At 38.4% G+C, this 117,880-nt stretch overlaps 11 protein-coding genes, 2 long non-coding RNA genes, 1 other non-coding gene and 1 pseudogene across 18 annotated transcripts in view; 7 read left to right on the top strand and 8 right to left on the bottom strand.

Moving 5' to 3' along the window:
• LOC121761358 (DNA (cytosine-5)-methyltransferase CMT2-like) overlaps positions 1-1,161 on the top strand; it is a 7,714-nt gene extending 6,553 nt beyond the window's left edge. The window contains exons 18-21 of the mRNA XM_042157014.1: positions 84-127; positions 226-295; positions 379-482; positions 697-1,161. Coding sequence (XP_042012948.1) covers positions 84-127; positions 226-295; positions 379-482; positions 697-862 — 384 coding nt within the window. The 3' untranslated portion in view covers positions 863-1,161. The remainder of the gene's footprint in view (positions 1-83; positions 128-225; positions 296-378; positions 483-696) is intronic.
• Positions 1,162-12,494: 11,333 nt separating this feature from the next.
• LOC121763072 (protein MODIFYING WALL LIGNIN-1-like) lies at positions 12,495-15,365 on the bottom strand. Its single transcript, XM_042159133.1, has 3 exons — positions 15,046-15,365; positions 13,413-13,615; positions 12,495-13,036 (listed from the first exon to the last, which is right to left on the bottom strand). Exons 1-3 carry the CDS (start codon positions 15,139-15,141, stop codon positions 12,697-12,699), a joined length of 639 nt encoding a protein of 212 aa, XP_042015067.1. The 5' UTR covers positions 15,142-15,365; the 3' UTR covers positions 12,495-12,696.
• A 9,717-nt stretch (positions 15,366-25,082) lies between these two features.
• LOC121760402 lies at positions 25,083-33,293 on the top strand. Its single transcript, XM_042156080.1, has 3 exons — positions 25,083-27,783; positions 28,816-31,283; positions 31,752-33,293. The coding sequence occupies exons 1-2, from the start codon at positions 25,135-25,137 to the stop codon at positions 30,613-30,615; spliced, it is 4,449 nt and encodes a 1,482-aa protein (XP_042012014.1). The 5' UTR covers positions 25,083-25,134; the 3' UTR covers positions 30,616-31,283; positions 31,752-33,293.
• LOC121763147 lies at positions 25,747-25,853 on the bottom strand. The gene has a single exon (XR_006042390.1). It is a non-coding gene; the product is annotated as a small nucleolar RNA R71 (small nucleolar RNA).
• A 13,077-nt stretch (positions 33,294-46,370) lies between the features above and the next one.
• LOC121761701 lies at positions 46,371-47,055 on the top strand. The gene is made up of 2 exons (XR_006042075.1): positions 46,371-46,503; positions 46,595-47,055. It is a non-coding gene; the product is annotated as an uncharacterized LOC121761701 (long non-coding RNA).
• Positions 47,056-50,948: 3,893 nt separating this feature from the next.
• Positions 50,949-52,790, top strand: LOC121762444 (late embryogenesis abundant protein At5g17165-like). The gene is made up of 2 exons (XM_042158324.1): positions 50,949-51,147; positions 52,375-52,790. The coding sequence occupies exons 1-2, from the start codon at positions 51,041-51,043 to the stop codon at positions 52,658-52,660; spliced, it is 393 nt and encodes a 130-aa protein (XP_042014258.1). The 5' UTR covers positions 50,949-51,040; the 3' UTR covers positions 52,661-52,790.
• A 7,078-nt stretch (positions 52,791-59,868) lies between these two features.
• LOC121761279 (11S globulin seed storage protein Jug r 4-like) lies at positions 59,869-62,008 on the bottom strand. Its single transcript, XM_042156924.1, has 4 exons — positions 61,581-62,008; positions 61,148-61,410; positions 60,618-61,067; positions 59,869-60,366 (listed from the first exon to the last, which is right to left on the bottom strand). The coding sequence occupies exons 1-4, from the start codon at positions 61,951-61,953 to the stop codon at positions 59,983-59,985; spliced, it is 1,470 nt and encodes a 489-aa protein (XP_042012858.1). The 5' UTR covers positions 61,954-62,008; the 3' UTR covers positions 59,869-59,982.
• A 12,156-nt stretch (positions 62,009-74,164) lies between these two features.
• On the bottom strand, positions 74,165-74,866 carry LOC121760404. The gene has a single exon (XM_042156081.1). The coding sequence runs from the start codon at positions 74,864-74,866 to the stop codon at positions 74,165-74,167; it is 702 nt and encodes a 233-aa protein (XP_042012015.1).
• Positions 74,867-75,794: 928 nt separating this feature from the next.
• LOC121762963 lies at positions 75,795-79,651 on the bottom strand. Its single transcript, XR_006042322.1, has 2 exons — positions 79,252-79,651; positions 75,795-76,015 (listed from the first exon to the last, which is right to left on the bottom strand). It is a non-coding gene; the product is annotated as an uncharacterized LOC121762963 (long non-coding RNA).
• LOC121762962 (60S ribosomal protein L13-1-like) lies at positions 75,906-78,091 on the top strand. The gene is made up of 5 exons (XM_042158988.1): positions 75,906-75,981; positions 76,789-76,901; positions 77,004-77,137; positions 77,451-77,609; positions 77,696-78,091. The coding sequence occupies exons 2-5, from the start codon at positions 76,796-76,798 to the stop codon at positions 77,915-77,917; spliced, it is 621 nt and encodes a 206-aa protein (XP_042014922.1). The 5' UTR covers positions 75,906-75,981; positions 76,789-76,795; the 3' UTR covers positions 77,918-78,091.
• A 532-nt stretch (positions 79,652-80,183) lies between the features above and the next one.
• LOC121762670 (aluminum-activated malate transporter 4-like) lies at positions 80,184-83,552 on the top strand. Of its 2 annotated transcripts, XM_042158626.1 has the most exons (7): positions 80,184-80,792; positions 81,370-81,507; positions 81,628-81,891; positions 81,969-82,105; positions 82,194-82,340; positions 82,525-82,642; positions 82,727-83,552. In XM_042158626.1, the coding sequence occupies exons 1-7, from the start codon at positions 80,423-80,425 to the stop codon at positions 83,221-83,223; spliced, it is 1,671 nt and encodes a 556-aa protein (XP_042014560.1). In that variant the 5' UTR covers positions 80,184-80,422; the 3' UTR covers positions 83,224-83,552. The 2 variants fall into 2 exon arrangements, with proteins under 2 accessions (XP_042014560.1, XP_042014559.1); XM_042158625.1 differs by having other exon boundaries at positions 80,185-80,792; positions 82,525-83,552.
• A 10,773-nt stretch (positions 83,553-94,325) lies between these two features.
• On the top strand, positions 94,326-97,853 carry LOC121759950 (transmembrane protein 120 homolog). The gene is made up of 10 exons (XM_042155535.1): positions 94,326-94,649; positions 94,757-94,835; positions 94,929-95,023; positions 95,229-95,333; positions 95,467-95,546; positions 95,851-95,941; positions 96,024-96,131; positions 96,738-96,824; positions 97,059-97,127; positions 97,495-97,853. The coding sequence occupies exons 1-10, from the start codon at positions 94,446-94,448 to the stop codon at positions 97,657-97,659; spliced, it is 1,083 nt and encodes a 360-aa protein (XP_042011469.1). The 5' UTR covers positions 94,326-94,445; the 3' UTR covers positions 97,660-97,853.
• A 134-nt stretch (positions 97,854-97,987) lies between these two features.
• Positions 97,988-102,154, bottom strand: LOC121759949 (membrane protein of ER body 2-like). Of its 4 annotated transcripts, XM_042155531.1 has the most exons (11): positions 102,058-102,109; positions 101,920-101,979; positions 101,101-101,229; positions 100,615-100,809; positions 100,013-100,513; positions 99,800-99,937; positions 99,530-99,706; positions 99,160-99,432; positions 98,842-99,075; positions 98,666-98,727; positions 97,988-98,576 (listed from the first exon to the last, which is right to left on the bottom strand). In XM_042155531.1, the coding sequence occupies exons 1-11, from the start codon at positions 102,092-102,094 to the stop codon at positions 98,103-98,105; spliced, it is 2,280 nt and encodes a 759-aa protein (XP_042011465.1). In that variant the 5' UTR covers positions 102,095-102,109; the 3' UTR covers positions 97,988-98,102. The 4 variants fall into 4 exon arrangements, with proteins under 4 accessions (XP_042011465.1, XP_042011464.1, XP_042011467.1 ...); XM_042155530.1 differs by having other exon boundaries at positions 101,920-102,154; XM_042155533.1 differs by lacking the exon at positions 101,101-101,229 and having other exon boundaries at positions 102,058-102,111.
• Positions 102,155-106,544: 4,390 nt separating this feature from the next.
• LOC121762992 (chloroplastic import inner membrane translocase subunit HP30-2-like) lies at positions 106,545-109,196 on the bottom strand. The gene is made up of 6 exons (XM_042159023.1): positions 108,746-109,196; positions 108,229-108,344; positions 107,369-107,495; positions 107,043-107,191; positions 106,882-106,944; positions 106,545-106,797 (listed from the first exon to the last, which is right to left on the bottom strand). Exons 1-6 carry the CDS (start codon positions 109,040-109,042, stop codon positions 106,758-106,760), a joined length of 792 nt encoding a protein of 263 aa, XP_042014957.1. The 5' UTR covers positions 109,043-109,196; the 3' UTR covers positions 106,545-106,757.
• A 1,278-nt stretch (positions 109,197-110,474) lies between these two features.
• On the bottom strand, positions 110,475-111,336 carry LOC121760405 (annotated as a pseudogene).
• Between the last annotated feature and the right edge of the window lie 6,544 nt (positions 111,337-117,880).

Genomic DNA, 117,880 nt, shown 5'->3' on the forward strand with positions numbered 1-117,880 from the left:
CTTTGTTTTATAACTTGCATGAGACTAAATGAATATTACAAGTGTGATGCTTCTTAACACACTCTTGCTATTTCACTTATCAGGTGCCTGACTATGCCCTTAGTTACCGTGATGGAAGGTCCCATAAGTGAGTTACTACACATGGAGTTGCAGTTTAACTCACTTTTTTTATCCTTTCTTCTATTCATTTACTAACAAGATCCTCTCTATAATTGAATACTTCAGACCATTCGGACGACTGTGGTGGGATGAAACCGTTCCAACTGTTTTCTGTTATCCAGACCATCGCTCGCGGGTCTGCATCTTTTACCTAGTCTTCTTGATTCAGTTCCCAATAGTTTAGCTAGTTATCTTTTTTCCTTGTCTTTTTTGTTGAAGGCTATTTTGCACCCTGAACAAGATAGGGTCCTCACTTTACGTGAATGTGCAAGACTACAAGGCTTCCCCGACTATTACATGTTCACTGGAAGCTTGAAAGAGAGGTAAGTCTTAATCTCGTTAACTTACTAGTTTAGAATGTTTTGAAAATGAGTTGTGTATGGTAGTAAGCAAATTTAGAGTAAATCTCTAAAAAAAAAGAGCATTGAATTGAAATTGATTATACTACTTAAAATAATCATACTTGACTTAATCACATAACAAACTGCCCCTTCATTCTGGTTGTCATTTATCTCTGTCTTTGTTCATCTACAACAGATACAGTCAGGTTGGCAATGCAGTAGCCGTTTCTGTTGGACGTGCTCTAGGATACTCATTAGGCATGGCAGTACAGAGACTGAGCGGAGACGGACATCTTCTCACTCTTCCACCCAAGTTCTCCCATTCTACAACCGTTGAGTTGCTATCGTTGCTCAACCAGTGAGTATTCATTCTTGGGTTGTACACTGGACAAGGAGACGACGCGCCGTCCCTCCACAATTGGTGCCTTGTATGACATAAGTAGTAGGAACGCATCATCTGTCTTTAGCTGCAAATGAGTCTATCTTATAACTAGTCCACATTTATATGAAATAATTGCTAATATGTACTCCTAATGAGAGCTGCAATTGTGACACTCTCGTGGATTATTATGTTGTATTACTACTGGAAAATGTATCATTTGTACAACTAGAATAAGGATTGGTGTATTTATCTATTCATTGTTCCTTTCTCGGACCAGAATATGAAGTTGCTTATTTGACCAGAGAGTTAGATTTCCGACCAGAATGCAAAAATTTGATACTTCCTTCATCCCATTTGACCAGAGAGTTAGATTTCCGACCATAATGCAAAAATTTGATACTTCCTTCATCCTATTAAAGATAACTCACTTTCCTTTTTGATATCAAGCTGCTCTAGTGGCTTGGGAGTTGATATCAGGGAGCTTTCACTTCCTAGGAGGTCGCAGGTTCGAATCCTAGGAAGTGCAGATTTGGGGATTAATTTCTCCTTGGGCCTGTGCCCAGAATGACAACGAAGCGCACCTACTGGGTAAGACGCTTCACCTCCAACTGTTAGGTCGGGGGTCCGAGTCACATCGGAGGGTAGATGGGGAACCATCGTCGATCCTCCTTATTTAAAAGGAAAAAAAAAAAAAAAAAAAAAAAAACTCACTTTCCTTTTTGGTTTGTTCCAACCAAGATGACCCATTACTTAAAATGGAAACACTTTATCTCTATTTTATTCTCTCTTACTTTACTCTCTCACTCAGCACACAAAATAAAACTACATAAAATCCCGTACCGCTTAAGGAAGGGGTCATCTTCCTTGGAATAGAGGGAGTACTTCTTTGTTCAAATATTGGCTGGCCATACTCATAAGAGATGCATTTTGGTCTAAATGAAATACTATCATATACTAGTATTTATTATTAATTCAATTTGGCAGATTATATTATTTTGACTAAAGTCGAAAATTATTCCCGTACGTTAGCTCAAAAAAAGTTTTGGTCCTATACATTAAGTGCTTTTGGCCCAAAAGAATATGTTTTGGTTCAAATTTAATAGTTCTGTCAAATATTAACTGTCAATCGCGTTTAAAAGTCCAAAATTAATTTTGTAAATTTGCACAAAAAACCTATTCGGTCTTATATATTTTAAGTTTGTTGGCTTTTAATCCCAAACACTCCATATTTTGGTTTATACTTAACTCATTAATTAGGTTAAAATGTGGTTGACCGTTAACTATTTAATAACTGCTTATTATATATAGATTGAGACATATTGATTAGTATCAAAAGATAACACACGTAATATCAAAAAGTTATGCTTGACAAATATAAGAGACTAATTATGAACTTTAATCTATTACTCCCTCCGTATTAAAAAAATAGAAATATTTGAAACGATATAGGTTTTAATATACAATTGATAAAGTAAGTGAGAATAATTGGTCAAGTAAGAGAGATAAAAAAAAATGAGTAAAGTAAGAGAGATGAAGAGAAAAAGTAGTGAAAGTAGAGTTAGTGGATTGTAGGGTCCATGTCCTAAAATAGAAAGATTCTAAAATTTCTATTTTAAAGGAACGGTCCAAAATGAAAATAGTTGCTATTTTTAAAAAACGGAGGGTTTATTTTTTTTCTCCACTTTTTAGTTAGGCACACTGGATCATGATCACAGTATCAGGTTGGTTAATAAAAACTTGTATTTCGGCAATTTATGGGATAATTACATCATTCATTTAAAAAGTTTCGCAGTTATTTCAGGTTAGTAAAAAAAATTCAAGTTAATATTTCATTTGGTCCAATTGTAATCATTCCGTCATCAGATGTTCGACATTGCCAATTTTGCCTACATGTCATCTAAGTCATTCGTTAGAGCATCCGCAATGGCGGCGAGCCCACCAGCTAGCCGATCCCTGGAGCTCGCCGAACCATTGCAGCCGGCGAGCGCCAAATCGGTGAGAAAAACGGCGAGCGCACGCCGATTCCCTCGTGCTGGCCGAAGCGCTCGCCGATCGGCTGGCTGCCATTGCAGGCTCCCGATCGGCGAGCGATCAGCAAGCGGATTTTTTTTTAATTTAATTTTCGAAACACTATATATATGCGACTTGTACGTCATTTTCATTTGCACCACTTGTTATAACAAGTACTCTCTCTATCTTAATTTCTGTACAAGAGCAACAACGCGAAATGGAGTACAACAACGCCTACTCCAGGGATGAGCAGGTCTCAAACCCCCACGGTACCCGTGGGAAGTGGATGGGGTCCGATGGCCGGGTACTACAACATGTACCCTTGGCAGCAGATGATGCTCGGGGGTGGTGTGCCGGGATGGCAGGGGATGCCGGGGGGGCCGGCGATGCAGGGCGGGCCAGCGATGCCGGGCGGGCAGGGGGTACCGGGGATGCAACCCGGGATGCAGATGATGCCGGGGAACCCAGGGATGCAGGGGACGCCGACGCCGGGGGGACAACGTCTATCGTCCTAGTCTTGATTTTTTTACTGCTTCTTCGCACACATCGACCCCAACAGAGACGCAGTACACTGGGTTTGAGACCTTCTCTTTAGAGAAGTTGGGAATAGATCTCGGGGATGCGGGCACTCTCGTTCAAACGGGGGGAGTAGGGCGGGGTCGGGACGCGCCCAAGAAGAAGAAGGGGAAGAGAGTGGTCGGCGAGTCATCGCAGCCGGCTGGTGACGACAGCCCTACACGGAGGAAGTGGACGGACGCCGATAACGTCGCGCTGTCCAAGGCATGGGTGAGCGTTTGCGATGATCCCCTCACCTCGAACAACCAGAGGATCGTCAACTTGTGGGCTAAAATAGCAGCATCCTACAAGGCATTTTGCCCAGAGGGACTGCCATGCAGCGGGGAGGAGTGCCGGAAGGCGAGGGACCGAATCAGGGCTGGGGTCTCCCGATTTTTTGGCTTGTACACCAACGCCCTCCGCATGCAGTCCAGTGGCCAAACTGACGAGGACTGCAGGAGGATGGCGGAGAAAGAGTTCCCCGTGCCCGTGCTTTACAAGGAGTTCACCTACTGGAATTGCTACGAGGTGCTGATGGACTCCGAGAAGTTTCGGGAAGGTGTCGACGCTGGCTGGCCGAAGAAGCAGCGCTTGAACTATACTGGTGATTACAGCGGCGGCAGCAGCGGCGGTTCCCACGACCTCCCCGAGGATACACAGAAGTTCCCGTCCCCTCCCGCGTTTGCTCGCCGCACTCACCCGATTTGTCAAAGGCGAGCGCAATGGGCTCGCCAGGCCTCCCAGGAGGTCCAGTCGGCATCCCCCCCTGTTGGCCAGTCGACAGCCGACCTCATCACCTTCTTCGGCGTCAACAAACGCGCTCTCAGATGTGGAAGGTCTTAGCTGAAAGGAGGGCGGAAACCGACCCCGAGGAGAAGAGTTTTCTCCACTCGATGCTCGTGAGTATGCGGGCCGATTTAACCTCCGCAGCGGCACAGGTGGGGGCCTCAGACGCGGGCTCAGATGCCGCAGATTTGGGGGTCCCGGATAGCAGCGACAACGGCGACGACGGCGAGGAGTGAAGAGGAGGCAGAGGGGCTCGTGTGTGGAGGAGGATGTTTTTTATTTATGTAATTTTTTTAAAAATTAATGTACTTTTTAAATTTTTAATATTATTATTGAGTATTCTCGTATTTGTGTCGAAAATTTAATTCGATATTTTGTGTGATTGTTAATTATTTGTTTTTATAATTTTGTTTATTGTGGCTAGGCTATAGCTGGGCTATTGCTTGTCCAGTTGTTTGTCCTGATGATGTGGCAACAGGAGTTTTTAGGGCTACTGATATGGCAGGAGGAGTTTGTGGCTAGGCTATGGCTAGGTTATTGCTTGTCCAAAACCACTATGGAGGCTCTTAACAATACTATATTTTACTTCTATAGTATATTTTGCTATTCAAATATCCGAGAATGAATTTTTTAAAGAAGAGATAAACATAATTTTTTTTTACTTCTATATTTACTCGAAGTAGTATTTTATTTGGAGATGCTATAATGAGAGCGAATAAAAGAAAGAGAAAAAACTAAAGAAGATAAAAGAATAATTAATGATTAAATTTTATATATGTAAAAATAAAATTAATTTGGTCAAGCAATAAAAATAAAAATTAACTTTGGTCAAGCCGCAGCAAGCAAATTTGGAAACAACAGCTCTTTACAAAATATAGCCGTTAAACCTCTTCCGAAGCCCTGCAAAAAAAATTTAATCACACAATCCGCGTTGTAACCCTAATCGGAGATTGAATGCATATATAATTTCGTGAATTCAACTCCAAAAATAAATAAAAAATCAATCGTCACGACTCTCTCTCTCTCTGGCGAGCTACTTCATCCACTCCTTGATTGTTCATTGGATCTTGATTTGCTTCTTCTCTAACCAATTCTGTTTTCTGCAGGCGCTGCTTTTGTTCTATTTCTAGTCTGTGTTTTCTTTGGCGCAGGGAAATTTTGCTGATCTGCTTTAATTTATACTAACAGTTGTAGATCACATTTACTGATACACTCATACACACAAACGCATCTTGTTCTCATTGATTTCCTTCGATTTCTGTGTTATTTTGTTGCTAACGTGATGGAAACAGGAATGATTCATTCATCTGCATCTTCATCTTCATCTTCATCTTCATCTTCAAGCAAGTCTCAATCGCGATGCCCGCTTCAAGAACAGTTTCTTCACAGAAGAAATTGGCGGGAAAACGTATGTTAATGTGCCGTTATCGCTATTCAAGAATTTGTGTTTTGTGTATATTATAGTTTTATTATTCATTCAATGATCTTCGCGTTATATGTGGCGTATGAAGAATTTTGTGTGATGTTTTATCTATTAATCATTTCGATAATCTCCTTCATATATGGGACAGGTCCATGGCGTCGACAAATGCTCCTACGCAGTGGCTTCACAGGCTTCAGGACCACACGGCCGCTGTCAAAGCACTTGCGTGGCGTCCGTTCCAGGGCAATCTGCTTGCCCCCGGTGGAGGTGGAGGCGATAGGTGTTGAAATTTTCCAATATTTCCAATCCCACATCGGTGGGCTATCAAATGTTTGGGGGTGTGACTGCCTATAAAAGGAGCTCACCCCCCATTTTGTAATACATCCCAAATTTGTATTCTCTTCTCCGTCTATATATAAGCGGGCTCTGCAGAGGGTGCTCGGAGACGTAGGCAATTTGGCCGAACTCCGTTATTAAAGTTTCGGGTGTGTTCTTTCTTTATTATTTATTTTGTTCCGCATTTATTTCTGGCTTTATTCTCTGTTGGGATATTGTATTCTATATTATTTGCGGGTTTGTAGTAGTGTTTTGTACGGTTCTTTTGGGTGTTTTTATATTGTGATAAATACACCGACTGATAAATTCGGTTAGGAATCTGGTATTTAAGAGAGACAGTGTCCTCGCCAGTCTTTCCAAAGAATTTATTTGGAGAAGTGATTTTATCGAGTAGACCCCATTGGGTTAACTCTGAAATTACTGAATCGGTTCATTTCACTATTTGAGAGAAAATTACCCGGTTTTCTCAACAAGTGGTATCAGAGCCAAGGTTCGTCCTTGGTTCTATTTGTTTGTAATATTGAATACTTAATTTTGAGTCTGTAATGGCGGGTAATGATCAAGAAAACAAGGCTAGTTCTTCGTCATCGTGGTCGAGGTTTCCACTGTCAAATATGAAATTGATGGTGGAGATATTTGACGGTACTGGCCATTTTGCTATGTGGCAGGGGGAGGTTCTAGACTCTCTTTTCCAGCAAGGTCTTGACATTGCCATTGAAGAAAAGAAACCAGAAGATATAGATGATAAAGATTGGAGTACCATAAATCGGTTAGCTTGTGGAACAATTCGGTCGTGTCTGTCCAGGGAGCAGAAGTATGCTGTTAAGAATGAGACTTCTGCACATAGATTGTGGAAGACACTGGAGGACAAATTTCTGAAGAAGAGTGGTCAGAATAAGCTCCTTATGAAGAAAAGGTTGTTCCGATTTGAATACCGATCAGGTACCACTATGAATGAACACATTACTTTGTTTAACCAATTAGTAGCAGACCTGCTAAATTTAGATGTGAAATTTGAGGATGAGGATCTGACATTGATGTTGTTGTCGTCTCTACCTGATGAATTTGAACATCTGGAGACCACATTACTCCACGGTAAAGAGAATGTGTTTTTAGATACTGTATGTTCTGCTTTGTATAGTCATGAATTGCGAAAGGCAGATAAAATGAAAGGCAAAGCAGTTACAGATGAAGCATTAGTGGTAAGAGGTCGTCAACAAGGCCGATCAAAGGAGAGAAGAGGAAGGTCTAAATCGAAAAGGCGAGTTGCCAAAGATGAGTGTGCTTTCTGTTATGAGAAAGGACATTGGAAGAAAGACTGCCCAAAGTTGAAGAAGAAAGAAAAGGCTTCGCAAGATGCAAATGTTGCTGAATGCAAAAATGATGCGGAGTCAGATTGTTCTTTAACGGTTTCACCTTCAACATCGCATCCAGACGAGTGGATATTGGATTCAGGTTGCACCTATCATATGTGTCCCATCAGGGAGTGGTTCTTTGATTTCGAAGAACTCAATGGCGGACTTGTTTACATGGGGAATGACAGTCCATGTAAGACAGCCGGGATAGGCTCAATCAAGCTACAGAATCAGGATGGATCCACCAGAATTTTGAAGGATGTGCGGTACGTGCCCCAGTTGAAGAAGAATCTCATCTCATTGGGGGCCTTAGAATCTAAAGGCCTAGTTGTGATGATGCGAGATGGAATTCTTAAAGCAACTTCAGGAGCATTGGTGATGCTGAAAGGTGTGAGGAAGAACAATTTGTATTACTACCAAGGTAGTACAGTTGTTGGGACAGTAGCAACTGCAACTTCGAGTAATAAGAAGGATGCAGAGGCGACGAAGCTTTGGCATTTGCGATTGGGACATGCTGGTGAGAGATCATTGCAAATTCTCGCCAAGCAAGGATTATTGAAAGGTACGAAGTCTTGCAAATTAGAGTTTTGCGAGCATTGTGTTCTGGGAAAACAACGAAGAGTGAAATTTGGCACTGCAATCCATAATACGAAGGGAATTCTGGATTACGTGCACTCAGATGTGTGGGGACCTGCCAAGACTCCGTCACTTGGAGGTAGACACTATTTTGTCACTTTTATTGATGATTTTTCCAGGAGAGTTTGGGTGTACACTATGAAGAGCAAAAATGAAGTCCTTGGGATTTTTCTGAAATGGAAAGCTCAAGTTGAAAATCAGATGGGGAGGAAGATCAAGGTTCTCCGATCTGACAACGGTGGAGAATACAAGAGTGATCCTTTCCATAATGTATGCCAAGAGTGTGGCATAGTTCGGCACTTCACAGTGAGAAATACACCACAGCAGAATGGAGTGTCAGAGCGTATGAATCGAACACTAGTGGAGAAAGTTCGGTGTATGCTGTCTAATGCTGGGCTAGACAGAAAATTTTGGGCTGAGGCCATCACATACGCTCAACACATTGTCAATCGTTTGCCATGTTCTGCCATTGATGGCAAGACTCCTTTAGAGGTATGGTCCGGTAAACCTGCAACTGATTATGATTCTTTGCGTATTTTTGGTTCTATTGCATATTATCATGTGACTGAGTCAAAATTGGATCCACGAGCAAAGAAGGCTTTGTTTATGGGTTTCAGTGCTGGTGTTAAAGGATATCGGTTATGGTGTTTGGAGTCTAAGAAGACGATTGTAAGTAGAGATGTTACCTTTGATGAATCTTCCATGTTGAATAAGGTAAATCCAAATAGTAGTGATACTTCGCAGCAGGTGGAGTATACACCGAAGCAGGTGGAGTTCGAAGAAGCAGTTGTGATCCCAACTACGAACACCACAAATGACTCTCCTATGGAAGAAGAAGAGTCAGATGATGAAGAGGTTCCACCCCAAGAACCTTCGCAGCAATCAGAGCCAATTGCAGTCAGGCGAACGAGGCGGGAAAATAAGAAACCTGCTCGATTTGCGGATATGGTAGCATATGCGCTTCCAGTTGTTGATGATATTCCATGTATCTTTTCGAAAGCTATTGAAAGTTCAGAAAGCGATGGTTGGAAAGGTGCTTTGGAAGAAGAGATGCAATCTCTTCATAAGAACAAGACGTGGAAGCTGATGCCATTGCCGAGAGGCAAGAAGGCAATTGGATGTAAATGGGTTTTTGCAAAGAAAGAGGGATCTCCTTACAAAGATAATGTTCGCTACAAAGCAAGATTGGTAGCTAAAGGCTACTCCCAGAAGGAGGGAATTGATTACAATGAGGTATTTTCTCCTGTTGTTAAACATTCCTCAATTAGAATTTTGTTGGCTTTAGTAGCGCAGTTGAACTTGGAGCTAGCTCAACTTGATGTGAAGACCGCGTTTTTACACGGTGATCTGAAGGAGGAAATCTATATGACCCAACCGGAGGCATTCAAGGTTGCTGGTAAAGAAAATTGGGTTTGCAAGTTGAACAAATCGTTGTACGGATTGAAGCAGTCTTCAAGACAGTGGTACAAACGGTTTGACAAGTTTATGAAGGATCAGATGTACACAAGAAGCAAATACGACCACTGTGTGTATTTGCGCAGACTTCAAGATGGTTCCTACATCTACCTACTCTTATACGTTGATGATATGCTGATAGCATCAAAGAGCCAAGTTGAAATTGACAGATTGAAGGCTCAGTTGAGTAAAGAGTTCGAGATGAAGGATTTGGGGGAAGCCAAGAAGATTCTCGGCATGGAGATAACAAGAGATAGAGAAGGAGGCAAGCTTTGGCTGACAAAGAAGCAGTATTTGACCAAAGTACTACAGCATTTTGGTATAAATGATGATTTCAAACCTGTAAGTACCCCACTTGCTCCTCATTTGAAACTTAGTTCTCAGTTATCTCCAAATACGGAAGATGAGCGAGAATATATGGCGAAGGTACCCTATGATAACGCAGTTGGAAGCTTGATGTATGCAATGGTGTGTACAAGACCAGACATTTCACAGGCCGTTGGTACTGTGAGCAGATACATGCATGATCCAGGAAAGGGTCATTGGCAAGCTGTGAAATGGATTCTGCGGTATATCAAAGGTACTGTAGATATTGGTTTATTGTTTGAGCAGGATAAATCACTTGGTCATTTTGCAGTTGGATATTGTGATTCCGACTATGCTGGTGATTTGGATAAGCGAAGATCTACTACGGGCTATTTGTTCACTTTAGCGAGTGCGACAGTTAGTTGGAAGTCTACCTTGCAGTCAACGGTAGCTTTGTCTACGACAGAGGCAGAGTACATGGTCATTACTGAAGCTGTGAAGGAGGCAATTTGGCTTCATGGGTTGCTGAAAGAATTAGGTGTTGGTCAGAAACAACTTGAAGTATATTCTGACAGCCAGAGTGCTATTCATTTAGCAAAGAATCAGGTCTTTCATGCAAGGACGAAGCACATTGATGTTCGCTATCATTTTGTGCGGGAAATTCTCGAAGAAGAGGAAATTGTCATCCGAAAGGTTCCGACTTTGGAGAATCCTGCAGATATGTTGACTAAGGTGGTGACGAGAGCCAAGTTTGAACATTGTTTGGACTTGGTTAATATTCTGCGACTTGGAGCTGGCGCTTGATTGCGCCAATATGAAAGCACCGCGAGTCGTCTGTTTGGGTGGAGAAGATTTGTGTCCGGTGGGATTTGAAATTTTGTCAAGGTGGAGATTTGTTGAAATTTTCCAATATTTCCAATCCCACATCGGTGGGCTATCAAATGTTTGGGGGTGTGACTGCCTATAAAAGGAGCTCACCCCCCCATTTTGTAATACATCCCAAATTTGTATTCTCTTCTCCGTCTATATATAAGCGGGCTCTGCAGAGGGTGCTCGGAGACGTAGGCAATTTGGCCGAACTCCGTTATCAAAGTTTCGGGTGTGTTCTTTCTTTATTATTTATTTTGTTCCGCATTTATTTCTGGCTTTATTCTCTGTTGGGATATTGTATTCTATATTATTTGCGGGTTTGTAGTAGTGTTTTGTACGGTTCTTTTGGGTGTTTTTATATTGTGATAAATACACCGACTGATAAATTCGGTTAGGAATCTGGTATTTAAGAGAGACAGTGTCCTCGCCAGTCTTTCCAAAGAATTTATTTGGAGAAGTAATTTTATCGAGTAGACCACATTGGGTTAACTCTGAAATTACTGAATCGGTTCATTTCACTATTTGAGAGAAAATTACCCAGTTTTCTCAACAATAGGTGCATAAAGTTCTGGAACACACACACTGGTGCGTGCTTGAACTCTGTGTACACAGGCTCGCAGGTGTGCGCTCTTCTGTGGAACAAGAATGAACGCGAACTGCTTAGCTCTCACGGTTTCACTCAGAATCAGCTCACTCTATGGAAGTATCCTTCAATGGTGAAAGTAGCAGAGCTCCTGGCCATACATCTAGAGTTCTTTACATGCCTCAGGTATATCATTATACCTCACATAAAGATTTCTAACTTGGCATGCTTGCCATCTCTATTGCCTTTCTTTGACACAACTGTGCGGAGCTTGAGTGACGAGAAAGCCTTGACTCATTCTTTCATTCTTTCATTCTTTCTGTTTGGTAAATTCTGAGCTGATTTCAGGATTAATAATATCTAATTTTCATATGTAAATTTTTTTTGTACATGGAGTCACAGATTGTGACAAATCTCCTATGCAGAATAATACCTCTTACGATCATCATCAGTTATACCTTGATTCTTCTTTTCTTGTAAAGATTTGGAAAGTTATTTCTATTCATGCAAATATCAATGAAGAATCATAATAGTCCTCCAAGTTAGAGGTTTAGTGAAGTTGTGACCTCTTTTTGATGATTATAACTAATAAATATGTATGACTTCAGAAATCATGTCACAGAATTGGGGTATATTTTGCTATCTACAGTGTCTTCAGTTTATCTCTCAACTTATTTTTAGTTTCTAGGTAATAACAGCAGTAATTTATTGTTGGAGATCTATTTGTTAATTTGAATTTTGCTGCAAAATTCATCAACATTCACGCGAGCTGTAATTTACCAAATTGAATTCATTGGCTGTGATGTCAAATATTATGGTTTTGTTATTCAATCACATATATCCTTGTGATTGAACCCTCTTTTGCCCCTAAGAGAAAAGATAAATAAACATAAATTGTATACGTAAATAATATCATTAAATTATTAAATTTAAGTGAATTTAATAAAAAATTAGTTTTGATATTTAGTGTATTATATGTAGCAATAAGAAAGAAGTGATATAAAAAATTTATGTCGAATTGTATCATTATTTCTAGCTTAATTTGAATTAATTATACAATATTTAATAAAGGAATAGTTTTTTGCTTAAATATACAAATATTTAAGTAAAAATTTAAATATTTTTTAGAAGTGTTGCAAAATGATTAGTATGAAATTTATTTTAAATTAATTAATGTTTATAAAACGATTTTCAATATAAAATGTTAAAAAAAAGTTCGATTATGTACGTACAATTATGTACGTTTATCACAGATTGCCTAAAATGAAAAATTGCATATATAGAAGCAATCTTAAAATTAAAAAACTAACATAACTTACTAATTGTCTACTTGTATTAAATATCAACAGATGATAACAGACTCCCTCGAATAAAAAATAAAATAAAAAAGGAAAAAGGTAATAACAGTCAAGACACTTCTTACAACCCTCTTCTTTCTTTCTCCTACAAGAACCATCAACCACCATAGCCACCTATCCCGAGCTCAAAAGCCATGGCGGCTATGTGAACTGCCGCCTCATGTACGTGTCCTCGTGCACGAAGACGGGTGGGGCCTCCGTGTTGTGTGGAGGGAATTGAGGTTGTCCCATGGCGATTGCACGTCGACCGGGAGGAACATGTGAGCCCCACGTCTCGTTACCCTCCTTACCGGAGGTTAAGGTGAGGTAGTAGAAGATCCCTAGAGTCACACTGGCGAGTGACAGGACTGCAGCTCCAGCAAAAACGCCTGGTTTCACAACATAACAGTAGTAGCTGCTGAAGTATAGGTTCTCCTCACCATGCTGATCATTGAGAGCCGCACCGGTGAGCAATAGAAGGAATGCTATGACAAAGGTGAACCTGAACATCATGCCATGAGACATAAGATTTGACTGAATCTCAAGTTTGATTTATGCTTTTGGTATTTAATTTAGGATAGCTATCACTTTCTAGCCAAGTGTGTGCACGTTTCTTTAGATACAAGCACTTCCAATACTACATATTAGCACCCCATAACTTTGTTTTCAAATATATGACGGGCAGAACTTATGCGGTGTAGAAGAGTTGGTGCTCGTCATTTCCCATTGCCATCACCACTCGCTACTGAAATGTGGAAGATTTCTAAAAAATGTGCATACTTGGGGGCTAGAAAGTGATATTTGTCCTCGCCTTACAAATTTAATCTATGATCAAATGAGCATTATGCATAGAAACGGCATGATAGCGGACTAGTTACCAGGAGACAACAAAGCACACGAGTGCTATACTCCATCTAGAGCTAGATTGATGAGAGCCTTTCCTACAACACACGCATCCAGTTGCAACGTTGATGATAATTTGAGCAATCATGAGAGAAACAGCTGCAGTTAACCCGAGGACTAGTGCAGGACTCCTCGGATATACACAAAAAGAAGGGGATGGAAATGTGACTTGGCTACCCTGCACGATTGAATCAAAGATTTGGATGAAAAATAACTCAGAAATGAAAGCCATCACAACAACTTGCAACACATTTTCGTAGGGACTAAAAGAAATCTAAAATTTCCAACTATCTGCAAAATCAGGAACAACCTAGCCGAGTGATTAGAGGAACTCACAGCCACCTTCCGATGTAATTCTGTACGTCACAAATCACAATGGACAATATACATACAGTTTTGGAGAAATAAAAATAAATATTCACATTCTTTTGTTGGGTCAGATGATAAAACATGCCAATAAGCTACGCATGTCAAGAAAAGGTAACACAATGAAACTGACTGGTGCGTGCTGTGATTAGAGTCTTGGTCTTTTTGCAGGTTCACGCGTGCTGTTGAGATTTCAACATGCTCGACGAATCAGATAATTAGTGTAGTAAATGGATGAAAGAGTAGTGTTGATTAAAAAAACAAGCCTTGTTTAGTTAGTGTTCCAAAGCTGCTACACATCTACCATATTTACTCAGAAATGATTCAGCCTGTACAATCAAACAGATTACTATGAACCGATTGTTAGGAACCGAGAAGCATTCCAGTATCCGAGGGCTAGTTGAGTAAAAAAGAGATATGCATATGCCTACTGCTCTACTTGCAGGTAACTGAAAATGGAGCTTCACTTTCTTCTTTTCTCATCTTTATTCACTCAAACTTTTTTTATCAGTAGAAATACGAAAATTGTGTAGATATGCACTAGATGTATGTACTCAATATAGCAAGATGAAGCACATCGTGATCCATATACACTCACAATACAAAATAAAGGAAACCAAAAGAGCAGCTGAATCACCTAAAACATGAAACTAAAACTCAACTAACAAGCCTCTCACATCAAAACTATACTACTAGTATAATTATATTTACTTAATTTTCCAAACACAAGAAAATCTAGTTTCTGCCTAATTCTTGCAAACTACACCAGTTAACTATTCCCCATCAGATTGAACAGTCTCTTTCTACTAATCCAATCCTAATATTAACCAAAACAAGTTGACTATCCAATCTTTAATTGCTATTTAGCTTAGAATAAATGACCTATTCAACTTTTTCCTTGAAAACTTCATAAAATCGAGCTTTGAACATATCCATCAAATATTACCCTTTCCATGAAATAAAAAGCCCTACTTAAATTAGCTACGAAGAACTTAAATCCATATGCCCTATGAAGTAGTGCATCCCAACAACAGAATACTATCATTCTTTGAAAAGGAAATCACAAAAACTAACTAAATAAAACAATCAGGATTCTCCAATTCTCCAACCAAAATCTAGAAATGTTTAACGAAAATAGTGTGAAGAAGTAAACAAAACACTATGAATGAATGCACAAATTAGATGTATAGAGCAGAAACATACAAAGCAAAAGGTCCAATTTGAGAGAAAAAAATCGCAGACCTTAACCCTCTTAGCCTCTGCGGCAAAACCTGTGGCAGCAGATAATAGCCCAAGAAACCCCACAACACAGCACACTATAATCACCCGTCGCTCCATTCCTTCGTTTCTCTCTCTTTTTGAACCTCTCCAAAATTGATTCTTTTACTTATAGCGTTGAGTAGAAGCGTAACAGTATAGGATGCATGTCAAAAAGTAAGGATTTGAGGAACTCTGTGCCAACGGAGATTCTTCTCTAGAGAGAGAGATGATTTCAAGTTTCAAGTGTTTTTGTTTGTTGGAGATGGTGACGATTGACGAAACATGCTTCTTTCTCAGCTAAAATAAAGACACGAAGATATGTATATTTTCGTATTTGCCAATTAAAATAGTATGTACTATTCCATGTTTATACGTTTCTGATTACTCCGTCCGTCCCAAGATAAGTGAGTCAAAACTTTTCCACACATGATTTAAGAAAATGGGGTTTTATTAGTAAGGTGAGAAGTGAATAAAGTAAGAGAGTTAATAAAGTAGGGAGAAAAAGTAAAAGAGAGAATGTCAAAAAGTAAATGGCTCCCTTGTCTTGGGAGGTCCAAAAAAGGAATGTGAGTTACTTATCTTGAGACAGAGAGGGTATTTTATACTACGTGGCTAATTAATTCTCTAGTAAATACTACTACTCAATTATATTGATTGAAAGTGTGAGGATGACAAAAAACTAAAGAAAAACACACGAACAAGCGATTTACGTGGTTCGACGTAAGTCTACATCCACGGACGAAGGTGAGCCGATTATGTTATTGATGCCGTCGAAATCGAGATTACAAACACAAGCTAGAAGCGCAACTAGCTAGATACAAGAAATTAGGCTAAGAACAAAGCTATGAACTCAAAGTGAAACTACACAAGACTCAATCTCTTTTCTCTCTCGCCTTCTTTAGCTCTCGACTTTCTTGGTTTTGCACTGAATGATTGTATGCATGAACTCCACAGCTTAAGTATGAGTGAATGAGCTCGTAACAACTCTTCTCACTCTCAACCGGTGCTGCTATAACCGCTACGCGAGCTGACCGTTCCTCAACTGCATGCAACCGAATCAAAACTGATTCTTCAACCACACTTTAACAAATTCTCCACCTTAGTTGATCGAATCAGACATGAACCAGCTCCCTTCATCAACTCCCGCTCTTACCGCCTGCATAGGTTCACCAACTCCAAGCAGTACTTGAACTTGGACGTTGGTAATGCTTTTGTAAGCATGTCCGCTGCATTCTCCTCCGTGCTGATCTTCACCACCTTTACACCTCATTTCTCTATCTCATCTCGTATAAACTGAAGCTTCACATCTATGTGCTTCGTCCTTTCGTGGAAAACTTGATGTTTGTTTAAGCAAATGGCACTATTGCTATCGCATAACACATTGACACAGCTATGCTTCACGCCAAACTCCTCTATCATCCCCCTCATCCAATAACTCTCTTTGATGGCCTCGGTCAAAGCCACATATTCAGCCTCTGTGGTTGAAAGAGCCACCACTGGCTGCAGCGTCGATTTCCAGCTCACTGCCGAGCCAAACAAGGTAAACACATAACCCGTTTGCGACTTCCTATTATCCAGGTTAGCTGCGAAATCCGAATCACAGTATCCCATCAAAGCATCCCCCTTCTCTGACTTCCTTGCTTCATAAAGGATCCCATAGCTCCCAGAGCCCTTCAAATATCTCAAGATCCACTTAAGAGCTAGCCAATGATCTCTTCCCGGATAGGACATATATCTGCTAGCCACGCTAATTGCGTGAGCCACATCAGGACGTGTGCAAACCATGGTGTACATTATACTCCCCACTATGTTCGCATAAGGGACATCACAAGTATGTGTTTTGCATCCCCGAGATCTTTCATCTCAAAGGCCCTCTTCAACTCTAACTTCACCTTCTCGATTTCTGATCTCTTTGGTCCTGCCAAAAGCATATCATCGACATATAGGAGTAGATATGTGGCTTCATCAGTCCCTTTCTTTCTAACATACACACAATTATCAAACTTGCATCTGTTGAAACCAATTTTCTCCATGTTTTGATCGAACTTTTTGTACCACTGCCGGCTACTCTGCTTCAATCCGTATATACTCTTCTTCAACAAACACACTTTCTGAATTTGCCTCTTATCCACAAACCCCTCAGGCTGCAGCATATAAATTCTTTCTACCAAGTCCCCATGTAGGAAAGCGGTCTTGACATCTAGCTGTTGCAACTCCCATTCATTTTGGTTTGCCACTGCTAGGAGAATCCGGATGGAGCTATGTTTCACAACTGGTGAAAAAACCTCGTTATAATCGTCACCTTCCTGCTGATTAAAACCTCCAGCCACCAACCTTGCCTTAAACCTTATCTTTGTTCCATCTGGTGTTGTCTCCAGTTTTTTCTTGAAGACCCATTTGCATGTGATAGCCTTTTGTCCAGATGGTTCCTCAACTAAGATCCAAGTGCCATTTCTGATAAGAGAATCTATCACATCCCTCATAGCCACCAGCCACTGCACTCTCTCATTGCTAAGCATTGCTTCTTTGTAGTTTGTTGGTTCAGAATATTCAATGTTCTCTGCCACACAAAGAGCATACAAAACATATTCTGCTTCACTGTACTTTGTAGAAGGCTTAGGGACTCTCTTGGCTCTATCTCTAACTAGCTGATATCCATCATTTGCTACAGAACTACCAGGGACACCAGCATCATTTCCATTTTCAGTGCCAGTGATTTCTGGAACATTTGGAGTCTCCTGCTCCATCTGATGTCCAAAATCATCACTGCTCTCAGCTTCTGGGACCTCTCCCCTAGCTCCACCTGGACCCTTGTATCACCATTGCTATTCTCAACACCACTCTTCTTCTGTTTTTCAAGGAATGACATCTTATCTTCTTCAAAAATAACATCTCTGCTCAGTATCACCTTTTGCTTCCCAGACTCCAAACACCATAATCTGAAACCCTTCACCCCCTTTTGGTATCCCAACATGGCACACTTGAGGGCCCTTGGCTCCAGCTTGCTCTGCCTAACATGCGCATAGGCCATGCATCCAAAGGGCCTCAACTTGGAGTAATCACTATTTCCTCCGTACCACTTTGAATCTGGTATCTCATACTCTATTGCAGCAGATGGACTCTTGTTGATCGGTTTGGCTGTTGTGGCAACGGCTTCACCCCAGAAATATTTTGGCATCCCAAAACTGAATAGCATGCATCTAACTCTCTCCAATATAGTCCTATTCATTCTCTCTGCAACCCCATTTTGTTGGGGGTTGCTTGGAACCGTTTTATGCCTCCTTATTCCCTTGTTTCTGCAGTAATCCTCAAACTCATGGCTGAGAAATTCCAGCCCATTATCCGTTCTGAGATACTTCAATGAACTCCCTTTTTCAGCCTCTACTTCATTTTGACAAATCTTGAAGTTCTTGAAAGTGTCAGATTTTTCTTTGAGAACAAATACCCACAACTTCCTAGAGAAATCATCTATGATAGATAAAAATACCTGTCACCTCCCATTATTTTTGGATTTGCTGGTCCCCAAAGATCAGCATGAGCATAATTCAGTGGTGCCTTTGAACAATGCTGCCCCTTCGAATATGGCAGCTTCTTGCTCTTACTCAGCACACACTCTTCACATACCTGCAGTTTCTCTTCAGTATCATTGAGACTGATAAGCCCCCTCTTCATGAGTTCTCTGGTACCCCCTTCACTTATGTGACCAAGCCTTGAGTGCCACTGCTTCATACCCACAGTCTGAACCGAATTCATAGACCCACTGACAACTTGAGCCTCAAGGTAGTACAGATTATTATTTCTTGCTGTTGTAATGATGACTCTGCCATTTTTGGTAATCTTCATCATTCCCCCACCGGAACTAGTAGAATACCCATTTGACTCAAGCATTCCCAGAGAGATTATATTCCTTTTAATTTCTGGAATGTACCTCACCTCTGTCAAGACACTCACACTGCCTTCAGCAAGCTTCAATTCAATCTTGCCTATGCATTGGACTTTGCATGTCTAGTTGGTGCCAAGTAACACAGATCCATCCATTTCCTTCAGCTCCTCGAACCATTCTTTCACTGGACATAGATGGAAAGTACAACCAGAATCTACAATCCATGAACACCTATCATCAGTGTCCATAATGTTCATGATGTGAGAAATTTCAACCCCTTCTACACAATCCGAACTGTGCTGATCCTTTTCTTCCTCAGCTTGCTTTTTCTTCCATGCAAAACAATTCTTCTTGATGTGCCCAGGCTTCTTGCAATAATGGCATGATCGAGTCTCCTTTTCCCTTGGATCAGCAGCTATCTGTGCATGATTTTCTTGGAATTTCTGTCCCCCAACTTTCTTCTTTGGGAACTTCCTTCCTTTGAACGATTTCACATTCAAACTTTCGGCTTGTTGCTCATGAGGGTCGGTCTTCAGACTTAATCTCTGCAACTCCTTGCACTTCAAGGCTGATTGGACTTCTTCCAACGAGATAGTAGCCTCTCTCCCATAGAGCATAGCATCCTTCAACTGCTCATAACTTCTTGGCAGCGCATTCAACAAGATAATGGCCTTATCTTCACCAACCATCTTGACATCTATATTCTCAAGATCATCGATGGCCTTGTTGAATTCTTCAATCTGCTCTCCGATCCCTCTTTCTTCCACAATCCGATATGAATACAATCTATGCTTCATGTATAACCTGTTAGCCAGAGATTTAGTCATGTCGAGCGACTCAAGCTTCGCCCATACACTAGCTGCAGTGGTCTCCTTGGCTACTTCTCGGAGCACTTTATCACCGAGATTCAAGATGATAGCGCTATGAGCTCGCTCCATTATATCTGCCTTCTTGGCGGCTTCCTTGGGATCGGCATCTGCATCCTTTCCTTCCTTGGGATCAGCCTCCGGATCTTGCTTGCCGAAATCCGCCTTCAAAGCCTTTGCTAACCCATGTTGCACCAACATCGCTCTCATCTTCAATCTCCATAAACCGAAGTCGTTCTTTCCCGAGAATTTCTCCGCTTCATACTGTGAAATCGCCATTCTTCCCTCACTACGGATTCGCTTCCCTTCCCACAGACGGCGCCACGTTGTGAGGATGACAAAGAAGTAAAGAAAAACACACGAACAAGCGATTTACGTGGTTCGACGTAAGTCTACATCCACGGAGGAAGGTCAGCCGATTATGTTATTGATGCCGTCAAAATCGAGATTACAAACACAAGCTAGAAGCGCAACTAGCTAGATACAAGAAATTAGGCTAAGAACAAAGCTATGAACTCAAAGTGAAACTACACAAGACTCAATCTCTTTTCTCTCTCGCCTTCTTTAGCTCTCGACTTTCTTGGTTTTGCACTGAATGATTAATGTATGCATGAACTCCACAGCTTAGGTATGAGTGAATGAGCTCGTAACAACTCTTCTCACTCTCAACCGTTGCTGCTATAACCGCTACGCGAGCTAGCCGTTCCTCAACTGCATGCAACCGAATCAAAACTGATTCTTCAACCACACTTAACAGAAAGTAAAATAATGGAGAATGATTGATTCGCATAAAATAAAAGACATCATATTACTGTACTGCTACTCGTATCTTTCGAGTTTTAATGATCTCAAACTGAATAAAATAATTTTGATGATTTAACATAGTACTAGTAGTAGTATTATATTTTGAGGAGAGTAGAATTTTATACTCAAACGCGATTGAAATGGGTTCAAGATTCAAAAATTTTAAAATTGTTTCAGAATTAAACCGGATTATAATTAATAAATATTAAATATAACTCTTTGATTAATTATATTGAACAATAGTAGTACTAGTAATCAGCGGCGGATGGAGGTGGGGTCGAGTGGGGTCGGCCGAACCCACCGCCATCCCTGGTGAACTGCCGGAATACTCCTTCCAACGGCCCCCGACCCCACGGCGTTCGGAACTCTGCCCCATGATTCATCTTCAAGCTGCACGCAGCTTTTGCACCTCCATTGTTATTTTCTCTACTGCTAAATCTTTTATGCGTGGGTTTAGGTTTGGGCCTTTTCATTTATTTTAATTAAAACATGCACGGAATACTTTCTTCATAAATAATTTATCTCTATTATAATGGTTAATACTTTCTTTACAAATTACAACTAAGATTGCTCGGTATCTAAATTAATTTTAATTCAAATTAAGGGTTTGAGGCGTAGAGCATAGGTTGTGCAAAAAAAGATTCGGTGCATTACATTATAGGAGTATAGTTTATTGAACATCTTGTAGTCATGTTTTATTAATTAATTTATTTTATTATCATAGTAACCGATAAATTTTAACCTAATTTTAATATATATTCCTTCCGTCCAATAAAAATATGAATATTTGAAATGAAACGGAAATTAATGTACAATTATTAAAATAAGAGAGAAATGGAAAGAAAAAGTAATTATAGTATTGTTAGTGGAGAATATGGCTCATCTACTAGAAAAGGAAATTACGAAATACTATAAAAGGAGATAATTTTATGTGACATTCCAAAATGAAAATGTATTTATTTTTATTGGACGGATGGAGTAATATCTATCTTTTACTTTTAGTTTTTTATTTTAGTTACCTTCTATTTTAGATTAATAGATACTCCATTCGTCTCACAATAAAAGTCATATTTTGTCATTTCGGTTCGTCCTACAATAAGAGTCACATTTCACTTTTATCATAAATGGTAAATAGGTCTCACATTCCACTAACTCACTTCACTCATATTTTATTATAAAAAAATCAATATAAAAAAGTGGGCATCAAGTTCCACTCACTTTTCCTACCCACTATTCTTTACATTTCTTAAAACTCATGTCTACATCAAATGTGACTCATATTATGGGACGGATAGAGTATTCATTTTTTTAAAAATCTCGAGTTTCCATCAACTCTTCTAATGCTAATGGGGAACAAAAACAACAGCAACTAGAAGATATTTTCGCAACTAATTTTGACAGTTTCATAATATCGTAGAAGTACATATAAAATAGAGATATTTCATTTATAATGTATCTTTATAAGTATATATATTAGTATATTTTATTATTTCTTTCGACCCCACGACATTTTATTCCTAGATCCGCCATTGCTAGTAATTAAGAATGAGGCCATCCACGACGCTGTCACTATACCGTCCCTTCAAACACTATTTGCGGCCTCCACTGTACTTTTTTACTCCATCCCTTAACTAAGGGACGAAACCTGCAACCCTTCGTCCCTTAAATTACTAATTCATTCAATTTCATTTTTTTATTTTTTTCCCACCAAATTCAATTAATAAAAAGCACACTTAATTAAAAATAAAATAACATGAAAACATAAAATAAAAATACAACTTAACATTCAAAAAAATAAAAAAAGACATAATTAAAATCCTAAAAAATAAAAATGACATAATTTAAAATACAATTTTATAGAAAATAAAAAAAAACTACTCCGCCGGCGAATCATCCCCTGAAGGCGGTGGAGGTGCCCTGAGGCCACTTGGAGGCGGGATACCAAGTTGTGCCGCCATAAACAGGACTCCGTTAAGCCAGGCTCCGTATTGGGTGGGCGTAAAGCGGGAAGTGTCCGCCATTGTGGCGGTCATGTACATGGACATAAGGGAGTTCAAGGGTCCCCCCCGAACCCGAGCTCGTCTGGCTTGATTCGGCTCGGCCCCTCCTCCCTCTAGTCGCCTTCGCCGCATTTCTCCCTTGCGGCCGACGGCGCCCACGGGAGGATCCCCCGGCAACGTCTGTCGGGGTCTCCTCCTCCTGCGAGGCAAACTCTTGTGGCCCGATGCCCGAACCGCCCTCACCAGACGAGCATTGGCCACTCGCCGTGTGCTTCGTGCGCTTCGAAGTCGAGCCCGAGCTGGACCGCACACCGTCGGCCCACCTTTCCTCATCCCTGACGACCTCCCAAACATTGACATATTTGAAGTGTTCGTCGGTGTCTTCGTAGTAGATCCGCAAAGCCAACCTCAGAATGTCGACTCTCGTGGCTCCGCTTTGGTACTGAGCCGCTTCATTCTTGTAGACGCTGCAGAATCGTTTGACATCTCTGTCGACTCGTTCAAAGTGAGCGCGGAGCATCTTATATGTGCGGCGGCGGGTCTTTTTCGGCTTAATCACGTGGTAGGCCTCGGTGACCTTTTCCCAGAAGCACTTCCGGGGTTGTTGATTCCCGACGATGGGATCGTACTAGATGCTGATCCAGGCGTTGTACACTGCCAGCGTTTCTTTGGGGACGTACGGATGCCGGCCTAGATCCTCCTCCTCCTCTGCCTCCGCCCGAGAGCCTCCCCTGCCTCGGCCTTCTTCCGGAGTGGGTTGAACCGGATAATCCTCCCGAATCTGGGATAATCCATGCGAATACCGCAGGGCGGAGGGACGAGCGTATGCATCAACATCAAAATTGGGTGGTTGGTACCCCCCCGGCGTGCCCGAACCCTGGGTGCCCGGCGTCAACGAACCAGAACCACCCAATGTGTTGTACATGCTCCCCCAGTCGCTGACAAACTCATAATTTAGGATGGTGTTGTGGGTAATGAGATGGTGATTTTGATGATTTAAGGTGTTTAATTTAGGTTTTTATCCACACATACACTAATTAGTGTTTTGACGAGTTTGTCTAGTGTTTGGAGCTAAAACAGGTGAAAATGACTTGAAAACGAGCTTGAAGGAAGAATCGCCCACTATATTATTCAAGTCATCCGCGCTTCAATGCGCGACTTTCGTATAATAGCCATAACTCTCTCATCCGGACTCCGATGGGGGCGTGCAAGATACTCACGCGAAGCCCTTTCGAAGACGAAGATCATGCTTTTGGAGGATTTCAGAGGAAACGCCCGACCGGGCGATTTTTATGGGGAAAACGCCCGACCGGGCGTTTTAGTCGCGAACTCCAGAAAATTTGCCCGACCGGGCATTTTGGCGACTTAAAATCGCCCGACCGGGCGATGTGTTCTGCGAGGCTTTACGTCTGTATTTCCGCCCCGGGTATAAAAGAGACCGAGGGTTTTCGTCTCCCACATCTCAGAGCCCCAATCCTCCTCCCTCTACACATTCTTCCACTCCATCTCTCACACATAACTCATCCATCTTCCATTGGAGCGGAGCTCTGCAGATCCAGGCAAGAAACGATTGAAGATTGAAGATTCAACCTTGGGTTCTATCGATTTCTTTCATATCTAGTGCTATTATTCTTGTTTTTACTACTTGTCTATGAGTAGTTAAACATCATTTGTAGATTTGTTTGGTGAAAATTATTATGAATATGTTTTGATTGATTGAATTGAACCTTTTCCTAGCTCTTGTGATTATTTTGCTTGTTCTTGTGCTTTTATTGTTCTTTTGTCTGGCCAACTTTAGAACTATGTTCGTTAACTAGATTAATCGAGAGATAGCTAGTTTTACGTGGTAAAAGGAACGAGTACAACACATAGGTTTATCTGCACTCGAGAGAGGGGACCCTTTGTGAGGGCTTGAGTCTTAGGAACCATAAGGAGTTAGAATCTAATCTATTGGAAGGAGACTTTGATAGTTAGAGTCTAATCTACTGGATAAGTGCACTCGAGAGAGGGCTTATCCTAGAATCACGACTTTCCTAATAATCCTGGAGACACTTATAGGTAAAGGTTCTGTGAGATCAATCATCACTAGGTCGTAGTAGTCGTATCCTAAAACTCTACATTCTTTAGCCTGCTTTGTCTATTTTATTTTATTTTTATATTTGTTCATATTTATGTCAAGTTTATAAAATCAAAAACAAAATTCTCCGTGTCTCTAAATAGTATATGACGCTTAGTATATGATAGCCAGTTGCAATCTTATTCCCTGTGTTCGATATCCGGTACTGACCTTTAGCTATACTAGATCTACCCTGTATGCTTGCAGGTATTTTTAGTGCTAATAAATAGTGCATCAAGTTTTTGGCGCCGTTGCCGGGGACTAAATTTGCTTTTGTGTTTGATATTGTGAAAAGATAGAGAATACTAGTTTAGACATTTTACTTGCTTTAATTATCTAGTTTAGTTTTCTAGTTTAGCTCTATTTTGACTTTGTTTCCTCTCTTGTGTTGTGTAGGTTTTTATGCTCACGCGCTCAAGTCGTTTACCCCTTGAGCCGATTAATTTAGAGATAGAAGCCGCCAATAGAAGAAGAGGAGGACGAAGGAGAAGAGCAAGAGCTCAACATCAAGTTGAGCCAATGGAAAATCCACATGGGAACAATGAGGGAATTCCCCCTCCACCTCCACCTCCATTAAATCAAGACCAAATCATTCTCCAACTACAACAAGAAATGGCGGAGATGAGAAGGGAAAGAGAGGAGGAAAGGAGGCGAGAGGCTCCGGTTAGAGATGCATTTGGGAACGTCAATATCCCACATCCACCCTATGATACAAGGGTGAATGCCAACAATTTTGAGTTGAAGACAGGATTGATTCAATTTGTGGAGCAACGTGTTTTCTCGGGAAGGCCCACGGAGGATCCTAATAGGCACTTATCTAAATTCTTAGAGATTGCCAATACAACTAAGCTTAATGGGGTTCCCGACGATACAATCAAACTTAGGCTATTTCCATTCTCATTGTCGGGATATGCTAGAGATTGGTTTGATAACCTTGAGCCGGGCTCGGTTACAAGTTGGGACGACTTAGCCCAAAAGTTTTTGGATCGATTCTTCCCTCTAAGCTCCACTCTCAACCTCCAAGCAGAGATCTCCCACTTTAAAATGAAGGGCCAAGAGTCTATGTTCGAGGCTTGGGAGAGATTCAACGCCTTGCTAAAGAAATGCCCCAACCATGGGTTATCTCCGGGCCATCAAGTGAGCCTCTTCTACAATGGATGCTCGGAGTTTATCAAGAGTCAATTAGACTTTGGTTCGGGGGGTTCATTCTTGGACAAGGGGGTCGAGGAGTGCAAGAAGATGCTTCAAAGGCTTGCCTATACTAGCAAGGGTTGGAGCTCGGGCCGAGATAGTTCAATGCCGGTGGCTTCGGTTGTGGATTCGGATGCATTCAATCTTCTCAACCAACAAATGATGTTGTTGAATCAAAAGGTGGATGGCCTTAGTTTGGGAGTGGCACCTATGGGAGAGCCTTTACATACCGTGGAAGATGTCAATTATGTGCATCAAGGAGGGAATCAAAGGAACTTCTACAACTATCGCCCTAACAATGGGGGTGGTAATTACCAAGGCTATCGCTCACCCTTCAATGCACATCCAAACCTTTCTTATGGCAATCCAAACAATGCTATCCAACCACCTCCACCACCTCGTTTCCCTACACCTAGTGGGTCGACAAGTGGGGCCGCTAATGTGCCCACCAATTCTAAACCTTCAAGTGATGATGTCACCCATGAGCTTCTAAAAGCTCTAATGGAGAAGACCGATGGAATCATGACACAATCTACTAAGAGAATTGATAAGGTTGAGACGGCGGTAGTGGAGGTCACCACGAGAATGGGGGCTTTGGAGCATCAAATGAGTCAAATTGCCCAAGCCGTGGGCCAACTTCATCAACCGGGGCAATTCCCAAGCAACACCATTCCTAACCCAAAGGATTGCAAGGCTATCAATTTGAGGAGTGGAACAAGCTATAAGAGCCCCCCTATGCCCGAAAAGGAAGCTATTGTGCAACCCGAAGAAGAAGAGACAATAGAAGTGGAGGCATCAACGAAGAGCCCACCAAAAGATCAAGCCGAGACAATAGTTCCTCCTAAGCCCACGGAAGTTAAACTTCCTTTCCCTCAAATGATGCAAAAGAAAAAGAAGGATGAACAATTTTCAAGATTTTTGGATATCTTTAGGAAAGTTCAAATTAACATCCCTCTTGTTGAAGCACTTCAACAAATGCCAAGTTATGCAAAGTTCCTCAAGGATGTGGTATCACAAAAAAGGAAATGGGGGCACTATGAGACGGTCAACTTGACGGAGAGTTGCAGTGCAATTATTCAAAGGAAGTTGCCGGCCAAAATGCAAGATCCGGGAAGCTTCATTATTGAGTGCACTATTGGAAATTGCTTTGTGGGGAATGCCTTGTGCGATCTAGGGGCTAGCATTAATCTTATGCCATTGTCCTTCTTCAACAAGTTGAATATTGGTAAATTGAGATCGACTAGCATTACTTTGCAAATGGCGGATAGATCGGTGGCATATCCCTCGGGCATAGCAGAAGATATATTGGTGAGGGTGAATGAGTTCATATTCCCCGTTGACTTCGTGGTGTTGGACATGGAAGAGGATAGAATTGTACCTCTTATTTTGGGAAGACCGTTCCTTGCCACCGGGAAGGCCATGATCGATGTTTCAAAAGGGGAACTTACACTTCGCCTCAATGATGAGAGCGTGACATTTTCGATATATGAGGCCTTAAAGAGGCATGATGCGGAACCGGGAGGAAGCCTACAACATTGCAATGTTGTGACCGTGATGGATGAGTGTGTTGGAGGAGTGGCACCGACCTCTTACTTGGATGATCAATTAGAGAGATGCATTTCTCATTCCATGTATTCTTCTCATTCTTTTGATGTTTTGGATGCTAACCCCGAGTTGTTGGAATTTGTAGGTGCTTTGGACTCGGCTAAAGAAATCCCTAGATCACTTCGTCCACAATTTCTACCTCTTAGGAGTGGAAGTGAAGATAGCAATAAAGATGGGGAAAACAAGAAGCTTGAGTTGAAGCCACTTCCACTACACTTGCGATATGCCTTTCTTGGAGGGAATGACACTTTTCCGGTAATTGTATCATCTTCTCTCTCTAGTTTCGAGTTGGATAAATTGTTGAGAGTTCTTAGGAAGCATAAGAGAGCCATTGGGTGGTCCATATCGGATATTAAGGGAATAAGCCCAACCGTTTGCATGCATAGAATTCATTTAGACGAGGGGTATAAGCCTAAGGTACAAAACCAAAGGCGACTAAACCCTATTATGCAAGATGTGGTTAGGAAAGAAGTGTTGAAATGGTTAGATGCCGGTATGATATATGCTATATCCGACAGTGAGTGGGTGAGTCCTACTCAAGTGGTGTCTAAAAAGGGGGGCACCACTGTGGTGAAAGGGAAAAATGATGAGTTGATAGCTACTAGAGTGGTGTCCGGGTGGAGAGTTTGCATTGATTATCGCGCTTTAAATTTGGCCACTAGGAAAGATCACTTCCCCCTTCCATTTATTGATCAAATGTTGGATAGGTTAGCCGGACATGAGTATTATTGTTTTCTCGACGGTTATTCGGGATATAACCAAATTTTGATAGCTCCCGAGGATCAACATAAGACGGCTTTTGTGTGTCCTTATGGTGTCTATGCATTTAGGAGAATGTCTTTTGGGCTTTGTAATGCCCCGACTACTTTTCAAAGATGTATGATGTCCATTTTTCATGACATGGTTGAGGATATTATGGAGGTTTTCATGGATGACTTCTCTGTTTTTGGTACGACATTTGATAGTTGCTTGGATAATCTAACCAAAGTTTTGCAGAGATGTGAGGAGACCAATCTAGTACTCAATTAGGAGAAATGTCACTTTATGGTACGTGATGGGATCGTGTTGGGACACAGAATATCAGCCGAGGGACTTGAAGTGGATAGAGCCAAGATAGTTGCCATTGAGCAATTGCCACCTCATTCTAGTGAGAAGGTCGTGAGGAGTTTCCTAGGCCATGCGGGGTTCTATAGGCGTTTCATTAAAGATTTTTCACATATTTCTAGACCCCTTGGCCATTTACTAGCTAAAGATGTAAAATTTGATTTCACCCTCGAATGTGTGCAGGCATTTGAGAAGCTCAAGGCGGCATTGGTGAGCGCCCCAATCTTGATTTCCCCCGATTGGTCTCAACCTTTTGAGATCATGTGTGATGTAAGTGATGTGGCGGTAGGCTCAGCTTTGGGACAAAAGAGAGACAAGATATTCCGGGTGATATATTATGCTAGTAGGACATTAGATTTGGCTCAAGCTAACTACAACACTACAAAGAAGGAAATGCTTGCGGTGGTCTACTCTTTTGACAAGTTCCGCCCTTACCTTATTGGGGCCAAGACTATTGTCTTTACCGATCATACTGCCATCCGTCATCTCTTTGTTAAGCAAGATGCAAAACCAAGGCTTATAAGGTGGATCTTGCTCCTTCAAGAATTTGATTTGGAGATCCGAGATAGAAAAGGGTGTGAGAATGTGGTGGCGGATCATCTCTCAAGATTGGAGCATGCTAGTGAAGAGGAAAAATTGAAGTTGGTCATCAATGAAGAATTCCCGGATGAGCATTTGTTTTATGTGGCCAAGGGTCAAGTGGCATGGTATGCCAATATTGTGAACTATCTTGTTGCTAAGGTGATTCCCGAAGGACTTGAGGACTATCAAAAGAAGAAGTTCTTCCACGACGTGAAGTTCTATTTTTGGGACGAGCCTTGTCTTTTTAGAAGATGTGCCGACATGGTGATTAGAAGATGTGTCCCTCAAGAGGAGTGGGAGTCCGTTATTATGCATTGCCACACCGCACCTAGTGGGGGGCATTTTGGAGCTAACCGGACTGCTATGAAAGTGCTCCAAAGTGGTCTATTTTGGCCAACCATCACCAAAGACTGCCAGGACTACGTGAGAAGATGCAACGAGTGCCAGAGAATGGGGGGTGTTTCTAAGAAGAAGGAGATGCCATTGACGACAATTGTTGAAGTCGAGTTGTTTGATGTGTGGGGCATTGACTTCATGGGGCCCTTTCCTCCATCTAGTGGGTTCCAATACATTCTACTAGCCGTTGACTATGTATCAAGGTGGGTGGAAGCCATTCCTACCCAAACTAATGATTCAAAGGTGGTGATTAAATTCGTTCAAAAGAACATATTCACGCGATTCGGCGCACCTCGGGCTATCATAAGTGATGGAGGGTCTCATTTTCGCAATAGGTGGCTAGAGGCGGTCTTAGCAAGGCATGGAGTGAAGCATCGGGTGACAACTCCTTATCATCCACAAGCTAATGGTCAAACCGAGTTGGCCAATAGAGAGATCAAACAAATATTGCAAAAGAGTGTCAATGCTAACCGTAGAGATTGGGCTCTCAAGCTTGACGATGCTCTATGGGCGTATAGGACGGCTTACAAGACGCCAATCGGGATGTCACCTTATCAATTGGTCTTTGGGAAATCATGCCATCTCCCGGTTGAATTGAAGCACTCATCATATTGGGCGGTGAGGCAAATGAACATGGACTTCACCAAGGCCGGCAAGGAAAGGAAGCTTCACCTCAATTTACTTGATGAATTTAGGAATGAAGCTTATGCTAATTCCTCAATCTACAAGGAGAGAATGAAAACGTATCACGACAAGATGATTGAGAGGCGTGAATTCCACAAGGGGGATGCCGTGTTGCTTTTCAACCACAAGTTGAGACTCTTTCCGGGCAAGCTAAAATCTAAGTGGTCGGGACCCTTCACTATCAAGGAGGTCATGAGCAATGGCACAATGGAGCTCAAAGGACCCGATGGAAGCACGTTCAAGGCAAATGGTCAAAATCTCAAGAGGTTCTTTACCAAGGAGCAACAAGACGAGGTCTTTGTGGTTGCCTTGATTGAGTAGTGGAGCTTGCAAAGCGTCGGGCAAATGACGTTAAACAATTGCGCTATGGGGGAGGCAACCCCTAGTAGGTAAAATTTATAGCTTTTGTGTTTTTGGTGTGTTTTTATTTTGTTCTTGTTTTTGGTGTGTTTTGTGTGTTTTAAGTGGAACAGGAGATAGGCTTTGATGGGTGAAAAGCGGACAAAAACTGGAGAAATGGCGAAATGGCGAAATGGACTTGGAATCCAGAAAGTTCGCCCGACCGGGCGTTTTGCAAAGTGCAAATCGCCCGACCGGGCGTTTACAGAAATCAAGTTCGCCCGACCGGGCGTTTTGCAAAGTGCAAATCGCCCGACCGGGCGTTTGATGAAATCGGGATTGTCCAGAAAGTTCGCCCGACCGGGCGATTTTAAAAGTGCAAATCGCCCGACCGGGCGATTTCTTCGCGCGATTTAAAGACGCAAACCAGGTCAGTTTTTACACTTTCAAAACCCTACCCCCATTTCTCTCTCGTTCCTCTCTACTCTCTCTCGCCCCTCCACCTTCAAATCTTCCACTTACACTGATTTCACACACATACCATCCTCCCAATCCATCTAATTCAAGGGTTGAACCGATTAATCGGTTGATTTACTCAAGAACAAGCAAAAAGGAGAGAAATCCGTTTTCTATCACTCTAAGCCCGAAAGGTATGATTTTTTTTCATTCTTCTCTTACTTATGTCGGTGTTTAGATGATTATTGGTGAATCGAGGGTTGGAAACTAGCATGTCTTTCGTTTGTTTGGAGATTTCTTGACTAATTGCTAGTTAGAGGATGAATTTGGTTTGAATGGTTGCTTTGAGCATGAATTGTGCAATTTCCTTCATGGGTTTGTGGTTATTGAGTGTGGGGAACTAGCATGCTTTGATTTGTTGATGTCTACATAGATGCAATGTTAGATAAGTGATGCATGTTGGTGGAATGTTTGAGTTAAGCATGATTGAGGTTTATTGTTGTGGAAGAGACATTGTGTGACACAATGGGGGGTTGATTCTAGTCTCGATAAATGTATGAATGAGAAGTTCTTTTAGTATAGAGTATGTTTGGGGGAGAGTGTCTACATTAATGCATCTTTGTGGTTTCTTGTCGAATTGATCTAATACTCTCAATTTTTAGGTAGTGAACGATGGCGCCCAACCACTCTGGAGTTAATTTGAATGCCGAAGAGAAGAAGAAATGGGCCGAACTCTCACAACTACCCTACCGGGTAGCTAGATATCCATGCCCTATCACAATCCGACGGTTGGGCATTGAGCAGTGCTTCAATGAGCTATGTGAAGAGGGGCAACTAAATGGGCTCTTCATGGCACAGAGGAACCCCTCCTATCAGAGGCTTACACTGGAGTTCTTGTCTACCCTTGAGGTAATCATGAACAGGAGGGAGATAGTTGCCATCAAGTTTCGTATGAGGAATGCTGAGTACACAGTGACGATGGCACAATTCAAGGAGATCTTTGGATTTTCAGGGGAGGTGTATAGAGAGCCGTTTAACTTCAGTCACAATGCGAATGACTTCTGGAAGGCCATCACTACCGTTGATGACAACTTCGCCGCCAACAGGGCAAAGGGTTCTCTCATTAGGAACCCAGCCTTGCGCTTACTCCAGAAGGCGTGTGTATGTTACCCCTTCGCTCGTCATGAGCATGGGAGTGTGCAGAGAGACGAGCTCTTCCTGTTATGGACTATTTTGCACAAGGAGGCTCCCTTGAATTTGGGCCACTTCATGATCAAACATCTTGAGAGGGCTTCGAAGAAGAAAACCGGCACACTCTGTGTCGGTGCAGTTGTGTCAGCTATTGCACTCCATCTGGGAGTGTCGACGAGGGGCTTGGTCGCCGACATTGGTGACAACTTGATGGACTTCGGCTTTCTGAGAAGAACAAGGCTGGTCGGAGTGGACCAACGAGGGCAGATATATTTGATACAGAGGGCAGCAGATCATTACCCCCTCCCGGACACCGTCAACACCTATGTGAACGGTCCTTTCCACAAGGAAAACTGGAAGATGAAGGCTGCGGTCCACGAACAAGTCACGGCGGTGAATCCGCGGAACTTGCAATTTAGGGATGTGAGCCCGAGCTCGAGTGTTGATGAAGCGCCCCACATGGGCTTTCCCGAGATCGAGATGGGGGACGAGCAGAATGAAGAAGAAAATGAGGAGGAAGGTGAGGATCAACCGACCTACCAAGGGGGAGATGAAGCCGGGACAAGCACGCAGAGGACACGAAGCCGACAAGAGCGACAAGAGGAGGACTACGGCTCGATCAATGAGAGGTTGACACGGATGGAGTTGCGTCAGCAGGAATATTGGGTCCAGAATGAAGCGCGATGGGACCAGTTCGAAACCAACTGGACCCAATTCACTGATTTCAACAATGCACAATGGGCCAACATCAATGCCCGATTCGATGAATTCCGTGGCCAGTGGCAGCATCCGCCTCCTCCTCCGCAGTGAAGGTCCATGGGAGATCCACTCTCTTTCAAACTTATCCTAGCTTTGCTTGGAATAAGTTTGGGGGGTGTCTAGTGGATTCCCTCTTTTACCTCTCTCCCTCTTTATTTGATGATGATACCCCGGCCTGTACCCCTATTCTTTTGATGATATTTGATGATGATATGTGGGCATGTAAACTTATGTGGTTTTGTTTCCTTGTTCCACTTGTGTTTGTGTCTTTGTTTTTCTTTTTAGGTTTGTTTTTCTTTTTAGGTTTGTTTTTCTTGTTTCCTTTTGTGTTGAATTATCTCCCTTGGCTAGGATGATAGTAGAGTTGAGAAAAATTGAAATTTGAACGAGTGTGAGACATGATGGAGGAGTTGCCAATGATGATTTTGTGCAAAAAACTTTCGAAAACCTTGTTGATATGGCTAAAGAACATGTGATTTTTCATTTCAAATTGCCTAAAGTGAATTACATGGTGCCTTGTCTTTTGCCAAAATGACCTTGTGAGAATTGAGCCTATATTGTTCCTAAATGTGTGATTTATCTCAAACATGTCGTATGTTTCTAGAACTTGCTCGCGATTTCTTTGAGTCTACATAGTGATCATAGAGATAAGGGAGGACGTTAGGCCATCCTTGTTAGCCAAATTCTACTTTTACCCGTTATCATGTTAATAATCTTTGTTAGCCCACTTTGAGCCAATAACCTTTCCTTTGACAAACCATGGGGTTGGATTTCTTGTGTTCTATTTTTGAAAAATCAAAAGGAAATGAAAGTTTGAAAGGGGGAATTAGCAAATGAAATAGAAGCTTATTGAGGTAGAAAAACAAAAGAAAAAGAAAGAAAGAATAGTGATGTTACCATGCAAAGCATGGAGAAAAAGAAAGAAAAGAAATAGAAAAAAAAAGAGAGAGAAAAGAAAAGAAAATTGAAAGTGAGAAATAGTTAATAATTGGCATTTATTGGAAAGGGTGTGTGAAGGTTGAAAAAGAGGTGAAGAACAAAAATGGAATGTTGGTAGATGAGAAGAGTCTAGGGAAGCCTAGAACTAGCTAGATTGGGGAAGGAAGTTGGTGAAGTTGAGCAAGATATTGGGAATTAAAGTCACTTTAGCCGAAAATTGCCTCACCTATCCAAAGAGCCTACATTACAACCTATTGAAAAGACCTTTCGGACCTTATATCTTTAATCACACCATAGTAGAGGAGAGTGTAAATTTCGAGCAAGCCTATGGTAAACTATGCATGTTTTGATGATTTGAGAGTTATGTCAAGAGTTTATATACTTTGAGAGTGAGTGAAATTTCTAAAATGCACATTGCATTTTCTCCTTGAGAGGGCAAATTGGCAAGGTTGAGTACATGATAGTAACTTGAAGCTATATTTCATAATACTTTACATGCATCCGAGGCCATTGATACTTGTCGTATTTTATTTCTATTGAGGCAATGATGACACTCCACATCCTTGCATGAGTTTGTATGTCTTGTTTCTTTCTTCTTGTTCGAGGACTAACAAATGTTTAAGTTTGGGGGAGTTGACAAACTCATAGTTTAGGATGTTTAGATGGGTGATTAACACATGTTGTTGAATCTTTTGAGATATAAAGTATATGTTTCACCCACTTTTCAGCTATTTTTTAGAGTTAACAAGTTTGTCGGAGTTTTGATGCAAGAACAGGTCTAAAACGGGCAAAACGGAGCGAACGGGCTGACCACAGAATGTTCGCCCGACTGGGCGAATTTCATATAAAAAACGCCCGGTCGGGCGCAAGCCGAAGAAAACAGAAAGTTCGCCCGACCGGGCGTTTTTCATCCAACAAAACGCCCGACCGGGCGTTTGAAGCCTCATCGCGATTTACCCAGATCGCCCGACCGGGCATATTCCGACTTACAGATCGCCCGACCGGGCGATTTGTCGCTGTTGCCACCTTTGCCTCTTTCTTACTCCGGATATAAAAGGGTTCTCACTCATTTCCAAACCCTAACTCCCACACCACGAATCTTAGCAAGAAAGTAAGGTTTTGAGAGGATTTGAAGTCAAGGAGCTTCCCATTTCCAAGAGATTGGAGGAAGGAGACCCCCCACCATCAATTCCACCATAGGGAGTTCTAGTATCATTTCTATTATGTGTAGCTTTGTTTTCCTTGTTTTTGCTTTTATGTTAGCTTTGACTATGAGTAGCTAAGCTTTTAGTAGGGATTTGGTGAAGTTTGAATGGATTGTATGGATTGAATCTATGGTTGAATGCGTATCTATCTCTTTTGTTGGTTTTGTTGAACCTTGGTCTTTTAATATCTAATTGCTTAGCTACCAATTAGATAAATCTTGTACCTAATTGATGTTATTGAGAAATACAAGATTAGGATAGATGTGTAATCAACAACTCCGTGCATTATATGTAATCGAGAGATGCATAAGCTAGAGAGAGGGCTTGGGTCCGTTGTGCTTTGGAGTCAATCTCGAATTGTATGGACGAGACTCCTACACTAGAGATTGACCCACGTGTTAGATGCACCCGAGAGGGGGTCTAACCGATTATCCCGACTTTCCTAACCGCATTTGAGGCCCAATAGATGAGCATGACCCATAGATGAAATCCTTGATCCATTCTAACGGATCCATTTCCCTATACTTTCCCAATTTGTGTGAAAACCTATCTTTGTTTGTTTGTTTTTCTTAGTTAATTGTCTTACTAGCTTATTTGTTCTTTGATCTTAGTTAAGAAAACCAAAACCCCTTTTATTAGTCTAGATAGTGTTCAAAGTTACATCATAGTATTCAAACCGGCTTTTAGTCTCCGTGGATCGATAATTTAGCTTACCACGTGCTACTTAACTCGTACACTTGCGGGTGACGCTTTTGAATACTAAATTAGCACGAGTCAAGTTTTTGGCGCCGTTGCCGGGGAATATTATTGCATTAAGCTGATATTGTAGAACGGTTGATAATACTAATTTAGAGTTTAATATCTTGCATAGTTTTATTGTGATTTTTTCTCTTTATCTGTTTTTACAAGGGTTGCTATTTGAGGAGAGCACGGAGCACAATAATGGATTACCCTCCGCTCCTGTACAAAAGGCATCCTAAAGGAAATCCCGAGAATGGGGGTTAACTTTTGAGCTTCAAAGAACGTCAAGCTAAAGACGTTAACCAAGCGCTTGTTGGGAGGCAACCCAACATCGGTATCATTTTTATCTTTTTTGATTTAGTTTAATGTGTTTTCTTAGTTTACTCATGTCCATACCGACTTTACAAACTTATTCTTAATTTAATTTTGAATAAGTTTGGGGGGATGAAGTGGTGGACCATGAGTTTAGTTGTTTTTGCTTGTTTTTGTTAATTTTTTTTAATAATCCCGGGGTGAATCTTGTCATGAGCATAACAAAGAAAATTTAGAAATACTCATGTTTAGGAACATCAGACCGAGTTGCCTACGATTAAATGTTTGTGTTGATTGAGTTGACTTGATGCATTGATTTGAAGGTTTAGTGAAAATGTGCATAAATAATGAATTGCTTGTTTGCCTTGAATCTTGCATAAACCTTGTGAGACTTGAGCCATAGATTTCTTCCTTGTGTGATTTATCTGTATTCATGTATTTGTTTCTAGAACTTGCTCCTAGTCTGCTTAAGTCTGCAAAGTGTTTAAATGATAAAAGAGGACGTTAGGCCATCCTTCTTAGCTACTTTATATATCCAAATTATTGACCTTACTCAAAATATTTTTCCTAGCTAACCATTTTGAGCCTTTAAAGCCTTTTTCTTTGAAAGCTAAATAAAGGGGAATATTCATACACTCTTGAAGAAAGTTAGTTCATATCTAGTGAAAAGAGTCGGAGAGATAAGGTAGAAAGAAAAGTAGTGTGCTTACTTGTGAAAAGTGCATAGACATCTGTGGTTTGAATAAGATAATTGGTCGTGCACAAGAAAAAAAAAAGAGAGGATGTGCAAAAGAAAAAAAAAGGGAAAATAAAAAAAATCAAAGGAATTTGGGAAATGAGAAGAAATTTAGACTAAGTCTAGAATTTACTGAGATATGAATTGTTGGTGGGGTGCTAAGTTTGATGTAGTAGAAATTGATCACTTTTGCTATGTTTGGGTTTAGTCACTTTTTAGCCATATTTCCTCACCTTACCAAAAAGCCTACATTATAACCTTAAATAAAGACCTTTCGGATTTTTGATTTTAATCACATAAAGTAGAGGAGAGATTAGACTTCGAGCAAGCCTATGGTAAACTTTGCATGTTGCATGATCTGAGAGCATATACTTTTTCCAATATACACTTTGTGAGTGAGTGATAAACACACTTCTAAACACTTGTGAGCGCATGTACTTCAAGGTGATCAACGAGCTAGTAATGAAAATGCACTAATAAGCTTTGCTTGATTTAATTTGTATTCTTGTCAAACTCTTTATTTCTTGTTACAATTTTTGAGGCAACTATGAAGTTTAGTTCTTAGCATCCGTGTTTCTTTATTAGTTTTTATCTTGTTTTGTTTGAGGACAAACAAATATGCAAGTTTGGGGGAGTTGACAAACTCATAATTTAGGATGGTGTTGTGGGTAATGAGATGGTGATTTTGATGATTTAAGGTGTTTAATTTAGGTTTTTATCCACACATACACTAATTAGTGTTTTGACGAGTTTGTCTAGTGTTTGGAGCTAAAACAGGTGAAAATGACTTGAAAACGAGCTTGAAGGAAGAATCGCCCACTATATTATTCAAGTCATCCGCGCTTCAATGCGCGACTTTCGTATAATAGCCATAACTCTCTCATCCGGACTCCGATGGGGGCGTGCAAGATACTCACGCGAAGCCCTTTCGAAGACGAAGATCATGCTTTTGGAGGATTTCAGAGGAAACGCCCGACCGGGCGATTTTTATGGGGAAAACGCCCGACCGGGCGTTTTAGTCGCGAACTCCAGAAAATTTGCCCGACCGGGCATTTTGGCGACTTAAAATCGCCCGACCGGGCGATGTGTTCTGCGAGGCTTTACGTCTGTATTTCCGCCCCGGGTATAAAAGAGACCGAGGGTTTTCGTCTCCCACATCTCAGAGCCCCAATCCTCCTCCCTCTACACATTCTTCCACTCCATCTCTCACACATAACTCATCCATCTTCCATTGGAGCGGAGCTCTGCAGATCCAGGCAAGAAACGATTGAAGATTGAAGATTCAACCTTGGGTTCTATCGATTTCTTTCATATCTAGTGCTATTATTCTTGTTTTTACTACTTGTCTATGAGTAGTTAAACATCATTTGTAGATTTGTTTGGTGAAAATTATTATGAATATGTTTTGATTGATTGAATTGAACCTTTTCCTAGCTCTTGTGATTATTTTGCTTGTTCTTGTGCTTTTATTGTTCTTTTGTCTGGCCAACTTTAGAACTATGTTCGTTAACTAGATTAATCGAGAGATAGCTAGTTTTACGTGGTAAAAGGAACGAGTACAACACATAGGTTTATCTGCACTCGAGAGAGGGGACCCTTTGTGAGGGCTTGAGTCTTAGGAACCATAAGGAGTTAGAATCTAATCTATTGGAAGGAGACTTTGATAGTTAGAGTCTAATCTACTGGATAAGTGCACTCGAGAGAGGGCTTATCCTAGAATCACGACTTTCCTAATAATCCTGGAGACACTTATAGGTAAAGGTTCTGTGAGATCAATCATCACTAGGTCGTAGTAGTCGTATCCTAAAACTCTATTTTATTTTATTTTATTTTTATATTTGTTCATATTTATGTCAAGTTTATAAAATCAAAAACAAAATTCTCCGTGTCTCTAAATAGTATATGACGCTTAGTATATGATAGCCAGTTGCAATCTTATTCCCTGTGTTCGATATCCGGTACTGACCTTTAGCTATACTAGATCTACCCTGTATGCTTGCAGGTATTTTTAGTGCTAATAAATAGTGCATCAGTCGCCGAACGCGTTGAGATCCCACGCGCCGGAGCCGCCACGGCCGGAGTTTCCGTCGCCGGACATTTTATGATGAGATGTTAGATGAAAATTGGAGAGGAAATGGAGATGAATTGGGAAGAATAGATGTGTAGTTGTGTGTGAAATGAGGATGAAATAGGAGTATTTATAGAGTAAAAAAATAAAATAAGGAAATAAAAGGAAAAACGGCTCTATTAACGGTAATATTACCGTTTAACATTTTATTATTATTATTATTATTTTTTATTTAATCCGATTTAAAAAAATAAATTATTGCGTTAGCCTGACGATGCCCACTCACAGGACGGCGAGTGGGCGTCACGCATGGCCTGGGAGCGAGCCACGTCGCCTCGGTGCGTGGCGAGCCGTCCCGCGTTTCGTCGCGGCTGGACAAATTGCGTGACGGACTGCGGAACGAAACACGGGCATCGTGACGCGTTACGGGTGGCCTGAACTTGGAACACCATTGTCCTTTTGTTCGTTCATTTATTGTCCAGCACCACTAATTTAAAAAGGTACTCTGTTTTTTCCTTTTAGAGCATGCGCAGCGGTGGCGTCCGTCGCCACCGCCGTCGGCGCCGCTGGCACGGACGCCATCCGCTGCCGCTGCGCTAGCGCCGCTGGCACGGCACTGCTCGATGTATCGAGCACGTCCGTGCCAGCGGACGCACACGTGGCGCGCTCCCATTCGTCAACGGCTCGACCGTTGCATTTAAACATTTTTTTATTTTTTATTTTTAAAAAATCGATTTTTTATTAAAAAAACCGATAAAAAAAATTTCACTTCCCCAAAAAAATATATCCGTTTATAACCATTTTTACACCTTTTTAATTTTTTTTTTCATTTTTTTTACCCAAAAAATACACACTTTCATCTATAAATACCCCCAATTTCACCCCTAAAATTCACATCAAACTACACAACTCTCATCATCATTCTCCAATATCCATTCTCATCTCCATTCTCTCATATCCATTTTCATCTTCATTCTCTCATACCCTACAACATCACTATGTCCGGCCAAGACGATAACCCTTCGGGCTCCCACGGTTGGAACCCCGAATGGTTCGGTTCACAACCGTTTCCTAGTCCGGAAACGGAATATTCGGCCCCTCCTCAAACCCAAGATTCGGCCGTTCCGGGTGGCTACCGTCCATACCCAATCGACGACCAAGGTGCCTCCGAAGGGCGCTACGGGTGGACACCGGAGCCTAGGCCTCGCGCCCCTTCCCAAATGCCGATTCCTCCATCTCACGCCGGTGTCCGCACACAGTACTCACCGGCGGAGATGGAAAGATTGTTCAAGGCGTACTTGGAAATCTCCGAAGATGCGGTGGTTGGAACGAACCAATCCGGCGATCACTTTTGGTGGCGCGTCTCTAGCCGGTACAATGCAAACCGGCCGCCCGGAACGATCGAGCGCAACGAGAGTATGGTGCGCAACTGCATCGGCCGAGCCAACAAAGAAATTGGCAAGTTCAACGGCTATTTCATCCAGGAGTCCCGGAATGCCGGGAGCGGCCGAAGCGAGGTCGACATCATCACCGCCGCGCTGAGCACCTACCAATCCATGAACGGTAAGTCGTTCAATTATCTTAACGTTTGGCAGGAGACGCGGACGCACCCGAAGTATAAGGGAGGCATAACATCCTCCTCTAGCGGCTCCTCCAAACGATCAAGGTCGGTAGCCTTATCCGACTCCGGCTCGGAAGAAGTGGCTAGCCAACTCACCGGAGCTAACTTGGGTAGCCCCGACGCCGGACCGAGCGGTTCCCAACGCCGCCCCCAAGGAAGGAAGAAGGCGGCGGCCAACCGTCGTCGCGGCTCGACTCCCGAAGCCACTCCCGAAGCCGCTCCCGCTCCCTATGTGCCACCTCCACCCCCGAACAACTCGCTGTGGATGCTCTTAAGCCAACTCAATATGGCCGATAGGTCATCTATGACCCCCACGCAACTTGAAACACACGAGACCATGATAAAAAGGTCTCCAAAAACAATTGGGGTTGATCCCGCCGGATGCGTAGTCTTATTAGGAGTTTAATTATGTAATTTTTAATTTTTAGGATTTTAATTATGTAATTTTTAATTTTAAGGAGTTTAATTATGTAATTTTTAATTTTTAGGATTTTAATTATGTATTTTTTAATTTTATTTGTAATTTATAATATTTATTGTGGTTTTTAAATGGATTTTAATATTATGGAAATGTTTTTGTTTAATTGAATTTTATATTAATTGTGCTCGTCCTTGCGGAAGAGCACAATTGTGGGTGTTGTGCTCTTGCCAGAGAGCAGGCATGAATAGTACCGCTCGGGCCCACAACCGTGCCGCTGGCAAGAGCACGGTTGTGGATGCTCTTAATTTCACTTTATTGTGAACCTATTTATTCAGTGTATTATTGTCGATTTTGACAATTATTAACACACAGCATTAAATAATGGGATTGAACTTTTACTTATTTAGAGCATCCACAACGTGTTTCTCCACCGGCTCGCGTTCCGTTCCGGAGGAACGAAACTGCGGAGAAACGCGTTGCAGCCGCCGTTCCGTCGCCAGCCCGTTCCCAACCCGTCCCGCGACCCGCCGTTACGCGACGCGGCACGAGACGTATCGCCACGCGCCTAGGCGACGTGGCGAGCTCCTAGGCCATGTGTGACGCCCACTCGCCTCCCGCGAGTGAGCGTCGTCACGATGACGCAATAAGTATTTTTAAAAAAATGAATTTTAAAAAAAAAACAAAATAAAAAAATTGTAAACGGTAATATTACTGTTTATAGCCGTTTTGCAATTTTTTTTTATTTCTTTACTCTATAAATACTCCTAATTCATACTCATTTCACTCACAAACACACATCTATTCTTCTCCCCTATTTAATCAAACTAATGGATCCTTTTGAATAAATGCGTCAAATAATGGAACAATCACTTGAAGAAGATCGACGACGGGAGGCGGAGGAAGTCGCGCCGCCCCAACGACGCTCTCGTACGTACATCCATCGTACACGCGACTCTAGCGCCCACACCCAACTCCAAGAGGATCTAATTGAGCACATTTGGACAAACTTTGGCGGATGAAATTATTAAATTGTGTACTTTTATTTTTTAGGAAATTATTACAATAAGTTTTTTTTACGAATTTTATGTTGTAAGTTTATTTTATTTAATGAAGTGTGTTTTTTTTAATTGAATTTGGTTGGAAATAAAATTAAAAAATGAAATTGAATGAATAGTAATTTAAGGAACTGTTAAGAAACGGATAAGAAACGGATAAGAAACGGAGGATTGCAGGTTTCGTTCCTTAGTTAAGAAATGGAGTTAAAAAGTATAATGAGGCTCGCAAATAGTAGTTTAAGGAACGGTATAGTAACAGCGTTGTGGATGGTCTTAGACACTTCAATAAATATTCCAACAATGAGATAATTTTAGTGAATTATGTGTCTTATGAATGTCACTAGAAAAAGTTGTGTCATATTAAAGTAAAAGGTTATGTATGTCACAAAAATAAAGGTAGGTTACAAAATTTAATAAGTAGGAGTAGTATTTGAGTGTAGCAAATTTTGTGGCATATAAAAGTACAGTTATATTTGTGACAAGTGAAAATGTCCCTATTTTTTCTTAACAATCTACCAGTAGTATTTATTAGTAGTAGTTCATTGGAGAATAGTAGTACTACTAGTTTGTTAAATAATAAAATACTTTATTTCATCCTTTAAAAATAAATTTTTTAAAATAATATGAGTTTGAATACAAAATAGATAAAATAAATTGCTTTAAATTGCAAAAAGATGAAGTATTACGCATGACAAATTAAGTTTTCCGTACTCATAAATCCACTTATACTTTGACACGTTATCAAGATCTATATATTTAATAGAAACATAACAAATCAAAGTTGACAAAATATTAGACAATTATCTAAAGTTCGGTGATCTTAGTGTAAACAATTGGGGGTGCCACGTGTTGCAACAGAAATGAAGATGCCTTGTTGAGGGTTAGATTAGTCACTCCGTCCCACCGCATGGAAAACTGATTCCGTCCGTTGTCTAACGGCGTTAAAGTTTTGTTGTACTTTGCGTAATCCGAAATCTAATCTCGAATTAATAATTAATAAAGGTACATAAAATCTACCTTTATGGCACGTAATATAATTTATATAAACCATTCCTTTTTTATTTGCCTCAATCGAGATGGTCACTTTTCAATTTTGGAAATAATCTACTATCTCTTCTCAACTTATTAAAATATCCAACCATCTTTTTCCTCTAATTTATTCCACCTAACAGCACTTCCTAAAATCACGTACCACTCAAGAATATGGCCATCTTGACTTCTTGAGTGAGACAGATGGAGTTAAAAAATGGAAAAAGGAAAATAATAATAATAAAAGTAGTATTAATAAATTGTAGGATCAATATTATTGAAACAAAGAAACAAACTAAAGGATGACAAAGGAAGAAGAAAATAAATTTTGAAATAATATCAGATTTAGTACATCATTGAAATAATATCAGATTGAAAAAGTAAAAAAATGTGAAAATACCAAATTGTCCAGCCCCTAAAAAGGGCATTTTCAGGAAGAAACAGTGCAAAAGTATCAATTTCGAAATAAATCCTTAGTCCAGGGACTACTGGAGATATTTTAAAACTCCATGGACTATGAGCGAGATAAACTCATAGTCCATGGACCATTTTTGTAGTTCACTCAAAAATAAATTTGAGTTCCTGTGTGATGCTTTGAATTCTTTAAATTGGTATAAGAATCGACTTGAGCTAATTGAGATGGAAGAAGAGAGAGAAGGATGAAGGGGAAAAAGAAAGCGATGGAAATTAAATATTTTATTAAAAAAAGATAAAGTAATAGACAAAATTACTCTTCATGGCTATAAGAGTATTTATGTCAAGAAAAACTAAAAAGTAGCTTAAATGATATTAAGTTGAAGTTGACATACTTTAAAAGATATTTTTCAAATGTTACCAAAAATGATAGTTTGACAAGGTTCGCAGACTAAAAAAATCCGCTACCTTTAATCCCATGAATGTTATTTCAGTCTATTTATTCTCTCTTTATTAAAATATTGAGAGAACATCTTTTTTGGTCTACGAACTTTTCCAAAAAATATCTTTTTGGTCTGAGCTTTATTTCCTCGAGAAAAGTGAGATTTCTCAAGTGAGATTGTTCTCGAAAAGATCTAGGGAGTTTAACGAGGCGATGTTTCCAATGATCTGGGATTCCACCGTTGAATATGTTGTTGTTCAGGTTTAAAATAGAGAGATTATAAGTTTTTGAATTGAATCTGAAATCGAGTCATCAATGTTGTTCTTCTCAAGATTCCTCATCTTTAATAATAACAAACTGCAGATTTCGTCAATGCTTCCTTCAAATATGTTGTGACTCAAATCCAACTATTCAAGAAAAAACAACCTCGTTAAAGAATTGAGAATTATTCTAGAGAAAATTGTGATCAAGAGTTCATAATTAAGCTTGGCGACCGATCTCCATCAATCAGGAGGAGAGGAAGTGAGAGAAAAGTTCATTGAGATCGAACTAGAGAAGGAATTAAAGCTTAGATAAAAAATAATACTCCTACCGTCTCATAATAAGAGTCATATTTTGTCATTTCAGTCCGTCCCACAATAAGAGTCATATTTGACTTTTACTTTAAATGGTAAGTAGGCCCCACAATCTACCAATTTATTCCGCTCACATCTTATTATAAAACTAAACATATATATAGAGTCCCATTATTCACAAATCCACTCTTAAAGACCGAACTAGAGACCAAATTTAAGCCCTTAGATCTAATTTTTAATGGCTGAGATTAGATCATGCTTTATTAATTTCACTCCTTCATTAGTTAGACAATTTACTTCAATCCAGGGATATTTTGGTCAAAATCCATTTAGGGTAAAAATCCATTTAGGGTAAAAATACACCTCTTTAGCCTTCAAAATTTGTCGTTTCTCTTTCTTCACGTGTTTCTTCATTTCTCATTTCTCCCTCTTTCTTCGCGCCGTTTATCTTTCGCTTCTCTTCATTGTCATTTCTCCCTCTATCTTCTTCTTCTTCAAATCAACGGATTCCACAGTTTCTCTTCTGCAAATCGACGAGATAATCGTCGACCGGGACTAAAATCGACGACATTTCCAGGAAGTCGATTAATCATCGATTAATCAAACATTTGAAATGGTTGACACCAGGAAGTCGTCGACCAACAATGGACGCTAGTTACGTTCTGGCCGAACATCCGGTGAAGGTAATATACCTTGAACCTTTCCAGAGTTCTTATTCTTAATTTACTTCATCTAATTCTTAAATTTCTTTCCGATTTTAGTCAAAGCTGAACTCAAATATTATCGAAAGAAGACAACTGGAAGGAAAAATGATGACGAAGAAGGTATAAAAACTATTTGTTATGAAGTAGTAATTTGATAAAATGAAATTAAAGCCCTAATGTATAATCCTATGAAGCAGTAAATTGGTAAAATGAGGTAATAAAACATAATAAGGAAGTAATAGACACTATATATGAACAATCTATTTACTGTGTTGTATGGATTTAGTGTTTTTGGATTAAACTTCACTGCTGCTCTGTTTGCACATTTAAATGAACTACATATTCTTTTTAACGAAGTAGTAAATTGTTAAGATGAAGTAATGTTATGATATTGAAGTAATATAAATTTGTTAAATGAAGTAATGAAACATCATAATGAAGTAACAGACTCTAATTATGAACTACCTAGTATTAGGATTGAACTTGACTTCTGTGTTGTTTGCACATACAAATGAACTACATATTCTTTTCAATGAAGTAGTAAATTGATAAGATGAAGTAATAAATTATAATGATGAAGTAATATAAATGCTATGTTTAAATAGTAGGGTTTATGACTGAAATGAAGTAATAAAACATTATATTGATGTAACAGACTCTAAAAATGAAGTAATAACACTTAATAATGAAGTAACATATTATTCCAAGTGAACTATCTATAATTGTGGATGATATGTTGTATATTAATTCTCTGTTTGTTATGTATAGGTAAAACTTCCTCTCCAACTAGGAAGAATGCAAGTAAAACATTCATAATGCATGTTACTTCATTCGTACACTATATTACTTCAATCATGTTGCCTGTTACTTCATTTTTCAGATTGTTCATAGTACTTCATTCGTAAAATTTATTACTTCATTTATAATGCATGTTACTTCATTCGTACGCTATATTACTTCAATCATGATGCCTGTTACTTCATTTTTCAGATTGTTCATAGTACTTCATTTGTATACTTTATTACTTCATTCATGTTGCTTTTTAATTCATTCAATAGGTGTTGTTCCCCATATGTGCAAATCAGCATTATTATGCTGTTTGTTTTTGCTTCAAGAGAAATGCTATTGTTGTAATAGACAATTCTGCAAACGGGGATGACAATGACCTCACAATAAATTATGGTCACATTCCAGAAACATTGGTTCGTATTCTTCTCTTATGTTTGAATTTTATAACACATACATATGAATGCACACAACTATAAATGACATGTATTTGTTTTGTGCATGCAGAGATCATACTTTTGTCACTTCCTCACCAAGAATGGTCTCCACGCATATTGTAAGATAGTGTCCAACTCCAAAATGCAGAGATTGAAAATGCCATGGAGGACAGTTGATAACGTTGAAGATTGTGGAGTATTTCTAATGCGGCATATGGAAACGTACAAGGGTGAGCGAGAAGGTTGCTGGAATTGTGGATTGAAGAAATCAAGTTCGGGTGTCCTTCAAAGCTTGAGGGCTAAATATTGTTCGACGCTGATGTTAGCCGAAAACAGCCATGAAAGCTTCAACAACAAAATTGTTACAGCAGCGTATTACGAAGAGGAAAGCAAACACATTGAAATTGATGTTGAGAAAATGATTGCGGCATATTTAAAGAAGAAATGATCATTTTAGCAGATCAAATTTTGTATTCGACATACATCTGTTATGAGCATTGAATAAAGTACCACGCGTTTTAATGTTGTTCATTATTAGGCTATACTACTGCATTGGGTAACAGATTTAGTTCATTTCAGAAATCTTAGTTCATTTCAATGATTTATTGACAAATGGAAAATATTTCATATAAAGTTAGATTAATAATCTATTCCTACAATATATCTTGTTTATTCTATTTAAGCTTGCAAAAAGTCTACACAAATTCAAATTCAAAATGTAAATGAAGTAAGAAACAACATGATTGAAGTACAGAAGTAAGGGAATGAAGAAACAAATCCAGATATTTAGCCTCAACATCGGATTTTCCTCTTTATATGTTGTTCAATATTAGCCTGTAATGCTGCATTGGGTACCATATTTAGTTCATTTCAGAGATCTTAGTTCATTTTTTAGATCTATTGATTATTGATAAGTGAATGACAAATGAAAAATATATCAAAGCAAGACTGAGAAAAACATTATAATAAAGAAAAAATAAGCCATTATAACAACACTTCAGTCTATTCTCTTTAAGCTCGCAAAAAGTTTTAACAAATTCAAATTCAAAATGTAAATGAAGTAAGAAACTACAAGACTGAAGTACAGAAGTAATAAAATGAAGGACAGAAATATCCGAATGAAGTAATAAAACAACCAGCTTCAACATTGGTTTCTCCTCTTTTTCTTGTTATTCTCCTCCTGTATCTTATCACAATTTCTTGAATCATGCCGACCAACCTCGCCGCATTTTCCACATTTTCGACCACGCTTGGACATCTATCTCATTTCCTTCTCAAGCCGAGAAAGACGTCGACCACAATCTTTGGTTTTGACGACATCTAGTGGATGGACATCTATTTGACTAGGGACATGTGATCCATAAAAATTCTCAATCATTAATCTCTTTTCACTAATTGACAACACATTTCCCTCACCAAGTACTTCTTTTCTCCCTTCAGCCATAATTTGTCTAAATGCTCGAATTTTATCACCATCTCCTTCAATAAGCCGTGCAATATCATAAAAATCTCCATGCATATCCCTATACTCCTGCTTCATCTCATCCACAACAATAAATGCTTCAATATCATCATCAAACCCACAATGCACAGCCTTGACAAATTTAGACTTCAACCAGCGTCCTCCATGTAACTCTTTAGGGATTAATTTCATTTTTTTTTGTTTCTCAAGACCCAAAAAATGTGACTGCATACAAGCCCATTCCTCCCAAACATCTTACAACTACATGCATATGAATCAAAAGATGTGGAGTATGACACAGTCCAGTTCTTCGAGAACTTGTCGTTGACTACATAAATCTCATTCTCACCAATGTTTGACACTGTCACCATAGTGACATTGTCAACTGCTTCCTCAATCTCACTTTGAATTAGTTTGAAACCACTATCACTATATATTGTCGAAGCATGCTTCTCGAGGGCTGAATTTGTTTTCAAAGTTGGAATTGTGTTAAAATCCAAGTATTCTAGCCTATTGTTGTTGCTCCTTTGGCCATCCAATGCATTGTTGTAATTCATAAGAAATTCAACAAGATTAGAACGAGACTTGGAGTACCTCTTGAAGAATATGTTCTGAGATTCAGATATTGATGTGGTCTTTATAAAACATACAAACAACTGTTAGTGGAAAATTTAAACAAAACAAAACATATTCATTCAAACAAGAACAGAAGTTCAGTTTTACTATTTATTACTTCATAGTAACAACAATTTAGTTCATTATGAGTACAGATCGCATATACACTACAATAATATCAGCATTTAATATTCAACAATAACAGAAGTTCATTTTAACTTGTTATTACTTCAGGATAAATAAAATTTAGTTCACTATGAGTACAGATCGCATATACACTACAAACATGAAAAAAAATCTGTTTTACTTCATTATTTTTAAGCACATGGATCAACTTTCCAACGTTCCAACGTAGTTTTAAGCTCATTTTTTCGACATTTAGTTCATTATTGATCTTTTTACACTACAAACATGAAAAAAATCGAAGATAACACATTGCTCAATTAGAAAAAGTCATCAACCTTCATCTGCAGTATTATTTGATTCTGGCTCTGAATCCGAATCTGAATCCGTATCAAAAAGAGAGCCTCCTGGATTTCTAAGATCATTCATAATCGATCCATCATTGATCGATGTAGATCCTGTTGATGTAGATCCTAATCCGTCTTCATTATTGGTCGATGAAGATCCATCTTCAACCGCAGAATTTGTCGGTGTTTTTCCTACTCCATCGAGGTGCTGATGAATTTCACGTGTGGAATTCTCCATGGATGACAATTGAGGCAGATCGTGAATTGAAGGAATTGTGAAAACTGAGGCAGCCACAGATCGATCGAGAATTTGATGCAGATTGCGATTGATCGACGATGCAGCAATTGCAAAACGATCGTGAATTGAGGAAGCAAAACCCGATGGAGTTGAAGCATTCGTATGCTGCATCGATCAACAAAGTAGTGAATCAGCAAACGATCGTGAATTGAAGGACAGATCGCAAGAAAATTGATGAAGATTGCGTAAAAATTGATGAAGATTGCTTGAAGATTGTGTGAATATTGTATGAATTGAGAGAAGGAAAGAGATTAACGTTTTTTATTAAGATTAATAAACTGATTTCCGAAAATACCCCTAAGCATGTTTTTATTGAATAAATAATTAAATTAATTGTAAATTAATCCTAACCACAAGATTTAAAAAATGGAGGGCCCTAATTTGGTCTCTAGTTCGGCCCTTAAGATTGGTTCGACATTGATCACATCCCTATATATATATATATATATATATATATAAATAAAAGTGAGACTCATATTTCATTAATTTATTCAACTCATCTTTTATTAGGCCATCCACAGTGGGGCGGACGATAGCGTCCTCGCTATCGTCCGCCACTGTGGCTCCACGGACAACGGATGATGCGTCGTCCGCACCCGACGCATCGTCCGCGGACGATAGGGCATCTCCGCCCACTGTGGGTGACGCGGACGATGCAACGCGTTTTAATTTTTTTTATTTTTATTTTTAAAATTCAAAAAATTTGTTATATATATACCCCAACTTCACTTTTCATTTGTAACTTTTCGATTAACTTTTAAACTCTCAAATTACGCTATAAAATGGATTCCGGTGGATACTCAAGTCCTAGTAGCCCGATGTTTGGAGATGGCACACGGTGGCCGGGTACACAACCTGGCGAATATCGGTCGTTCGACGCCAACACGCAGTACGATCCGGACTTCAGTACGGATTCACACGGTCTCTCCGACACGGAAGTTGGGGCTTTTATAAGATAGTCAATTTTTTTATTTCTAACCCGTATAACTTTTTTTTATAATCAATGAATTTTTTGTCGTTCTTAGTTAATCGTTGTGTTTTTTCTAAATTTGCATTTATATATTTGAAAACATTTAAATTAATTAACAAAATAATAGTAAAATGCTTAGGGCGCCCCGTAGGGCGCACCTTAGGGCGTCCACTGCAGGTGGAAGGGGAGGAGGATAAAATGCTAACGTGGCGGTGCATAGGGCGGGCTTTAGGGTGCCCCTTAGGGCGCCCCGCTGTGGATGCTCTTATACTTCTTAAAACCCGTGTAATAAGTAAATAGGACTCCTATTGTGGGACGGATTGAGTATTTTGGTAAAATGCGCGGAAAAAAAAAGTTTTTTCAATATGTTAATAAGAAAGAGACTAAATTGAAATAATTACACTTTATGACGTGGAGGATATTTTCATAAAAAATAATTTAAATAATATTAGATTGAAGTTTATAGAGGTCAGTAAATATTTATAATATTATGGACCAATATTAATATCACAAAGTTTAGTACTACTAGTAAAAAATGTTTCCTCTTTTGGGCAAAATTTAACGGAATTATGGAAGTCCGTCGATCGCATTGCAGGTACAAATACAGTCAACTTGTGTTTGAGAGGCACACACAATATCCACTCCCCCTCTACAAACCTAAACTCTCTCTACAATTTATTTCTCTCTGCAATCACATTTGTATGGCCGCTAATTTGCAGCGCAATCGTGGACTTGCGAATTTGGGCAAAAGATTAGCTCGCCAGATCCGCTCTCGCGATTCCCTTGCCATTTCTCTGCTCCACCGCAGGTCTGTGTGTGCGTGTGTAGCTAAGCTGCTCATCTCGATTATTCACCTCTTCCTAATTAAAGGAATAGTAGTAAGCAAATGATTTTCTGCAATCGTCATAGGATTTCATATGATCGCAATTAATTTTTAGCACTTGTTGATTGCTTCACTTCTATTTTTTCTTCATGATTGATCAATTCGGCTTAGACTTGTTAACGCGCACTCAAATTTGGGGGGGAAATAAACCTAAATCCAGGGGACATTATTTTTGGGGTAATCATCATATTGGAAGACATTTTTGTGTTATTTTGCTTAGAGATTAAGACACTGGAATGACATTTTTAATTAAGTGAAAAAAAAGTCTTGTATAGATAATAGAATGAACACCTTTTGGCTGATATTTCAAAAGTCTCAATCAAGTATAGGATTGTATTCATTTTAAACACGCATTCAAAATTCCATGAATGAAGTAGTCATCTTTGTAGATAGGATTATGCTGTCGTTGCCAAGAACATGACATTTTCGCTATTTATTCTTAAGAAAAAAAAAATTTGTCCCTATCACAGAGGCTTTATTTCACTTATCCTTTATTTAGTGGTGGCTTGGGATGCCTTGATTCTTTCTAAACTGGAGGTGACATCACTGACATGGAACTCCATCTGACTTTTGCTTGATTTTTTTAATTGATTAATGAATAGAAATTTAAAGGCTATGTGACACGTCACGATGGACTCAAACCTGAGACCAGAGGTCTCGGGTATTAAACACTCACTAGGCCAACCACGCACATCGATTTTTCTTTATCCTATAGAAGGAAGGGGGGAGGGTTCTTTTTTTTTTTGTTTTGGCTCGTAAGCCTCATATTGCGTTAGCTATTATGTTGAAAAATACCTTCTTAGTCCCGGAATAAGCCTCCTATTTCGAGATGTATCTTGTTCTTATTATTCAATGCAAATTCTTTACTTTTTTGGTTTTTCATCCACTAATTAGGACTAGGGAAATCTTGTCCCGAAATGCAATTTTTTTTCTTGATCATCCATGGGTGAAGAGTAAAATTGCCTACTTCCATCATATAGGCATTTGACGGATTATTTTGGGGACATTTGGACCGAGTAAATGGAAAGTGTAGATCATAATATTTCATATACGATATGTTTATATGTGTAATTTTGACAGAATCTTCTCTCTTGTGGGAGTTGAATTTGAGTATGATCATCAATTCATTTGCACAATGCATGTATACAACAGGAGTGTGCAAGCTTCAGCCTACGAAAAGAACCCAGAGGAGAATGTGAACTCGACTCTGGTCCCAGACCACGTGATCCCACCTCAGTCGGACGAGTACTGGGCTCCTCACCCGAAGACAGGGGTGTTCGGGCCTGCAACGGATGAGAACCCGGGTTTGGGCCGCAACCCTGGGGGTGAAGGAGGCACTGACGGGGGCTCGGTGTTGGAGGAGAAGGCGTTCTTCCGCCCGCTCAAGGACTTGGAAAAGCCTCCGGTCCAGCCGTCCAGCCTTGAGTCGCATAACTAGGTTGTATCTGTATCTGTAATGAATAATAAACCTGTATGTTTGTACCCTAAAGTGCAGAATATGATACTGCTATGTTACGAGAATGGGTTAAGTGTGTGATAATGATGGGAATAGTTTGGATTCTGCGATATATGCTTTAGTTTTTTTTATCTTTTACTTTTTTTATGGAGTACTAGTAAATAGGGGGTTTGTTCTAATCCTTCTTTTCTGGCTGATTTTTTATAAATATCGGTAAAATGTAGTTCCAAATGATTCAATTAAAAAGTTGCCTTAAAAAAAATAGAACATGGGTGATCTGCATATCCTAGGCGTCGTTTTCGGTCGGATCAAGGAAAGTTGTCTCATTACTCTTAAATGTTAAAACTCTTAAATCTTGCACCACGTTGACTTGGTGATGATCCTAGCTCATTTATATAAATATGAATAACCTTCTTCCTCATACGGCTTTTTAAGGGATGAGTGGTTCATGTCTAATATGATATCATAGCGTGCCCATGTCGATGATGGGTTTTTTATAGCTTTATCTTTTTTTCTTGTCTACCCACGTGATGGAAGTCCGATATGTAATTGCGGCCAGTTAAAACTCTTAAATCTTGTCCCACATCGGCCTAAAACTCTTAATCTTGTCCTATATCGGCTTATCCACGTGATGGAAGCCCGACATATCATTCCGGCCTGTTAAAACTCTTAAATCTTGTCCCACGTCAGAGACATGTGTGTTAAGTTAAAACTCTTAAATATTGTTCCATGTGATGATCTAATAACTCCAAAATTGATAATTAGCGGTGGATGTTATCTTATCTTCCAAAATCCAACTTCAATTGGCCTTATATGCCTTTTTCTTTTTGTCCTTGTCTTTTTTGAAACCGATAGATCGTTTATTTTAAACGGGAAGGAACTACTTTAGTTCATTTAATAAATAAAATCAGATTACTTTATTCACAGTCCAGTTAGGCTTGTTAATCTTCTATTGTAATTTATTGATTTCATTTAATTTTTGCTAATGCTTATTAGAGATTTATTAAATAAATAGATAAAGGAGATAGGGGGTTGACTGGAGCACCTCCTCAAATGTTACTGCAATTTAAATCAACCTAACTGAAGAAGAAAAACGGGAGGAATTGAGAGGTCGATTCTAATAAGTACAAACATAAACCATATACCTCATCTGCTCATCATATGGGCTTACCTCACTGAAAATTTGTATACAACGGCAAGACCATGATCTGAAGTGCTGGTTTGTCGGAAAGAGTTGAAGAATATAATGAAAATCTGAAAGAAATTAAGGTTTTTATCTTAAAAGCAATTGGTAATAGAAGGAGAAATTTATGATACTTATATAGTGATTTCACGTTACCTCTTCTTTATACCGTGGGTGTAAATATGAGATGGTTTATTTTTATTTTTGATAAAAAACACACGCTACAAAAAGTCATTGTGTCCCGACCAAAAATACCGAGCATAGTTAAATGTGCTCGGAAAATAAAAAACCGGTGTGTTAACTTGTGAGAAATTGCGAGCACGTTAAACGTGCTCGGTTTTGGCAATTTAGTCATGGAATTATGGCATACCGAATGTGCTCGGAAATAGGTGAGCACCAAATATGTGCTCAGGATATACAAAAATAATACTTGTGATATTATTCAACAATTTCCTGAGATCGGCCTTGTGAAATATTACACCGTATGCTTGTGTTCACCAATATATGCGAACACCATATATTTTTTACCAATACTTGCGAGCACCATGTCCATATTTGTGCTCGGAAAATACCGATCACCTTAAAAGTGCTTGGTATATCTGCATTGTGAAATGTCCGAGCACCCTAAATGTAGTCGCAAAATTTTGGATGAAAATTAGTCAGGATTAGGAGGAACTATTACTCCATAAACTTGTGTTCACCAATATATGCGAGCACTAAATATGTGCTAGTACAAAAAAATGCATAGTGAAATGTTGTATAAAATGATAGTTTAAGGGGTTAAAATGATATGGTCTTGTTGCTGTTTGTGCTGTTTTAGGGAATAAATGATACTTTTGTTGCATAAAATGATAGTTTGAGGGGTTAAAATGATAGTTTGGGTACATAAAAATGATATATAACGTTTATAAAATTATATGATCTTGCTAATGTTTGTGGTTCTTGTTTTGAATAAATGATACTTTTATTGTGTAAAATGATAGTTTGAGAGGTAAAATAATAGTCTGGGTGCATAAAAATGATATAATCCGTCTAATGTTTTTAATATTTCATTTCTCCAAGAAGACGGTAACATCAAACATCAACGACACTATATTATTTTATACACGTTATATAGTATCATTTTATACACCAAAATTATCATGTTATGTACCAAAAGTATCATTTTTTAAGAAGATAGCAACAATAAACATCAACATCACCATATCATTTTATAAACGTTATAATATCATTTTTTAGCCATTGATATAATACAATGCAATTAGGATTTCGTTGAATCGTCCTAAAATTATCTTTACTTTGATATTTTTTGTAAAAATATAATTTAAATTAACAAACTTATGAAGATTAAATATTTTTAATTATTTTAGGAGAGAGAAATTGATCTTCATATAGGATGCATAGGAATAACCGTGAGGTGAGTTGTTATATTCAAAGGTTAAAATTGCCCTTCTCATTTAAAAATTAAAGAAAAAAGGAGGGATCAATTTCAGCCACATAATTGAGAAGATGTGTGGTCCAAATTTAGTTATTGAGTTATTATTTAAATTATGGGTTATCATGTGATCACATCCTGAGGATGCGATTATATGAATAACCGATAAATATGGTGATAACTGACAAACACGGATTTTGTATGTTTTTAAGGACTAAATTTGACTCGTTTTAAATGTCAATCGTGCAAATTATGTTCTTAAATTGCATATGTTATACATTTGTTATTTCTGACGTGTTTGTTTAATAAATTATACAGCTGCCTCAGTTCAAGCCAATTCTCCAAGCATTTTTGAAGTCCGATCAGTTATTATTTCATACTATTCTCTTCGTCTTTGAAAGAGTTTCGCGTGGATACCTTGCACGTCTCAATCGTAGTTATGTGGAGAAAGTTATGACCATTTTGCAAACATTGCGCAGTGCAGTCAAAGCTGGCGAAAATTTAGGTGGAAATTCAGAGAAGAAAATAAATTATTGCCCAAATCTCTCCTTTTAATTGATGGGTTCGAAAATATTATACTCCCTTCGTCCTACAATAAGAGTCCTAGTTTGCCATTTTCGTTCGTCTCACAATAAGAGTCATATTTCACTTTTATCATAAATGGTAAATAGGTCCTACATTCCACCAACTTATTTTACTCACATTTTATTATAAAACTAATATCTATAAGTATGACTCATATTCCACTAAATGTGTTGAACATTTCGGATTTTGTGAGGGTCTACGATATGAACATAGTATAAAGTTAGTTATTTAAGTGTTGGTATGTTAATTTAGGAACATGAACAGTGGGTAGTTTTCTTTATTAATAATTGTTATTGTTTTCTTTGTTAATAATTGGTATAGTTTTGTTCATCTGTAGTGGTTAGGTATAGGTTGTCTTTTGTTTTCTATAAATGAGTCGATGTAGAAAATTTATTTTCCTCTACTTTCTTCCATTTTTATCACAGTAGTTCTTAATTGGAGCAAGTAATTGCTCAAAATATTACTCTATTTATAATATCGTTGCACTTAGTTTATGCATTGATTTTGTATTTCCTGGAAATTATCAAATTAATTTTTTGTTTTCTGGATGTTTTTATTTATGCATTGATTTTGTGTTTCCTAGAAGTTATTTATTGATTTTATATTTACTATTTATGGATTGATTTTGTGTTTCCTAGAAATTATGTATTGATTTTTTATTTTTTGAATGTTTTTATGTACGGATTCTACGTGGATTCCTGAGGTTATGTGTTACTCCCTCCATCTCATAATTGATGACACACTTGAATAATAATATGAAATTTTTAGGGATGTTGTTTTGTGTGTTAAGTAGAGAGTGACAATATTATGTATTTATATTTATGTGAGAGAGAATTTTTTTTAAAAAAGAAAATGTGACATCTTTTGTGGGACAAGCTAAAAAGGAAAACATGACATCAATTATGAGACATAGGAAGTATTTCATTGTCATTAAATTTTTACAATTATAAATAATCCTAAGAATTATAATTGACTTATTAAATTTAGTGCTTAAACGGTTAAGCCATGCCATTTACTATATACACCCCCGTCCCAAGGTAGTTGGAGCATTTTTTAGGGCACGGGATAATTAGGTTGCACGGTTATTATTTATTTTTTCATATAATAATTTTTGTGTTATATTTATATTTATTAAACAAGTACGTTGATAATTACCAAAAAGTTAAACTTAAAATAGAATGTAATAATGGTAATTAAGTTAGTATTCAAATGTGTTGTTTTTGAACAAACCGTGGGATTTTAGAAGATTTTTTTCTTTCATCTACCCTTTTTATTATGCTCTTCATTTTATTATGTAATTATTTTAAAACAAAATAAGAGTCTATTACTATTGATGGTAAATGGTACTCTAAATGCAAGATTTGGTGTTTTTAGTTTTACCATTGGAAGAAGCTTCATACTATGGCATAATATTTGGTTGCAATAAATTAATATACCGCATACAATATTAAAAGAATATCATACTGTTTCAATTACATTTTAAATTATTTTAAATTATTAAAATAGAGGAGAGATGAACTTATTTCTAAATATAGAAAGTGGACATCTTGAGTGTGACAAACTAAAAAAGCAATGTGGACATATTGAATGAAATGAGACGGAGGTAGTACATTTTTTTTTTACTTTATCTATTGAGTTAATAGCTGATATATACACTGATTTTTGGTCAATTTAGGTTTTTACCATAAACTTAAAATGTGTTTCGCTCATATTTAATTTCACGTGATGCACCGGGATATATACGTCATCTGAATGTAGATTTCCTTAAAGGACGTAATTTATAGGATGAACGTATAATGGTTTTAAAAAAATACATAAACTTTAATTTGCTGGAAAAATGTAATCATTCAAATTTTACTATTCCATACAAATAAAAGTTGGTATATTTTTTTGCTATAATTAAATTTCGTAGTAAAAACTAAAATTGACCAAAAAGCTAGATGTTCAATTTTGGTAGGTGAAGATAAAACAAGATTTAAAAGAAGTTGATGAGATTTAAAAAATTAAAACAAGATTCGGGACACAAACTATATTTTTATAAGAATGTCCATTAGGGAGCCACAGCTCCTGCCCGAGACATGGTTGGGCCGCGTCTCCCTATAAGGGTGGAAACCGAGGGCCGCGGCGGGGGTGGACGGGCGTGGGCCGACTAGTCGCCGGGGACACGGCCGCGGGAGAAGGCCAGCCCTATTGCAGTACGATGCGGGCACTCCAGAAACATTTTTTTTACCGCGGCGGTGGGAGATGGCTTGTCCACTATTGTGGACACTCTAAGCATCTTATCCAGTGGCGGATGTAGGATTTAAACGTTGGGGTGTCCAAATTATTTATTGACAGTTGCAAAGTATTTTTCGATACTTACCTCACCACTAGTAGTTGTGGCATGAATGAAATTGTGAGATATATAGATTATAGTGAATGACAAATAATAAAAGGGTGATGACAATAACTAAAGATACATATGATCATTGTCGATAAAATAACATCGACATTGAAAGAGCCAACATTGTTACGAATACGTATAATATCAACGTGCATATATGATATATGTGTTTTTCATAATAATGAAATTTTTTAAAATGATTTATCTTGAATAATAGTAATAATAAAGATGAGAAATTTTTTTTCCAAAATGTGTGTAATTTAAAATTAATAGCTTGTTTATTTGTAAAAAATGGGAAGTGTGAAAATAAAAATCTACTTGAGTGGGAAACTATCTTGAATAATAGTACTAATAAAGATGAGAATTTTTTTCTAAAATGTGTGTAATTTAAAATTAATAGCTTGTCTATTTCTAAAAAATGAGTTTTTTTTTTCCAAAATGTGTGCACCAACAGATCCATATTTATTTTTTGTGAATCTATAATAATGTTGTAATACTTGGGGGTTCCATGCAGCCCCAAGTCTCCACATAGGTCCGCTAGTGATCTTATCTAACTAATCATTTTGTCGATGGACTTTTATCGAAGTATTTGTACGTAAGTGAAATGTGTCGTGAGATAGATGTATTATTCGTGGAGTTGTATAATTATATACTTATATATTTCTAAATTAATCATTTTTTTATATAAACAATTCATCCATTTTAAAATTTTATTCTGTTACTTGGGCTTTTGATATTTATTATAGTCTTTCATAATAAATTATCAATATTATTTGGATTACGTATTTATTTTACAAAGAATTGAGTGAGTGATTTTATGTGATTTTGGATCCATCACATAGAGTAAATTAATTTGTTAATTTATGTGGGTTTAGAATAGTAAATACACCCTAAACACACAAAAATACACTTCAATTCATGGAGTACTAATTTCCTCATTCTATACTCTCTTATACGGCAAATTCAAGATTTGGAGCTTCAAAACCCATCTTCAATATTCATCAACTGAGGTAGGAATCCTATCATTTTTCATTTATTTTACTTTCTAGAATATGAATTAACAGTATAATAAAAAGTGATTCGAGTTTAGATTGGGTGTTGAATAGAGACCGAAAATTGAGAAGAAGAGAAAGTTAATCTTGGTGGAATAAAGCTTAGAAATTTCTTAGAAATTGAGATTTGGTATTAATTAAGAGCATATATATACATATGAAATTCAATACATAATACTCTCTCCGTCCCACAAGAATATGCACTATTTCCTTTTTAATTCATTCATAAAAATATGCATTTTTCAATTTTAAAAAGTCTTTTTTCTCTAATGAGGTGAGACTCATTCTCCATTAACAATACTTTAATTACTTTTTCTCCCTACCTCCCTTTTACTTTACCAATTTTACATTAAAATCTGGGTCAACAATACTTTAATTACTTTTTCTCTCTGTCTCTCTTTTACTTTACCAATTTTACATTAAAATCTGAGTCGAATCGAAAATATATATTCTTTGGGACGATGGGAGTAAGTTATAAAAATTAAATTAATCAAGCTAATGGAATTGTAATTTGCAGGAAAGTAAACATAAAATGAAATAGATATATGATAATTTGTAAAACGTAATCTCTTATTAGTATCAAACATTGGCCATAGGCACAAGCCGATATACATTATTCCTCACACATAATTTACATTTATTTATGTTGAGTCACATTTGATTTGATCAAGCAGAGAGAGGTGCGTCATTAGCGTTGAAAATAAGAGTCTCCTGCCGCGAAAACTTGATCCTCTGTGCCTCCTCCCTCGATACTCGGTACGCGTTAGCAACCACATCCACGGGCAGCCCCCTGATGGCCGAGGTGCGGCCGCTCAAGGTGTTGATGGCCGCATTTTCGTTGGTGTTGAATGCAACCCACTCGAAGCCCTGCTCTTCGGCCTGCTTCACCACAGCGAAGTTTTGGGGCACGACGAGCACCTGCCCCTCTCTCACCTGCCCGTCAAACACAGCCTGGCCGCGGTGGTTCACTATCTGCACCCGTGAGGCGCCGCGCGTGGCGTAGATGAGGCTGTGGGCGTTGGTGTACCAGTGTGGTGCGAATATGGCGTTCTACGATACAATGATAATCATAATATTAGTACTGCATCCGTATCCGTCCCATTCAAGATGTTCACTTTCTATATTTGAAAATAAATCACTACTCTCCTCGCTAACATATGCGACTAGTTTTTTTTTCTCTACTTACTCCATCTAACAATTACTCCTAAAATCTCGTGCTAGGAGTGAGACCAAGGGAATATTAATTAGTAAGCTGGTAGTGTTTATATTAAAATTAATTGGGATGATTGTAATATTGTTACCCTGTGGAGGACTCCTCTGGAGGCGCTGAGTTGGAGGAAGCTGAGGATGGGAAGGTTGAAGCTGTTGAGGGTGGAGAATCTTCCGGCGCGTGGGTTGTAGAAGTCGGCGCGTGAGGCTCTGTCGAGATTCTCCTTGACTCTGGCGCTGCAGAAGGTCTCCTCGAGGCCGTTGTGGCGCTCTTGTTCGCGTTCCTGGCGGCTGCGGTGGGGCTGGATCAACTGGATGCTCTTCTCTGCCCTTATAATGTGGCCTCTTTCGTCGTTTTGGCCCCTCAGCTTTCTGGCGGTCTCTACGTCAACGTTGAATGCCTCTGCCAACAACTCGTCCTCGAAACCGCTGAATACGTTGCCCAGTTCTGATTGGGCTTCTTGGCCGCGCTTGCTTCCGCGCTGTCTCCTGTATTGCTCCTCCTCTTGCTGGTTGCCCGGGTTTCCGGCCAGGAAGAAGGACTGAAATTTGGATAATTAGTTGGATGAAATTGGAATAAAGCTTATATTTATATGAATATGTATTTGTATTACCCACATACCCTTGGGTTTTGGTCGAGTTGGTTGGCAAAGTTGGAGTTGTGGTGGAAAACCACAACAACAAGCTCTTGATCGCCGTCGTTGTAAACCCAGTGAGCATCACCAGCCCTGATGGCGATGACGTCTCCCTTCTGGAATTCCTCAACCTTCTGATGTCTGTCTCCTCTGAATCTCTGGCTTCTCTCCTCCCGAGAAAATTGTTGTTGTTGGCCTGCTTCGAATGTTTCCGCGCAGCCAGAGGTCAGGACTCCATAAGTTCCCCTGCCTGCATTGCATACATAGAATAAAATTATGTGAATTGGTCTAATGATGGAGTGATAATGCCTGATCCCAAAAGTGCCCAAAAATCTCAGTGACTATGACGCGACCTTTAAATTAATATTTATTTCATATAAAAAAAGAATAAAATTGATGAGGATTTATCTATTAACTAACCTTGGACGACGTAGACGAGGACGGGGGCGTTGTGGTAGACAGGGAGAAGGAGGCCTCTCTGCTGAATGATGTGGCGGCGGATGGAGACGCCGGCGCATCGGAACTCGTTGTTGTGGTTATCCCAGAACTCGGTCTGTCCGCCCTCCGATTGCACGCGGTAGGATGGCTCCCGAGCGTCGATGTTGCTGAGCTGGCATTCTCCCTGCTGCTCTCTAATGGCGTAGCCCAATCCTAGCAGCAGAAGAAAGCTTAGAACAGAGAGCGAGAGCTTGGCCATGGTTGATATCTTGATGCGCTGTGTGTGTGTGGGGTGATGAGAAGTGGCGAAGCGGAAGCGTCGGTATTTATAGGCGAAACACTCTGCAAATTGCATGGCTGCATATCTCCTTTGGCTTCCACCTATGATTTTGTGAGGGCTACATGGCTTTCTTTCTCTGATACTACATGTCACATGATGACATTCTTCACCTCTCTAAATTAGTATATTTTTTCATCATGTATGTGTATCTGGACGCAAACATAGTCAGATACCTCTAGGCTCTTCTATTTTGTTTACCATTCATCTCATATTTTAATTAGGAAGTGCTATTAGATCATTCTTTGATCTTTAATACAGTTTTATTTATTGGGTACTTAGACACTCACCAACTTATAATAGAAGTTGAATACATTCCCCGTAGTTTAATTTTTCTTATAAAGATAAAATATAAAGTTTTACTTTTATATGTGGACTTTTGGTCTGAAATACAGTTAACAAAAAAACTACAATAAAGTTCAATAATATAAGTCAGTGTGTCTCTAGCTATAAAGATGAGAATTGAAGTAGAAATTTATCTTTTAATTGTCTTTGAAGTTTTGAATTTAATTTGAGTTATTTTATTTGAGTCAAATTCTATTCTATAAGGGAATTGAATTTATTGATAGTCATTTTCAATTAAGATTAGAAATTGAGTTAGAATATAATTCTATTTAGTGTGATTCTTGGTCTGCTATGTGATTTGAATTAAATTAATTCTTCAAAGAGCTTTTCTAGTTTGAAACTTTATTTATTATTCGTGGAATAAAATTCTAACTGCACAGTTTTCTGAATAATGAATTCATTTTTCAAACACCTCTTCGGGATTAAATCATACCACACTGGGCACGCGAATTCTTTGAAATAATATTCTAATATTTTCATGTTATTCAATTACTACCACCCAAGATACCATGACTGAGTTACGAAAAACTCTCACATATTGATAAGTCAAAGTGGTGTCCGATTAAATAAACAATATCAATATTATTTTCATATACTAGGAAATACTAAAATTTCTGAAATATATTCTTTCAGTAGATACCAATAGAGAATATATTTTGTATTAGATCCTTTCAGTGCTTTATCACACTAGTGTTACTAATATCTTCTTAGGTAAGAGATAATTATCACAAACACTACAACCATACCAATAGGTAGTCAATGCCTATCTAGGTTGTGAACTCATTTTTCTTCTTACTAGATCTGGTCAAGTCCCCTATTGGAAAACCCATGAGAAATCTTCAGATTCCTCTACTTTAACCTTCTTAGTAAGAAGCGTTAGACTTGTTTATATATATTTCAATAAATAAACTATTATATTATACTCCCCCCGTCCCATAGAAATAGGCCATTTGGTATGAGTACGAGTTTTAATACATAATTGGTAAACTAACAGAAAAATGAGAAAAAGTAGTTGAAATTGTGTAGTGGATAGTAGGACCCATAAATAATAAAGTAAAAGTGAAGGAGAAAAAGATTGACAGAAATGGATATGGACTATTTGTATGGGACGAACGAAAAAAGAAATATGGCCTATTTCTATAGGACGAAGGGAGTATTATTTAATCTTATAATTAGGTAAACAAGTGGATGTGGCGTTTCTTGTATACATGCACAAGCTGACTGTACAAAGGCATGTACGCTCGAAGGATCTTTTAGTATACAAACCCCAGCAAAGATCTGGGCACGTAGGACACGTAACCATCGATACGCATTTGTATTTTTTTAATTTTGGAATTTATTTTTTATTTTAATGAAATACGTTTAGTTTTGTTCTATATTTTTGTCTTCAATTTATTTCATTTTTGTTATTTTATACTCCCTCTGTTCCGCGGCAGTAGAGTCATTTCTTTTCGGCACGGTGATTAAGAAAGAGATATTAAAAATATTAAGTGATGAGATAATAAAGTAGGAAAGTTAGAAAAGTAGAGTGAATAAAGTAAGAGGAAAAATGTGTTACTTTTTGCTAAAAAAGAAAATGACTCTATTATGGTGGAACATCCCAAAATAAAAAACATGATTAAACTACCATGGAATGGGGAGAGTATTTGATAAACATCAACAATTAAAATTATATAGAAATAGTGAGATAAGCTCAGGATAGGCTGAGGATGGGCTGATGATGGGCGTGGATGGGCTCAAGATGGGCTGAGAGATAGGTTGCGGACGTGGTAGGAGAAAATTGGAGATGGGCTGAAGATGAGTTATTCCCTATTGTGAATCCTCTAATATTCCTCCCAAACCTGATCAACATCTTTTCCTAAGAGCATCCACAGTGGGGCGGACGATAGGCCGCCCGATGCCTCGGGCGTGCCATCGTCCGCCACTGTGGGTGCACGGACGATGGACGATGCGTCGTCCGCGCCCTAAGCGGACGATAGGGCATCGTCCGCGGCGACGCGGACGATGCAACGCATTTTAGTTTTTTTTTTAATTCAAAATTTTTGTTATTTATATACATACCCCCAGCCCCACATTTCATTTGTAACCTTTCGATTCACTTTTCAACTCTCAAATTACGCTATAAAATGGATTCCGGTGGATACTCAAGTCCTATTAGGACTCGATGGCGCGGATGTTGTTGGATACGCACAACGCCCTTATGAAGTGTACAGATCCGGCCAGAGCTGAATACCTCCAGGGGTTGATCGATGAGTTGCGCCGGAAGTTGGGGCTTTTGTAGAATAGTCAATTTTTTTTATTTCTAACCCGTGTAACTTTTTTTTAATCAATGTATTATTTGCCGTTTTTAGTTAATCTTTGTGTTTTTTAATTAGTTTGCATTTAGGGTTTTTTAAAACATTTAAATTAATTAACAAAATAATAGTAAACCTATAGGGCGCCCCCTTAGGGCGCCCCATTGCAAGTGGAAGGGCAGGAGGATAAAATGCTGACGTGGCGGTGCATAGGGCGGACTTTAGGGCGCCCCATAGGGCGCCCCGCTGTGGATGCTCTAACAACATATTCCAATACTCCGGCATATAAGCTACCCTCATCATCCTATTTAGCTCTGGCGTGAACCCTTCTCTTAAACTGTCGCAGTACTCCAAAAACCTCGAAGTCGTGCCATATCCTTCGTCCCACCGGATTCCCTGCCCAGGCTTCGAGTACCCTTCGACATAGAAAGGTGACTTCAACACGGAATAATCGGACATTCCCTCCCTCAATCCACCTGGCGCCGTGCCCTTGCCCGATCACTGGAATATGTGCGTCATTTCATGATACAAAATTGAGGTGAACCTAAACCTAGTTCCGTCCCCGGGAGGGTATGTCTCGATGTACACGTTGTTTTCTCCGGTTTCAGCAAGGTTGCTGTCCTGGAGATCTTGGATGATCACGTTTACAACGTCGTCTGGGTAATAGTGGCGCCGGTCAGCCTCTCTGATGGCTGTTGGAATAGCTTCCATATGAAGTTTGCGATTTCGGGCATTGTTTTGAGGGTGTAGGCGATGCCAATCTCGCGGTAAAAGCGTTGGCCCCGGAGGCGTTGTTGGTGGCGCCGAATCGGACGGCGAGGGTACCTTGAAGGAGTGAGAGGGCAATGAGAAGCCATGGTAGGGATAAGTTATTGGTTTTTGTTGCCATGGTTTATTTTATTAGTTTTAAATGTGATAAAAAAATTGGGATTGGTTTTTGTGGTATATATATATTGACTTTGGTGAGCTAATGTTATGTTGGGAATTAGATGACTATTTCGTTATTGAGGAAAGGTTGTGTGGATTTAGTTTCATATATATTTTTCTAATAAATTAAGTGTGTTGTGGTAATATTTTTTTATTAAAGTAATAATTGAATAATTTCTGTGTGTGCGAGCGAGTTTTGTAACATTACATGGAATATCAGCAAGCATGCATGCGATTAATGAAAAAATGACATAATATATTTTCTAAATGAATGTAGACATAATTGAAACTATAATTATACACTATAAAAACATGATTTGCATGATTTAAACATGATTTACACATCAGAATTAAATTAAATCACAATTTTTAAACAATAGTAATTTTAAAAATTAAATAAGAATAATATTTTTTAGAAAATTACCAGAATCTAACCAATCAAATCCTAACTCAATCCAATATATCGGGTTCCAAACAGTATTGGAAAGAGATCTAGAATTTTGGCAGCGTTCATGGTCCGAAGTTGCAAACCAACAGAACCGGGATGAAAAGGGACTACGTTGTGCTGAATAATGTATTGGTCGAGCATTTAGCATACATGCTTTTCAATCTCGTTCTTTTGAAAATACGGGTACTGATACAGCCTTATATTGTACTGATATATTACTTCCACCACTTTCTCATCTCAGTCTTACTTTCCGTGTCATTTACAAATTAATCTATTTTTTTAATTTGTGGACGGATGAGTATTAACGATTGTATCTTTAGTTCTTTTCTGGACGATTTTTTAATAGATTGAACTATATTTTTGGTGCATAAGCTTTTAAATTGTATCAAATGCAGTACTCAAACTTTAAAAATATCTTCACTTGTCCCTATACTTTGATAGAATATTCTATAGGGACTTTTGCACTTTTTGGATTTTATATTTGTCCAAAATATTCTCTAGCCCTTAAGGGACATTTTAGTTTATTTGTGGTGTCTTAGCTAGATTGTTGACATTTCTCTTTCATCACAAATAAACTAAAATCTCAAGAATTGGAGGGTATTTTGGATAAAAAAAGTTCTAAAAAGTGCAAGAGTCTCTTTCATCACAAATAAACTAAAATGCCTCTCAAGTATTGGAGGGTATTTTGGAAAAAAAAAGTTCTAAAAAGTGCAAAAGTCCCTTCCGCGGTATTACATCAAAGTCTAGGGACGTTTGGAGATATTTTTAAAGTTTGAGTATTGTGTTTAACACAATTTTAAAAGTTTAGGTATAAAAAATGCAGTTCACTCTTTTTACCTAATATTTTATTATATAAGTATTTTTTTATTTTTTATTTTTACTTTAGTTATACTCCAATATTTTATTCGAGAATAAGATTTTATCAATAATATTTGTATTTTAATTTGAATATTTTAATGAAGATGTCTAAATAATGCACTTGATTTTTTGTTAAGTTATACTCCATCTATTTCATTAGTGTTTGGAACATATTTCTTTTTGTGATGTTCTGTTAAAGTTTGTATATTTTCTATTTTGGTAAATGTCAACACACTTATATCTCTTACTTTACTTTCTCCTCAACTTTATTCTCAATCTAACTAAACTCAACTTTTTAAATATGTTTTCCTTAGTATCCGTTCTCAACAAAATGTTCCAATCTAATAGAATCGGAGGGAGTACAATTTTCTATTTGTATTTTTTCTGACATGAATTTATTTCGAACAACATATATTTAACTAAAGTAATATCTTTATGCTAAGCAAAAAAAATTTAATTAAAATGGTGTAAACATATTTTCATTATGTCAAAATTAAATATTGTTTAGAAGAGACATACTTAAAATAATTAATGAAATTAATATCAATGAACAATATTCTTGAATAATATGACTATATATGACTTACACTAGATTTTTACTGTATGATTGTTTTAAAATTGCTTAAAACGTAAGTATAATAATTTAGTGGAGTATAAGATTCTGATAGGGACTCCACGTCATGCATGATCCAACTGCCATCACCAAGTCCGACGAGTAGCTTGCCGGACGAAGCGGAAGAAGACGTGCCACGCAAGGAAGTCGAGAAGAAGAGTGGACGGAAAGAAAGGCCCAAAAGGGAAGCTTCCAAATCAGTCCGATACGGAGACTACGTATCACACTAAAAAGGAAGAGAAGATCTAGTTTACTTAATTATTATTGCTTCTTTATTTTGAACGATATCTTTTATGTTTAGGATAGATTAGTGTCAATCTTCTTGGGTTTTCTTCTTGATTCTTTCCCGAGTCGTAAGTCCGAATCAAGCAGGGGGAATTCTATATATTATAGAATTCCCATAGATCGAGTCTTGAGAATTAAAGTAATAAAAAACACTTTTTCTCAACCCTTGGCTCTCAAAACCCTAGCACTTCAACTAGGTGTGTTTATCATATTTTCCGATCAATTTCCGTCGTACGCGTGCTCTTTTGCATCGATAGAACCTCAAGTTCTATCAATTGGTGCTTCCATTGACTACTCTTCTCCCTCAACACACGATAACCATGGCACCGGATTTGATGGTTTCGAAGCCCCCACCCTTGCCAAAGTTTTTTGGTTCTGAATCAATTGTTAGGAAGCTGGAATTCCTGGCTTCTAGTAGAAACGTTCCAGTAGACAAACATAAAGAACCGCCAGATCGTTCGGTTACGGAGACGCCGGCAGCGAAGCATGTGTGGAAACCACCGCCATCTCGGACTACAGCACCGACGACCATCACTCTGGAGTCAAGTCCCCGCCCTCGCATGGAGCCGCCTCGTTTCACAGGTGAGGATGCTTCTAATTGGATTCACAAGATCCAGAGCTACTTCAATCACTCTTATACTCCAGAATCTGATCGCCTCTATCTCGTCACGTTCTTATTTGACCCACCGGCGTCCGATTGGGCAACATATTGGAAGGAAAACAACACGGGAAAGGGCTGGAATGATTTTTTGATGGCAGTCAAGCATTGTTTTGACCCAAATTTCGATGAGGATTACGCGAGCAACAAAGCTACGATCGAACCGCCTAACTCACATGCTTTTCCTTCGGACACTAGCGGGTGGAGATTGCCTACGTCGCTCACACAGCCGCCGACAGGAGTGGTGCCAGTGGCCTTCCCTCGCCCTCATTTTGATGCTCCTCGTTTCGATGGTGAGAACGTCGTCGAGTGGATTCGTAATATACAGAGGTACTACAACCACTGCTACACGCCTCTATCTGATCGCCTTTATCTTACGAAATACTTGTTTGATCACCCGGCGTCAGACTGGTTGGAAGACTGGACGGATAATAATGCTGATAAGAGCTGGGATGATTTATTGTTGGATGTAAAGCAGCGGTTCGATCCCGACTTTTACGATCCCTACGCGGAGACAGCCTCACTGTTTAGGAGGACGAAATGGACCGGCCCAGATCAGCGACAACCCATTCACACAATGGCGCCCCCAGTCGCGGACCGGGAGCCTGATCGCCCACCACCGCAGCGACATGAGGAGGTCTCACAAGAGGTATTCTCACCAGAATTTTGTGACAATTTGTTTGGTGTTCAACCTTTGATTGCTAACGGGAGAGGTCCCAAGCAACTTATTGGTAATGGGTGTATGAGCATGGATAGCGGGAACAATGAAAGTGATATGGACAGTATTTTTGTGGATATAAAACTCGCGAATGACAGTCTCATTGACCAACTTGGTAGTGAGGCGTTGAATATTACTTATGGCGTCATCACAGCCGACGATATTGAGGACGACGAGTGTCTTACCAAGGCTGATTTCTGCACTGATTCACTTTCTCAGTTGAGAATATCACCTCCGGCGGTAGGGAATACGAATGTGTTGCAAAATATAGTGATTGATGTGGCAGCGGATTCTGGTGTTGCTCATGAGAAAATCGTGTCCGTGCTGGAATCGGTGGACGATATTGTCCCCAGCGACACACGCGGCCCCAGTTATGGAGTTGTTCGTCCTATTAATCTGACACAACCTGTAAAGGATCCACAATATGGGGAACGTCTTACACTTTCCTATGTGAATGCTATGAAAACTTGGCCAAATCAACCATATTTGTTTTGTTTCGGTGGTCTACACTTGTTCATATTGGTGCAAGCACTCATTTACGATGCCCGATTGATCCCCCCGCGCGACGATGCACTTCTATTGGGCGGAAATCCTATCATGCTTCGAAATTGTGTGGCTGAACCCGGAGACGATTTCATAAAGGTTCCGAACGCTATTCGTCAGCGATGTGATCCATCGTACTACACGATTTATATGAGAGAAACAAGTGAATATAGGTCTCATGAGGATGCGCATGGGAAAAGTTATGTTTGGTGCGTTCCGTGTTTCAACAAGGTGAGGACCAGTTCTGGTGTTCTAGGGAATTATTCTATGGATTTGAAGTTCGTAACTGCTCGTATTGGGATATTATTCAAGTTTCAGTTGTTTAAGGTACAAGATTTGCATTCTCTAGGCCTCATTGAGTTTGGTGAGGTGAGTGTTCATTCTGATGCTTTATGCTACAACAAATATGAGCTATTGCTGAATATAGGCTTGCTTTATTTGGGGAGATTATTGCATTCCCAGTTGAACAATGAGACGAAGAGCTGGTATGTTACTTGGTTAGCTCCTTCAAATGAATGTGATATTTATGAGACTTGGAGGCATTGTGGGAGCTGTAAAACTCAAGCTTTGGAGATGTGTTCTTATTTAAGCAATTCTGGAGATGGATTTCAAAAAAAAGGGGATGATACTTGTGTTCATGGAAATGGAGCTCGAACTATTAGGGTGCCAGGGGACAATAACTCGAATTGTGGGAATGCTGGAGGTCCTTTGCCCTTTACAGAAATGGGTGAATTCTGCCACGAGCAAGTTCATCACACCAGTAATTTGGATGGATTATGGCCGAGTGCGGTGACTTATGAACTACTAATCGATGTTTTCTGGGATAGTAGTGGTACACAGACATCAAGATTGTTCCGAGTGTTACCTCCACTGCCTCTATCTTGTCTCCAACTCCCATATTCGGTAGTATATTTTCTCATTTTATCGCAAAGGAAGATTATGCTCTTCCGGGACAGGGTAGCAGCTGCTATGATTGAGCTTCATATGGTAGATGGTGATATTCCCTTAACTACTTTAATCAAGGACAGACAAATGCTCTGCCGGGCTGTTCTTGTGAGGGATTTCCACAATGTCAAAGTAAGGAAATATGGCAAGGTTATCCAAGTTGGAGATGGGGTTATAGAGCTGCGTCATGCTTTTTCGACGGCATGTAGAGCTTGCGATCCTTGTCCGAATGAAGATTGGGAGGGAGTTCAAACCGTTTTCCTATTGGCTGCTGGAAAGTTCCAAGTTGGAGACAATGTTATACTCATCCTCCGTCCATATGACCAGCACCATCTCGAGCACCTTGTGGCAGCGATGTTCGATCGATGTTTCTATGGACCTTTAGCTATCGTTGGGTGTATTGGGGAAGTAGTCATCTGGTCCCAGCTACTACGAAAGCATTTTCCGAACCTTCGCCTTGTGGACAAGGCGATTTTCATGGGAGGGGGAGTTGATAGGGACTCCACGTCATGCATGATCCAACTGCCATCACCAAGTCCGACGAGTAGCTTGCCGGACGAAGCGGAAGAAGACGTGCCACGCAAGGAAGTCGAGAAGAAGAGTGGACGGAAAGAAAGGCCCAAAAGGGAAGCTTCCAAATCAGTCCGATACGGAGACTACGTATCACACTAAAAAGGAAGAGAAGATCTAGTTTACTTAATTATTATTGCTTCTTTATTTTGAACGATATCTTTTATGTTTAGGATAGATTAGTGTCAATCTTCTTGGGTTTTCTTCTTGATTCTTTCCCGAGTCGTAAGTCCGAATCAAGCAGGGGGAATTCTATATATTATAGAATTCCCATAGATCGAGTCTTGAGAATTAAAGTAATAAAAAACACTTTTTCTCAACCCTTGGCTCTCAAAACCCTAGCACTTCAACTAGGTGTGTTTATCATATTTTCCGATCAATTTCCGTCGTACGCGTGCTCTTTTGCATCGATAGAACCTCAAGTTCTATCAGATTCACTCATAGAAGTAAAAAATAAACAAAAGTTTAAATTGTACATCCAGATGATAAAATGAAACATTCCTTCGAAGACATAGGGAGTAGTTAGTTACCAATAAACACTGTCGTTAATATGTCCATAAACACAGAAAATTAAATTAATAGGAAAATTGCATCAAGCACAAGTCTTAACTTCTTGTATAAACATTACTACTCGAGTACTAATTATTTATGAAAAGAGGTCTCAATTTCTCAAAACACAACTAGATTTATCATACTTGGCCTCATATTCCCTCCAAAGCTGATCAACATCTTTCCCCAACAACTGCTTCCAATACTCCGGTTTATAAACTTCCCTCATCATCTTATTCAGCTCCGGTGTAAACCCTTCTCTTAAACTGTCGCAGCGAAGTCTCTGACGGCTGCTGGAATAACTTCCATATGAAGTTGGCGATTCCGGGCAGTGTTTCGAGGGTGTACGCGGTGCCTATCTCGCGGTCAAAGCCCTGGTTCCCCCGGTGTGGAGGAGGCGTTGTTGGTGGCGCTGAATCGGACCTTGAAGAAGTGAGAGGGCAATGAGAAGAAGCCATGGGAGGGAGAGGTTATGGGTTTTTGTTGCCATGATTTATTAGTTAAATGTGATGAAAATTGGGATTGATTTTTGTGGTATATATAGGGTTTGGTGAGCCAATGTTATGTTGGGAATTAGATGAGTATTTTGTTATTGAGGTAAGATTGTGTGGGTTTAACTTATATATTTTGAATGCACTAATACCATCTTATAGTTGTAAAATGTGTGTTGGGTAACAAGGTCGTTTGAGGGGAAATGGAGAAATTTGCTAAAACTTTTAAAGTGATGTGGTAATATTCCTTACCTTATTAAAGTCATATGTGAATAAATTTTGTGTGTGCACGCGAATTTTGTAAACACTATATGGAATATCTGCAAGCATGAGATTAGTGAATGATTAACGTTTTATTTTTTCTGAATGAATATATTTAGGCATGGTTGCATTTGTATACATATAAGAAAAACACTATTTACATGACAAAAAATTTCGTGCAGACGTGCACCAATATATGCTCGGAAATTTTGAGCTACCATGCGAGCATTTTCAACAATTTCTGATCAATTTGTAGTCGCAGAGATCCAAAATTGTGTATTTGCAATGTGCTTGGTATATGTTTTAGCGCTAAAATTTTGCGACCATCGATTTTCATCCGAGCACGGGTTATGTGCTTGGAAATTACCAAGAATGGGACTAGTGTTGGGAAATTACAGAGCAATTTCCCGATTTTGTTCTAAGTAAATAGTTTTAATCGTTCATGATGAATTGATGATACTCTATTCGAATAACTAATTTCCATTTAGTATATAAATATGTGACTGACGCAATTGATAATGTTTTATTATATAATTATAAATTTGTAAGACTAGAGTCTATGTGTGATACTGATAGGGTTTATTCTGGATAATCATAGTGGATATTGGAATGTGTGAGGTATGTCGTAAGAGCATCTCCAATGGGAGAAGGTATAAGGTATATAGAAATTTTTTATTATGTATTTACCTTCTTAAAAAGTGAAATATACCATTCTAAAAATAACACATTCCAAAGGAAAATGTATATAGAAAGGTAAATTATCTTTTAAAAATAAAATAATACTTCATCAGTCCACAAAAAATAGGGCACATTTATCATTTTTGGTCGTCCACAAAAAATAGAGCACATTCATTTATGGAAAGTTTTCAACAAAATAATAACCATACACATCATTTTATTTACCACTTATGCCATTAGAATTAAAACTTCTCACTAACACTAACACTACCTCTCTCTTGCTTTTTTCTCTTTCTCTCCTACTTTTTTCCCTTCTCTCTTATTTTACCAATTCTAAATTAAAACCCGTGACATACACCAATTGCCCTATTTTTTGTAGACGGGGGGAGTAGTACAAATTGCATTAAAAAAATATAAAATGTAATACATTCTCAAATACATTTCCCCTTGGAGAAAGGTTTTCATGAAAAGAAGGTAAATATGGTAGTTATAAGATTTTACCTCTCCATTGATGGGGAGGTAAAGATACCTCTTCAAAATGGGAAAAATGTATAATACCTTCTCAAATATCTCTCCTTTGGAGAATGATTTTTCATGGAAAAAAAGGTAAATATGGTAGTTATATTAGTTTACCTCTCCATTTATCTCTCCCCTTGGAGATGCTCTAATAGATATATAGAGACGTTCGAATTAAAACATATGTAACATTCTTGTTGATATAAATCAAAATATATTGTAACATTCTCGTTAAAATTATATCGAGACTTTCAGATCAAATCATATTGACATATTGAAAATCTAAAACAGAGACTAGACTTGTGACAAAATAATTAAATGACCATAAATGTACAAATTAAACATTACTCCAGTTATTTTTAAAATGGAAAGAGGAGGGTAATAAATGAGAGGATCTCTCAAATTAACATCTCAATAAACAACACAGCTATACTTAATTAGGGCAATCCGCTCCTAGTCAAACATTATAATTGTATGGAGTATTCTTTTAATTGAGATGATCTCTAAATTATACAAAACATTAATTAGATTTATTTAGCATACTTAGCCTTATATTCCTTCCAAAGCTGATCAACATCTTTCCCTAACAACTGCTTCCAATACTCCGGTTTGTAAACTTCCCTCATCATCTTATTCAGCTTCGGCGTGAACCCTTTTCTCAAACTGTCACAATACTCCAAAAACCTCGACGTCGTGCCATACCCTTCGTCCCACCGCTCTCCCTCCCCAGGCGTCGAGTACCCTTCCACATAGAAAGGCGACTTCAACACGGTATAATCGGCCATCCCCTCGGTCAAGCCCCCGGGGGCCGTGCCCTTTCCCGACCACTGGAATATGTGCGTCATCTCATGGTACAAAATCGAGGTGAACATAAACTTAGCTCCATCTCCGGGAGGGTACGTCTCGATGCCCTTGGCGCTCATGTACACGTTGTTGTCTCCGGTTTCGCCGAGGGCGCCGTCCTGGAGGTCTTGGATGATTACGTTTACGACGTCGTCGGGGTAGTGGCGCCGGTCACCCTCCGTTGGCTGCTGGAATAACTTCCATATGAAATTGGCGATTTCGGGCATTGTTTTGATGGTGTATGGGATCCCGATATCGCGGTCGAAGCGCTGGCCGCCCGGTGTGGAGGAGGCGTTGTTGGTGGCGCCCAATCGGACGGCGAGGGTGATTTGGAATTGGAGGAGTGAGAGGGCGATCAGGAGAGATAGATTATGGGTTTTTGCTGCCATGTTTTTTTGGTGTGTTACAAATGTGATTGATTCTTGTGGTATATATAGGGTTTAATGTGTTGGAATTGGAAGGCCATTTTATTATTGAGGAAATATTGTGTGATTGATTTTGTTGGAGATTGGTTTCTTATTTGAAGAATTTGAGGGTGGAATTAATTATATTTTACCACTATATTTTGACTGGATTAATACCTTGTTGCCATAGCTTCAGTTTTTTTAATTAATGCACGTATGTGAAATTTTATAAATTAATTTGAATAAATTGTGCATATCAAGGAAATTCAGTAATATTGTTCGAATAAACATAGTTTTAAATTATGACCGGCCATGATGATGCTATATTTGTCTAATTAATTTTCATTGCCATATTTCACCTTATTTAATTTAATTTAATTCCTATCTTTTTCTAGGAGAAAAGATATTGGTTTTATTGAATTTGTTCCATCAATTCTTCGGTGTCAATGTTTTTTCGGAGAAAATATATTTGTTTTATAATTTATATCTAATCTTCGGTTAAAATGAAAATCCACGGTTCATACTATTCTCCAATTAGTAGTACTTAATAACAAACCGAGTTAAAAAGCGACTCGGATTAATCGCTCTATATATCTCTGATAAACTCATATCCTTACGAAATAAGAAATGCTCAAACTATTAGAAAACCAAACTACAAGAAAAGACATTGCAAAAATCCCAAATTCATAAGTATACTATGAAAGTTTTGCTATGAATAATTTTAATGTTAGGATAATAATCTTTTGAGAACAAAAAAAATCCCAAATTCATTGCAAAATAAGAAACGATGAAAATGGATGAAATACTTACAGAATGTGTTACGTTGGAGTATTTAATTTTAGAGTAGTATAAAATTCTAGGTAAATAAAATAATCATGTAATTACAAATTGGGTCATAGGCCCAATTCCTCAGTTTTCCAACATAACGGGCTTTTTCAATTAAATTTATTGGCCCAATAATCCACTAAAACCAATCCACTAAAACCAATCCACAACTTAGGGTTTTCTCGCGCAGTTTTACAATATAAGGAGAGGCGCCCATTTCACAGTGGAACTGGCAGCAAATCTGAGGTAGGAGAAGATCCCCGACGTCCGCCGCTGTAAGTGTCAACCTTAACATGTCTAACATTTCGCCTGCGCATATTCGATCCCCTTGGATTTATACGTTGTGTGAAATCTGAGCTTAGAGCACCAATAGTTCTATTTTACTATTTTTTGCTTTTGTAGTTTAGAAACTTCCCAATTAATCTAGGTTTAGTGGAGCTTGGGTTGGTTTTGCTTAGTTTAATTGCTGATAATATGCTCGAATGTTTTGTTTGATGCCGTAGTGTGTAATTAAGGTATTTTGGTGATGTGTAATTTGAATGTGTTTAAATGTGTAATCTTTCCATCTTTGGGGTAAATGATTGGCTCGCCTTTGGAACTGTTTTATGATTCAATTTAGTTAGGGGATTTCTGTAGCACATGCTGAAAAATTCAGTCTTGTTTTTTGTATGTGTGTCTTGTACTGTTAAATATGTTTCGCGGTAGAGTTTTTGTTTGAAATATTTCAACTAATTTCGTTCGTACGATTGGGCTTGGCTTCAAAGTGAAATTTGTTAGTGTATTAGTTGTTGGACAATAATTTACTGAATGCAATTTAACCATGTTTGGTACTTGAATTTTTAGTTATGTCATGCAATCAATGTGCTAGAACGATTAAAAGATCATCTTTGCTAATGTCATTTTACGATCATACACATTCTGATGTTCTACTCTATTTACAATTTTTTCTTTATGGTTCCATTTATTCCAATGGTCATGCTTGTTGGTTTGCTGAATTAGTTGAGTTGATCTTGTGCTGTCATGTCTTAAGGTATGCCAATTGAGAATTAGGGGAGTTGATCTTGTGCAATCCTTTTCCTTAGGTAAACCATGAAGCACAACAATGTTATTCCCAACGGACACTTCAAGAAGCATTGGCAAAACTATGTGAAAACTTGGTTTAATCAGCCTGCACGGAAGGCCAGGAGAAGAAATGGTACTAACATTATCAATTTATAACTGATTTATGGTTATTCATTTTTGTTTGTTTATATGATTGTTTTGTTTTTTGTGTAATGCATCTCTTTCTATATTTCAGCAAGGCAGCAGAAGGCAATAAAGATATTCCCTAGGCCCACAGCTGGTCCACTTCGTCCAGTTGTACGTGGCCAGACCTTAAAATACAACATGAAGGTCAGAGCTGGCAGGGGATTTTCACTAGAGGAGCTTAAGGTGAGCTATCTTACCACCAAAATGCACTGTTTCATTCAAGATTGTTTTTTTTATCTGCACATGATTCAGTATGTTAGGGATTTCTGAAGCTTGTATCTACTTGATGTTCTCTCCAGTCTGGTCTGTGTGTTCCATGTTTTATTTTTTTCAGCAGTCCTATATGGCTTGGATTTCTTCTGCATCATTTTCTGTGATTTGCTTGCTTGAGTTGAAATTTTTTATAACGCTAGAAGTAGTTGTTGAGGTTTACAACTTATTTGCTTTGTTGGAGTTTCACCAATCGATGACACTATTTTACTTCCAATGTAACCAGGCTGCAGGCATTCCAAAGAAACTTGCACCAACTATCGGTATTGCTGTCGATCACAGGCGCCGCAACAGTTCCTTGGAGGGGTTCCAGACCAATGTTCAGAGGCTAAAGACGTTCAAGGCCAAGCTTGTTGTCTTCCCAAGACGTGCTCGCAAGGTTAAGGTAATGATGCTCGCTCTAATTTCTCATCTTGATTGTTAGCACAGAAGTTAACTTGTGATGATTAACTTTTTCTTTTCTCACCATAGGCTGGCGATTCTTCACCTGAGGAGTTGGCAACAGCTACCCAAGTCACGGGTCCTTTCTTGCCGATTGTAAGCGAGAAGCCAGCCATTGAACTTGTGAAGGTCACCGAACACATGAAGTCATTCAAGGCCTACGACAAGCTGCGTCTAGAGCGAACAAATGCACGTCACGTTGGTGTTAGAGCCAAGAGGGCAGCAGAGGCTGAGAAGGAAGAGAAGAAGTAGGTACAAGGGAAGTTTGTGAGTTTTGGATTCTGCAAACTGTTTAATCTGTTTTGTGTTGGGGCTGGACCATCAATCTTGATATTGTTTGAAAATTTTCCTAGTATTATCGTTTGTATGAATTTTTGGAGACAGGAAATATTTCATCGTTTCACATGGATGAACTCTTTGTCATTATTTTTCTTGGTATGAATTGCGTGAAGTATTGGATACTGATTTATAGGATTGAGAAATATTGGTATAACTAGCTCAAAGTCTTTCAATTCAGTTAAAGATTGTGGTTGGTTAGTCTATTTTATGTCTTAATAATAATAAGTATTTTGTCTCGTGTTGACTATTGAGGGATTGTATTAGCAGCTGACAAATCTAACGTGACCAATGTAAGGTTTCAATTGTTGTAACTCGCTTCAATGATATCTGCTGATTTAATTTACGTACTATTCTTGTTTGGTTTTGCAGAAATTTACGTACTATTCTTATAACTCGCTTAAATTTAAATCTGCTGATTTATTAAAATACCGATTTGAAGATCTGTTATTTTCCGTTTCTCTTTACAGATGGGACAACTGTTTATATTAAAAATTGAAGCAAGTTTCATATAATCATATTAATTGCAAACTTGTTAGTCATCATATACAATTTTACTCAATTCACCACATCAATAATGTACTAATAGACCAACCCATGCTAATTTTGATCCCTTTGTGTGTGTTCATTATTGTGCAACTACATAAAAAAAGGTAGTCTCTTGCACCTTACAATCTCAATCCATATTTCCCATCAAATTTAAAGTTCTTTTCAGGGGGGGTCCGTTTAAAGTTTTGAACTTTAAATGATAAATTTCACAATATCCCCATTTCTTCACCCTTTGGACGTCTTAATACGTTCTTAACGTGATAATAGCAATCACACATTATATTCTAAATTAATGTGATAACTAAGTTCTGCCTAGCATTATTAATAGAAACTACTCATACGAAAAAAAAAGAACGTCAAGATTCAAGGTTAAGGCAAATAAAGTACTCCTACTCCCGTATAATAATTCATTTAACAAAGTAATAAAAAAGTATAGTAAAACAGTAAAGAGTAAAGGCCAAATGTGAAACTAAACATATGACCGTTTTACGAATTTGATCCTGAACATTATCTTTTTTATTACTGGGTCCCTCACAAATGAACTCGGACCGGAATCAGTCCAAAATCAACGGAACCGTCTAAAACAGACGATCAACGGCATTTAAGCAGATTTTGACCAAATTAACCATTTTAATTATTTTGAAAGAAAAAAAAATAATCGTAAAAACACATAAAATGAGAAACAGAAATAAAAATTTTACCTTCACGAGTCGAACGTGGCTGATTTTGAGGCGGAGCTCGTACAGGAGGGTTTCGAGGCAGAGCTCGTACAAGAGGGTTTCGAGGCGGCATGTGTTGCGGCGGGGGTTGGGGTGAATTTACAGTCACCGTCGAAGGACCAACATCTGAATAAACAGCCTTCCTCCTCCGCATTCAGGGTTTGTACAGCCGAGACCTAGGGTTTATTTGGTCTTTTTTCCGGCGTGCTGTTGTGAGTTCGCCATTTCGAAGAATAGGGTTGGGTTTCGGCGAAGTTTACTTGAGACGAAGAACGATGAGCGATGCTTCGAATTCATTTTGTTTCTGAATGTGATTTTAAGTGTTGTTTGTTTGATTTTGCCTAAGTGTTGTGTGTTTGATTTTGGGAAAGTTTTTTTTTTGTATTTGTTTTAATATATTTTTCGTATGTTGCTTCCACTTTTTGCTAATAGAAATTAAGGACTTTAATTAGGTGTAACTAATTACAATTAATAATTTAATTTGGTCAAATTCAGATTACAAGGCAATCGCTGTTATTTATTAACGGCGCCGTCAATTTTTGGGATGATTCCGGTCCCAGTTCATTTGTGAGGGACTCAACAATAAAAAGATAATGTTCATGACAAATTCGTAAAACGGCTATATGTTTAGGACCACATTTGTCATTTACTCAACAGTAAAACATATCAGGGAAAATGATTCTAAAGGATATAATTTTTTTTGAAGAAAAGTAGTAGTAACATTATCTGTAAACATATCATTCTTATTTACTTTTAGGGATCAAAATTTATCCCAATCTACGTCGTAAAAGTAAATAAACTGACTGCTAAAAATCTTGCTGCTACTACTATTATTGATCTTCAAAAAAATTCCTTAAAAGGAATGTGGCAAATAACGGTATCAGAATCTCAAGATTCTCAACGCGGAACAATAGCACAGTTGTACTAAAATAATTAGCACACTAATCGAGTTTACTCAATCCATTCCAACCATACTAGGTAAATCATATGCAATGCATCTTGATCTGTCCCTTCAACATCAACTTCCTAGATATACTCCCTAAATATCCACCAATTATTTTATTGGAATTCAAAGAAACTTCAACAAAGCTTGCAAGAAATAAAAGTGAAGCTTTGATCATCCTATGAATCTTGGTCCGAGCACCCACCATTCATGGCTGCAAATTACGGATCTTTGAGGCAGAGCTTCGTGGAACGAGGCAAGGAGAGATTGGTCTCAAGAAAGCAGAGATCGGAGGTGGGATTTGGCGATTCATACATTGTCCGTGAGGGCTGTTTTCATCGGATTTTCCGAGTTTCGGGAGAGAGGATTTCGAGATTGTGGAATAATGTTAAGGGGGCTGTGGTTAAGCTACATGGAATGGGAAGATCCGACCCTAGAAAAGTGGTGTTTGCTCTCAAAATGGGGGCTTCTTTGTCTCTGGTTTCTGTTCTCATCTTTTTCAAAGTGCCCTCCAATTTTATTAGCCAGAATGCAGTCTGGGCTATTCTCACTGTTGTTGTTGTCTTTGAGTTTAGCATTGGTTAGTGTTGCTTAATTCCTCGGCTTTTCTTGGTTTAATTGATTCTCAGCTCTAAAATCAGTGGATTATATCTGTTTGAAGCATGGTGTATGAACAAATCTTTGTCTTGATGAAGGTTGAATTGTTATAGTACAAGTATTAGTGTGTGTGTGTTTTGAGCAAAAAATTTGGCTTTTGAAGTTTTAATATTTGAAATTCAATCATGATATGTGAACCAATCTCTATCTTGGTTTATGGTTAAACTGTTGTAAAAGCATTGTACTGTTACATTGTAGTTATTGTTTTTTGAGTTTGCCTGTGACTCTTATCTGCTGTAGATATATGTCTCAGTCAATTGGATTGGTTGAGGCATTACACATATGTCTCGTGTTTGAATTTTAGCTTAGGTGAGTCTTGATGTTTGATTATTTGCTTTTCAATCATTACATGTGACAAATTTCTATCTTGATTAGGTGGTCTTGATGTTTAAGGCATTCCCTCTAGTTTAGCTCTTGAAATTTCCTTGAATTTTTGCTTTTCTAAGGATGCATTTTAGTTGCAATCTAGTGTTGTAACATACCCTTAATTTGATTGATAGGGGCTACCTTAAGCAAAGGATTTAATCGTGCGTTAGGAACACTCTCTGCTGGAGCGTTGGCTCTAGGTGTCGCAGAGTTGTCTGTGAAAGCTGGTGAATTTCACGAAATTATTGTTTTGATCAACATTTTCATCGCAGGTCAGATGATTTTGCTATAATCAATCAGATTTAAAGTATGCAAATTAGTATTATTTTTTGCCCCAAAACATCGATAATGAGAAATAAGAAGGTTGTGTCGTGCTTTTCTTGCTATTTCAGGCTTTCTTGCTAGTTATCTCAAGCTTTACCCTGCAATGAAGCAGTACGAGTATGGCTTCCGCGTGTTCTTGTTGACATTTTGTATTGTGCTAGTATCCAGAACTTCAAATTTTTTTCAAACAGCTTTTTCTCGACTGCTGCTTATCGCTGTTGGAGCTGGTATTTGTTTGGTTGTAAATGTATGCCTGTATCCCATTTGGGCCGGGGAAGATTTGCATAAACTAGTTGTCAAAAATTTCAAGGGCGTTGCCAGCTCTATCGAAGGTACAACACTTTTCCCTTTGAAGCTAGCCTAACGAGAGACGAAGCTCTTTGAAACTGATATATCTGTCCATCTATAGGCTGTGTAAATATGTACCTGCAGTGCGTCGAATACTCGAGGATTCCCTCTAAAATCTTGATCTACCAGGCCTCGGATGATCCGTTGTACAAGGGATATAGGGCTGCAGTTGAGTCGACTAGCCAAGAGGAGACGTTGGTATGCATCTATCCGGCCATAAAGGCTAAAATTTCTGATTCAAAACCAAACTCATCTCCACCCGGTTTTCTTCTTTTGTCTATCACAGTTGGGGTTTGCAGTTTGGGAGCCGCCTCATGGCCGGTACAAGATGTATAAATATCCATGGAGCGAATACGTGAAAGTGAGCGGTGCTCTGAGGCATTGTGCATTCATGGTAATGGCGATGCATGGATGTATACTGTCTGAAATACAGGTATTGTTGTCTGTTGTTAATGTTTTTACACATGCTTCGATTGCTTCGTCTCATTAGTCGTGGGATAGCATATTGATGCCGATTCTATCTTAGAAAGTAACTGCACTTGACTAGCTTAGATTGTGTCAAGCCTTGTTAGATATCAACAGGGTTAATTATAGTTTATGACCTGAACTTTATGCAGGCGTCGTCCGAGTTGAGACAAGCATTCAAGGATGGGATTCAGAAAGTCGGGACGGAGGGCACCAAGGTGTTGAGATTGCTGGGAGACAAAGTTGAAAAGATGGAGAAACTATCACCGGGTGATCCTCTCGAAAAGATTCACGATGCAGCAGAGGATTTGCAGATGATGATCGATAAAAAATCGTATCTTTTGGTGAATGCAGAGAACTGGGATGGTGCAAAACCGCCCGAGAAAGCCATGGATCAAGCACTGCTTCAGGAGCTCAGAGACAAAGACAACGAAGAGAGGCATGCGGTGATCAACTCTCTAGGCGATGGAGCTCATTTGAGATCCTATCAGACGATAAGGAACCAAGAGCCCCATCTCGTGAGCATGAGCATGACTCACTCTTTTTCGCAGTACGGATCCGGAGAGGACTTGCTCAGGCAGAAGTCTATGTGGCCATCGCGTATTTCAGTTTTGGGCGAGACCCTCATGAATGAGCGTGAAGTAAGGACTTATGAGAGTGCAAGGGCGCTCTCCCTTGCAACTTTTACGTCTCTCTTGATAGAGTTTGTAGCAAGGCTGCAGAATCTGGTGAACTCGTTCGAGGAGCTTTCTGAGAAGGCTAAGTTCAAGGATCCCATTGATTCAGCTGAGAAAAAGGAGGATGTTGGATTCGGGTCTCGTACGCTCAAGATCGTGTGCTGCAAAGATTGATGCAAGGTTAGAATCAATTCGTAAAGTTGTTTCTTTGCAATAACGCGATGCATCAGACATGATCATACGCCAAATACAAGCAGCAAAAGGTCTGGTTTGTTGGTGTTATAGAATAAGATGATGTGAATATTAGGAAGAATCTGTTTTTTAGCCCAAAGATAGCAAATCTCTAAGAAACACACAAATTTTTAGTCCTATGTTTGTTACATATATATTCTTTTATTTCTTGAAAAACTATGTAGCGGTTTGTCTGAAACATGTATAATCTACTGGTTTCTTACATATATAAGTATTATTTGGTAATATCATGAAATTAAGTATTGCAGTAAGCTCAGACCAAGAAACTGGATTAGTCTACACCCTCAACTCGAATGATAATTATTTGAGTTCGTGTGCTGTGTTTGACCTCGAACTCTCATGTGATAGAAGTAACTGCACATGGTCTAACAAGTTTAACCAGAATTGCTGTCTGAGGATCTATTTTGTATGAATCTTGGTATAAAATTTGATCTAAGGATTATCATTATATCCAAGATGGAGAACTTAACCAAATTAGTAGATTATCATCTAAAAGAATAGTTTAAGTCTCAAAAAATATGTTACTATTCCAAACATAATCCACCTCTAAAATTAGGATTAGTAATAATTAACAAGTATTTTTTGTGAAGGTTACAAATTAGCAAGTTTCTTCAAGTTGTTAAAACTTAGGTATGAGATATATTCAAGTGTTCATACTTATATTAGCAATACCTTGTCAATTTCTTTGGGAAAAAATAGGAATACCACGTTATCTTTCTCTCATCTATTGAACACCACCAAACACTATAATTAAATAAAATTAGGTTGGAATCACATATTCAACAATTTCTCATCAATATAAAATTAGGTTGGAATCACATATTCAACAACTTCTCATCAATACAGTATAATAGTAATACGTACTTACACGTATATCCGTAGCAATCAACGACTTTGGGTAAATGTGGCTAAGAATAGTATTCTTCACGTCACCATATTTCTTACACATGTCAGGATTAGAAATGTACTTCAACTAACTTCGACACTATTTTAGGCCATGCAATCTTAATTACTACCACCTACCCATAATAGATGTCATACTTTCTTTTTTAGTTTGTCCCATGAAAGATGTAACATTTTCTTTTTTTGGAAAAAGATCTCTCTCACATTAATATAAATATATTATTTTCTCTTTTCACCTATCACACAAAACAATATCACCTAAAATTATATGTCAATCCTCAAGTATGTCATCTATTATGGGACGGGGGGAGGGAGTATTTCACATCTATTGCTCATTAAATGTAAGAAGTGAAACTTTAGATTTTATCAAACATAGCTTACCTATTTTTAGATTTATGAAAACCAGAAACCCAACTCTTTCTCAGTTTCTCTATCTCTTTGTTTAGGTCTTCTCATCGGTTTTTGGATTAGGCTTCCTTTGGGCGTCCAAAATAGTCATCCTTAACTATCTCTTAGATGCTCACACACCACTTTCTATCTCATTATTTAACACCTACTATAATAAGAGTTTATTATTCAAACAATTCACAAACCTCATATACTATTTTTTATCAATTGTTCTTTTAGTTATATTAAAGACAAATTTCTGGAAAAATTATGAAGTTTGATCAATTTCCGATCAATCTTACTACTTTAAAAATGACAAATTATATTATAACTTTGATATTTTTCTCAAATGTTCCATGATGAAAAATTTTGACGAACTAAGTGTTTGAATTTATTGACGTGATATCCACGTGTATAAAAATTAAAGATGTACCACAATACACTAATGTCATGTTTGTTTGACATGGATTGTGTGATCTAATTCCCAATTGTAAAATTCTTGTGTTTGTTGAAAATAGGGAAAGTAATATGATTTCTAATAATTAAATGCCTATGTTTGGTAAAATTATAAGAAAATAAGGAAAGGAAACTAATTCCTAAAACCAAGGAAAGTTATGGAGAAATTTAAGGATTCTTTTTTCCTCTTCTAAACCTAAGTATTTTTTTCCCCGTAATTTGAAAAAGCGGTTTCTTCCACTACTCATCAAATATCTCATTTCTTCCACTACCCCATAACTATTTTATTTACGCTAAATTTTCTTAATTCTGATCATCTATGTAGACACAGATTTGATTATTTAGAAATGAATTTTATTTGTGCTAAATTTTATTAATTCTAATAATCTATATAGCCACGAATTCGATTATGATGAATATTTTATATAAAAAAAATCAATTATGCCCCCGTCAAACATTTGATGATTATTTTGATTAAGTGTGCTATTTTAGTTTTGTTTAGCTGATTATATAGATTATTTATTGTTTATTTTTATGATTTCTATTTTAATTTTAATGTAAAATAGTTCAGTTAATAAGAGTATTTCATTATATATTTTACATTTTTTATTCATCAAATTATTTCAATAACGGAAAATTATAATTTTAAAATCCTGACATGTTTCCAAACACAGTAATCATATTTTTCATCAATCATATTCCACGTAATCATTTTCGGAGGGATCATAAATCTCAGAAATCATAATCCTAGAAATCACGATCCTAGAAATCAAAATCCTAGTAATAATTTTCCTTTACAACTTTACTTTCCTACCAAACAAACATGACCTAAGTATATTAAACCATGTGGTTTTACATCATAACATTTTGTCCACTTTTCCAAATCCATGATTAAGGGATAGTTGATAATAATATCAAAAGTATGATATAATTGAAAGAGTTGAATTAAAAGTGTTAAAAAGAGATCGAAGAAGGGGAATTTTCATATGTTCATTGATAATTTCATTGTACATTGGAGACTACTGTTATAGTATTAGGAGATAGGCTATACAAGGAAACACATTTAATTACATTAATTTGGTAGAATATAATCTTCTATGTTTGGTAGAATATAATCTTCCCTGATCTTCTGTAATTTGGAGAATATCCTCCGTGATCTTTGTGATCTTCTTCAACACTCCCCCTCAAGTTAAGTAACGGGATTCTCGATATTTAACTTGCACAATACTTCTCGGAAGGACTTCGAGTTCACTGCCTTTGTCAAGATGTCTGCTAGTTGATCTTCGGATTTGACATAAGGCATCTCAACAATCTTAGCTTCAATGTTGTCCTTTATGAAGTGCCTATCAACTTCCACATGTTTCGTACGATCATGTTGAACTGGATTCTACGAAATGCTTATCGCCGCCTTATTATCACAGAACAACTTGCACGTTTGGGATGGGAAAAGTTCCAACTCCCTCATAAGCTTCCGCAGCCATAGTAGCTCGGTCAGTCCACTCTTAATACCCCGAAATTCTGCTTCTGCACTAGAAAGTACCACAACCTTCTGTTTCTTGCTTCTCCATGTTACAAGGTTACCTCCTACAAACGTGAAGTACCCTGCTGTAGATTTCCTTTCGTTTGGGTTTCCGGCCCAATCAGCATCAGTGAATCCATGTATCTATAGGTGTCCGTGCTTCTAAAAAAGAATCACATGTTCAACTGTCCCCTTTAAATACCGTATAATCCGTAATACTCCCTCCCAGTGTTCCTCTTGGGGTGTATGCATGAATTGACTCACAACTCCCACACCATATGCTATATCTGGCCTTGTATGTGATAGATAAATCAACTTCCCGACCAATCATTGGTATCTTCCTCTGTCAGCCTGTTTTGCCCCCTCATTTATTTGCAATCCATGGTTCTAAACCATTGGAGTATCTGCTGGCTTGCAATCTAGTATCCCAACTTCAGCAAGCAGATCCAACACATATTTTTTCTGATTAATGAAGATCCCCTTCTTTGATCGCAGTACTTCAATTCCCAGGAAGTTCTTCAACGGTCCCAAATCTTTCATCTCAAATTCGCTGAATAGGTTCTTCCTTAGTTCCGCCATTTCCTCAGTGTCATCCCCAGTAAGGTTCATGTCATCCACGTATATGATTAGACACGTGATTTTATCTCTTCTTCGCTTGATAAACAATGTGTGGTCGGAGTTGCTTTGCTTGTACCCATACTTCTTCATTACCTCTGTGAACCTGCCAAACCAAGCTCTCGGGGACTGTTTCAGACCATATAGGGTCTTCTGCAGGTTACACACTTCTCCTCCTTGAAACTCGTCAGTGAACCCAGGCGGGGGCTCCATAAAGACTGGTTTGGGAAATTCTCCATGTAGAAAGGCATTTGTCACATCAAATTGATGAAGTGGCCAATCCGTGTTGGCAGCAATCGAGAATAGAACCCTCACGGTGTTGATTTTTGCCACGGGCGAAAAGGTTTCAGCGTAATCAACACCGTAAGTCTGGGTGTATCCCTTTGCCACGAGTCTGGCTTTATATCTCTCTATTGTCCCGTCTGGCCTCCTTTTTATTGTAAACACTCATCTGCAACCGACAGTTCTGACCCCTTCAGGTATCTTGTCTTTAACCCACGTGTTGTTCCTTTTAAGTGCCTTCATCTCAGTAAGCATGGCTTCTCTCCAGTGTCTATGTTTCATTGCCTCCTCAGCTGACTGTGGAATCTCTTCTTCTTCATATAGAGCAGCTTCGAATGCTCTTGCAATTTTTGCCAGATTTCCTTGCACAAAATTTGCCACTCCATATTGGCTTTTCCTTCCTATCTTCTCAGGGGAGTATCTTTTTGGTGGAATTCCTCTCGTGCTGCGGGGAGGAAGGACATATCTTCCAGTATCACTGTTAATTGTGTTGTCTTCCTCTGATATTTCTGCATTTGCTGGGTCAGTATCAACCGTATGGACACTTGGTTCAGTAATTACGTTGGATATCGGCGGAGAAGGATCGAGGGATAGCGGTTGAGAAGACTCACTTGGCGAGACATGCTCGGCGGCAGTGACAATTGGTTCTGTTAGGTCCTCAATCGAAGAGTTTGGAAGTGGCACAACCCAACTTAGATAGTCCACAAAGTTATTGGACTCATTCTCCCCCTGACTACTAAGGTAGGTGTGGTAGAAAAATTCGATTTCCAAGAAATTACAGTTCATGGTGGTGGTGATTTTTCGGGTGCTTGGATCAAAACATCGGTAGCCCTTTTGGTTTATCACGTACCCAACGAAGACACATTTGGTGGCACACGGTAACAATTTGGTTCTCTCGTGTTTGGCAATATGGACATAAACCGTGCAACCGAAAACTTTGGGTTGAAGGTTCAAGTGTTGGGGAAGTTTGGATAGAGAAGATAAGATATCAAGTGGGGTTTTTTTGTTTAGGATTTTTGTGGGTAGACGATTCATAAGGCAGACGGATGTGGCTATGGCTTCTGGCCAAAAATGTTGAGAAACTTTGGACTCAATCATCAGGGCTCGGGCTATTTCCAAGTTTGTCCTATTTTTCCGTTCAGCTATCCCATTTTGTTCAGGTGTATAGGCACAAGAGGTTTGATGGATCATTCCTTTTTCTTGAAAAAACTTTTTCATCAGGCTGTTTAAGAATTCTCTCCCATTATCTGATCGAAGGGTTTTTATCGAAGTGTGAAATTGGGTTTGGACCATTTTGAAAAACAAGATAAACTTATCCATAACCTTAGACTTATGTTTCATGAAATAGATCCAAGTCATTCTAGTGCAATCATCAACAAATATAATGAAGGATCGAAAACCATTCCCCCCAGTAAAAGGTGCAGGACCCCACACATTAGAATGTACTAAAGAAAACATAGATTGCACACGAGTGTTTGAGAGTTTAAATGATTGTCGGTGGCTTTTAGCCAAAACACAAGTTTCACAAAAAAAGTTAGTAGGAACAGATAGGTTCGGGAAAAGTAATTTAAAGTAGCCAGGGGAAGGATGTCCTAGTCTTCGGTGCCACAGCCAAATTTCTTGTTTCGTGGACCCGTGAGCCAGCATCGCACTGCCAGTTTGAGCTATCTCGTCCACATGGTAGAGTCCACATTTCTCAGTGCCACGCCCAAGTATCCTCTTCGTCCGAATATCCTGTAAAATGCAAAAATTTGGGTGCATCAGTAGAGTACAGTTCAATTCTCTTGTTACATGACTGATAGACATCAATCGCTGAGATAATGTCGGAACATATAGGCAGTTTTCGAGACGCAGAGTAGGAGATATTTCAATAGTACCAGACCCTTCGACAGTAATCAATTCCCCACTGGCTGTTTTAATATAAGTCTTGGTAATCTTACTCATATTAATGAAGTCATTCCTATCTGGAGTCATAGTATCTGTTGCCCCACAATAAAAAATCCATCCCTTCGCCATATTAGCCCGTTTATTTACATGAAATGCAGCGGAAATTTTGTCTAAGGGGGCAAAAGGGTTTTTCGACACAAAATCACATATATGGGGGCTAATATTCGAATTTTTATCATAATGGGGGTCAAACAGAAATTTTGAATACTCTGGGGGGCCTTTTTGCAAATTATGGGGTTTTAATTCCAATTTAGATAACTTAGGGGGGGGGGACGACGTGATTTAACAATCTGCAACGGGTTTGGTTTTAAACCAAACCCGTTACCTCCAAGGATCGGCGCCGCTTCCTCCCTTCCGGCAAAATTGTCGGCTCCCCGGACGTTGCCGCCGTCTGTTGGACCCTCCGAACTCTCGGCTGGTACGCGACCGGTCATTCCCTGACGATTTCCACGTTGATTCTGTGGTTGGCCCTCCTCGGTTACTCCGACAGCCATTTTGGCTTGCGGCTGTGCTGCCCTCATCCTCTGTCTTTCCTCCCACCATTCCGGGTACCTGAGTCGTTTAAAGCATGTCTCGAATGAATGCTTGGGTTTCTGGCAATGTGTACACCAGAGACCGGATTTATTCGGTCGTCCTCCCGACCGATTGGCAGCGACGGTGGAGCGAGGTGGTCCTCCGTTTCGGTACGGTGGGCGCTGACTCTGGGCGACAAATCCGCTCTCGATGCCGTCCCCAGATGATGTATTTCCGGCGTCTCCGCCGATGGCTTCGCGGGTGGGGGATGATGACGCTGGTGGCATGATTTGGCGTTGAGCCGCCTCCGTCTTCACCCACCCGTAAGCAGATTCAACTGATGGGTAGTTCTTTCCATTAAGCTTGAATGCCACCGTGACATTCTTGCAATTCTTCAACTTTGTTGGCTGTTCTGGATCGGTTTTCTTTTCTTCAGTATCTGACATTTTTGTTACAGGTTCGGTTGCTCTGGTTCTTGGCTAAGGAAGGCCGGGATTGGTATCGCGGCTATGATGAGAATTCTCTGAGCCGTCGTAGGTTTCCTGGCTCTGATGCCATGTTAAAAAGAGATCGAAGAAGGGGAATTTTCATATGTTCATTGATAATTTCATTGTACATTGGAGACTACTGTTATAGTATTAGGAGATAGGCTATACAAGGAAACACATTTAATTACATTGATTTGGTAGAATATAATCTTCTATGTCTGGTAGAATATAATCTTCCCTGATCTTCTGTAATTTGGAGAATATCCTCCGTGATCTTCGTGATCTTCTTCAACGGGGAAATATTTTATGTCTTCCAATTATACCCCAGAATTGATATTGTTTAACGGGGAAACTAATATTGGTGACAGTAAATCTCGATCATCTATTTTATGATCCAACTATCTAGATTGATTCTCCATTCTAACTAAGGAAACAATACCTATACATATATGATAATCATCATATATACTCAGGTTTGGGCAGATGTGGGCCAAACTAACTACGGCATTATTTGAGTCCGTACAATATAATTATTTGACATCGACACTGTGCATTACTAATCAATTGAGTGACGGCCGTAATTAACCTTTTAATTCATCCAACATAATGATACAGTTCATAGTATTTTAGTTAACCATACATTATTCAATCATAATGATACTATGTATTAGTATTTCTTTGTTTATGAAAACTAAATATTCAATATGTATTATTGCAATGGCTCTGATTCGTTTGTACTGTTAAAGACTTGAAGTAACTTTAAAATATTATTTTTAAATTCAGCTCTCTTAGCTAATTGAATTGGGTCTTCGGTTATCTGACGTTATTTTGGTAATTCGAATTATAAAAAGAATTGGAATGAAATAACCATTATTAATTATCTGATTGAGGATTTTTTTGGTAGTTTAATAATTAAATGTTACTACAATTAAGTTTATACTAAAAAAGTTCCAACACAATATTTTATTATTTGCTAATACAAAAAAATAATTTAAATTTAACTTTTAAATCCATATCCAAACTCAACACAAACCCATCGTTACTGATGAACAAATTTTAGCATCAAGTGTTTCGTACTCCCTCATAGTTGAGGCCATCCACATCTCTATCTCAATAACGTCTCATCTCTTAACTATTCATGGACTACACTGCACTTTTTACCCCATCTCTTAATTAAGAGACAACACCTGCAACCCCCATCTCTTAACCATCTCATCTCTTAACTATTCATTCAATTTCATTTTTTATTTTTATTTCCAACAAATTCAATTAATATTTCATTGAAATATTAAATTAATACTAACAATTCATAAAATCATTAAAAACCATGAAAATTACAACATCCGAAAATACAAAAAATACATAATTGAAATCCGCATAATCATGGAAAGTGATGCGGTGATTGAGGACTTAAAAAAATAGAAAAAGAAATCAAAATATTGAAAAAAACGGCTATAAACGGCTAGTATTTTTGGGGGAATTGTTTTTTCAATTTTTTCGGAATTTTAAAAAAAATAAAAAAAAACATTTTTTCAACGGATATAAACGACGCCCACTCGCGGGCCGGCGAATGGGCGTCACGGCCGCACGGGAGCTCGCCACATGGCCAACGCGCGTGGCGAGCCAGCTCGCCAACATGCTCTCGGCGGAGGGATGCGGGATGAGACGAAGTGGATGCATCGCTGGCTCGATGTTGTCTCGTCTCGCCGAGACGAGACCGAGCTAGCAACGAGCCCAACACTGTGGATGCCCTGGGGCGAAACTTGTCGCACGGAGTTTAAGAAAGGAATGTTGAGTGTGTTAAATAAATAAATAAATAAAGTAAGAAAGAGAAAAAGGTAGAGAGAATAAAGTAAAAAGTGAATAAAGTAGAGAGAATAAAGTAAGAAAGAGAAAAAAGTTAATATATATGAAAATGACTAACTATGAGGGGATGAAGGGCATAGTAATTTTCTTCTAGTTCTAACTCATCAAATTCTAGTTCTAACTCATCTTAATTGAGAAACCAAACAATCATAGGCTTCTTTCCGTCCAAGGCTTTCTCTATTGTTTTCTTTCATTTATTTTGTATTAAAACTTTCAAATATGGTCCCCTATATAAATTAAACATGTCTATTTCAAAGGTACGAAGGAAAACCTACGATATCTAACTTGAATTCATTCCAGAATTTTGAATAGTGAAATGATATAAAGATGTCAACAATAGGCCATATTTCTTATTTTGTTTATAAAACACAGTTGTTTGGTGTAGTCATTCAATTTTAGCTAGGAGTCAATTTAAAAAATCTTAAATTTTGATCATATAGATTTTTTATGAAGTGATATATATAGAGAACTAGAGTAAATGGATGAAAATAAAGGTTAGTCAAACTTAGTTTTTTTTTTCGAGAATAACTACTGGCAGATTCATTGACTATTTTTCATGCTGATTTGTAAGACTCATTGACTATTTTTTTTTGTTGATTTATAGGCATCTTGAATGATGGAACAGTTGGTTCAAGAATTTAAAGTAGTTTTTCATACTGATTTGTAAGCACCTTGAAGGATGGAACAATTGGCTCAAGGAATTAAAGCAATTTTTCGTATTGATTTGTAGGCACCTTGAAGGGTGGAACAGTTGGTTCAAGGATTTAAAGGAACTTCATACCCAAAGTCAAGGATGGACTGAGTCTCATACCACTCGACCACATCCTTGGGTTAGTCGAACTTAATTTGAATAAAGAGTAAAATCCATTTTTACTTCTAAACATATGGTCATTTTATAAAGTTGGTCCATAACATTTTTTTTATTTTCGAATCCCAGACAAACGAAAATATTCCTGGAGTCGTCCTTTTTGACGGAGCTGTCAAAACTTGACAGTCGACGCCAATGAAGTCCATTTTGACTGGATTAACAAAATCTATTTTAAAATATTACTCCCTTTCATCCTCCATTTTTAATCCACTTTGTGTCGGGTACGTATTTTAAGAAATGTAATGAAAAGTGAGTTGAAAAAGTTAGTGGAATGTGGACTCATTTTCATATATTGATTTTATAATAAAATACTATATGAGTTAAATGAGTTAGTGGAATGTGATACCTATTTAATAATTATAGTAAAAAGTGAAAATGGACAATAAATAGGGGATGAGAAAAATGACAAAAAGTGGACTAAAAGTGAGGGATGAAGGGAGTACAAATAAGTTTTGTAAATAATTAATTGAATGAACTAAAAAAATGGTAAAAAAATGGCCTTAGCACCTTTTTAGTACTCGATGTCCAAATAATTATATTTAAGATCCAAAACAACGAATAATCAATTTTTAGGAGCCGATTTTTACCACCTTAGTGTCATATTGCTTTATCTCACAATGATTCTTTGTATTATACTTATTGTGTTATAAATTGACAACTTCTAATTGCAATGATGGTTAATCATGGGTTTACATATTGCATAAATTACCTCCTAATCTATTTACAACTTTCTAATTAGATTACAAATTCATATGATGAATTTTGATTCGGCTATGTTTTCGAACAAGCAAAATTAGTTTCAGAAGTTGAGGAATGACAACACTCTTCACTTCTTTTGGTTTTCATATTTTATTTATATTTTTTCCCATTTCATGTGTCAAGAGTCAAGTAATATTCACATAAGTAGTAATTAAAACACACATAAAATTTGATTTCATCTTAAATATAAAATTTGAGAAATTCCAAATCTGATCAAATTTCATTACTACTACTATTATTTATAACCGAATTTTAGCACTAATCTTAGGAAAATGACATAGCGAGTGTGATCTCCACCACTAACTATTCAGTATTCACCTTAGCACAGCACCCATTACTTCTTGAATTTACGAAAAACCCCCTCAATTTTTAATAAAATGTCAGCGGAAGCATTTAATTATTATTCCAAAACAGGAAACGAGATACCATTTTCTTCACATTCACACCCCCAAACTCAAACTCAAACTCAAACTCAAACTCAAACTCATATCGATCCGTTAAATCTGAAAATCCTGATTGATCGGACGGCCACCGTCTTCCGATGGAAAACTCACCGGTGGAAGAATCACCGGCCGCCGGCATCTCGTCTCTGACGGAGCAAGCCAAGGAGCTGCAGGAGACCGCCTCGTCCCTCATCTCCCGCACCTCCCGTGAGGAGGACGCGCTCCGCCAGCGCGTCGCCGCACTCGACGCCCGCATCAGCTCTCTCCGTTCATCCCTCCGCGGCTCCAAGGATTTCGATAAAGTATGAGCTGCGTCCATTCCTGCGCATGCATGCGACTAATTTTTACCGTGATTCATTTTATTGTTAGTGTGTACTGATTTTTGGATTGGATTTTGGGGGATTGGAAGCTTGATGAGGAGCTGACGAGAGTGAGGTATATACTGAGTGAGGGAGATGCAGCTTCATTCCTTCCGAGCAAATCTCATGGTGTGTTGATTACTTTTATCTGGTTTGATTATGCTACATATGTTAAGAATGGATGATGATTGTGAATTTCTTTTTTTGTTTGTCTTTGTTTAGGTAGGTTTCTGAGGATGTTTTTGGGGCCTATTAATGTGAGAGCTAATAGGAAGGATGTGCAGTTGAAAGTGAAAGAGGAATACAATAATTTCAGGGTATGATTCCATTGTGCTCTTAATTTGATTGGGGCTGTGTCTGCTAACATTTTAATGATTAAAAGCTCGAGAAAACCTCATATCCTACAATGAATAGCATTGTTGTTGAAAACCTAGTCCGCTTTGAGTGCCTGCCTGCTTATCTAGAACTGTTGGAAAAGCATACACCTATTGCAGTGACTGAAGATGTATGTATTGATGACAGGATAGAACAGCCTTTTTGTTCCTCTGTTTGCCATCGTTATTACTTATTTTAAGGTCATGGATTTGGGGTGGATGCTTACCAGCATTACCAGTTCAACTTTACCAGGTATCACATGTTCTTCTGATTTTGAACTCTCTCTCTCTCTCTCTCACACACACATTGTTGTTATTAATAACATTGCAACTATTTTTAGGGGGTTTGTGTGTGAAACTTATGTTGGTCAATTTTTCTGTTACAGGCATGGTTGCTATATCTCTACACTGGTTTGGCTTTGAGAGAAAACATCTTAAGAGTTAATGGGAGTGATATACGTCCTTGGTATTTTGATTTTCTTAAATCACTCCTTTTCCCTTAAAGTGTAGTTTTTTATTTTAGTTGATTGGACTTTTCAACTTTCTGTGTTAGCAAATAGCAATATGGTTTGACATGTAGGTGGACAAAATGTTGACTAGACGATCAAATGTTATCTAACTTCTTGTAGCAATATTATACTTATGGCATTAAGAATCTGCTTAGTGTCTAAGCTATTCCTTCTGTCATTTTAAATGTTTATTTATTCTCTGAAGTTTGGATGTAAAGAAACAGGCCAATAATTTGATCTATGCATGCTCTTATTATGCAGGTGGATTAAACATCATTATTTTGCCATGGCTATGGCTCTCATCAGTCTAACTTGGGAAATAGACCAAGGGCCTGACTGTGCTAAAAGACAGGTAGTGAATCCATATCATCATTTCCACCTACATAAAAAGCAAGTGCTTCAGTCCACCAAATGAATTAATATTTTAATTGCAGATAGGCGTACAACTATTTCTGAAATGGGCAATAATGCAAGGAGTTGCTATGATTCTTCAGAACAGATACCAAAGACAAAGACTTTATACACGTATTGCACTTGGCAAGGTAGTTTAGCATGCCTGAGATATTTGATTTCCTTATCACCAACTTCTCCATGTGCTTATTTTATTACTCCCTCCGTCCCATGTTACTCGCACTCTTCCATTTCGGCTCGTCACAAACTACTTACACTATTTATAGTTTAAGTTAGAATTAATGTATTTAATTAATATGTTAGATTAAGTTAAGAGCTCCTTTATTAAGTGATGTCTCATTACACTTAAAATTCTAATTTAATTACACTTAAAAATCAATCCCAAATTTTCGGCCTAAAATGAAAAATGCGAGTAACATGGGTCGGAGGGAGTATATTTTTTTAAAAAATTGACTCCTTTGTTGGGTTCATGTTGCCAAGATACATAATACATGTTTAGATTTCTACTACATGTAAACTTGCAAAATGGTTGTCTGTTCGATTATCCTTATATAGTTTATCCTTTTCTTAAATAAATATATTTATGTTTGTAACCTTTTTATGTCTAATGTGTGATTCTTACATGAGTTATTGCCTTCACTCATGGGCAAGACTAGAGGGAGATAATCCTTCAAAATGATTGAAGCACAATATTTTAACATATCCTGTCAATAATGTTCAACTATTGCTAAATGTAGGCTAGGAGGATGGATGTTGTTTGGGGAGAAACTGCTGGAGTTGAGGGCCAGCTACTTCTGCTATGCCCAATACTTTTTGTTTTGCAGGTCTGTTAAATCCCTTATTCTCGTATTAGTAACAAGAGAACACTACCCCTTCTTTATATTTTGTTGGAATCAACTCCTCATGCGAGTGATATTTTTGCAAATCTTTATGTACGCTCATTAAGTTGAGACCCATGAATGTTTTCATAGCCACTCTTGTTGCTTCTCATCTATACTCATGGCTGCACTATAGCCAACATTTATCCTCAAATCATGACCCTTGTCCTCTGTTTTCAGGGATTTGAAGCCTATGTTGGTGTGTTGTTGCTTAATACTGCTCTGAATGGATCCAATTTGGATTGGCAGGTAAAGTAGTTATTTAAATTTTAAACATATGACGTCGTGGAATTTTTGTTGCATACTTCTTCAATACTGTATATGTTGATGTCCAAATTCAGTTTCATCAAATATTTTTTTCCTACTCCCTCCGTCCCATGATAGATGTCACACTTTCCTTTTTAGTTTGTCCCACAAAAGATGTCACATTTCCTTTTTTAGAAAAAGTTCTCTCTCACGTTAATATAAATATACTATTTTCTCGCTCCATCTAACACACAAAACAGCATCTCCTAAAATCCCGTGCCATTCTTCAACTATGCCATCTACTATGGGACGGAGGAAGTACTATTTTGATATCTTATTCACCTACATGATTTCTACGTATAACTTTCAGGTAATTACATGCGGGGTTCTTCTCATAGTCATGGCTGTTGGAAATTTTGCTAACACGGTGCAGACTCTAATAACGAAATCTAAGGTTAAGGCAAAAATCAAGAGAGGTAAAAGCAGGCAAGAGCTGCATCAACTGAATCATGGATCAGATGACAAGAGTTCGTAAACAGCTCGCTGTACCAAGTTTGCTTCTTTGTGCAGTTTCTTTCCTCACAGCAGGTTTTCGGCCTTTTTATGTTTGTAAACTGTCGAGCTGTATTATGATAGTAAACTTGAATACTAGGAGTTAGAAATCCATATTTGTCATTTATTATAGGATTTCTACACTGTTTTGGTTCCATATAGAGAGCTTTATCTACAGTGTCGCATGCTTGTGTCCTTTATTGAGAGTCCAAACCCTTTATGGGAAGTTTGCTTTATCAATACACATGACCTGCACATTAGAGACGACATTGACTAGACTTATGAAAATTCCTATGTGAAATAAGATCAAGTACAAGATAAAAATAAAATAAAATTACGAGGTCTGGATAAAGGGGTTCCATAACTAGCAAAAACTTATTCCAGCTCCAACAAAAACATGTGACTACAGAGAGAGAGAGAGAGCACTCAGTCGGAGGCCCATCCCGAGGCAACTGGTCTCATCTCTGGCACAAGGAAGTTAGGAGCTGCTGAGCTCGGCCCGAACAGACCGAGCTTTTCCAGCAGGCACTCAACTAATCCGCCAGCGGCGTACGACACGCCCGAGACTGATATCCCAAGAATCAAGAAGGTCATGGCTGTTTTCAAGTAAGGCTTCGGAGGCCTCTGCACATAGGCCTTTCCAATAGTTAGCGCAAGTATGCACGCAAGGGAAGCTGCTGCCACCATCAAAAGCTTCAACTGTTTGTCGTCAGACTCGCGGAATGAGAAGCCGTACACAACTGGAGGCATCAACCCGAACAAGATGTATGATATTATGGCGACAACAGCATGAAGCGTAAAATTCTGCCTCCGGCCTAGGAGCTGTCTGTAACGATCCTCTTGCTCGGTTATTTGGTTGGAGAGCTGCTCCTCGAGGCGGTCGCATCTTAAATCCCAGAGCTGCACATTCATGCAGAGAACAAATCCATAAGGGAGCGGCAATACATATAATTGAGTATTCGAAGGACTAGACGAGTAAAACAGCTTACATTGTGAGCTAGGATAAAAAGACCTCCAATCAAATTTGCAGCTCCCAGAGTTAACACATTCACTGCAAATGGTGGCATTGTAGATCGGGATAAGCAATAATACTTCATATTTTGAATGAAAAACACTATGGTTATGTTGTGCATGTAATAGTAGAGATTGTGAGCGACATTCGTACATGTGGCTGCACCTCCACCAGCGGCTGATGATACGACACTAAGGCTAGTCATGGTCTCTGCCAGCCCACCGTAGACGATGCTTTTAATCACTTCAACTTTGCGTTCTTCTCTCGCTCCACGCCCTTCTCTATCAGCAGTACTAGTTTGAGTTCCCAACTGGGATGCTGTCGGAGGAGGTATTACAGTCGCAGGTGGATGCGCATCTATCGTTATCCTGGTATCATTGCCTTCACCTGCATCAAGATTTCATGATACTTAACTCGAGAAACACAAGGACCTTGTTCGTCTCTTTACAGTGAACACGCAATTAAACTTACCTTGTGCAGCTGGTGCATCTCCTATTTCTGAAGTGTTTCCAGTTCTGAGTGGCTTGTCTAGAACAGATGTAGTCACAATTGTGGCTCTAACGTCTTGCTCGTCGTGAGGAACAGATACCGAGATATTCAATGTGCCATCCACGTCTTCAGCCATTGAAACTGATGATTGTGGGAGCTGGATGATGTCCTTGTCTCGACTGGTCTGAACTTCCTGGCCAGGTTTTGAGGCCATTTGCTGATCCGCGGCCAACACATCATCCGACCTCGTATTATCTGAGGTAGACAAGTCATTACAGCAGTCACCCAAATACTAAACTAACTGAACAATGCTAAAATATCATGATGTGAAAATGTAGTTAAAAAACAGTACCTACTAACAAAGGGAGTTTTAGATGGTCTAGGCCGGGAATAGTTAGGTCCCTGCCTTCGTGTGCAGCAGTTTCTGCGGCCGTATTTATTAAAATTAATGATTGGCCACTTTCACGAGCAGGACCAGATGACAAAATGCCTGAGCTAACTTGTTGCACATTGGTCTCAGAACTACTTCCTGCATGTGAAAGAACCGAGTTATATGCATTCACCAGACTCCGCTCTCTGCAGGCACGACACCACTCATATGATCCGAAAGGGAAAAAAGTACCTAACTCAACTGGTGTTTTCTGCCTATTCGGGTTAAACATATCGAACCAGCTCTTCTTTACATCTGGTGCTTGACTGTCCCGTGCATTTTCTTTCCCACTTTTCCCACCAAATGATCGGAACAATCTGAATCCATCACCTGCATTACATTTCCCACTCATGAGTACTACAAAATAGCAACATTATTTGCACAAAGAAAAGAAAAGTTGCTAACCAGTTGGAATGAAAATGCTGAAGCATGATAAGCAACGAAACATAGTTGCCCCTCTGTCACGGTCATCTTCATCGATTGGTGGTGTTTGGGCATCTTGGTCACCAACTTCCCCTTCTTGATGAACTTGTTCCTCGGACAAAACAGTCCCTATGGCTTCTGTTCCTGTTTTGGGACGCTTAGCCTCCTCATCGGAAATCCTTACTATGCGCTTCCGTTTGGTGAGAATAACCCTCTTTGTTATGCAAGAGTTGCAGTTGGGACAATGCAGATCATGTGTGGTTTGGTTCCGTATGACTCTTTCGACATCTAACTCTGTTATTTCCAGATCATCCTCGGTTTCTGCACTCTCGATCTCTTTGGAAGGCTCATGACTCGTTTCATAAATTCCATTCGTCTCAGTCTCCTCCCCCTCCTCGTATTGATCGCTAATAATGGATACACCATTGAACTCAACAGCGGGATCAAGAGACGAGACGTGTTTTACAGGTTTTGCAACCAAATCTACAAAACAATGTGAGTAAACAGTTTTGTAAATTTCAGATCCTCATCATTATCTGTATTTCTTGATCTTACTAGTATTAGAAAGCTCATATCATACTTACCTTCTTGAGATGAACTGTCTGAAGGCCGGACATCTGAACTAGAAACGCCATTCTCCTCGACCTCTTCCTTGTGCTGATTGTTTATGACAGAAGCACCATTGAACTGAATCACGGGATCAAGAGATGAGGCGTCATGTGTTGTACGCGCATGACCTTCCACGATTTGCGTCTTACAAATAGGATTAACACCTAAACCTGAAAATCACACCGAGAGAACAACTATAACGCCATACACTTATATAGAGCCTTACGTCAGCACAATTTCGCCCATAAACAGATAAAGGAGACAAGCAATAGAGTGAAAAAGGGGACAAGAGTTGGCGTTTTATTTGTTACTAGAAGCATAAATGTGCAGTGAAGAAACATAGTATTCACTAACAATGTTTAAGTCATTCCTACATGAACTAAAGGATTGAAGGATTGAGACACTCTGAGGTGTATGTATCTTAACCACGACACTTTCGTGCGATTCTGATATCTACTGACCTTCATATACAAAATTAAAAGTTTTGATATTTGTCAGGTTATGCAGCAGTCCTCTACGATTCTGAAAATGATCAACACAGACACTTCCATTGGCGTATGTCCAAGGGCAGATTCGACACTTCCATATTCCTTCATCCACAAAATCAGATTGCAAATGTCACAATTGCAAAAATAGTGCCTACGTTTATAGAAATTCCATCCAAAATGCCAAGAAACTCAATGTTCCTCACTTTTCGGTACATCAATTTGAGAAAATGCATAGGTCGATTCGAAACAGAGATTGAAGAAAATCATTTTAACTCTACCCTCATTGCTTTACACTAAACTGCAATCATTCAGAACCTACCCAACTCACCAAACTACCAGCTTGCAGTTGATCCTTCACTACCCTTACTTCCGTTAACTCGTTGGTTTTCTTAGATGCAAAGGCTAAGTAGAACTAAAATCTGAGACACAAAAACCACCAATCATTCACAGCATTGCATATCCAAGAAGTCAACTCCATACACAACAGAAATTTGTGAGAGACAAACCAATTGTTTTGGTGGTCTCAACTGCTAATCTGCAAATCTGATTGAGGTCAAGAAAACGAAGGAAAACAAACCACATGCCACAACTCAAAAATATATATGGAAACAATATGAACATTGGAGAGGGCCCCTTTACTTCTTTTATACTACCACATATTTTACAGACATGTAGGGCTATGGAGTGCAGTTGAAGGCACAAGAAAATTAGAATTTTATAAGAGACACTGACAAAAGATAGAAATAAAAATAAGGAGCCATTAAATGTTGCTAAAAATGCTTGTATTCCTACCTGCAGCTTTGTCATGGCAAACAAGATTTTCCTTGAAATTCTTGTCCCCATTAATTGCTTCTGTTTCATTGTCAAGAACCCAATCACTCTCTGCAGGGATGTTTTTTGAATTTCTCACCAGTGGATTGGTTTCCTCACCTTCTTGCTCCTCCAACTTCTGTTCTTCCTTTTCCATCTTCACACACACACACACACACACTGAGAGAGAGAGAGGTATTGTTTATATGAATAAGGTGTTGCTTATGTTTAAATATGGAGGCTATCAAGGCCACTGCATTGCGTCAAAGGGTGCAGAAATTCACAAAATATTAGTATTAGTTAATTGCATGCACTATTAATGCAAGACTAAGTTAGTTGTGAGAAAGAGAGAGAGCTTATCTCTAAGGGAGTTGACAAAATACTAAAAACATGCCATCTTTTGCCATTAAAAATTGAAATCAAATTTAGGACTGTAGAGGTGGCAGTGTAACAAAACAGTCTTGCACAACGCAAAATTACTAAAATATAGGAGCACTAAATTGAGAAGATTAGGTGTGGTGATGAAGCAATAGAGTAATTAAATACGGTCATGAATTTAAATCTACGGTCACATATTCTTTATATTTTTATGTAACAATTATTTTTAAAATTTACATTTAAACGAGGGGCACGTGTTCAGCATTAAAGAACACCTCTCTTTAATTTACATTTAAAATTTTTAGTTTCTCTGTTGTTAATACTCAAAAGATGTACTCCTTATTACTTATTTTGATGATCCCTAATGAAAATAATTATGATATAAGGATGTACAAAATGCATTACTAGAATTTAAAGTGTAAGGAAGTTATGTACTCTAACTAGAAATTAATTATTTATAAATTGAAATAAAATACGGAAAATGATTATTTTTATAAGTGACAAACCTCAATCTTAATTAATAGTTGCAAATTAAATTAGAGATTGGGTAAAAATGTGGGTTGGTACGAATAGGGCACAAATTAGAGGTTTATCTTTATAAATTGGGTCAGACAACTTTCGTTGTATTTTTTCCTAAAAATGATATAGCCTTTCATCCGTATGTTTTCATAGGGCTGGCAATTTTCGACACGACACGATAATCCGACACGAATCCGCACGAAATTATTGGGTTGGGGTCAAGTCTTATTGGATCCGTGTCCTTATCGGGTTGACCCATTAAGGACCCGATAATTTCGGGTTGGGTTTGGGTCGGATACGGGTCGGATACGGGTAACCCATTAAGAAATAATATTATTATTTTTAATATTATTTAAAAATATATATATTACTTTAATTTTTTAATTTCTTATAAATTAGGTTTAAATAGTATAAAATGAATTTTAATTGTGTAAATTAGGTTAAAAATTAAGGTTTAATCGTGTAATATTAGGTTTTAATCGTGTAATATCAGGTTCGGGTTGTTATCGTGTCGTGTCAACCCATATTATATCGTGTCGATAACGGGTTCGTGTCGGGTGCGGGTCGTGTTCAGATTTGAAGGTAGCAGGTCGGGTTCGTGTTCGGATTTACAGTTTCCTTAACAGGTCGGGTTCAGGTTAGACCTTATTAGGTTGGGTCATTATCAGGTTGACCCGATAACAACCCAATCCGCACGATTTGCCAGCCCTATGTTTTCATGGTAAGAAAGATTGTGATTTTTCGTGTCATTGAGTCATATAATTGTTGTTTTACAAGCATAAGAAGACAAAAATATTCGTACAGTTGGTAGGTGATCACTTTAACATATGAATCCGTCCCCAAAATTCGTCACCATTTGACCCAACACGGGTTTTAAGAAATATAATAGAAAGTGAGTTGAAAAAGTTGGTGGCATGTGGGTCCTACTTTTATATATTAGTTTTATAATAAAATGTGAGTGTGAATGAGTTAGTGGAATGTAGGGTCCACTACCAAAAATGGTAAAAGTGAAAGGTGACAAATTTTTAGGGACGGACGAAAAAGGAAATAGGTGACAAATTTTCAGGGACGGAGGGAGTACATTTATTAAATACTCCCTCCATCCCGGACTACTCGCACATTTCCTTTTCGGCACGGAGATTAAAGAATGAGTGTATAGCAAAGTCAACAATTGCGGCTGTAGGTGATAATTTTTACTAAAAATGAAAAGAGTGTAAATAACTTGGGACGCCAGAAAGAAAATAAGTGCAAGTAGTGCGGGACGGAGGGAGTACAAAATAGTACTAGAATTTATCAATTTCCAACTTTCTACTATACTACCTAAGTGACTATAAGTAGACCATAAATGATGCAATTATGTCATGGTAGGAACTAGATAGTAGTACCATTATTATTTGCTAACAATTATTTTTTAGAGAGTAAGTTACCTTGCTGTATAGATATGATTTTCTTTAAAGCAATGGCATATTAATAAATGGAATTATTGAATTACAACTCACATCTACCAAAACAAGCAATACATGTTCAATAGAATTTTCAGTGCCTCATCCCAAATTATCTTGCAATTATTTATACTACTAGCGAAATGAGTCAGATAACTCTAATATTTTGTTAGCTAAAACGAAAATTATGCACAAATTATTTCTTTACAGATAACTCTATTAATAATTTGTTAGCTAAAATAAAAGCTTACATTATCTATTATTGAGAATCCTTTTTGTTTAAATGTATTTGTGTGGTATCACGTGTATCAATTCCTGGTTGGTAAAAAGATAAAACAGATTTTTTACTGAAAATCGTCACATTTTTTATTTGGAGAGTTAGCTGTCTCTCTCTCTCTCTGATCACTTGGACCACCAGCTTCACAAATTGTACACTACTGGTTTGAGTAGATATCATTTCTACATGTTTACTAGATTTGTGATCAAGTGGGATAACCAAACCTAACTTTGTCTAGCCAGGACAGGTATGACTTGGACCAGGCCTGGCCCGTCCCAGCCCGGTCCAACGATTAAATAAAGCGCACTTTAGTTGGGGTTATCGGTTGAAACAAGCTCTATTTGGGCCAGACCGGATTGATGCCTAGCCCGCTTTAGTCATAGGTTCATGTTGAATTAGGTCGGTTTACTTAACAACTCGAATATTTACATCATTATTAGTTTATTAATCCTTTGTCCATGAAAAGTATGAAATGTTTGATCGATACATTTTACCTAAGAAAATAGTTGATGCATTGTTATTGGTTTTTAAGTTTAATACGTAGAATGTTAGTCAATATTGATTTGTTGTAAAAAGCTGCTATGTCAAAAATTTATGGGCCGATTTAAAGGTTTTGAAGCTAAATTTAGAATAGTTCTATACATAAATCTCAAATTTCTCAGTATATCCATCCCCTTAATAAAAATATTGATTATAGGAGAGTATAATATTATCCCTAATCTCTAATTCTCAACTGGATTTGTTAAATAATGGGCCATGAGAGGTCAGAACTTTATATTTTTCTGTTGAATATCCCATAGAAAGAAACAAGTTTGAAATTTGAAAATAACACAAATGAAATCCATTTATAAAAGTAAACGTTCCCACTCTAAAATGAGGTGTTCCTTGTAAAGTTGATGGAGCTCGAGGCTGAGGCGGTGGGCCAGGCCCGGGAATACAGAGCCCGGATTATGGAGTTGATGGAGCAGCTTGCCGGAATGCCTCAACAAACTTCCTCATTTTCAAGCTTCATTTCTCAATGACATTATTTTTTAGTTTCTTTAATTTTTTATGATTGTCAATTCTCTTTATGAGTTAGCACCATTTATATGTATAGAAGAGATAAGCTACTCCAATTTCTCAATTGGAATTCGCTAAATAAAGATGAGAAATGCAAAGTTTGTGAAATATTCGATCCTTCAAATAAACTAGTTTGAGAATATATATTATATAATTAGTATTCCGAGTTTACAGCCATTTAATTAAGCCTCCATTTTTCAATTTGTTATAATGATGAATCACATATAGTAGTAGTAGTAGTAGTAGTAGTATAGATTATAGAATACATAATTATATTCTTCAAATGTTTAAAGCTTAAACTAATTTGATCTTTGAAAATAGATACTAGTAATTTTTATTGGGACGAGTTTAATCGAAACAATATGTTTGTTTTGACATTTGACCGACTATTTTTCAATTGTCAACAATAAAAGTCTGATTTCGAAATCCAAACCAACAACTAATATCACGAAAATAGCGTAGATGTATATATCTAATATCACCATCGAAATACATTACATATAATATTTTAATAAGTACTTTGAACTTCAGAAATTTAAACATAAGACGTTCGACAATTATTCAGTTTGCTCAAAGAGTTCTATCAATAAATATTTTTAAAATAAACAAAATAAATCAAGATTTTCAATTTAAATGAAATTAGATCATAGGTTGCTCAATTTCTAAGCCTCGAAAATGAGATGTGGGGAATTAGTACACACTTTCTTCGTCTTTCAACGTTCACCAAGTTTTTTGTCGAACAACACGGGAAATTGCACAAAAAAAATACTTAGGCCATTACAAAATTAGCATAGTAAAGATTAAGGTTCATAACAAGACTAACTTTCATTCGAGTAAAGCCTTTTCAATCTCGAGCTTTGTATATTTGGTATAGAACAACTACAAGGCTCAATCATAAGTGTGGTGGTGAAAAAAATTAAAAGAGAGGTAGCTTTCAATCAACAACACTTGCTTGAATATAACGAAGGGCAATAATAACTGAGGAAAATCACATTTCTCTAATTAAGATCCCAAATAAAAAAATCTAATACAACATTCTACCACAAAATTCTCGCCAACTCTTTCTCTTAGAAAAGATACTAATCTCTTCTCTAGCAACACAATCATAACTTAGCAAGTAGTGTGTGTGTCGTTGCAGTAGCCTTTCAACGAGGCCCCTTTCGCCTGTTTATGAACTCGGGTTCCCTGCTGACACTAGATAAAATCACAACTTCGAAAAAAATTCACAAAATCAGCTAAAAATTTACCAAGATTAATCCTTGCATTTACCTCTCTATGTGCTCCAGAATGAGCAATCTTGGTCCAGGAGGTATTTTCACATCTCTGAGAGCACTGAAATTTTACATAGGAGAGAAAAGGCCATGTTATTAAGCAAAGACTCTGACTTCATATTTCTAGGCCATTCTGGTGACACTTTTCAGAATTTTTACCTGTCAGTTATCAGTGGCAGTGTGGTATCCGTTAACAGTCCTCTCTTAAAATTCTTCTCGTAGTTCTGCAGGCCAAGATCGTTCAGCATCGATCTCGTTTTCACATAATTCAGATCTTCAGCTGGTGGTTGTGAAAACTTCTGACCCAACTGTTCAAACAATGAAAAGGGTCTCATGGTAACAAAATCTGAATTCCTAATGCAAAAAATCCAATTTATTTACATCCATTAACAGATCTGAATCCCAAGTCTGCATCATACTCTGTATAGTTATAGTAGAAATAACAAGTTTACAAGGACAAGTTCCATGGAGTCGAGTAAAATCACCTGGAAAATTCCACCTTGAACAAGTGCAAAGAAAAGACCAGATGTAAGAGCATTTGCTGCTGGATTCGGGCCACCCATACCACTTACTAACGAAAACAAGGCCCCGGAACCAAAAGCTGCAGCCATACTACAGTGACCAATACCAGAGAATTAGCATTCACAACAGAAGAGAGCAAGACAAACATCTGGGTTCAAAAAAGGAGAAAGGAAATAGTGTATGAAAAACAAAACAAGCCTAGATCCCTGACAATTAACCGATGCATCCGCATAGAGAACAAAGTGAATGGCTGAGACCTTCAGCTTCATAATTCAATATCAAGTCTTTAACTTTTTAGGATCATCTACCTTATCCCAGTTCTCATAATTAAGATAACAATATGAAATTGTTGAATCATCTATTGGCAAGACTTAAGAGTATATCCCAAAAGACAGATTTACAAGTTGCACAGGAGTAAAAGATCACTCAGGTATTTTCAAATGAATTTTATATTCATCAATGTAGCACACAATATCATAAAGCAGATTAAGAGTCTGTAAACATTCTTCTCCTTTAAGAATTATGATGAAATTGAATATAATTAGTAAAGAAAGATAAATGTGAAGGAAAAATTAGGAATTTGCAGCACCACTCTTTTGGATAAAGAGTTCAACTTTAATTTAAATAGCCCATCTATACAGATCTCAATGGGCACTTTCTAGTTCAACAAACATTTTAAAATTTGTTGATCAGCCTGGCAATAAACAGAGCTTCGAATTCATGCAGCAATGGTTGAAAGCTAACTTTGTATTGTTCATATTTCCTAATTGCAGCTCACCCAAAAATGGAGATACAAAGTTGGCAAGGTTCCAGCAACCCATACCTGGTTTGAACATCATCCTTGCCTCTCAATCGTTTCATAACACAAGAAATACCAGCATTTGCACCTGTCATGACAGCAAAGTTGCGAGCTTGTACAAATGGACCTCCAGCAAGAGCCTGAACACGAAAAATGAGGTATAAACATGACCAATTTCACGCAGTACGAATCCAGTTATGAAAGCTTGCTAAAGCATAATCAGCAAAATAACTCAACATAAACGTGCCCACCGCAGAGCAACCCCCATCTCCAATATCACATCATGCTAAACAATCGATATATCGAAATGAAATAAAAACAATACCAAAACAACAAATAAAGCTGCAAAAGAATAAGGATATGCAATATTTTCACAAACTCACAATAACAGAATCTCCTGACTCACGAGAAAACAGACTATCTAACATAGAAGCGGCAAGATATGGATAAAAAGTTAAAAACCATCAAAGAAGCCTATCAATAAACAACAAACACTCCAATATTTATCTAATTTTTCAAAAACAAAAGGAAAAAGGTATACCTGAGCCTGTTTGAGCGACGCCATAGCATCGGGATTAAGGTTAGCAGCGTTAGGAGGCGGCATGAGAAGTGAGTTTCCGTCGCCGCCGGTGATCGTTCCCATAAAGGCGCCAATAGCGGCGCCTTGGGCGGCGCTGGTGACGGTGACGATGGCGGCCTCAACCGGGAGAGATTGCTTCGCCAACCACCCTTTGAACTTCAATTCCACCTCCTTCAGCTTGGCCTGCACCAAAGCCACCGGATTTTGCTGAGAATTTCCCATCGACCCGCCGGCCTTCGTTGGGACCTCCACCGCCATGAATCCTTGCAAGCTTTCAACCGCGATTCGAGATTTAGTGTAGGCGATTTCCAGATGCTTTCCCCCTCCAACCAAGGGTGAATTTGCGAGAGGATTTAGGTGTGTAGTGAGATTTTTGTTTTGGGGAAGGTTTTAGAAAGAGAGCTCTATGAATTGGATAACAGTCTATTTCTTTTGTACTCCTAATTAATTCGTATTTTCATTTTGACCCCAAAAACTGAAGTATTCACAATACATAAATTTTTATTTAAGTTTTTTCAGAAAAAATATGTGCATTAACTACTACTCCCTCCGTTTCGCCATAGTTGAGGCGGAACTTTTCGGCACGGAGTTTTAGAAAGGAATGTTGGGTGTGTTAAATAAATAATAAAAAAAGTAAGAGAGAATAAAGTATAAAGTGAATAAAGTAGAGAGAATAAAGTTACCATATATAGAAATGACTCAACTATGAAGAAACTTTCTGAAATGGTAAAATGACTCAACTATGACGAAACGGAGGGAGTACTACTTCTTATCTTTAGTCAAAGAAAACTAAATCGGGAACAGTGCAATACTCGAAAATATGATATAACTCGAATTCATAAATAGTATCATATTTTATACCTATGAAATTACTACTGATGAGAAGGAATACGTGCATTATTTTTTACTTGAAACTGTACATAATTAATTGATTATATCAGATGCTGTTGATTACTACAACGGCATAATCTTTCTACTTTGGAACAACAAAAAAACAGGCCAGTCCAATTTGTGGGCTCAACATAATACAAATCTGAACTATGCTATGTTATGTATTTGAATACAGTACTATATCTTACAAAAATTGATACTATTAATATAGTGTTGGGAAATCATATTTAATGAGTCATTAAAGCAGCGGCTTAATTATTTTTCATATGAGCCATTATTTAAGTTGGGAATTAATGCGGTACTGTTAATCTATGTTTCAAGTGAGTGTGGCTTAATCCAATTTGTTGGTAAGTAATATACTAAGTAAATTATTTTTGAAGTCTAAGGACCATGATGCTCGGCAATCAAATTACAATAATTTTTTTCCTATTTTGATGATGCACTTTATAAGTATTAGTATTCATTTTGAGTGTTAGTTTACTCTCGTGCAAGAAAAATTAAAACAAGAAGCCACAAAGTGCACGGATAATTAAAATTGTGCAACAAAATATGTGACGCAAACCATGCAGCCCGCGTCAATAGTTGTGCCCAATGACTTGAAAAACATAACCTTGAAACTACCGAATCAAACAGAAGCTAGAGTTTCAATGACTTGAAAACTACGGTTCACAGTGGATTCAGCCTGTCCATCTTTGTAAAACTCCTTCCTTCCCTTCGAAATCTACGAGCCCCTTCACGCGCGCAATTCTCTTGCAGCGCGTAAACCTTAATCTTGCCTGGTTCATGAAGCACCAACTTGCTATCTTCTTCCTTTTCGCTTTCTCCCTCCATCAAGGTTAATGTGATACTTCAACGACCATTCAGAGTACAGTTCAAAGACCATAACAGATTTCTTTGTGGGGAAGTGAGCGACATTATGCAAAAAGCCGTTCGACTCTACATATTTCTGGAGGAAACCCCCCGTTTCAGCATCCCCGGGAACCACAATTTCTCCAATACTACACTCTTGAAGATCAAAGAAGACCCCACACCAGTGGATGCAATCTTTCCACTCTATCCCGTGGAGCCAAAAAGGGTTCGCCACAAACCTTCCAGGTGCTAGTATCAGACTCGTACACCTCAGTCTGACAGCGCCTCCACCAACTCCGGCAGAGGCTGGATGATCTCCTCGGAGTAGTCTTGATGCAAATAATCTTGTAATGAGGCGATTTCAGGGGATCGAATGCCAAGTTGACCCCCAAAACACTTCTATACATGCGATCCACGTTGAGCAAGATCTTCTTGGACTGCTTTGTACGCGAGCGACAAACTTCAAAAGGGCTCTCGACATTGCGGCACTGGAGCAGAAAGAGGCCGTTGGAGAAGCTCCGTATAGTTGGAGAAGCTAGAGACGAGGAGAAAGCATATGGCACCAACTTTTCACCATTGGGGCTGCTGTGAAGATACAAGTAACTTGATGCCTCTGCGAGATGGAGGAGGAGGGAAGGCCTCAACTTTGAATGACGGTGTCGGTGGCGCTGCTGCAGAGTATGCTGTTCAGAGAAATGATGGCTCGAGATCAAATCGAACCATTTCTTGCTCACCAATTTGAATCTGATGAGGGATTTAGCCGGCAGCCAGAGGAGGATCTCGATCAACAGATCATCGTTGTCGGTGATCATATTATCAGAGTGCAGGATCGATCTTGCAAACCTGTTCTAAGCATGTCAAACTGAGATCAATAATGTCACAAAACAAAGGATAAATTTATGTGCAGATATAAAACACTAAAAACTAGCCTACGGATTCACAAATTAGCTGAAGTTATAAAAAGCTGTGCATCTTTGTAGTCAACTTTTACAAGCTGTGCATATATTTTAAAACAAATTGCGGATTTCTTAATCAAATTCAAATAACAAGATGAAGCAAAAAAAACGTGGCCTCTTTTTCGGAGCGCAAACCGGACCGCAATGAAGGTACTTCAAAGCGGCCTCTATTGGCCAAGTATTGATGGTGATTGCCACAAGTTCGTGATGCAATGCAATGAGTGCCAAAGGACCGGGGGTGTCAAAGAAGAGGGAAATGCCAATGGCCCCAATTGTGGAAGTTGAATTGTTTGATGTTTAGGGGATCGACTTCATGAGCCCCTTTCCATCATCGTTTGATTATGAGTATATTCTTTTGGTGGTGGACTATGTGTCTAGATGGGTAAAGGTTATTCCTACCCACACCAATGATTCCAAAGTTGTGACTACAATTGTGGAAAAGAATATTTTCACAAGGTTTGGCACTCCACGAGCTCTAATTAGTGATGGAGGTTCCCACTTCAACAATCGTTTGTTGGCAAGTGTGCTTGCTAGATATGGAGTGATGCATAGAGTAACAACACCTTACTATCCCCAAGCCAATGGTCAAACCGAGCTAGCCAACCGGGAGGTGAAGCAAATTCTAGAGAAGACGGTGAGCACAAATCGAAAGGATTGGTCACTATAGCTTGATGATGCATTATGGGCGTATAGGACGGCTTATAAGACACCCATTGGGATGTCGCCATATCAATTGGTATTTTGCAAATCTTGTCACCATCCGGTAGAGATGGAGCATCGATCATATTGGGGAGTGAAGAAATTAAACTTGGATTTCTTAAAGGCCAGAAAGGAGAGAATGCTTCACCTTAATTTGCTAGATGAGTTTAGGAATGAGGCTTATGCCAATTCTTCTGTCTACAAGGCAAGGTTGAAGACATATCATGACAAGATAATTGAAAAGAGGGAGTTCTTCCCGGGGGATGCGGTGTTACTCTTCAATCATAAATTGAGGTTATTTCCGAGCAAGCTCAAGTCTAAATGGTCGGGGCCCTTCACTATAAAAAAATGTGATGACCAATGGAACAATGGAGCTTATTGGGCCCGATGGAGGCACTTTCATGGCAAATGGCCGCAACATCAAGAGATTCTACTCCAAGGATCAACAAGATGAGGTGTTTGTTGTGGCCTTGACCGAGTAAAGAGGAGCTTGAAGACCGTCGGGCAAACGACGTTAAACAATTGCGCTATGGGGGAGGCAACTCCTATTAGGTACAATTTTATTTGAGTCAATGTTTTTTTCTCTCGTTTTTAGGATTTTTCTTAGTGTTTGTTTTGGTGTGTCGTTTTAAGTGTGTTTAATATCCCAAATACGTTTGAGTTGGGTTTGTGTTTGTTTTAGTGTGCTGGAACAGGAAAATAGGTTTGGATGGGTGAAAAACGGAAGGAACGAAAAAAAATGGGTTGGAGTCCAGAGAAGAAACCTGGCTGGGTGTTTCTGCCTAGACAGAAAACCCGGTCGGGCGTTTTGAAGAATCAGTCGGGGTCCAGAGAAGAAACCCGGCCGGGTGTTTTCCATTTTCAGAAAAACCCGGTCGGGTGTTTTGAAGAAACCGTCGGGGTCCAGAGAGAACCCGACCAGGTGTTTTCTAATTTCCAGATCACCCGATCGGGTGTTTTAGTCGCATATATATAGCTGCTTCGCAGAACACCCGACAGAAAAAACTCGGTGCCTCATCTCGCGAAACCCTAGCCCCCATATCCGATTCTCAGGCAAATTCCTCTGAATTCCTCCCTTCCAATCTCACTTCTACACTCTAATCTTTCATCCACTCTCTCTTTTACACATTTTAAACCGATTAATCGGTGAAACTTTTAGTGAGAACAAGGCAAAGAAGCTAATTTTCGAATTCCACTTCAATTAAACCCCAAAGGTATGAACTTCTCCCTCTTTTCTTCTTCACCCATGGATTATTGTTGACTATTGAGTGAATTATGGAAGAATATGATGAATTTGATGCATAGTTGTGGGCTTTTGAGGATTAGTGTGGATTTGTTGTAGAATTGCTAGAATGGGTGAGAATTTTGGAATTGTTTGCATAATGTGAAGTTGAATGTGTTGATATGTTGCCTTTGTTGGATATTGTTGCTTTTTTGTTTCATGTTGATGAAGAGTTGGGTTTGTAGAAAGATAAATCAATAGGCGCTTCTACATAATTTGGGCCTACTCCAATGCTTTGATGCGCTATGCAACGTGGGGGAACTTACTGGGATCTCCACAAGGGAGATCGTTTCCTACCACCGCCTCACCTTTGAGTTCTTAACCACATTAGAGGTAGTGATGCGGGGGAGGAGTATTGCAGCCATAAAGTTCTGGCTAAGGAACACGAAATACGAGCTATCCATGGAGGATCTAAAGGAGATCTATGGGATCACAACGGATGAGTATAACATGCCGATGGAGTTCAAGAATGGCAGATTCTGGAATGACATCACTCTTGAGACCGAGGGGTTCAAGGTCGTTCGTGCCAAGAGCTCCATGATCTGGAACCCAATTCTCCGCTTGATCCAGAAGGCTTGCAATAACCATCCCTTCGCTCGAGCTGAAACAGGGAGTGTCCAGAAAGATGAACTGTTTTTGTTGTGGTGCCTCGTCCACGGAAGGCCAATGAACATGGCCTATTACATTATGAAGAATTTGGAGCGAGCATCAAAAAGGAAAGTAAGTACTATTTGTTGCGGTGCTGTGGTGGGCGCCATTGCGCGCCACTTGGGCGTGAATACTAGCAGTTTTACGCAAGATCGAGGGCCCAGAGTTTTGGATATTGAAGCACTCCAGAGATCATATGATCTAGGAGTATAGTATGGGGGCCGAGCCTTCTTCTTACAGAGGTTGAAGGATCACTTCCCTCTTCCGGACCCAGTCAACACGTACATCAATGGGCCCACAGAAAGAAGGAATTGGCAGATGAATTCCCCGATCCACCAAGCTATCACAGCACGATGCCTGGCAGGTAAATTCTATGATGTTGACCCGGATGAGTACGAGGAGCTGGACCATGCTGAGTTTCCTGATGCTCCCGAGGTTCCCGAGCACTTGATGATTGAGCATGCGGATGAAGATGAAGATGATGACGAGGTCCGTGAGGAGGCCGATGCAGAGATTCCGCAGCATGGTGACGGTGGAGCTGGGACAAGCACCCAAAGGACACGGAGCCGGCAAGAGCGCGAAGAGGAGGATTATGGCTCATTGAACGAGAGGCTAGCTCGGATGGAGGTACGTGAAGAGGAGTACTGGGCTTGGAATGACACGCGGTGGAACCAGTTTGAAGCCCAGAATGACGCGCGATGGAACCGGTATAAGGAGAACTGGAATCAATTTACCGAGTTCAACACTGCACAATGGGCCAACCTCAATGCTTGGTTCGATGATTTCCGTGGCTCCTAGCAGCATCCGCCTCCTCCGCAGTGAAGGTCCATGGGAGATCCACTCTCTCTCACACTTATCCTAGCTTTGCTTGAAATAAGTTTGGGGGGGTGTCTAGTGGATTCTCTCTTATCTCTCTCTCTCTCTCATGGTTTATGTATGCTCTCGTTGTTTGATTTGATGATACCTCGGTCTGTACCCCTATTCTTTTGGCTATACTTGATTATGATATTTGGGCATGTAACCTAACTTATGATTTTCTTTGTTTTTGGATTTTGGGGAATGTTTTCCTTGTTCCACTTATGTTGCTTGTGTTTTTGTGTTTATGTTTCTTTTTAGGAATGTTTTTCTTGTTTTCTTAGTATGTTTAATAATCTCCCTTGGGTAGATGATAATAGGGTGAAAAAATTGAAGTTTGAACGAGTGTGAGACATGTTGGAGGAGTTGCCAATGATGATTTTGTGCAAAATTTTTTGGAAAACCTTGTTGATATGGCTAAGTAACATGTAATTTTTTTTATTTCAAATTGCCTAAAGTGAATTGCATGATGCCTTGTCTTTAGCCTAAAATACCATGTGAGAATTGAGCCTACTTTGTTTTTAAATGTGTGTTTTATCTCAAGCATGTCATATGTTTCCATTATGTTTTCCTTTGTTTCTTTTGTATTTTCTTTTGTTTTGTGTTTAACTATGAGTAGCTAGATTTCCTTCGGGGATTTGGTGAAGTTTGAATGGATTGTACGGATTGAATCTATGGTTTAATGCTTATCTATCTCATGTTGTTGGTTTTGTTGATTCTTGAGCTTTTAATATCTAATTGACTAGCTACCAATTAGATACATCCTTTTTGCCTAATTGTTGTCATTGAGAAATGCATGGTTAGGATAGATATGTAATCAACAACTCCGTGTGCATTACATGTGATCGAGAGATGCATGAGCTAGGGAGAGGGCTTGGGTTCGTTGTTCTTAGGAGTCAATCTCGAATTATATGGAGGAGACTCCTACTCTAGTGATTGATCCGCGTGTTAGATGCACCCGAGAGGGGGTCTAACCAACCTTCCCGACTTTCCTAACCACAATTGAGGCCTAATAGATGAGTATGACCCTTAGATGGCAACCTTGATCCATTCTAACGGATCCATATCCCTACCTTTCCCAATTTGTGTGAAAACCATATTTTACTTGTTTTGCTTAGTTAATTGTCTTAATTTGCTCACTTGTTCTTTGCTCTTAGTTAAGAAAAACCAAAAACCCCCTTTTATTAGTCTAGATAGTGTTTGACATTGCATCGTAGTACTCAAACTGGCTTTTAGTCTTCGTAGATCGATAATTTTAGCTTGACACGTGCTACTTATCCCATACACTTGTGGGTGACATTTTGATTGAAAAAATAGCATGAGTCAAGCTCCGCGCTGCCAACTGTGCTACGACCCGTTGGTACAAAAATTATAATTTAATTTCTAATTTTGAAAGATATGGAATTAATAAGAATTCAACCAAAAATTATGATTTTAGTGAACAATTTTCCCTATAAACAAATTAAATGTATAAAAGAATAAACAATGCTAAACATAAGTTTATCAAAAGTAATCCTCATAAGTTACGCTCATATAAATCCGTAATATAGCATTTCTATGTAAATATATATCAAAAGTTAGAAACAAGAAACTTTACATGCCATAAATAATTAACAATATAATTTCAGATAATAACTAAATCCTATATTCTAAATTAAATCAAACCAAATCAGACAGATACAACTTGATCTTGATTGACATTCTTGTTTAAACCGCACTGTGAATAGTATATCCTAAATAGGTAAGTACGTTCACCAAATTTAGTATTAATAAATGTTCAAAGCGAAATTCAAGATAAGAAAAGTAGAAATGCAATAATATTGTGCCAATAAACAAAGTCGAGCGTATAACTGAATGTCTAATTCTTGACTTTAGTGATCACATACACACTATTATCGTATTTCACATTCAACGCAATTCTTGACATTTGCTAGTTTTAAAATTATTAATCCAGCAAGGTCCAAGGTATATCATTGCATATAACTTAAGAAAAAAATTAGTTGAAGAAGTAAATTCCTTAATATGAGAATTCACATATCATGGGCAATATCATTTATCATTCACGTTCGTTTAATTTACTATACCTAATATGACTCTACACATATTTTATTATAATGTCTTTTTATAGTTTAAAATATGTTATATGTATGTATTGTGTTTCCATGACGTTGATTGTAGGTATCGTATGCGGCTACGTATTTAGATAATTAATGCAAATGAGAGAAAAGTAATCACGGAAATTTAAATTGCTAGGAAAAAATTCATCCCACGAATTTAGACATTTAATGCATAAACATAAAGAGATTAGAAGCTAGGGGAATGATCGATTGCTAACTCAATCTTTAATTATTAACTATAAATAATTTAAAATCATAAGATTTGTAGAAATCTAATGGTTTATAAATTGTGGTGTGTAATTTCATTTTATTATTATTTAAATTTAAAAAGATAAGAAAAATACTAAAACTAGGGTTTTAGATCAAAATGTCAATCTAGTGTATTAAATATTTCAATACGATTAATTGAATATGTCAACACAATTTAGCATTGACATTTTATATGTATTGTATTGATATATTATTATAGGTATGTTGACATTAACATGCTACAACAAAAATATGAAAATTCATTTTTTTAAAAAATTTTGATATCGAAACATATACAAGTGAGATCTCATTAGAATCCTTATAAAATTACCTTTAATTTGAAATGCGTTGTGTGAAAAAATATTTTAAATTGAGATAGTTATAATCATTTAAAATTTTAAGATATTTTTTAAAAGTTAGTTATAACTAACTTTTTTGTTAATTGGCATTAATATCATCAATATGGATGAATGATCTTATACCTTGATTTAATGATCCAATGTTTATCAATGGGTGGGTCAGAATATTTTAATGATTTAAGAAGGGGCAT

The sequence above is a fragment of the Salvia splendens genome, chromosome 13, assembly GCF_004379255.2.
Source record: "Salvia splendens isolate huo1 chromosome 13, SspV2, whole genome shotgun sequence".
Taxonomy (NCBI): domain Eukaryota; kingdom Viridiplantae; phylum Streptophyta; class Magnoliopsida; order Lamiales; family Lamiaceae; genus Salvia; species Salvia splendens.

Coding starts and splice junctions, on each gene's coding strand:
- LOC121761279 (XM_042156924.1), bottom strand. CDS start 61,953: ATGCAATTTGCAGAGTGTTTCGCCTATAAATACCGACGCTTCCGCTTC. Junction 61,411..61,580: donor CCTCGTCTACGTCGTCCAAG/GTTAGTTAATAG, acceptor TATGCAATGCAG/GCAGGGGAACTTATGGAGTC. Junction 61,068..61,147: donor AACTCGACCAAAACCCAAGG/GTATGTGGGTAA, acceptor TCCAAATTTCAG/TCCTTCTTCCTGGCCGGAAA.
- LOC121760404 (XM_042156081.1), bottom strand. CDS start 74,866: ATGGCAGCAAAAACCCATAATCTATCTCTCCTGATCGCCCTCTCACTC.
- LOC121759949 (XM_042155530.1), bottom strand. CDS start 102,094: ATGGAAAAGGAAGAACAGAAGTTGGAGGAGCAAGAAGGTGAGGAAACC. Junction 100,810..101,100: donor TTTTAATTTTGTATATGAAG/GTCAGTAGATAT, acceptor TGTGATTTTCAG/GTTTAGGTGTTAATCCTATT. Junction 99,433..99,529: donor AAAACTCCCTTTGTTAGTAG/GTACTGTTTTTT, acceptor TGTCTACCTCAG/ATAATACGAGGTCGGATGAT.
- LOC121759950 (XM_042155535.1), top strand. CDS start 94,446: ATGGAAAACTCACCGGTGGAAGAATCACCGGCCGCCGGCATCTCGTCT. Junction 95,334..95,466: donor TACCAGTTCAACTTTACCAG/GTATCACATGTT, acceptor TTTCTGTTACAG/GCATGGTTGCTATATCTCTA. Junction 96,825..97,058: donor CAATACTTTTTGTTTTGCAG/GTCTGTTAAATC, acceptor CTCTGTTTTCAG/GGATTTGAAGCCTATGTTGG.
- LOC121762962 (XM_042158988.1), top strand. CDS start 76,796: ATGAAGCACAACAATGTTATTCCCAACGGACACTTCAAGAAGCATTGG. Junction 77,138..77,450: donor TTTCACTAGAGGAGCTTAAG/GTGAGCTATCTT, acceptor CAATGTAACCAG/GCTGCAGGCATTCCAAAGAA. Junction 77,610..77,695: donor GACGTGCTCGCAAGGTTAAG/GTAATGATGCTC, acceptor TTCTCACCATAG/GCTGGCGATTCTTCACCTGA.
- LOC121762670 (XM_042158625.1), top strand. CDS start 80,423: ATGGCTGCAAATTACGGATCTTTGAGGCAGAGCTTCGTGGAACGAGGC. Junction 81,508..81,627: donor GATCAACATTTTCATCGCAG/GTCAGATGATTT, acceptor TTGCTATTTCAG/GCTTTCTTGCTAGTTATCTC. Junction 81,892..81,968: donor CGTTGCCAGCTCTATCGAAG/GTACAACACTTT, acceptor GTCCATCTATAG/GCTGTGTAAATATGTACCTG.
- LOC121762992 (XM_042159023.1), bottom strand. CDS start 109,042: ATGGCGGTGGAGGTCCCAACGAAGGCCGGCGGGTCGATGGGAAATTCT. Junction 107,496..108,228: donor AAGGATGATGTTCAAACCAG/GTATGGGTTGCT, acceptor TGGTCACTGTAG/TATGGCTGCAGCTTTTGGTT. Junction 107,192..107,368: donor TTCAAGGTGGAATTTTCCAG/GTGATTTTACTC, acceptor TTGTTTGAACAG/TTGGGTCAGAAGTTTTCACA.
- LOC121760402 (XM_042156080.1), top strand. CDS start 25,135: ATGCTCACGCGCTCAAGTCGTTTACCCCTTGAGCCGATTAATTTAGAG. Junction 27,784..28,815: donor GAGGGAATGACACTTTTCCG/GTAATTGTATCA, acceptor GAATGTGTGCAG/GCATTTGAGAAGCTCAAGGC.
- LOC121763072 (XM_042159133.1), bottom strand. CDS start 15,141: ATGGAGCGACGGGTGATTATAGTGTGCTGTGTTGTGGGGTTTCTTGGG. Junction 13,616..15,045: donor CAGAGGCTAAGAGGGTTAAG/GTCTGCGATTTT, acceptor TCAATCGTGCAG/GGTAGCCAAGTCACATTTCC. Junction 13,037..13,412: donor GTGTGCTTTGTTGTCTCCTG/GTAACTAGTCCG, acceptor CATGATGTTCAG/GTTCACCTTTGTCATAGCAT.
- LOC121762444 (XM_042158324.1), top strand. CDS start 51,041: ATGGCCGCTAATTTGCAGCGCAATCGTGGACTTGCGAATTTGGGCAAA. Junction 51,148..52,374: donor ATTTCTCTGCTCCACCGCAG/GTCTGTGTGTGC, acceptor TGTATACAACAG/GAGTGTGCAAGCTTCAGCCT.